The 142,880-nt window shown below is 41.8% G+C and overlaps 7 protein-coding genes across 16 annotated transcripts; 2 read left to right on the forward strand and 5 right to left on the reverse strand.

Moving 5' to 3' along the window:
• The first annotated feature begins 8,692 nt into the window (after nt 1–8,692).
• glipr2l (GLI pathogenesis-related 2, like) lies at nt 8,693–13,708 on the forward strand. 3 transcript variants are annotated; one of them, XM_076109500.1, is made up of 5 exons: nt 8,693–9,121; nt 9,796–9,904; nt 11,214–11,317; nt 11,771–11,848; nt 12,451–12,936. In XM_076109500.1, exons 1-5 carry the CDS (start codon nt 9,109–9,111, stop codon nt 12,543–12,545), a joined length of 399 nt encoding a protein of 132 aa, XP_075965615.1. In that variant the 5' UTR covers nt 8,693–9,108; the 3' UTR covers nt 12,546–12,936. The 3 variants fall into 3 exon arrangements, with proteins under 3 accessions (XP_075965615.1, XP_075965614.1, XP_075965616.1); XM_076109499.1 differs by lacking the exon at nt 12,451–12,936 and adding an exon at nt 12,947–13,708 and having other exon boundaries at nt 8,695–9,121; XM_076109501.1 differs by lacking the exon at nt 12,451–12,936 and adding an exon at nt 12,947–13,708 and having other exon boundaries at nt 8,696–8,923.
• A 15,709-nt stretch (nt 13,709–29,417) lies between these two features.
• Nucleotides 29,418–34,702, reverse strand: tbrg4 (transforming growth factor beta regulator 4). 3 transcript variants are annotated; one of them, XM_076109477.1, is made up of 11 exons: nt 34,644–34,702; nt 33,604–34,140; nt 33,168–33,488; nt 32,555–32,729; nt 32,157–32,314; nt 31,913–32,023; nt 31,677–31,821; nt 31,142–31,384; nt 30,873–30,984; nt 30,609–30,723; nt 29,418–29,976 (listed from the first exon to the last, which is right to left on the reverse strand). In XM_076109477.1, the coding sequence occupies exons 2-11, from the start codon at nt 34,039–34,041 to the stop codon at nt 29,875–29,877; spliced, it is 1,920 nt and encodes a 639-aa protein (XP_075965592.1). In that variant the 5' UTR covers nt 34,042–34,140; nt 34,644–34,702; the 3' UTR covers nt 29,418–29,874. The 3 variants fall into 3 exon arrangements, with proteins under 3 accessions (XP_075965592.1, XP_075965593.1, XP_075965594.1); XM_076109478.1 differs by lacking the exon at nt 34,644–34,702 and adding an exon at nt 34,493–34,619; XM_076109479.1 differs by lacking the exon at nt 34,644–34,702 and adding an exon at nt 34,250–34,383.
• A 2,679-nt stretch (nt 34,703–37,381) lies between these two features.
• On the forward strand, nt 37,382–45,905 carry LOC142969184 (potassium-transporting ATPase alpha chain 1-like). The gene is made up of 24 exons (XM_076108893.1): nt 37,382–37,393; nt 37,615–37,719; nt 37,899–37,958; nt 38,225–38,428; nt 38,634–38,747; nt 38,950–39,084; nt 39,468–39,585; nt 39,708–39,976; nt 40,203–40,281; nt 40,423–40,542; nt 40,704–40,813; nt 41,002–41,136; nt 41,322–41,514; nt 41,742–41,917; nt 42,085–42,221; nt 42,460–42,610; nt 42,853–43,021; nt 43,427–43,581; nt 43,795–43,918; nt 44,262–44,407; nt 44,502–44,635; nt 45,031–45,132; nt 45,352–45,443; nt 45,560–45,905. The coding sequence occupies exons 1-24, from the start codon at nt 37,382–37,384 to the stop codon at nt 45,586–45,588; spliced, it is 3,069 nt and encodes a 1,022-aa protein (XP_075965008.1). The 3' UTR covers nt 45,589–45,905.
• A 286-nt stretch (nt 45,906–46,191) lies between these two features.
• LOC142969183 (DENN domain-containing protein 3-like) lies at nt 46,192–62,278 on the reverse strand. 5 transcript variants are annotated; one of them, XM_076108889.1, is made up of 29 exons: nt 62,259–62,278; nt 60,128–60,291; nt 59,191–59,380; nt 58,985–59,056; nt 58,743–58,858; nt 58,493–58,617; nt 58,285–58,396; nt 57,939–58,058; nt 57,735–57,833; nt 57,339–57,458; nt 56,687–56,802; nt 56,328–56,483; nt 56,138–56,234; nt 55,939–56,042; nt 55,439–55,620; nt 55,151–55,310; nt 54,787–54,982; nt 54,473–54,641; nt 52,628–52,887; nt 52,354–52,524; nt 51,812–51,941; nt 51,491–51,598; nt 50,666–50,805; nt 50,171–50,331; nt 49,923–50,059; nt 49,611–49,729; nt 49,131–49,268; nt 48,227–48,945; nt 46,192–47,940 (listed from the first exon to the last, which is right to left on the reverse strand). In XM_076108889.1, exons 2-28 carry the CDS (start codon nt 60,209–60,211, stop codon nt 48,739–48,741), a joined length of 3,789 nt encoding a protein of 1,262 aa, XP_075965004.1. In that variant the 5' UTR covers nt 60,212–60,291; nt 62,259–62,278; the 3' UTR covers nt 46,192–47,940; nt 48,227–48,738. The 5 variants fall into 5 exon arrangements, with proteins under 5 accessions (XP_075965004.1, XP_075965006.1, XP_075965007.1 ...); XM_076108891.1 differs by lacking the exon at nt 62,259–62,278 and adding an exon at nt 62,108–62,251 and having other exon boundaries at nt 58,985–59,053; XM_076108892.1 differs by lacking the exon at nt 62,259–62,278 and adding an exon at nt 62,108–62,251 and having other exon boundaries at nt 55,939–56,006.
• Nucleotides 62,279–65,963: 3,685 nt separating this feature from the next.
• On the reverse strand, nt 65,964–75,794 carry LOC142969642 (solute carrier family 45 member 4-like). Its single transcript, XM_076109636.1, has 14 exons — nt 75,661–75,794; nt 73,691–74,535; nt 72,230–72,418; nt 71,966–72,145; nt 71,201–71,850; nt 70,864–71,001; nt 70,501–70,749; nt 70,221–70,340; nt 69,634–69,733; nt 69,399–69,479; nt 69,128–69,258; nt 68,702–68,770; nt 68,232–68,417; nt 65,964–67,443 (listed from the first exon to the last, which is right to left on the reverse strand). Exons 2-14 carry the CDS (start codon nt 73,908–73,910, stop codon nt 67,429–67,431), a joined length of 2,328 nt encoding a protein of 775 aa, XP_075965751.1. The 5' UTR covers nt 73,911–74,535; nt 75,661–75,794; the 3' UTR covers nt 65,964–67,428.
• A 3,705-nt stretch (nt 75,795–79,499) lies between these two features.
• gpr20 (G protein-coupled receptor 20) lies at nt 79,500–82,170 on the reverse strand. The gene is made up of 7 exons (XM_076109679.1): nt 82,141–82,170; nt 81,445–81,693; nt 81,057–81,323; nt 80,687–80,931; nt 80,362–80,446; nt 79,851–79,976; nt 79,500–79,685 (listed from the first exon to the last, which is right to left on the reverse strand). Exons 1-7 carry the CDS (start codon nt 82,168–82,170, stop codon nt 79,500–79,502), a joined length of 1,188 nt encoding a protein of 395 aa, XP_075965794.1.
• Nucleotides 82,171–89,930: 7,760 nt separating this feature from the next.
• Nucleotides 89,931–103,357, reverse strand: dgat1b (diacylglycerol O-acyltransferase 1b). Of its 2 annotated transcripts, XM_076109313.1 has the most exons (17): nt 102,977–103,357; nt 102,035–102,122; nt 101,021–101,061; nt 100,248–100,333; nt 97,554–97,606; nt 96,919–97,024; nt 94,406–94,534; nt 93,967–94,035; nt 93,746–93,849; nt 93,492–93,530; nt 93,225–93,266; nt 93,070–93,114; nt 92,685–92,797; nt 92,227–92,292; nt 91,685–91,772; nt 91,441–91,503; nt 89,931–90,885 (listed from the first exon to the last, which is right to left on the reverse strand). In XM_076109313.1, exons 1-17 carry the CDS (start codon nt 103,216–103,218, stop codon nt 90,736–90,738), a joined length of 1,524 nt encoding a protein of 507 aa, XP_075965428.1. In that variant the 5' UTR covers nt 103,219–103,357; the 3' UTR covers nt 89,931–90,735. The 2 variants fall into 2 exon arrangements, with proteins under 2 accessions (XP_075965428.1, XP_075965429.1); XM_076109314.1 differs by lacking the exon at nt 102,977–103,357 and having other exon boundaries at nt 101,021–101,725; nt 102,035–102,051.
• Nucleotides 103,358–142,880: the final 39,523 nt, after the last annotated feature.

The following is a 142,880-nucleotide window of genomic DNA, read 5'->3' on the forward strand; positions in this document are numbered from 1 at the left end:
TTTCAAAGAGTGGATTCCACTAAAATTTTAAAAACCCATGAGGGAGTATTTGGATTATAGTTTTTCCTTCATCATAATCAGACTCAAATCCTCCTTTTAAACTCTAATACTTTAATTCTAATTACTCCACACAGGCTTCAGTGAGCTGAAGACTGGGAGGGTTTTTATCCCTTGGGAGAAAAAAAAGGGGGAGAGACTGTAGGAGACAATGGCGGACTGAAAGAGCCAGAAGGACGGGAAAATAATGTAAGAAACAGAGAGTTGAAAAGAGGAAGGTACTGTGAAACTAAACAAGGATAACAGTACTGCCTTGCTCAACACTACACTACTCTTAAAAACTATCAGGTCGAGTTGCGTTGGAGAGTTCAACCACTAAACAAAAGGTTGTTCAGCCCAGTGTTGTCCTTCTGTGTCTGTCTGCCCTGTCTGTATTTCCCTGTGTTGTGAGTGTGTGTGTGTGTGTGTGGTGTGTGGGCGGGGTTGTCCTTACTCACCTCCCTGACCTACTTTCACTCACCAGTGGTTCATCAGCTCGTCACTCTTGCCCATCCAGCACACCTGCCTTCCATCAGTCTCATCAACCACAGTATATACATCTCTGCCAAATTGTTGACAGTCCTCAGTGGTAATACTCTGGCAAAAATGTCGATATTTTTCATACCTCACTCCCTCAATGCCACCACACCAACAACTTTTTGGGATTTCCCTCTTCCCAGTCCCAATACTGCTCCGCTTTAATTTACAATAAAACTATTTAAACCTTTCCCCTTGTGTCCCTTTGTCTGAGTCTGCGTCTTTGGGTTCTTGTCAAGATCGTAACAGTTGACTGTGTAAATCTTCCAAAACAACATTACTGAGTACTGCTAGAGACACATAACTACCATATTAATTTACATGTTGACAAGGCTCCCACAATCTATATTTAGTATTAAAGTATGACAATGACTCAATCATTTGCAAAGCCCTGCCGAAAGCCTAAAGCCAAATTTAGCTACAACTTCTGCAGGTTTATGTCCCAAGAGGGAAAAGCCAGTGTGGTAACATTCTCCAACAACCTGTCCCACTGGTGCTAGAAATAGGAAAACCCAAGCTAAATACCTAACACATTTACAGCAATGTCTCTTTTAGCAGCAACAGTGTTTAAACGATTACCCCAGGTATACCAACCTGTGCGGAACACAGACAGATGCTCAGCGGGATCTAATAACACTTTACTGACCACTGGCCCAGTGGGATTCCAGTTCAAACCAGACCTGAACATAAAAGAAAACCAGGAAGGGTGTTTCATTTTCCCCCGAGGGCTCTCTCTCTCTCTCTCTCTCTCTTTCTTTCGTGCATTCCCTGGTGTTATCTCTATTTTTCTCCACATTCGCTGCTTTTTATCCCGCTCCTAGAGCTGAGGACATAGACAACACGCAGAGGGAGAAACACACACAAACACACAGAAGTTAGAAAGCACATACAGAGAGAAAGGGAGGAAGCACACCCAAAAAAAAATATCATTCTTCCTCTCCTTCTCTCTCTCTCTCTCTCTCTCTCTCTCTCTCTCTCTCTCTCTCTCTCTCTCTCTCTCTCTCTCTCCCCCCCCCCCCCCCCCCCCCCCACACACACACACACATAGGTGTATATATATACAGACACAGTGGGCCCTATTTCAGGATGCTGTCAGCAGGGGGACAGAGGCTAGAGGAAACACAGGATGAATTCTCCCCTGCCTCATTCCATCACACTGCCATGACACCCCTATTTACCTCCCCCATCTATCTCCACACCGACTGTCTACCACCTTGTCTTGCCTGCGTGTGTGTGTGTGTGTGTGTGTGTGTGTGCCTGTTACTGTGTGTATGCATGCGTGAAGGCACGTGGGTCCTGTGTGGGTGCGTCTGCACATGTGCGAACCTAAGTGTATCAGCACATTCACAGTGATGGAGTGAGGCGAGGTGGACACTGTATATTGTGCTCTACGGTGTTAGGACACACTGTGCAGCCCATCAGCGTTTGACAGAATCCCTGTGTTTTGTTTAGACGGTTGTAACACATGGCACTCTGTCCCCCATAGGAGAGACTCAGGAAGTTTCTTCATTAAAGTTTACAGCGGTGCCGGACCCGAGGTTTCCCAAGCAATCTCCCCGACTGATTCCCCCTTAATTCGGTTTCAGGTTTTTTTCCCCCCGTCATCTCTTCAGGCTCGCGAGCATTCCTCTCCCCCTGTCGTCATCCGATGGCTTTCCTTCACGCCCCATATGTTCTCCTGCGAATATGAGAGAGCCACTTTCATTGGGGGGAACGAAAGCGTTCTATCCAATTCCCCAACCTCATTTTGGCTCTGAGAGAAATGGTACTTTCTTTGTCTCTCAGACACGTACACACACACACACACACACACACACACACACACACACACACACACACACACACACACACACACATACAAATGGTCCCTACAGTGTTGTCCTTCTACTCCCCAAGGCAATGGTCATGCATTTTCACTTCATATTAATTCTTTTTGTTTGCTCTCCCTAGCCTTTTATGATCCATGACCACAAAAAGAGATAGAACACACAGTGAGAGCAAATAAAATGAACATTAGCAGAACAGGCATGCAGTAGTGAGCTGTTCGGTGGCTTGATCCCTCTATGAAATACAAGCAAGCACTTCTAAAGGCAAACAATAAAATAATAATTGCTTTTAATTTCTGCTTTGTTGTGCTTCCTCTGTGTTATTGTACATTTACTCTTGAGTCGTGTCTGTGTCCTTCACTCAGAACATATAATGTTGCCATTCACAGCCTGTCGACTTCATACGTATCCATCTTCAGTATACTAAGGCTGGATGAGTCTGAGATACTTTATTGGATTCATATATTGAATACATCTCTAAACAAGATGGCCTAAAGGTAAAAATAAAACAAGCTGGAATAGCAAGGTGTCATGCGCTCCAATCATCAGGTAGAGCCCTCTGTAATAGACTTTACATTTGTTGATAAGTGGCATGAAAGTGTCAAAGATCACATCCTCCCAGACATGATTGCAATAATTGTGTATATGGCACCAGCAAGCTGTTAATGCAACAACTTTCTATACCTACTTAATTCTCTTCAGCGCCATGAGGCTGTCACTTTACAGCCTCCAGCAGAGTGAAGCATAGATACGGTTTCACACATACTGATTGAGATCATCATTTTGTTCCAGTTAACATAATAGAGATATTTCCTTAAATGTGCATTGGTGCGGGTTTGAAGCTCTGCTCAGAGATAACTATTTTCATCATTAAATATTCATTAACACTTGATATTCCAATACCTCAAGGACTTATGTATGAAATTTCCAAAAGTGCTTATTTGCTGTAATGTGGTTTAAGCTGTTATTCCTGCTGGGTTTGCAGCAGTTCATTTGATTAAATCCGGTGCACTAATCATAATATTCACACTCTACTCATCATGACAACTTAAACACTACAGGGTGACAAATTGTTGTTCACGTGACAAGGCTTACGTGAGGGTATGTTCACGTGCATAGTGCGTTCTTAAATATGCAACAGACTGGCGGTGACCACTGGCAAAAAAATACCTTTCATATCTCCAGCTCTGTATTAGTCACTAGTCGATGGCTGTATTTTATCCCTGTGTGTGCATGAAAATGTGAATGTGCAAAAGAGTGGTTGACAGTCTGCTGATGGGCTATCACCTTTTTTCCAGAAAACCTACCCTCCTGTATCGTCTCGCCAGAGCAATCGAGTCCTCTCCAGCATAGGAAACAATGCACACCTAGAAAAAAGGCACCCCCACCCCCCCACTCACATACACACACACACACACACATATTCATAAGCATAATCATGCTCACAATTATTTTTTGTTATATTCACCCAAAGCAGCAGCTTAGAATTCCCAAGGCAAGGTCGGAAAATATTACTTAACAATACAAACAAGCAAAATAAGCCAAAGAGGCACCATCCACAAATACTAAATTAGCTTGCTGCCCATTCCAGACATAGAAGCTGTCCCAGATGCTGAGAAAAGCTCCTTCGGGGGAACATATAAAAATGCTTGAGGGTAGTTAGTTATTTTCAGAAGCAATAATTAGCATCCGTAGTGTCAAGATTCCTCTCTGGCCTGGCTCTCCCTGGCAAATATTTTGTATGACAACTATTAAACAGTATTAAATCAACTTGAAGAGCTTATTAGTTACACTAATTTGACAGCTATTTCAATTTGAATACACATAAAACAGAGTGAGAAAGGAAGAAGAGTCAAAGAAACAGGCAGATCAAAATGTCAGTCAGGATCAAAGGGCCTACAGTATGAACACAGCGAGAGCAAAGAGGACAATGAACATTTCATACAAACAGGTGGAAGAGAACATGGAATTTCTGAAATGCTTTAATTTCCTTAGCATTTTCCTGTAGGTTTGTAAAGAAACACTCCTTCTGAAGCTAAGTAAACAGGCATTCATTGTTTATTTCCTACTGGAAATGTAATTATACTCATCTATGTTGATTTGATTAACCGAATTGCCGTCTTTTCCATGGCTCTCTTTGTGACATTACGCCTACACTTCAGTTCTTTTATAGGGAATTATAGGAAACTTTGGAACATTAAAAAAGAATTGTTACTGAGAGGGAGAGAACTTTGACACTGTCAGATGGTTGTACATATATCCTAAAATGGATGCATGGAAACCTACAATATGTTAGGACACTATAACAGCTATCCCAAAACATAACATGTCAATCAATATCAAGGTCAAACTATATTTGTAGTGCTGGGATTCCACATCATCATCTATCTCTCACTTTTCTTCTGCTTTGTTTTTCTTATTTTACACACTTTATGTGAACATGCATCAACGTATGGCTGCATGAGTGTGTGCACTGGTTTATGTGTGTCTGTATAGAATGAGGATGTGAGGATAATTTAATTACGGACCAGATAGAGCGGGTTACTGAGGTTAATATCCTGCATGCACTCTGGTCCTCTCCGGACACAGTAATTGCTTTAAGCACATTAGGAAGTTTATTGACTGCGATGGCCTTTTAAGACATTACATTTCTGCTGCTTAGTGTCAGACAGGAGTCGTCCGGTTCTGCTTACTGTCTCTGTCTCCCTCTATCTCTGTCTTTCTTCCTGTTGCCCTCTGCTCGCCCTGTCACTCTCTCCTCTCTGCATGTGTCTCCATGCCTGTATCTGCTTAATTGAAGGCTCCTTAAATATGATGAGATTTGTATAGAGCCTCATCTGTAGAGGGGCCTTGATGAGGTTTGATTGGCAGGTGATTAACTCCTCTTAACCCGCAGAATCATTTGTCCTCGGTGGAACAGTTACACTAATGACACCATAAAAGGCTTCTTGATGTGTCAAATTCTGGAGCAGAGTTCTGGAGAGAGAGCTTCCAACAACTCCTTCGAAAAAGTGCAACCCCCTCACTTCTCCTTCTCTCAGTTGAGATCAATCCACTCAACACCTCCTCAGCAGATCTCTCCATTTTCACTCAACAAGACCTCTTAATGAGGATGGAGGTGAATGGAAGGAGTTATTAAAAAGTCCTAACCTTCCTCCTGGGACCGCTAAAGAGGAATTATATGCAACAAAGTGCACTTACAACCCCAGTTAGAGTTATTTCACATTTCTATTGCCATAAATCCACATCCACTTCAGTCATGACAGGAGTGGAAAATTATTTCTGGCCCAGAAAGAATTTGGTGTTCCTTTCTTTTTTATAAGGGATGTGCTGGGAGATTTTCATTAGGGGCTTCAGGTAAAGGAAAAAATGAAAATTACAGATTGGAGGAAAAGAAGGGAGGAGTTGGGAGACAAGGAAAGTGATGGGGAGCAGAGGAGAAGCGAAGGAAGGATGTCGCAGCTGACAGGGTGGGGAGCCAAGCAATAAGTACAGCAGATATAGCCAATGTGCAGAGATAAATGATGTAATATCTGCATGGATCGATGTCTGTACTGTCCCTCTAAAAGGGGTTCTCTCTATAAATCACATCACCATCCCTCCTACTGCATGTGCACATGCGCACACTCAAATACACACATTCACGCAGCACTCCACAGCTATCTCAATTAGTATGAATTAAGATGTATGGTTGTAAAGTCTAAGTGGCTCGACACCACTATGTAAATGTCTTCTTCCAGCTGTCCGGTCCCATCACTATGCAGATGGTAGGAGGAACCAAGGAGGAAATCAATTTGTTAAGATAGCACTATCCAGCTAATGAGAAATCAAGTGGCTTGACTTTGCACATGAATCCCATCATGTCCGCTCATATTATCAAACTAAGATGTCATTAGCTGCACTTAGTGTGACTAATAGTCCAACCACATCCTTGTTCAGTATCTTTGCTAACAGTCCCACCTTGTGGCATTTTCAATAATTACATTTAAAAGGATCACAGATGAGGGGGTGGGCAAAGTGAAACATCTCACAATGCAAAAAATAAAATAAAAATGAAAAGAATATAAATTGAATGTAACTATTTTATTGTTTCTTTTATTGAAACTAAATGGATTAAAACTCACTGGTTGGCCCTTAAGGAAATATTTGTCTCACACACATTTGCCCCTTGGATAATAATGATGGTGGGGGAATTTAAAAACACAATGTTGGATTTCCAAAATGTGAAGTCTTTTTAATCCAGAGTGACGCACACACACACACACACACATACAAACACACTTGTGATTTTTTGTGACATTACATTGACTTACATTCATTTTCTGGAGACTAACCCTAACCATAACCGCTAACCCTGACCCTAACCGTAACCAAGTTTTCACCCTAAAATATAATGATTTTTGTAATGGGGATGTCCCCATTATTTAATAAAAAGGGCGAGTCCCCACAATCTCACTGTGTAATTAGATGTCCCCACAAGACGGGTAAAACAACTTCACAAACACACACACACACACACACTCCCATTGTACCCAATGTTATACTTTTAAATGATGATACATTAATAGTCTTTTTGAATCACAGAAAAAACTTCTTGTTGTAGGTTGGACATCTGCCAAAAAATAGCAGATGAAGGGAAGGGAGAGTTCCTTTTAAACTAATAATTAGTGCAGTAAGATACATAGACAGAACACGCTACTAATATATTTACAATACGAATACTGTATGTTCAGGAAATGTGTATGTGGGCCGATGACTAGAAAGACATCTCAGAATCTCTGGGTACATTTTCTTTGTCCACCGATAACAAGAAATAATTACATAATTTGATTAAAAAACTTTAAAAAAACAGTCTTCCATCAATGTTGGCAAATTTCTTCATATATCATTTTTTTTAGACTTTTCCTTATCTTTATACTGTGGTGCTGTAGTGCAATGACTAAAGAAATCACATGTAAAAAAATGATGATTGTTAGACCTCTTTTAAAGCTGACGCATATATTGCAAACTATTGGAATTATAACTTCTTGCATAAACAGCATGAATTTATGCAACAGTTTCCAAGACAGTAACATTACAAAATGTGGCAAGGGAGTATAAGACCAAGAGTTAACCACCGTGCTAGCGCTTCTGTGAGGCTAAACATATGAACTTTGAACCATGCTAATGTTAGCATGGCAAAATGCCCACAATAACATTATAAGGATGAATGTTAGTTTAGTATGTTAGCAAAGTAAAGCTGAGGATGTAACTCTGGTATATTATTATAAATGAAAGTATTGAGATTTTGAACAAATGATGGCGCTAGACTATGCTACCATAGCTACAAAATCACAACGTAACTGTGTGTTCATTGACCTTCATTTATTCAAGCCTAACAAAGTGTTGATAGACTCACATTCACAACTGGGAGATTAACAATCAAGCTCAGCATTCCACTATTACACATTAAGCAGTTTCATCACAACACTTGGTGCTGACACAATGACGTCTCATTGATTTTAGAGGGTGTAAGAGGGGCATTTTTCTAAAGTGTTCATTCTCGACAAGCTGTAGCCTATACAAAAAGTGGAGAGACAATTTCAAAAGCTGAGTTATGAGATGTACAGTAAAACATGAGGTAATTCATTTTAGGTTTGGTTGCACCATTCCAGCCTTTGTTAGAGCAGGTGTCTTCTTTTTTTTATTTATGATAGATATGCCAGTTCAGAAATACCATTAAGGCACAGAAGGAAGCATACCTCATACAGACAAAACAAATGGTGGAAACCTGTTCTGCAGCATGCTGAATGGAGATTCTGCCTCTCCCTGTGTCAACTAGAGTAGGCAAATTGTTCAATCATTGCTTTTTCATTCCGGTTGAGGTTAAGGGATCACTTGTTTTACCATTGGCTGTGTTAGGGGGAACTTATTGATCCAGAAGTTACTGGAGAAACTAAAGGATGGCGGTGGAAAGTCTTCTAATATGTTTTTGTTAAAGACTGAAGCACCTTGATATCAGCATTAGTAAAAGTGAACAAATAGTGAGCTTTCAGTTCAGAAATGACGGTGAGTATCACAATGTGGCCCACGTCAAAGTTTGCTATTGTCCTAAGGTTACACTGTACAATGCTGCATCATGACAGTGTGGAGTGTGAGAAAAGCCACTGTGGTTACGGCTGCTAGGAGTAACATTCTCTTGTCCATGGCTACCAAGTTACAGAAGACAAGAATCTCAGAGCCATATATGGGCATGTGTCTCACAGAGATGATGTCACCAACGTCTGCAGGGGCTCCCCTTTCATTCGTGGGAATGTAAAGACATGAAGTGGGTGTGTGCTCCTCTGAGCCATAATGATAGGGCATGCAGAAAGTAGTGTGTGTGTGTGGCTTTGAGAGAGGTTTAGTGAAGCAAAATTTGAGGAAGAAGCATGTTACATAATGATTTCTACACCCAGATTAATAGCTGAAGAGGAACTTCGACACAACTGCTGTACGTTCAAAGTGGAATGAGACAGGAATTGAAGGAAGGCCCCGAAATAAAGGTATTAGCAGCTGTTTCAAAACATCAGCGTTAGATAGACAGCAATACAGGAAGAGAGAGAAAGGGAGCAAGCAACAGAGAAAGAGGCAGAGAGGAAGAGAGCAAGAGCAGAAAACAAGATAGGGGAGAGGCTGTTCAGTGCTAAGCCTGTTAGCTATCTTACTGAAGGCTTCCTGCGTCAGTACCATGGGAAAATCAGGTAAGTGAAAACTGCACCCTAAGGATATCAACTCTGATTCTATCAATTTGGCCTGAGTTAGAACTTTGGCCCCATGAAACTGTGTGTGGGCATGTGTGGGCTTGCTTGTTTACTGCATGTGTTTGTGAGCTTTGCTATCTTTGAAAAGTAGGACAGAACAAATACTAAACAGTAAAAGAAATTACTAACTTGTTTCATCTTTAACGGTGCTTGCAATAAGATTTCAAAATGGCTTTTACTGATACTTAGTTAACATTTTTCTTGCAGCATGCTGAGTAGATGCTGGCTGTTAGGCAGCATTAGTATTTGTATTGTCTGTGTATATGTGTGTGTGCGTGTGTGTGTGTGTGTGTGTGTGTGCGTGTGTGTGTGTGTGGCTATTTCAATGTGCCTATTGTGTGGGCACTCGAGAGATTGTGGGACTCATGAAAAGGCCAGTGAGTGATAGGCACCGGGCAGCGGGGGGTGATGTGGATGACGTTTTCTACTCCATCATCTGTCATGTCTTGTACTCTGAGGTCATTCAGACTTCAGGTGATGAACTCACACTTCAGCTCGAGTTTGTATTCTGCAGCCATGCATGAATCGTCATGTTGCATCATCCCTTCTCCTTTGTCAGATTGCTCTCTCTTGCTGCCTAACCCCTTATTGCCTCTCTCCTCCCTGTGTGTCAGCCTCGAAGCAGTTTGCTGAGGAGGTGCTGCGATGCCATAATGAGTTCAGGAGGAAGCACCAGGCTCCTCCAATGAAGCTGAGCAGCAAGTTAAGCAGCGAGGCTACCCGGTGGGTTGATGCACACACAGATCAAATTAGAAACCTTATTAGCATCTCTACTCATACCAGTCATTGTTAACCTGCTCTGGATAACAGTGACAGTTCCAGCCTTTCAAATGAAATAACTACAAAATATAAATATGATATTAAGGACTCTGGTTTGTTACGGGTTATGTTGACAATTAATTGTGTTGAGTAAATGCAAACTTCATCAGTGCTGTCAGGAAAGATAGAGACAACTATCTGTCTTGGATAATAGACTTCCAGTCCATTTCCTCAAGTTGATGGTGCAATAGCTACATTAATCTGCTAAACAACCTTTCATTTTATGATATCTGATTTGGCAACGTACATTAAAAGCACTATATAATGTTTGGAAAAGAAGAATGTATTCCTCAATTGATTTTAATATGTTGTATCATAAAAGAAGAGAAAGTGATAAAACAGTCCACACCTGTATGTGCTGTTTATAACCATGATGGTAAAAATTTTGCGTTTGGAGATAATCTATCATTTAAAGCGCAGCAAGTTCACTGGGACTTGATTTGTGTGCGTCAATTGACATTTGTAAAGGCACTTACCAAAATGACGCAATCATTACCGTGTCCCCCCCTACTCAGGAGCAGCATTCGCTCATTTACAGCTGCATGTCTTGGGGATAATTTGCAGATTAAAAAACTAAATAAGTAAAAAAAAGCTCACTGAACATGTGTTTGAAGAGCTGGCGTTTGTCTTTCCATCTTGTGATGAGGAGCATGTGTGGTTTATCCACACCATGTTGTGAGAGTCTCATGGGAGTCACGTAATTGTCATTACAGTCTTTTAAATAGAGACATGAATAAGTTACCACCAGGCCCAGGTGTTGAACCTTGTCCCTGCAGTAACGGCAGCGATTATAAATTGGAGTAAATGATGTCACCGCATTAACACTGTGTTGATAAAACAGATTGAACTTTATGGACATATTGTGTAAGCCCCAGATGATCTTTGCAGTAATAACATCAACCCATTTACCAAAAGAGATTGTTTAGACTAGGAATTGGTTTCTGTGCCTGTTAAGCATTTTTACACTAGATAAAACACCTGAGGTATGGATGTTTCACTGTTTACTTTTCAGGTGTGGAAGACGACACAATGCAGCAAGCTTTCAAAAACGGAGACTTCTAGAAAGCCTAAATCTCAAGAAATGGCCTGCTTTAAAGTGTATGCCACACATTGTGGCTATCTTTCCAGTATAGAGGTGGATTGTGTTGCAGGATTCAAAACTGGAAAAAAAATAAATAATAATATTCACAACTTTCTTTGTCCTGGTCTACAGTTATGCTGAAAGTCTGGCCAGTACACGGATCCTGAAACACAGTGTGGAGTCCAGTAGAGGGAGCTGTGGAGAGAACCTTGCATGGGCCTCCTATGACCAATCAGGTACACACCAATCAGATTATATATATATATACGCAATATTCTATTCATAAAACTGAATGATTTGGTATATGTCCTCCTGAGATACACATCCCTCCATTCAGGCCCAAAGGTTTAGTCTATGGGGCTTCAAGCAGACTGTCCTACCCTGAAAGTGAACAGCTGGGATCTATTTCCCCTCCACTTCGCAGAGTGTTTGAGAGCTCAGACACCATGACTCACTGCAGAAATATGTCAGCGCAGGACGGTGTGATTCATAAAACATCTCCTACAGTGCAGCAATAAAGTGCAGCACTGGGTGACAGAAAGTTCAGCATCGTAAACAACATGTGCTCAAAGAAGATTTGTAGTTCAAGGGTCTTCTTATATTGCTCCCATTCTGATCAATATGTACAACATAAAACCGATTTGATTGTCCTTGAAGATGAGGTTACACTTTGTTCTGTGCATGTGCAGGTAAGGATGTTGCAGACCGCTGGTATGACGAAGTGAAACAGTACAACTTCAACCGCCCTGGATTCTCCTCTGCCACTGGTGAGATTTCTCTCACTTCTTTTCATATTTCAGTCAGTGGCAAACCCCCTCAATAACAACAAATTGGCCAGAATTACATTATATGCTAGGATAATCATAAATAATCATTACAACTTTTCCAATATTTATATACAGTATATACAACAATCAAAATCATAAAAAAAAAAAAAAAAATGAAACCTGAAAAAAATGAGTTGATTCGTTGATTGGCAGAAAATTAATAAGCCATTGTTAATTTTTAAGAAAAACAAAAATGTGAATATCAATGTGTTTTGGACTGAAACAAGCAATTTAAATAACACTTAATATCCCAGATATTAATCAAGAGACTAATAAAGGAAAAATAATCATTCGTAGAAGTCCTGAAATAATGAGAATTTTGCTCATCACATACAAAAGGAAAATGTAATATTATTAAAATCTTCAAACATCCGTTTTGTGTATCACCATATGTAAAACTAAAATCTTGTGCCCTGAAACATTAAATCAAACACTTCCCTTCTCATATGTTTCTCCTCCTGTTTTTTTCTTCACTGCATTCATCTCAATGTATCATTTCTTGTTTTGTTTCTCTTTGTCATTTTCTGTGAACTCCTTGTCAGTTTCTCTGTCTCTGTGTCATGTTTACCCAGGCTTGGGCACAGATTTTGTTATCCCCCCGCTGATGTCACACCTCAGCCAGTGTGTGACTGTGTGACTCACAGTGACCAGCCATGGAGAAACCACAGTCCAATGTATCACTTTTCCGCCCACACAACATTTCCAGTCTGGCCTAATTCCTCCAGATGGTTTCCCAATAGCCTCAGACTCAAGTGTGCATGAGTCTGTTTAACTTAATCACACATAAAGGAGATCGCTTAGGAGCTGATCATAATTCACACTGATCATATAAAGTATAAGAGATAGAAAGGAATGAAGTATGCAGGGAGGTTTGGGACTGATGAGTGAGACAGGAAATCAAGATTCCTTCATCTGTAAATATTTGGAGGAACTGCACTCAGCTTTGAATGTGTCATAACAAGTCTGTTTTTTCACCCTGCTCTTTCTGCCTTTAATTTCTTTCTATTTTTTCTTTCTCATTTCACTCACCACCTATAGGCCATTTCACAGCGATGGTGTGGAAGAGCAGTAATAAGCTGGGTGTCGGTAAGGCCACTGCATCAGACGGGTCTTCCTTCGTGGTGGCTCGGTACTTCCCCGCTGGGAATATCACTAACCAGGGACACTTTGAGAACAACGTCCTCCCAGCTAAGACCACCACCTAATGATGTGTAGATCCCCAACACTTGACTGGACAGTCTGAAGTTATCTGCCTGCACTGCTATGAAGAATACTCAGGAGAGCACCACTCCCTGCCTAGTAGAGATCCATTCTACCATCTTGTATTGATTTTGAATGATGAAATGCACTCTGGTTTGAGGTCCATGTCCTGTTTTTTATGGACCCGTTTACGCCATAGTGTTTAGAATAAAAGAAGCACTACTGTTTGACTTTGCTAACAAAACATTTCCAGTGACCATTTGGATTGTTCATTTGGTTATTTACATTGCCTGTGACAGTATTTTATTCATTAATGCCAATACTTTCATATTTTCACGCACTGAAATACATCATAGCCTCACATCTGTATTTGAGGGGAAATGGTAGCTAAGTCAGTCAAAGGGACAGGCTTTACGCGTTTACATTTCATTGCATATAATTTAAAGCTGATAAATCAACATTCTTGGTATGTGTTTGTGTTATTGCCACAACTTGTCAAAGCAGAACCCTGCAGTCTCGAGTGTGTGTTTTGTATTCTAATAAGTTTTGTACAATAAAGTTGATAGATTGTCAGAAATGCATTTGGCATCTGTCTGGGCACGCTTGTGTCATCTGAATTGTGTGACATTATAAGAGAGTGAGAAAGAGAACAAAATTAGTTTAATTTCATAATGACATATTTCTTTTTTTTTAAATGTCACATCTGAGTCTGGTATTTTGAAGTGTGAGTCTATGGAGTATGAATAATATAGGAACATTTTAGTTGCAATGTTAGTTGCAAACAGTTTTTTTTCGAGGTTGGTATTAAAGGTCTGAATAATTGTGAGACTTGCATAAATCTCCTGGGTCCAAAAAACAATTTAGCAGGGCAAAGTATTTCTTCGATATCTGCAGACTGCTATTGCAAAACATTAAAACAATCATTGTATAATCTTACAGAGCAGCATACTTGCAATGTTTTGGTTAAAAAGCCATTACCAGAAATAGTGCTTTCCCCCATTTCACCCGGACCTTGGCATCTGCTACATGAACAGCCTGTGATGATATAACAGCCTTTCACATTAAAAATCAATTCAGACCAAATAGATAATCACCTGAAGACTTTGAAATGTGGATGAAAAATAAGCATTTTGTGTGTTTTTTATTTGCTCATGCAAATATAGGCTTGTTAACTCTAAAAATCAGCATAACAAAACTTAACTTTTTATCTAACTATATTGTTGTTGCTTAATTTGGGTGATAGCAGGTTCCAATCTGAGGTGAATTGGAAGTATCCTCATTTTAGAACAACCAACACTGAACCATCTGCGATCTCTCAGTAAAATCAACCTTACAATGCAGTCACGGTCCACGTTGGAACAGACTTTATTTAGCAGATATTGGGGATGCAACATACAGTAGCAGCGATACAGAAGAGTCAGTGGCGTATAGGCTTTATAGGCTGGAGGAGGGGGTCAGGAGTCAAATCATCCTCACCACTCACATGGTCAGCTCCTAAATGGAAGAAGGAGAGCGAGACAGAAGAGACAGAAAGAGAAAAGAGATACAAAGAAGAATGGTACAATCAAACAGTGAAAATAGTCATTGTGAATAAATCAAATTCAGTTGAATACAAAACTATTACAACTGATTTTCCTTCATTAAATCAGAATACAAAACAGTCTTCCCATAATTGAAATGAAGATTGAAGTCACTCTTGATGTCACACTACATAAATAAATACAATTGACTGGGATGACTAGTATGACAGGCTCTGTTTTTACTCAGGCAACTTTTGCTAGTGATCTAAAGGCTGCTCCATCTTGCTTTGCACCCCATCAACAACAAAAAAATCAACTGCGTCACTAAAACAGCTAAGTTCTCTCAGTGTGAGCTGTTGCTGCCACCTGGTGGGCATCACATTGCACTGATGACCCACAGAACTGTAAAGGTTGCTCAGTTACTGGGGATAATCTCTACTTGTCATCTGTGTCCTCTTTGTCCCCCCCCCTCTATCTACTCTATACAGTCCCCGCCCACTGGCTATGACTCATCACTTTGTTCACCATCAGCCCTCCCTCTACCCTCTTCCTCTCTCACTACCTCCTTCCCCCTCCTTCTTCCTCACCATGATAGCATTCACAATGTCATTCTTGTTGTGTTTCAGTGCCCGGACGGCCTTGGCTCGTGACACATTGGCCTGAGCCATCACCAGCTCGATATCCCTCTGCTCAAGACCTCCCTCATCCACCTGATGTATAACAAAGAAAAAAAGAGAGATATAAAGTTAACAACAGAATAAAAGATTTTACAGAACGCTACAACATACTGACATTACTTTGATATTGGTATACCATTGATTTGGTATTCAGAAACAATAGTTTAGACAATAAGTACCTCTTCCTCCTCCTCTTCACTCTCTTCCTTGATGGTGAGGCTGGGTGGGACAGGTGGGGCCAAGGGAGAAGAGGTCACAGGCACCTTGAATTTCTCTGCAGCCGCTTTGTGAGCCTGCTGAGATAGGTCCTCAATCTGACAGGAAAGGAGAGGTTGAGAGGCAATACAATACATGTGCTGAAGCTTGAATAACTAAGAAAGAAAGAAAGACTTACCTTTGCCTCTCCAAATACAATGTAAATGTCTGATGCGGGGCTTTTGAACACATCTGGTCTGCTGATGACAAACAAGATACTCTTGGACTTCCTAATGGTGATTCTGGTCACACCATGGACCGGCTTCAGACCAAGTTTAGACATGGCCTACACAACACATACAGCAGCAGAGATAGTCAGGAATAAAGACAAAATAACAAAAAATAAATACTGGTGTCATTTACACTCCACTTGATTTATTCATTTATTTTTATTCAGCCAATAGTCTGACCTTGCGGGCCTTCTTCTCGCTGCGACTCTGTTTTGGTCTGTTTAGCCCTTCATCTGGAAAGGAGATAGACTGAAAGAAAGAACAAATATCAGATACTTTACTATAATAATCTTTTCCATTTGTCAATTCTGCTAATATCACCAAATGTGACTCATCTTATATCCAGTTAGGATTTCACGGCTATTTTGTTGATGTCAGACAGTTTTGTTTTCTCTTGCACACACAGGAAGCAATGCATTTTATGTTTATAGCAACATCAGTAACTGCAATTTGCTTAAAACATAAAAAAATATAAATGTATCAACTAACTACAATTGCCTATACACCAGCTGCTCTCCCCAGCTGTAATTCTAATTTGTCACATCAAGATCTTCACATAACATGCGTTTTAGTTTTTAGGCTTCCCCGATTTAGATTGGAATCTGAAAAAAGGTTATATTTCTCAACATAATCTCAATGTAGTCCCAATATCACATGTCATGAAGTATTATGTGTTCTAAGTGTTAAAATTGTGTTATAACAAGATATAGGAACCTCAGAAGAGGAAAAGATGGTTTCTAATAAAGCAGCAGGAGCCGACTCACCTGGGGCTCTGATGGTCTCAGTGGCTCTGGCTCCTCTAGCTCAGGCACTGACGCCTCGCTCTCAGACTCATTACAGGAAGCCAATATGGAGCCTACACAAGCGTATATTCAACACACATTCCAGTACATGTAAGTGAAGGGTATCTTATCCTTATTGCCATAGAAACTAATCACCATAAAAGAAGTCATGAGAGCATAAGTGTATCTCATTAGTGCAAAGCTGATGAGGAGCATTCATTAAAAAAAATCCCCAAACTCATCTAATCAACGTCAGGGAATTAAATTACCCCACGAAAAATACATGTAATCATATGGTATCTCCATACTATGTGATTGTTTTTTTTATTATTTGCAACGTGTTATTGGCAACAACAGGGCAGAGAATTTACGTCTCTTGTGATATCGTCTGTCGTAACACTTTAATCTATTCTGTCATATATTGTCAATTTATATTCAAACACATGTAAATGTAAAAACAACAACAGCAGTTGTGGGTTTATTGTAGTAATATTGCTATATAATAATGGTGATATTGTAGGATTAGAGATAGTGTCAAAAGACACAAGGGTGGAGAGAAGGTGATTCCTGATGTTGAATCTTATTTCCAATATGAGGTCAGAAACAACTCACAATTGTTTTTGAAGGAAAGGTCGATCTCTTCTGCAATCTTGGACATTTGGTGAGCAGAGAAAGGTTGTATTTCCCGCTGATTGGATGGACCAGACTCGCTCTGCATGGCTCCATTTCTGTTTCCTGCCACTGCTCTGGCCTGGGATCTGTGGCCACGTCGAGGCAGTCCACCATCATCATCACTGTCTGTCTCCTCCTCAGCCAAACTGGGACCTTTCAGAGTACACATTAATCGATCATATTTGTATTAGGAAGTACACATTTGACTTTAAAAACTTGCTATTCTTTTGTTTATTGCTTAAAACCCACAGACCAGGGGAATATAGTGGCCATTTTCCTTTTTCATTACAATCCCAACTTGTAAAGCACTTTTTCACTGTTGCCAGAACAGACTGTAACAACAAAGGATAAGCTACTCCTCAACATGTATTGTACTGTGCTTTAAATCTAAGCCATATTTCGACACTCACCTCTGCACCTGTCTTGTATGCTCCATGTGCAACCTTGCTTGATTTGTTTGTAAGGCTGGATGTTCAGATTAGGCTGAGACTGGGGACGGGAAATAGAGTCTGGAAAACATGCTGAATGTTGAGTCCCAGGCGCAGGTGAAGACGACTCCTGGGTAGGCTGGGACAGGCTTAAAAGTGTGGCAGTGGAGAATGAGGGCGAAGAGACACTTGTGGTAGATGTAGTTGATGCAGAAAAGACAACACTCATCTCTTGGAGGTTGTTGTTAGGAAGAAATTGGGAATCAGGGGCTTTTTGTGTTGTGGGGGAGGTAGAGCAAAGTGTAGGTGGGGTGTGGCATATGGACAGAGAGGGCTGTTGCTGGGCTGAGAGGACAGGTTGGGATTCCTGCACAGGTGTGGGAAGATCATCATCTGGCTCTGTTGAGGCACATGGTAGAGGAGAGGAGGAGGAAATAGGAGGTGGTGAGGAAGACAGTGGAGTCAGAGAGTATGATATGGTATCATGGGAGGGTGGGCTGTGGCCAGTATCTATGTTGTTATCATTAATATCCACTGTGAGTCCACTCTGACTATCAGATAGTGGTCTGTTATCAAGCAGTTCCTGTTTCTGATGTAATTCTTGGTTCATTGCCAACACAACATTGAGGTTGTCTGGGGTATGTGTGGGAGATTTGCAGTATCCATGGCTAGGACTTTTGTCTTCAGGACTGGGACCGTTATCCCCCTGTATCTGTGACTGAAATGCAGCCTTATCTGTCCCAGATGTCCTCTGTTCACAGTCCGACGACGACGATTTGTGGTTTGCCTTTCTACCTGTCTTCGTTTTAGAATTGTCTGTGATCCCTTTTGTCCATCCATCTGCTGTGAGATTTAATGGAACAGAAGGTTTCTTTGGATCATCAACAGTTTCAGGGCTACAGTCAGTATGACTGCCTGTTTGGGATGCCCTGTGTTTGTTCTGTTTCCCTCTCCTCACTTTCTTAGCAGCAATTGGTTTATCTGTGCAAAGTTCCCCTTTAGGGATGTGACACACATAGTGCTCTTGGCTATTCTGTGCATCTGAGGTTTTCCTTTCATTTTTGTTCTTCTTATCTTTCTCCACACCTGTCTTTTTTGCTTTCTCTTCCACTTTTTCTTCCTCATCATCTTGCCCTGAGTTACTTCCAACACACTGCTGTCCTCTGAAGGCATCTTTAGTCTTTGGTTCATCAACAAGTCTGTCAGTCACATGATTGACATCATCTTTTCTTTGGCCTTCAGTCTGACGCTCCGCCATCTCAGGTTTTGACTGAGAACCAGTATTTTCCAACTTGTCTTGAGAAGTTCTACTTGGTCTGGATTCATTTGATTTACATTTAGGAGTAAAGGAACCAAAGGATCCGTGTAGCAAAGAAAATGCTGTATTACTCTCTGGAGTGATTGTCTGACATTCTAGACTAGTATGATATCTGGATCTGGCTTTATCTGGTGAACTGAGATGCTGGTTTGTTACAGCTTTGTCCAGGTGAGTTTCAACTAATGGCACAGAGATGCCACAGGCACCTTTCTTTGAGGATGGTGCCTGTGTTGTGTCTGATGCCTGGTATATGGAGCTGTCTTTGTGTTTCCCTTCGTCAGGAATTGTGTCAGAAACCTGAGGTGGCATCTCTTCAAGTGGAATATTAGACACAGAGTCTGTAACACTAAAACTCACACTCTGGGGTCTCACTTCCTCTGATAGAGCATTCAGACTTCCACATATGGCTACTTCTAAGGAGTCAAAAGCAGAGTCATTGTTATTGTTAGAGTTCTGCCAAGTGTTTTGTATTTGTGTGTGAGTGTTATCTCCATCATTGTTTGGATTTAGATTACTGACATCATCCTCTGGGAATCTGGAGCTTCCATCCTCCCCTCCGCCTGCTTCTGAGATCTCCTCAATGGACTTCCAGCTAGCCAAGTTGGATTCAGAAGCTCCCTCACCTACCAATTCTTCATCCGCCATCCGGTCCCTCTTTCCACACAGACTGTTGTTGTCTTCCTCATCCAGAACAGAACGCAGAACATTGTCATAATTTTCACACACTTCACTGCTCATGTTGGGAACCACGGCCATTTGTGTGCTTTGGCCCTGTGTGTCACACATGAGCAGACCCTCTGTCTCTAACTCATACCTCTTCCCCAGAGATAGGGAGAGAGACTCCCCTGCTCCCCAGACAGCAAACTCAGCCCTTGATCCTAATCCTAGACTGAACCCCAGCCCCATCCTGTCATGGCACCATGCCCCAGCTCCAGGATGCATCTCCCTGCTCCCACCCATGCTGTCTGTTTCTGAGTTTTCCCTTTTGGGTGAGATGGCAAGGGGTGAATGTGGGGATCCAACAGCTCCCAGCACCCCCTCATCTGTACTCAGAGTATTTTCTCTCAAGTTCTCCTGGGCAGAGTCTCCAGGGGTCAGGGCCAGATTGTCAGCAAGCTCTGAGATGACCTCTGAAGAAGCAGAAACAGGGATATTACTGGGGTTGGGACTAGGGTCTTTTGGGCAGGAGAGAAGAAGAACACCTTTATTCAAGTCATTGGTGGCAGAATCAATGCTTCGACAATCCACACTCATAGACTCAGCTGAGGCATTCCCATTCCTCTGGTCAAGCTCAATTTCAGACTCCTTGTGAATACTGGCCCTACATATTGCCTCAGCCCCTCCAATCACATCCGATTTATTGGAGAAAGACTTTGATAATACAACTCTACTTGCCCCAACAGCCCTGTGGCTTTCTGCCTGATAATGACGAGGCTTGATGAGCAATTTGAAAGAGTCTCTTTCTGGTTCTTCTGTGGGTTCCTCTGCTGAATAATCATTGCTCTCTTGCAAATCATCATCTTTCATCTGGGGATTTTCCTCAGCCAATTCTTTTTGAAGAACTGAACTATTAAGGTCTGTCATCTCCGAAAGAGGAGAGGTCTGCAATTTAGAAATAGGATCAGGTGGACCACGAAAGACAACAGGAGTGGTGGACGGGTTAAAATGAGTGCGGTTTTTAGGCTGTTCAAAAGGGTCGGAGGAACCAGAGATAGCCATCATCCCACTCCCATCCAGGTTGCTGGATGACTCTGGTTGACAAGAGATGGCTTCTGAAGGACCGGATAGTTTCTGGGGATCCACAGGCTTGTCTGTGCTCACTTGTATGTGCAAAGGTGTCGTTTGACCTATTCTGGTAGAATTCAGTTCAGGGTCGGACTGCCGTTTAAGGGGTGTAGGCTCATCCAGAGGTTTGGGTTCTATATCCACACGTTTGTCTGTGCTCAGTTGTGTGTGCAAAGGTTCAGTTTGACCTATTCTGGTAGAATTCAGTTCAGGGTCGGACTGCCGTTTAAGGGGTGTAGGCTCATCCAGAGGTTTGGGTTCTATATCCACACGTTTGTCTGTGCTCAGTTGTGTGTGCAAAGGTTCAGTTTGACCTATTCTGGTACAATTCAGTTCAGGGTCGGACTGCCGTTTAAGGGGTGTAGGCTCATCCAGAGGTTTGGGTTCTATATCCACACGTTTGTCTGTGCTCAGTTGTGTGTGCAAAGGTTCAGTTTGACCTGTTCCAGTGGTAGACCCCTGTTCCGGTTCTGTTTGGACTTCAGATAGATCAAGTGCATCTATTGGTGTGGGTTCTAGTGATTGTGCATGCCTCTCAGTGCTGTATAGACGTTCGTCCTCCTCCCCATTATAGGAGGCAGAATCTAATGAGTCATCTGTATCGTCTTGGAAACAGAAGGATTCGTCCAGCCCCTCATTGATGGATGTCTCTGAAAGTGAATGAAGGAAGGATGCTGAGCTGTCCTCTTCTGTAGGATCCTCCACTGCTTTGGGATCACACTTATCATCATCCTCTCCCTGCTCTTTTTCTTCCTTCTCTTCCGCCTCTTCTACCACTTTCACCTCTACCTTAGCTTCCTCATCTGCCTCATCATGGTCATCATCTTCATTATTTTCAACATTGTCATCACCGCCAGCAGCGCTATTAGCATTGTCATCACCCTCATCGTCATATTCATAATCATCATCATCCTCTTCATCATCGTCATCTTCAACATCTGCCTCCTCCTCTCCTGCTGCGTAAGCATTATTAACATCCTTTCCTTCATTTCTGTCATTACTTTCTCCTATATCATTCTCGTCCTCTGTGGGGAAGAGAGTGATTTCCATTGAATCTGCCTTAAAGATAAGGCTGGTGTGGAGGGGAAAGGAGATGAGGGAGGCAGGGATCATCCTTTCCTCCTCTGGTATATCATCAGAACAGGCTGCCTGGGAAAACATGAAAGAACTGGGGCCAAACATACCAAAGGCTCCAGGACAGAAGGCATCCAGGGGGCTTACAGGTGAGTCAGGGCTGAGGCTAGATGAGGCCATGGTCATGCTCTCTGTGTCAGGAGTCAAGGCAGTGGAGCGTTCTGGGAGGTCATCCATCTGTCCATAATGTCCCTCCGATATACATGCTTCCAGTTGCAATTTCAGGCCTGTCTGCATGGGTCTAGAGTACTCTGCTCTCCCTGCACTGGCCTCTTCCAGTGGGCAGAGTGAGCTCTCAGACTCTCCCCCATCCTCCTGGGAGTCACTGCTACGGCTGCTACTGCTCCTTAGAGGGGATGTATCGTCAGTCACCCAGCAAGGACGACAACTTTCTCTCGAAATCTTTATCTCTTCCTCTTTTAGAGCCTCTTCCTCCTCAAGGATCACTGTCCCTGTTATACCCATCCGTGAATTCATGACAAAATCCTCAGGACGGTACAGGCAGAAGTCTACTGCCCTTTCCTCCTCCCGTTCTAGACCTGCTCGTCCCTTTTCCTCCCCAACTTCATCTCCAATCTCTGATAAGGAGCCCACAAAGCAAGCAGGGGCCTCCTGTGCTTCTTCTGTGAGGAGCAGGTTGGGAGAAGTGGAGGGGGAGGTGGAAGATGTGTAAGAGGAGGTCCAGCTGCCTCCCTCTGCTGTGATGTAAGAGCCAGAGGGAGAGGTGAGAGGAGAACAGAGGTCCTCGCTGTCTGAGGGAGAGCCAGGGGAGAGTGGGCTGGCTGGAGAACCCGGATATGAATGATGCTTAAGGTGCAAAGAACGGGAACCCATCTTGATTGGGGTGGAAGGAGCGGTATAGTATAGGTCAGGGTCAAGAGATGTGGGCACACCCACTCGTAGTGGGTCAACAGCATAGGCTGGCTCAGAGAAGGACAAAGCAACTGGACAGGCCAGCTCAGAAAAAGAAAGGGAAGGCACTTCATCTTGAGAAAGGGTTTGACTCTCTTCCTTTTTGTCTTTCAAACTGTCATCTGTTGTGATTGGCTCTGGGGAGGAGGAGGAGGAAGGGAATAGGGGGTTCTGAAAAAGGGAAGGGAGTGTGGTTGGGGGCTGCATAAGGTCTTTTTGCTGATCCTGCTGTTTTTGAGGGATTTGGAATTGGTTTTCCTCTTCCATCTCTGCCTCTTTCGCTTGTGACTGAAGACCTGAAAAGCTTGGAATAGCTGGCAAAGGGATAGCCTGACCACTTGGCTCAACCAGGGGTTTCCTTTTCTGGATCTCTGTTGTTTTGAGCAGTGTCTCTTGACCCATCACCACCCTTGCATCAATGGTCTGCGGCTCTTGATAGTCACTCTCCACCTCAGAACCAGTCAAGACCTGGGAATAACACAATATACATACATAATAAAGTTCATATCAGTATACCAATAACATGTATCTGGAAGCATATCTGATGTAAAATTGTAAACATGTTGATACACACAAAACACAAACCTTAATTCTCTCCATCTTAACAGGGACATGGCGGCCACATGGTCCATGACCACCTAACCTTCCAGACAGTCTAGCTGTGTTGTTGCGATAGTCAGAGCCTTCAGGTTGTGGTCTAGGAGTACCAGAGGAGCTAGGTGTCGCATGAAATAGCCGTGGACCAAATAAAGAGGTGTATGCTGGGAGTAGCTTCTGAGGAGTACTGGGAGAAGGGCTAGAACCACTGTCACTAGGGGAGGAGCCACTGTCACTAGGGGAGGAGCCACTGTCACTAGGGCTGGAGTCAATAGAAGGGTGTCTAGTCATGTCTGAAAAACAGGAACAAAAAAAACTTTTAAATTAAAAGGAAGAAGCAGTTGAATCAACATTTTGAATCAAGGAAACTGTCTACTTGGCAGATGAATGGTAAATTTGAACTGTAGTAGGGAATTAACAAAGAAGTGAGATCAATCGAGCTGACTGAATTATCTTAGCACAAATAAAAAAGCACACCAGAAATGATGAGAAAGGCTAAGCCTCCTTTATTGTAGAATAATATACTTATTATCTTTTCAGCTGAACTTTGCTTTTCTTCTCCCACACACAGCTCCAGAAATGTCATCAAAATGTCAGTCAGTAGATTAACCAAATGTCTCTCACCTCTGTGTGTTACCCTGACACTTGAAATGGCTTTGGAGACCAAAACAATCACCAAGAGTCTTTCCGCAGGCTGGTTTGGTTGTTTAATTTTTTAATGTTTGAAACTGATTAACCCTGCCTGTTTTGTTTCTCCATAAAGCTGGACTGAAAACATGAAAGTGGAAAACAATGCTTCTCTACACACACTTCAGTATCTTACTTTACATCTCCAAGTTTCTCTGTCGCTCTTTCTCTTTCTGTATCAACATGCACAATTGCACAATTAGCCAGAAGCAAAAGGAACTGTCATTGAATTATGGTGTTCCCTGTATTCTTGTCCTTCTAGAGACCATGCTATCATCTTCATAACTGTCATCAGTAGTGGAGAGATCACTGAGACGAACTGACAGGATGAATCACAGAAATGGGGGGGGTGAGTGGAGGGACTCTTGTGTATGAGCAATAAAGAGAAAACAAATGCAGGGAGAAGATGGAATTAAAGACTGTATTCTTTACTTTTTCAGTTCCACTGCTTCCTTAATTCATTTGTTATGTTGTATTGATTACCATAACACAAAACTATACATTCGCGGTAATAGCCCTAAATGCCATGTCAGTCACTTTCTCTAAAGCACAAATTGAGGGAACAGAACCTTCATTTGCTCTCTTAACTGGGCCATTGCCACAGTGACCTCCATCCACATACTGATTGGCCATTATAACACACAAGTGGCTCAGCTCAGTGCCAGCCACAAACACACACGCCCTCACACACATACACAAACTTGCTCTGCCAGGAACCTAGATATCACTTTCTAATTCAATCTCTGTTCTGTATCCCGTCCTCTGTCTCACTCCCTCAAAATTCCTCTTTAAACTATTTTCGTAGCCTCTCCGCAGCCTTTAAACATGAATATATGTGTATGTATATATATATATATGCCTCTGCTTTGTTTCACTTTTAGTGATGACTCTTAGCTCCCTTCTCTCGCCTCCATGTTCTTTTTCTCTCTCTCTCTCTCTGCACAGTATATCTCCTCCCTCGCTGCTCTCCTGCCCTGCCTGTGGTTGGTGGCAGATGCAATCATCATCACTTAGCAGCTCTGCCTGATTGCTGCCCAATAATAAGCTCTAGCTGTGTTTATGTGCGAGCTGAGTCATGCAACAAAGACTAAAACGTTCCACTAATCAGAAAGATGCACAAAAGCCAACTGCTGCTCTACACTTACATGTATAGCTATATGTAATATGGTTAATGGGTATAGAACACGTGATTTTTTCCTCCTGCATGGACTAGTTTCAGTGATATTTGACTACTAGAAGAATTAAGCAAAACCACCATATTAAACACATTCAGAAACACTGTATCGTTCTCACGTATATGCTAGGCATTGGAATCACATGTAGAACTGCACACTGTTGGAGCTACTGTTTTGCTAGGATGCTGAATGAGCCAATGACATGTATTATTTCCGCTAGCATAACTGTCAGTCTCCGTCTCTTAGCTGCAGATTCACTGCTGTGAATGATCTGTAGATGTCTACCCCCTCCCTGGCCCAGCCTGCAAGTCTCCTCTGGGAGGATGCAGTGAAATTGAGCACCCGGCTTGCCGTAAGAGGAGCAGGCCGCAGCAAGCTGAGCAGACTAGAGCTGCGTCACAGAGGCTGCAGCGCTGGCCTGTCTGCAAGGGGTGCCTCTATTATATCTGCTGCTTGGATTTGGCCTTAAAGAAGAGACACCCCAATAGTCTCATATGCCCCTCTTTGTCTTTCTCCATGAGATCTCACCTATTTAGTCATAATCAATCCTCTAATCTCTCCTCTTTCATCAAGTATGCGCCAAAAGACCAAGTGCTAACTAGAGCATCCGACAATTCTCTCTCCTCCCTCTCTTCCCAGGATTCAGGCCAAGAAACCTTAAAATAATTCCAAACCTAAGAAAAGATTAGCGCAATTATGAAGTCAAAGGAGGAACATTTCCAAAATTGCAAACCATTGTAAACTATCTCTAGCAGAGAGGAGGCAGGGAGTTTCCATAATAGCCATTTAGGTTGTCCATCACAACTGCCAGACGTTTACAACAGTATATACTGTTCTCATGAAAGCTAAATTGTGTGTAATAACTGCAAGAGACACAGTAGTCACAAGACTTTGTCCCAAAGCCGACACTCTTACTCTGACCATCATTGCCTGACTGTAGTAGAGGGGACAAATTAAAAAAAAAATTGACCCTCCCAATCACTCTTCTGCACTGACAAAACATTATCTTCTCCTATCTCTCTCTCCCTATTCTCATTTTTCATGATTTCACAACGTCAGAAATACAGCAGCAACATGAGCAATAAAAGACAAGATTTGTGACAGAAGCTCACAGGAACACAAGACAAATGACATGCTGCTGTGTCATGTCCCTGCTAAGGCTAGGTGAAGGGAGGAGCCACTCTACGCTTACAGCTCGCAAATTTGCTTGTGAGATGTGGATGCAGATGGGGTGGCGCCGGGGCTAAAGATGGGGCAGCGGGATGAGGGATAGGGGCGAGGATGCCAGGGTTAGGGTGGGGGGAGATGGGGCTGGGAATCCGATAAGGATGGGGGCTGGAGAGATAGGAATCACACAAAGCTTTTGGAAGTCAGTCAGATTGTTAGTTAATAGGGATGGAGGCTTTAGGCTTTAGGGAGGCTGCTTATAGCTCAGAGGGGGAGACAACCTGCGGTTTAGTGAGGAGGCTAACATGCAACTGAATCACAGTTTACTCAAATTGCACATGTCAACAGACAGAAATGATGTCACATGGCAGTTTCAAGCAAATACTGTTTACCTAACAGTCTCTTTCACTTTAACTAGCCCAGTAGCCTCTATATATCTGCCATGCGTCTATCCTGCTCACTCTCCCCTCCCCCCTCCCACAATCTATTTAACAATATCTTCTTGTTGTGTACTATGCTCATCCTCTCTTCTCTAATTATGTCCTTGTCTCTTTCTTTAAACACATCTACCTGCTTAACTTCCTCTTTCGTCCTTCTCCACCCCCAACCCCAGATGTCCTACCTGGTCCAGGGAGCCCTGTCTCCTCAGCTCCCTGCTCTGGATGCTTGTTGTCGGTGGGAACAGATCTGTGAGAGCTCTCCCCCGGCATGCTTCTCGCTGGCTCTCTTTGGCTCTGACGCAACAATAAACCATACAGCCGGAACAGACAAGGTGAACAGGGAGAGGGAGTGAGAGAGTGAGAAAGGAGAAGAAGGGGAGGGGGGACCAGAATGCTCAGCGACCCAACACTCAGATCCTCCCTGCAGCACGTGTCTGTCTTTGTGTGAGTGTGTGTGTGTGTGTTTGTGTGAGAGACAGACAGAGAAGAGAAAGAGTGAGAGATGGGAGTAAATGCTGGTCTCTCTCTCTCTGTGGTGCAGCAGTGATGCTGCTGTTGTGGGCGTGTGTTTTAGAGCCTCATGATCCAGAATCCTGAATATACAGTATGTGTGTGTGTGTGTGTGTGTGTAAATTCTGAGAGGGAGCTGCAGTATCCTCTCTTGATGCACACATCCTGATTCCCTCCCTTCCTCCCTCCTATCCATCCTCTCTGTATCTCGCCCCCTCCTCTCTCAACCAAGCGGACTGGATCTTGGGGGATGATGTCAGCAGATTTGCACTGCTCTCTCAGTGCTGCCCTCAACCTTGAAGGAAAGGATCAGTACTGCAAAAACAAGACACAAATGGAGAAATCAAGCAAAGGAGGGAGATTCAAGGGAAAAACAACATCGGGAAAGAGAAACAGAAAACACAAACAAAAAGGCCAAAAACAAAACCTAAAAGTGTACTGCTAATTATGACATCTGCCTCCTGCTCAGGTTACATTCATTCCCCAAGGACTCAACAAGGAGTCATTTACCCTGAGGGCAAGCTATAGCATCTGTCTGCTCTCCATCTTAGCCACCTCTCCTGCACTCTTACTTGTTCTCCTCTGTTTTACCTCTACTCTTATAGACAAAAGGTAAGGGAAATATAGATGGAAAGAGAGAGGGGGGGGGCGGCAGCACTGAGCCAAATAATCAGCAATGGCAGTTTCCACGGCAACCTAAAACTTCCCATGACAGATTGCCAGCTCAGCAGAAGTGCTGCATACAGGATGATGTCTAATAGCCTCCATGTAACGCGGTTGACCTAAACCAATATAGCAGCTGGTAGAGTCACAGCTTAAAAAAAGGAAAACGGTGTTTGTACATTATCATCTCAAGTGTAGGTGTCACTTCTCAGGTATCAGTCGGAAGCAGTACGTAGAACAATGTTAACAAGATCTTTTTATATTAAAGTGCCGTCTGTGTGATGTGTTGAGTATAGAAATAAAGCTTCATTGCTTTAATAAGGAGATTGGCTGCACCTGCACACTGCTAACCCATCAGACAGGAGACACGACCAAAATGTTCAACACCGGAAGTGCTAGCTGGGCTCTTTGTCATCAGGCCCATTGATCCATGAATACCCAAATATTGGTAAGAATGAGGTAGGCACCATGGCCCCTGATCATGTGATGGTTTATCAGTTAAACCATTCATTTTTCCTGTTGGTTGTTTTCTGTACTCTGGCTTTGTAATATTCTTAGAAGCTGCCTTTCAATTGAATTCCTTTTTCTCTCCTCTGCACTGACTTGCATTCTTCCCTCTGCCATTTACCAGCCTCTGATGTCAGTGCTGCTGCTGCCCATGATGTTGTGTAAGCAGTTTCAGGGGTAAGCAAAGTGTTTATCTGTGAGTTTTAGCCTTTCTGTTGATTCATAATAATGCTGTTGCTCTTTAACAAACATGCACATTAATGCACAAACATAGATTCAGCGTGAAATTTAGATATCAGATAATGTTTTCAACTATTCTAGATTTAAATACACTTGACACATTACACTTGTTTAAAATACTGTTATCCATTTGGCTGTGCACTATATTATATATATATTTCTATTTTCTGCACTGTGTTGATTGTTTAATGTTGTGCACTATCCACTATGTCAAATCCCTAGTATGTGCAACATACTCTGGCAAATAAACGGTTCTGATTCTGATTCAATCAAAATTCAACACAGGACTCAAAGATATGAAACGCGTACCAATGCATCTACTATGCAAACTCGCTATACTTATATTACAATGTATTAATCTATGCAGTGGGTGAACAAAATAACAATCTAGCTGTCATTTATGTTAGCAAAGCTGTGAAAATGCTCATCAACCCTGCTCTATGCCGATTTGACAAATGTTTGCTAATAATACTGATCACACGCACCAGTACGCCAGAGAGGTGTGCCACTAGCTGCCACATGTGAAATTATGCATATCCTATCTGAATACCACACACAATACTGCAACAGGGCCCCGACTGTACATGCAAGAATTGTCAGACAAAACAAGTAAAAATGGCAATAAAACAATTTATTCCATAAAAGATGACACACATAAATTATTCCAATCTATTCACATGATGATATTAAGCCCAACCCGTTTTGGCCAAAGTTATACAAACGGCCTGAGTGCTTCCGTTTTGACAGGTCACTCGCAGAAGCAAAGACTCGGTCTTAGATCACATCATTTGTACAGAAGGACTCTCTTTTGTGTTTATTTCTGTCTCTTCTCTGGCTCCAAAAAGCCTTGCTCGCCATCACCATGGAAACAGGGAAAGCCCCACATGTTGCCAAGGGAACCAGAGTGAAAGTATGTTTGGTTTTTTTTTTTCCTGACAAAAGTATGAGAGAGCTTTTCTGCAATGCTGCAGAAACGTGGGTGTGTGTGTGTGTGTGTGTGTGTATTCCCCGTGGTCCCATTCGATTGGGAAAGCTCAGATTTGGCTGCGTCTGCAGGACCGATGGCTTCACTTGGCCATGTCCTCGGCCACGGCCTTCCCCATTTTATCCTTCAGGTACGCCAACTTCTGCCAATCTGTCTTCAGCTCCAGCCACTCATAATACGGCACCTGAAAGAGGACAAAAACGATAGATTTGAAAACCTTTTGAGCACTACTGAGCGAGTACCTTCTCATTGTCAGTGAGTGCTTAAGAGAACGCACTTTTAGAACTAGTTTGATAGTCACATATTTACAGACACATTTAGGACAACATGCTGGTTTTTAGTCTCGGGTACATGTGGTCGCTCGGTTAACAAATCCTGCAGCAACGCCTGAGAGGCAAGTGATGCTACTATTGGCAAAGGAGGGTGTCCTCGATGAGAGAGAGAGCGCCTGCATTGGCCTAGATGAGACAGAGCTGCAGCAGCCGCTCTATTTATACCACAGACTGCAGCGGAGCCCACCTGACTTCTTGCTCTACCAAAGTACTGGCTCCATTGTTTGCATGGCCTGAGACCGTCAGATACAGCAGTGCTGCTTCTTTGCAATATTTCCCACTATCACAGCGAACACACCAGGAAATTCCCTTTGCAATTAATGAGTGCGTCATAACTATGGATCTGAAGAACAAGTAGCTCAGCACACCTTATCCACAGGAATAGACTAAATAACTTGTTCACCGTTAAATAAAACCTTTTACTTTGAAGTAACTAGACGCTGGCCACAAAGATGGGTTATCCCATTGTCCTGCCTCTACCTACCTCCACTGTGATGAAACCAGCCAACCGGAGATGTCGCTTCATCATGGCAAACCGTCCCAGAAGGTCTTTACTCTTTGAGCCAAAGTTTGGAAATTCCAAAGCCAAGAAAGCAAGCCTGTAAACAGATGGAGATGAATGGAGCAAGGAGAGGGAAACAAAAAATAACTTTAGACAGCTAGAGCAAACGATGCTACATTTAAAAAGGGAGAAAATCAAAAATAAATCTTTAACAACCCAAGGCTAGAGGATTCCCCTCTGACTCACCGATGTGCCCCTACAGGTAAAGCCTGGTCTCCTCCTCCACTGGGAAGGTGAGAGGCACTCAGCATCAACATATCAACTGGTTTGTTGTCACAATCCACCACCAGCTCACCATCTGATTGGAGAAAGGCATGTCAGCTGTTAAATAGCTCTCAGAATGAATGACACTCCTTCACCTTTACACAGAATGTGGTAAATGTTACTTTCAGTGTAAAAGCCTTGTAAAGGACCTGACAGCATGACAAAGTGCATCCTATACGGGCTACTCTTACCAATAGTCCATCCATAAACTGTGTCAACCCCAGTGCGAAGGGCCTCTGTCCTCGCACCCACCAAACTCTGTAAACCCCCTCTCAGACTGCTCTGCAGGGGGGAGAGGGGGGAGCTCTTGACCGGTACAGACAGGGCCTTCAGGGAGGATGGAGCATCTGAGGAACCCGGGTGCTCCAAGTGGAGAGTAGCAGCAATGTGGAGGAGCTTCAGCTGATAATTCTCCACTCGAGCCGGACTGCCCTCTACAGAGAGAAATAGAATCCACATACATCAAATATTTTCAAAACCCCCTTCAAGAAAGTTGTAGTAATCAATGCTCTGCTTCGGATCTGTGAGACAGCGGGATTAATGTCCCCGTCTAAACAGAAATGTGTTGGTGCAGCACTGCCATCTACTGAGCCAGAGTGGGATTTTTAACTATGCGTAACTGTATTAATACAAAGTCTGTTTCTGCATATTTATGAATTCCCTATTTGTCGAGAACAGGAAAGGTACAGAAGAAGAAGAATGAACGCCCACAGCTATGCGTCTTACCCGACAGTTTGGTAACGTGATTCTGTTGCGTCAGCGGGAGGAGGTACTGGGGCTTGGCCTGCTGCAGCACACACAAAGCCCAAACCACATCTGTCTGCAAGTAGGGCTCCAGGCCAGAGAGAGAGCCCTCCAGCACAGAGTGAACCTTTACACAGAATGGCACATATCAATAAAAAGGGTGGGAAGTAGAAGCAACCATGTGCAGTCAACAGACGAGCCTTTAATATTATTAGTACCTTGTTAAAGAACTCTTCTCCTTTGCTGGGCTGGAAGTTCAGTCTGGCAAAAGTCATGAGCAGATTACAAAGCTGGAGGGTGCTGTACTGCTTACCGTTTGCAGTGAAGTGCTGGTGAAGAAATGTACGGAGAGTATGACACAGCGAGCGAGAAAAGATGCATTCAAATACTTCGTTAATTAGAGATTGAGCACTTTTCAAAATGAACTGAGTTGGAGTTAATGATGACTAACTAATGACTGACCTCAGCAAAGGCCTCAAAGAGAGGGACGTGGAGCCATTTGAGGAAGCCCAGGGATTTAGCACAGCGCGTGACATCGGCAGAGCTGAGCTCAGTCACTCTGGGTAACAACTCGGAGGCCATTCGCTGAAATACCTGAGAATGGTGGAAATTCAACTTCCCTATGGAGGAGCAAGGACAAAGTTGGGACTGTTAGCATTATACAATTTGTTACTGAGCAGAACACAAAAGAAAGACTTTAGCTATTCCTTAAAACATCTTTATATCAGGTAAAGAAAGCAAGACGAACGCAAACCCAAAAAAATGACAGAGGGGGCAATGAAGACGTGGATATACACTCTATTAATTTGGTTCATGCATTCCTTCTGTGTTAGTGAATATGTAAGGATCAGTGTTATTACCGTATGCAAAAGCCATGTCCAGTATGAGCGGAGTGGTGAACTCTGACGGGGACTTCTGGAGAAGGTGGTAGGACAAAGCTCTGAGCAGCGGCACAGATCTGCGGCTCTGAGCTGCCAGAGATGCGCAGACTTTGCGGATCTCCTCTGCTGAGAAGCCCTCTGCGAGCTCCAAAGCCTGCAATACAGACAGAGAGTATTGCACTGTGGTTTAGGATTATGGGCTAATTGACCTTCGTCCGCATGATCCAATAGGTATAGGGTAGACTCATGTTGTTCATAGGTGTACAACTCTTTTACGTGCTCATTTTCCAAGACAGTGATCACTGTTTTCGCCAAGTAAATGCCATTATATTTTTCCCTATATGCTTACATTTTATACCATTAAACGCATATGTGATATATGCTTTCAATGACCTTAAAACATTACCTTCCAGTTCCTTTTCCAGGGGAAAATACTTCCAAGCTTTTAGAGACAGCAATTAATATTCTGTTTCCTACCAACCTGGTCTAGTGATGTGTATACAGTGAAGTTAAGGCGCGGTTAACTTGTTTAGCTGAGCAAAAAAAAAAAAACGTTTTGTTGAATGGTGGCGGATGTTTTGAACTTTGATACCTTGTCTTCGAGTCGGTCTATCAAGGTGGGCGACATGCGTCGTCCATTGGATATCAACGCACTGACAGTTTTAGCATCGGCAATTTCAGTCCAACGCAGTTCCAGCTGTTTTAATGCAGCATTCACGATAGCCACATCCTGCTGTCCTTTCCTGCCTGCTCCCCAATCTGCCAGGTAGCCCAACTGCTTGTAGGTCAGCCGGCGGACACGCCACAGGACCTCAGTCTGGACAGAATTGAGTGCTGAATCAGTGGAGGGCACACCCATCATCCAGAAAGCTCGCAAGACAGACACTAGATTGCCATTCCACACTGCAGACACCTGGAAGAAAAGCACACGCAGAAATGAGTAATCAATCTGCACAGGCAAGCACAAGGGTTGTCGGTTACCGTACATAATAATAACGCCAGTCCAGCTCAGTGTGTGACTGCCTTACCTGCCGAGATACTGTATCCATCATATCCAGTAGCCTTGAATCGCTCATCCGTTCTGCTCTTTGTTCCTTAAACTTGCCCTTGGTCTTCAGCACCAACAGAGTCCACTTCATCAGGGAATTAGCAGCTTGATTACCATTCTGTCCATGCTCTGCCCAGGCCAACAGGATGTCCTCTGGCACTACTGCCTTTTCCAACAACTCATCCAGCTGGGTCCGCGTAGGCGTGCCCGGATAGTGGTCTTCCTTGTCAATTGTCCTTCCCTCGCACATGAACCTTTCTGTAACCCGTGGCCAGCCCTGAGCCCTCTTCATCTCTGCAGGCCCGGCCACAGGCGGAGGCAGGCGGGCAGCAGCAGCAGCAGCAGCAGCCGGCGTCTTGGAGGAGGAGGAGGCCCTGCAGAGTAGACGGGCATGTCTGCCCAAAAAGCGGCTGGCCATTGGGTCTGAGAGACAAGACAGTGGCCACCGAGAGGAAAGGAGAGAGCGAGAGAGGGTTTCTCACAATTCAGCAGCTGGCGTCACCATCTTACACCGAACCTAAGGGGCAACAAGTGTGGTTATAAGGACAGGTTACCCGGTTAAAAGGTTATCTCAACAATCAGCTGATCCTTCTGTTGCTCAATTACATTTAGCAACAATTACATACTGTTCATGTTCACCGAGCCTTCTTTCACTGGCCAGTTTCTATCAAGCGCTCGGGTAGTGTAATGTTACCAACGAGGGAAGTTGTGCAACCCAGAACGGTTCACAATGGCAATAATGTACCGAGGTTGATTAATTATGTCTGTTGCTGTTACTTCGATTGCAATGGCATCCCTCGCGTTAAAGTGTGACGTTAACGGAAGCTGCAGTCTGAGAGTGGACGTTTCTTCTGTCATGTAATCCTGACCTTGTCGCTAAAAGGAAGAGACTCTCTGAAACACCGCTGACCGGCAGCGCTTCGGTTCGTGCCCCCTCGTGAAGCTGAGCGACATGAGCAGAGGCGGAATAAAGACAGAAGCTCATAGCACCATCAGCTGTCATGTCAATGCACGACTTACCTGTAATTAACGATAACTTTGGTCAAAGCTGTTCACATGGAGCTATCTGTCAGTAGTAGTCGCAGGAAAATGACGTCGCGGGGCGGTGTCACGTGACTCTGCTGTAATTGGCTAGAAACGTTCGACTTCATTCATTGTTTATAATTTAAAGGTTTAGACTGCTGGTCGGACAAAACAAACATTGTGAAGGTGTCACTCTGGGCTCTGGGTCATTTTTACAAACCAGTTAATACCAGTTGATAGTTCAAAATGAGCTCAGCTAGAACAGTGGAATCCTGTTTTTAAATTAACACATCAGTAATAATAATAATCTAATGATAGAATACAGTCATTCACAAAGTCTAGGTCGGGACCCATGAGATTTTATTCGGGTCGACAAATAAAATAGTTTCTTCAAAAGTATTTTATTTAACATTAATATATGCAGTTCACCTTTGAGCCACATGAGGGAGCCTGAATGTTGGTGTTGTTGTGATAATTGCAGTCGACTTATAACATTGAATCTAAAATGAAAGGCTAGCGTACAGTCTGTCTATTTAATTAATGGGAGAATTTATTCTCACTTATAAAATATTAAAACGTATTCGTCTTTTAAATGGCTGGTCGATAGTGGTGTAACGGACCGCGGATTAATTACACAGTTTAACGTTAACCATCACAGTGTGAAATTAAGTGTCACTGACGACAAGTAGAAATATGCAATCTGAACATCACTATTCATGCTTATGTAATGTAACATTAGATCGTTTTAGGGAGGTAGTTTAATGTTAAATGGCAAAAAAATGCTGTTTAGTTTTTGGTCTATATAATTGAAGAATTTGCACCATGAACACTTTAATGTGTCAAGCTCCAGAAATGCTTGATCCTGGATTTCCCTTAATGCAACTCAAGAACTTCTTTCTTTATGCCTTCCTTAAGATTTATTTAGTGCTGCATTGACAAATGACACCTTCAAGTTTAAACTGGAACAGATTCAGCTTTTTTTGTAATCTGAGTGAGCCGACCCTTTCATTTCTCTCCAGAAAGCAGGGAGTGTGTATGTGTGTGTTACCTGTCTTTCACTTTTTTGTTACCCCATCATCCCATCTAATGCATCTGTTCTCTCCCTCCTCACTTGTACCCCAAGTCATGTTTAATTAGAGCTGATAAAATTAGGCAGATAACATTGCTTTGATTACACAGCCACTGTCACTCTACAGTAAAAAAAAAAACAATATTGACTCTCTTAAACACAACTTATCTTACCTGGCTCTTATTTACCCAGCATGCAACATGCTCTGGGCAAAACAGTTAAGGGACAGGGTGACCTCGGTTCTACTTACTTCTCTTCATTACAGGATAGTACAATATTATAGCATTCAAAAGAATGTATTTTTAAATAGGAGTTGTGTTGCCATTTTGTGGAGGGATTTATCTTAATGTCTAGTATTATAAACTTATTTAGTACACAATATCTATCTCTATTTGCATCTGTCTACAATAGTGTGCCTGTTTTAACCTCTACATGTGTAATGATTCGTTGACAGAGGTTCTTGATATTTAGAGAACACGGTAGAGAGGCCTGCTGACGCATATCTGATATAATGACCCTCAGCCAGGCACAGGTTAGTGCTGGGCTTTAATCTAAATAACAGCAAAACTCAGAATTTAGTTAAGGTGCACACACGTGGGAGTGTAATAATCCAATGTGGTGGACAGAAGTAGTGTCTGGTCATCAGAGTAAACATACAGCCAGTTACTGTACCACTTAGCCAGCAGGAGGTGGAGGAAAAAACAACCGCAGTGGACATACTGACACCATTGGCATGCTCACACCATTGACTTGCCTATATGGTTGATGCTACCTATTACTGCTGATGAGCTGGAATTGGCATCAGGTGTGATTGCAGATTAACTTGAGCTACCGGCTATTTTCTGCCCAATGTTCTCTCCCTTTGTATTTGGTTGTGTGGCGTTCCAGGGCATCACTGACTGTCTGTCCTGGTGGTGGCCCAGCTGTCAGTCTGTCGATTGTGCGCGCTGATTTGGTCTCTTGTCTTAGTACATGAAAGATGGCAAATTTCCCCCCTACTAGTAAAGCCAGTGATTCACAGTTAGGCAAATGCTTACTATATCAAGGCAATTTTTACTTCCAGAGTGACTTAATGGCGAATAGTCCCCTGGGAGGCTCGTGTATGAGGAATAGCAGTTGTTTAGTGCAGCATTCATTGTAAATTGATGCAGTTTAATGTTGGGCATACTGGTAGGAATGACATTGGTCTGTGTTAACCTTCACTGTTCCTTTCTTCTATACTCCAATCAGTTTATCAGGAAAAGAAACGTGCAGAGGGTAGATAAGAGATACCAGCATAGCTTGATATGAGTGTATTCGTGTATGTGTGTGTGTGTGTGTTGTGTGTGACCTGCGTAGGGGTGACATTGTTGCTACTTGAGGTACAATTTTACGCAGGTAGTCGTCTTGAAGTGCGTGTTTAAACATATATGTGTGTTTGTGTCCAAAGGTGTTTGTACGCATGTGCCTATAAAAAAGGGGAGTTGTCATTTATAAAAGGCTTTTCCAGAATATCATTTCTTTTTCGGACCATTGTGTGTGTGTGAGTGGGTGAGAGAGAGAAACAGGGTGTGTGTTTAGGACTGGACCCTAGCTGACTGCCAAAATTCCGGGGGCCAAGAAGAAGGATCGAGTGGTCTGGACCTCCATTGATTTAGGAGTGCAGTCCCCTAACACACCTGCAACCATGACTAAAAAGGTATGCCACCCTGAAGATTAGCTGATAACCAATTATTGGTCGGGCATTTAGGTAGACTGGATCTTACTTTACTCATCATTTTTAAAACTTATTTACGTATAGTTTTGTTGAAGTTATTCTTTCAATCACAAAGGTCATTTAGTTAATGTTGGTGAATCACTCGCTGAATAATACAATTGTGTATGCATGTAAACACTTTGCCAATCACTATCTGCCTGTAGGACACATACGACATGTTTGAGATGAACGGAGATATGGAGAAGAAGAAGAAGAAAAAGATGAATAAGAAGGAGAAACTGGAGGGCATGAAGAAAGAAATGGATATAGTAAGTAAAGACAGAAGCCTCGGGGCTTCACAGTAGTGAGAATATTTAGTGATGAACTCTCTGTCCATTTGCATCAAGTTACAACCAACCAGCTATGAAGAAATCACCTTGATTGACTCTTATCTACCCTCTAAACGTTTTGGTTGCTCTGAATGAATATTGCGATCTGTCTCCTACAGGACGACCATGAGATTACAATTGAAGAACTAGAATTGAGGTACAACACTAGTGTTACGAAGGTAAGACGTTCCTATGTAATTACTTTTTTTCTTTAATGTTTGTCTTTTGTTGGTGTTTTGTAATATTTTCATTTCATTCTTCCTCATTTTATGCACTCACTTCCTTTTCTCTTCAACCATATCCAACATCCTCCCAATTCCCCTCTGTGTAGGCCCGTTAGGTTCAAAGACAATGATGTTTCCAAGCTCCCATTTTTTGTGGTTTGTAGTTTCTTTAACCAACCAAACTCATCAGTCGAATCTGTTTTTCTGATTTCCATTCACAGGGTTTGACCTCCACCTTTGCCGCTCAAGTCTTGGAGAGAGACGGTCCTAATGAACTGAAGCCTCCCAAAGGAACTCCCGAGTATGTGAAGTTTGCCAGGCAGCTGGCCGGAGGGCTGCAGTGTCTGATGTGGGTCGCAGCTTGCATCTGCTTTATCGCCTTTGGAATTGAATTTGCGAGAGGGAACGTCACCAGCTTTGACAATGTATGTTATATTTCCATTTAAAGTTTTTCTCCTTTAGTGCCCTGTGGAAAAAAAAAACTAAAGAATGTATTTTTGTCTTATGTGGATTGCTTTGAGTCGGAGGGATTAGAGAGGGACGGAGACAATAAGGAAGAAGAATGGGGGGGAGAGCAACAGTCATTGCTAGCTACCTGTTTTTATGGTAATATTTCCTTTCTCACTCCAGCTGTACTTGGCCATCACTCTCATTGCTGTCGTTGTGGTAACTGGTTGCTTTGGTTACTACCAAGAATTTAAGAGTACCAACATCATTGCCAGCTTTAAGAATCTGGTTCCTCAGGTAAGTCGCACATAACCAATTAATAATGTGCAACTCCATGTCTGCACATTGTTTGAATTTAATATCAATTGCTTGTGTGTCATACCACTTTTCCTCTTTTTCTTTTCTTTCACACTTGTGCTTTCCTCTCTCACTCTGTGTCTTTCTCCATGTGTTTATCTCCTTTTATCTTTGCTAATTTACTCCTGACATCCCAAAATAGCAAGCCATTGTGATCCGTGATGGCCAGAAGAACCAGATCGACGCCTGCCAGTTGGTGGTGGGGGATTTGGTGGAGATCAAAGGAGGAGACGGAGTCCCTGCTGACATTCGCATCATCACTAGTCAGGCCTGCAAGGTAGATCACACGCATACGGTATACTATACTGAATAACATTCACATGGATTAATGATACATGTCTTGATGCTAGCTCAGACTTTATTGGGTTCACGTGAATCAGTGTTTACATTTTGCCGAAGTTGTTTTGCCAGTAATTAAAATATCAATTTCAACCCTTTAATTATAGCATCCTAAGTAGGCCGGCCAGTGTAATATAGTAAGTATTTACATGGGTATTTTACAAGAAATGAGGCCAGTTGGGGTAATGCTTTTGAATAGCCAGAAGACGGAGAAAGACTAAATCACTCTTGTGAATTGGGTCATATTTCTTGGGCCATTCCTACCCCATTTTATCATGTGGACATGTAATGATCTATTTGGGAATATACTTTGTGTGACAGGTGGACAACTCGTCTTTGACAGGCGAGTCTGAACCGCAATCCAGGAATCCAGAATGTACTCATGAGAATCCACTGGAGACAAAAAACGTTGCTTTCTTCTCTACAACTTGTCTGGAAGGTACTGTAAGCAGTACATACTCTATATGCATATACAAACCCTGGACTAGATATGATCTATTTAGTCATTTATTTAAGTATTTTTTTAGTTTGTAAACTTAAAGAATAACCTCTCCTTTCCAGGTGTAGCTACTGGCATGATCATTAGCACTGGTGACCGTACCATCATTGGTCGCATTGCCACCTTGGCGAGTGGCGTCGGCAACGAAAAGACACCCATTGCCATAGAAATCGAACATTTTGTTGACATCATTGCCGGTCTCGCAATCTTTTTTGGGTTTACCTTCTTTGTGGTTGCCATGTTCATCGGATATGCCTTCCTGGAAGCCATGATCTTCTTCATGGCTATCGTGGTGGCTTATGTGCCAGAGGGGCTACTTGCTACAGTTACTGTGAGTCACCTTATCAAATGCAAATTTCTCATACCATTGTTGTATGTTGTCTTGTTTCCATTATGGCTAGCATCTGGACCGTATAAATGCTCATTTCTGAATGATGGCACCCATGCAAAATCACAGCCTGTGTATTAGTGAACACATGCAAAATGGTTCATCATATTTGCTGTAGGTTCTGTATTAACCTGTCAATCTGTAACGGCCTTTCTGTCTTTGTTAACAGGTTTGTCTGTCTCTGACTGCTAAACGACTTGCCAGGAAGAACTGCGTTGTGAAGAACCTGGAAGCTGTGGAGACATTAGGTTTGTTTGCCAGACATATCCTGTTCCTGACAGCTTTGTTGACTTCAGGGACATTACGATGTACAGATTTGAGATGAAGTTATTACAGCATGCATGTATGTACAGTGTACATGTGTAACCCTTAAAACTGTGTGTGTTCAGGCTCCACTTCAGTGATCTGTTCTGATAAGACGGGTACCCTGACCCAGAACAGGATGACTGTAGCTCACCTTTGGTTCGACAACCACATCCACGCTGCTGATACCACCGAAGATCAGTCAGGTAGACGCATGACTAAAAGTTTGTTATTGTTCAAAGCATTTCCTTTTAAAATGAATCAATACTGTTACCGTGAGCAATGGTAAAATGTCGATATAATATAGGTGGATTAACGTTATTTTACATTTGAGTAATCTTTTAGTATGATGATGTGTGTTATGCAGGGCAGAGTTTTGACCAGTCATCAGAAACATGGCGTTCACTGGCGAGGGTGGCTACCCTGTGCAACAGAGCTACATTCAGACCTGATCAGGAAGGTGTACCTATTCCTAAGGTACACGTTTAGTTTAAGACATTTGTTGTCAACATCCATGTGAGCTGACAAAATGCAACATCTTGCTCTCTAGCTTAATATTATATATTTTGCCAACAGTGTTTTTTTTGGTTGAGAGAAGCTGGTTCCCCCCTCCAATTTATTCTGAGAAAAGATGTGTTCCTCTTGTCTCCTTGTGTCTCACACAGAGGCTCGTGGTAGGAGATGCATCAGAGACTGCTCTGCTGAAGTTCACCGAGCTCACTGTGGGGAACATCATGGATTACCGTAATCGCTTCAAGAAAGCGGTGGAAGTGCCCTTCAACTCCACCAACAAGTTCCAGGTGAGTGTGGGGCTTTGTATCATCCTTGATCAATTACATTATAAACCAGAAGATTAGTGTGCAAAAGATTTTCTTATATTTAATAATGTTATCCTAATGTACTATAATCCTGGGATTTACGGTGGATCTCGGCACCCTGATTCATTTTTATTTAGCTTCTACCAACCATTGATCTCTCTCTCCAGGTATCTATCCATGAACTGGAGGATCCTCTTGACCTACGCTACCTGTTGGTGATGAAGGGAGCACCAGAACGTATCTTGGAGCGCTGCTCCACCATTTTGATAAAAGGCCGGGAGCTGCCTCTTGATGAACAGTGGAGTGAAGCCTTTCAGACAGCTTATATGGACCTGGGAGGACTGGGAGAGAGAGTACTGGGTGAGGGAGTACTTCTTATGACCCATATTTGACCTAATCATGTGGCTTGCTGTATTGAAAATGGGTTTTCCCAAAAGCAAATGATTTTGTGTGGCTTGTAAAACTCCAAAGCCTTTGTCACTTAATACACAATCAGTATAATTTCTACAATTTAGTTTTGTAGCTATCTCTTTTGATATACAATAGGAACTGTATATTAGTTGTGCTGTTCCTTTTTCCCCTGCTAGGTTTCTGTCATCTCTATCTGAATGAGAAGGAATTTCCTCGTGGCTCTCAATTCGACCCTGATGAGATGAATTTCCCCACGTCAGCATTGTGCTTTGCTGGTCTCATCTCAATGATTGACCCCCCAAGAGCCACTGTACCTGATGCAGTGATGAAATGTCGTACTGCTGGCATCAGGGTGTGTTCACATTGCCCCACATACACGTTAACAGCTTGTTTGGGCTAGTTTAGTTTTTTTAATATGTGCAAGAGACTGCATTTTCACCCTGTGTGTGTGTGTGTGTGTGTGTGTGTGTGTGTGTGTGTGTGTGTGTGTGTGTATGCATATGTACAATCCCTCTTTAGGTTGTCATGGTGACGGGGGACCATCCAATTACAGCAAGGGCAATAGCAGCTAACGTTGGTATCATCTCAGAAGGCAGTGAAACAGTGGAAGACATTGCAGAGAGGAAGCGTATTCCTGTTGAACAAGTCAACAAGAGGTATCGGCACAACTGCTGTCGACACTTTGATCAATGCTCATCCCCGTGACATATCAAGGAACAATCCATTGCAGTATAATGTTTATTTCTTACTGTGTGACTACAACACACAACTACAGAATCTACAGAATCCTACATCATCATATTTTCACTGGACTGCAGCGTCTGAATGCGCGCATGTTCCTTTGTCTATTTCTTTTTATGTAACTCTGTCTGTCACTGTGTTGTCTGTGTGCAGGGACGCCCGTGCTTGTGTGATCAGTGGTGGTCAGCTGAAAGACATGAGCAGTGACGAGCTGGATGACGCGCTGCGAAACCATCCTGAGATGGTGTTTGCAAGAACATCTCCTCAGCAGAAACTGATTATTGTGGAGAGTTGTCAACGTCTGGTAAATACGCACAAAAGCACACACACACACATGCAATATGTATCCAAATCATGTTTCCTATGCATATAATATCAAGCATATCAAGGGTAGACATTATAAAGCTAATATGGTCCCCTGGGAGGCTCGTATATGAGGAAGCAGCAGGGGAAGAGGTTGGTTTGCATGTATTCATATCCAGCGTGCATGATCAGACTACATTTTCAGGCTTGTGTCAGATGTTGTCATGTTTCATCCCACCCCAGGGCTCTATTGTCGCAGTGACAGGTGATGGTGTCAATGACTCTCCGGCTCTTAAGAAGGCTGACATTGGTATCGCCATGGGGATCGCCGGATCGGACGCTGCCAAGAACGCTGCAGACATGATCCTGTTGGACGACAACTTTGCTTCTATTGTCACTGGAGTGGAGCAGGGTGAGACTGTGTGCTTTGACAAAACAATCTTAACTCAAGGTTCTCGGTCTGGGACATGGCTCAATGGTCATCCGATCATGTGCTGGTGTGGTCGTACATGGATGAGATCGTAACCTCTGTGTCTGTTCATGGATGTCTGTGTTATTTCAAATATTATCAATGAATCTGAAGTAAAACAGATAAATAGTTAAAGTACTTAATAGATTGCCATAAAGTACCTGCCCCTCAAACTCAAAAGAGCACTGTATTTTAAGATGTTTACATATTATTCTTATGGTTACTATATGCAATTTAAGAACAAATAAAAGTGAATAGTTTGTATATTTACATAGAGTATATTGAGCCAATTTATTGAGTTGAGGTGTGTTTGTGTGCGTGTGTGTGTGTGTGTGTGTGTGTTTGTAGGCCGTCTTATCTTTGACAACTTGAAGAAGTCTATTGCCTACACACTAACCAAGAACATTCCTGAGCTGACTCCATATCTGATCTACATCACCTGCAGTGTGCCTCTTCCTCTGGGCTGCATCACTATTCTGTTCATCGAACTGGCCACTGACATTGTGAGTAGTTGTCATTAGTACCAGATCAACAAGAGAGCGAATTACTTACCATTACACTGGCTATTGACTTTTTTTGTCCTCCCAAAGATGACAATTGCTCTTCACTATGACCCGTACATTTTGATTTTGAATCACCACACACTCACCTTATCCTTTTATAACGAGTGACTTGGTGACATTAATAGTAAAGCCACTCTTGTATCTTCTTTACAGTACCCCTCTGTCTCTCTGGCTTATGAGAAAGCAGAGAGTGACATCATGCACCTGAAGCCCAGGAACCCTCGTATTCATCGTCTGGTAAACGAAGCCCTGGCTGTGTACTCGTACTTCCAGATAGGTGAGACTGTGTGTGTCTGTGCCGGTGAACAAAACATGCATACTGTATCTATAACTGTATTAACAGCAGTTATGTTAAACTGAATATTTACTACCAGACACAAAATAGACAAACAATCTATTGCATATCCCACTTACAGACTTAGCTATACACGTCTTCTAATGTTACACTTTTGAACAATACAGCAGATAAGACAATACCTGTAACAAGTGTACTCAGAATCCCTCTGCAGGAGGCTGAGCCACTACCCTTCTGAATTGCGACACAAGGCCATTAAACTAGATATATTCACCGTTACGATAGTGTTGACACTTTTCTCATTTCTTATTCCTCTTGTTTTCAGGAGCCATCCAGTCTTTTGCAGGTTTTACAGATTATTTCGCAGCCATGGCCCAGGAGGGCTGGTTTCCGCTCTATTGTATCGGCCTGCGTTCTCAGTGGGAGGATGTTCATCTTCAAGACCTACAGGACAGCTATGGACAAGAATGGGTTAGTATAGACGTGAGATCCTACCTTTGGAAACATCTCCATTTTTGACAGCATAGTAACCAAATAAGTCCTCCCTTATGTCCTCTGCTTACAGACCTTCAGTCAGAGGTTGTACCAGCAGTATACATGCTACACTGTATTTTTTGTCAGCATAGAGATCTGTCAGATCTCAGATGTGCTGATCAGGAAAACTCGACGTCTCTCAGTGTTCCAGCAAGGCCTCTTCAGGTCAGTGAAGACTCATCCCTAATGTGCATTTGCGCGGCATAATTTATTTTAATAGCCAAAGTTAACGTATAAACATTTACAGGATTCATTCTGTGCCTGTGTCATGGCAACATTAACAACTCCAAAGCTTTTGCTGCATTCACGTAGTCATATCTTATGCATATTCATTTGATGTTTTCTGTAATATTATAGAAGTGGAGGCTTCAAATAAGTCCAGTTGGCTTTTTGCCTCCTCCTGCACTGTGATATTCATTTATCTCTGTTATGTTTGTTTCTTTTTATTTTATTGTTTGAATTGTGCAAATAATAAACTGTTACAATTGTTAAAACAATCTGCTTCATGATTGATCCTAACTGGGTGTTTTGATCATTTTATTCTGTTTATTTCTGTGCAGGAACAAGGTCCTGGTTTCTGCCATAGTCTTCCAGCTCCTTCTGGGTAATCTGCTTTGTTACTGCCCTGGAATGCCCAATATCTTCAATTTCATGCCTATCAGGTAAAGACGACTCACAGTGTTGACCATCTGAAATCTAAGCTCAGACTGGATTAGAAGGATGTTGTGAATTCTGAGAATACAAACTTTAATCAAAACATGAATATGGAGCAGGTAGAAAGTCATTTCCCCACCATAATCATTGTTTTTTTTTCCATACTTGAGATTAAAAAAAGAGCTGTAGCATTTGATCTAATGTTACATATTGTGCTTTCTCTCCAGAGTCCAGTGGTGGTTTATTCCTGTTCCATATGGTATTTTAATCTTTGTTTATGATGAGATCAGGAAATTAGGAGTCAGAAGATATCCAGGAAGTAAGCAAAGATTCTTTATCCTTCTTTCTAACCTTTAACACCCATTCATCAATCGCCATTAACGTCTCTACATCTATTCAGTATTCATTAATAATCCATGGCTTGTAATCTCTCAGGTTGGTGGGATCAGGAATTATACTACTGAGACCAGAGAGGCTCTTTCTGTCGTTCATCCATCCATCTGCATGAAAGCATCACTCATAAACAGAATGCTGCAAACCCAGAAGACCATCCCCAATTCACCAAACATCTACATTACTTTGTGATCTATGTATTTATAGCTTCAATTGTCTTTAAATATTACCATTACATTAATATGCAAGGGTCTGCCTAAATAAGTAAAAAGGTCATAATTACTGAAAGCCACCAACTGATAATTCACACAGATGTATTGTGTTGCAGCTCTTTGACTGTGGCTGCATTGTATTTGTACAAATAAAACATTTTCAGACTGATGATGATTTCAAATCGATAACAAAAGTGGTGCTCCTTTTTTTTTAAAATTCTGTATTGATTTGTGTGTTTTCTCTTTGAGGTTGTATCTTTACTCAAGTTAAAGTTGGCGTCAGAACACTTTGAAATTCATAATCGATAAATGGAAACATGTCACGATCATTCAGCAGTCGCCGGTTTCATCGCTTTCTAAAACACACGTTGAAAGAGGAGGCTGCATCTGTCTGGAGGGGACAAAACATAAGCAACCTAGAGCTGCATAGCCTCACACACACAAAACAACAGTACATGATGATACCGGAACATGGAATTTATTATCAATGCTTGACAAAGAAACATGAATAACAATCATTGTATCATTTAAATATCTTACTGTTGTTGACATCCAGACAAAATCAAGTTTTTGAAACAACATACTTAAAGCACAGACTTGACCCTCTTCACATCTTGTGTGTATGTTTGTTTCCAAGAAAAAAAAAAAAAGAGACCTCTTCATAGTCCAGGTCCCGTGTCAGAAACCAAATCTCCTTCACACACAGTAGGGGAGAGCGGGGTAATGTGAGACACTTTTTACATTTGCTCCCCTCTAGGCGAGCTAAAATGATATACCAGTAAAATTTACACATTTCCCATTAATTCAGGATGTTTCCTAGCAATGGAAACGATCAGAATGTCTTCAGGACAAAGGGCAGTGAAAATATGATTGTTTTTAAAAAAGTGGTCTTGTGTCTCACTTTACCCCAGTTTAGGGGTAAAGTGAGACAGACCAGAGAAATCAAGGGGGTAAAGTGAACCAGCTGGGGGTAAACTGATCCACTTACTTTTTCCACTTTAAAACTACCATAACAACACATGTTGTAACAGTTAGAATCCTGACAGCTAGATTGACAACCACACATTCCAAAACTAATATCGGACTAGTAACAGAATCATGGGGATTGGTCAATTAAGCACATTTTTTTTTAAACACTTGAAAGTAACTCCGAACAAAATCATATACAACATAATATAATTCAAAATGTTTTAATTAACATTCAAATGACAGATAGAACCAGTTAGATTAGAACACAGTCATGGGACCATAATCAGAACCAGCTAGAACAGCCTGGGACTCAGAACACAGGACTAGACCCACCTGGATTAGAACATCAGCCTCATACTCTATAACAAGACCTACTCTACATTCCAGCCCTGAAGGTTACAGGGAAAGGTGAAGAGTTGCTCTCTCCGTGTGGTTCCTCCAGGCCTATTAGGTTGAGGCAGCTTCTTCACCACATCACCTTTAGGAACATGTGCCACATCATTTTCTTTTATAGCAAACGTGGGTCTCTCCCACTCTTTCTTGTTTCCCTGGATTCTTCTGAGGTTCTCCATAAAACATTTGCAACTAAAGAATTAATTCTGTCACCTGTCCATCACTACAGCCAGATTTTCAAATAACTCCCCCACTGTAGTTTTATTGAAGGCTGTAGCCCTTCCCAGGGATGTTGCCTCCGGAGTTCGGACAGAGAGATGGCGACGTGCTAGGAAGCTGCCAAACCACTCTTCTCCTAAAGAGTAGAGAATTCATTATTATAAGATTTAGCTTTGTGGCAAGATCAGTTGGCCTAAGTTAACCTACAGAATCATGTGATCTCTTGCACACCCTAGCCTACCTGCACATTGTTTCTCTGTCCAATTGGCAGGGACAGGGATATAGTATTTCTCTGCGTATTCAAATGCCAGTTCACGGCACTTAACTGGAGCAAGGCCATGGAACTGGTCAGCTAGTTGTTTCAAGTGTTTGGCAAGCTCCTCCTCCATCTCATCTGTGAATATTCTCTTTGCCTCAGCTACTGCACCCCAGGCTACTGATTTTACTTCCCCTTTCTCTTTTTTCTTTATGAATCTTTTGAGGGTTGTCTTGTCAATACTTCTATCCCTTCCAGCTTTTCTTAAGGACTTCTTTCCTTGCATGACCTCAGCGGCTGCACTCTCCATCTCTGCGAGGGGTGTTTGGCCCCAGGTTGTCTTCCTGGTGTAGTTTCTTGGCATGATGGCTTTTCTACAATGTTTATGACATTAAAAATAAAACATATGTAATGTAATATTACACTAAAATATGTTTAAGACTAAACTTAACTTGTGCTTCATGGTGGCTCTTAGCAATTCAGGCTAATCTTCAGCTAGCATCAATCACATGGTTTTATATGTTGGAAGTTCATCAACATGTATGATATAAGTTTTTCTACCTGAATCAATTTGCTTTGACACAACAGTTGATTAAGTTCACAGCAAGAAAATTTACTTTTACATGCAAAAAACACATTTTTGTGAAAAAACATACTTACCACAGCACCAGCACCAACTTCTCCTTCATGGCAAGGGGGGAATGGGAGGGGCTTGAAAACATAATGGTCACATGACCACAAATGTGTTCCTTTGCCTAGATACAGGGGGTGTCTCACATTACCCGGTGTGTCTCACATTACCCGGTGTCTCACATTACCCCGCTCTCCCCTACAGCATATATTTTGTTTAAGGGCTCTCTCTTCCATAAAAGTCTCAAAATATCATGAGCTGCGTTTTCCATTTTGTGTCTTGAACCACCAGCAGAAAAACTAAATTACCATTAAAGAATGGTCACAAAAGATACTCCACCAAGTGAGAGAAAAGAGCTTTCCTCTGCACCTCTTTTCAATTTTCAACATTTTGTCCTCTCGTCTCTTCTGAACCTCCCACAGGATGATCTTGTTGTCACAGTCAAATACCCAAAGGGCAAACACTGTATCATGTCTTGTGCATGTACTCACAAGTACCGTTTTGCTACTTCTTCTCTCCTCTTTCTTCGCTTTCTAAATCTCTACTCTACTTTCCAGATGGCGATCTTGCCGTCTCGGCGTGCAGAGCCACTCAGGACGTATCGATCCTCGGCAGAGCAAAGTGTCTGGATGCTGTCTGAATGGGCCTGCAGCTCCTTCGCCACAGTGTGGCTCTCTGCGTCCATCACCAACACCTGACCGTCACACTGACCTCCGATACCGCTCTGGCCACGACAGCCCACCCAGATCTGAGGGTGGGAGAGGGCATCAAGGAAAGGTAGCAGGGTTTAAGTGATAATTGAAGAGGGGGGGGGGGGGGTAAAAGAAAGAAGGAAATGTGAAAAGAGGGAAATCCACAACACAGGAACAAAATGGTTACCAAAAAATTCACAACCGTTTAAAAAAATGACAGCTGTCATAGATCGCAGCTCACCTGGTCCTTGACTCGAATCATACAGGTGACTCCTGAAGTGCCTGGCAGGGAGATTCTCTTGGATGGATGTCTGTGGTTGTTAGTGTGCCAGAGACACAACTCCCCTGAGTCTGCACAGCCCGTCCACAACTGACCTCGCTGCAACAAACGGTACAAAAAGCCAAGAGGTTTTTATGCAGACAAACATGTTTGGCAGCCAAATAAATTATAATGAGCTTGTTTCTGCATTTTCAAGTATCGAAAAAAAAAAAAGGTTGTCTGCAAATACCTGAACCTCTCAGTTTCAGTGGTTGCAGTGACCTGTTCATTATAACTGAATAGTGCCAGCATTTCTTTTTTTATCTTCAATCAACTTTCTAATGCAGGTCTGCATAATTGTTTAATTTCCTAATTGACTGACATACTTGAATTGCTGACTGAGCAGCAAACTGAATGACTAAATCACTACATGGCTGCTAACTTGCTTGATTGTTGAATCACCTCTGGGATGAAGATGAAGCTGCTGAAGGTAGTGGGGATGCTCCGTACGTCATCAGGAAGTGCTATCCTTCTTTGTGGAGTCCCACTCTTTTTCAGTTCCACAATGCAGTCGCCACAACCTGCACATGCACAGACACTTTTCAACAAGCCGTTGTCGTGGTCTTTTCTGCTGGTAAGGTGCATTTTGAAAGTAATGTGTAGACGCTATCGTTCGAGTGCAGGCATGTTTAGAGAGGGATGCAGGTCTTATAGTCGCCATTTAGTTTACACTATAAGATGAGGTTGAAAGGGAAGGGCAATGTGTGCACTTACAGCACCACAGTGTTCCATCATAGATCTGTATGGAGGAGAGACGGTCACAGCTGAGGTGGAGCGGTCGCTTTACTTTGAGACTGGCCGTGTCCCACTGCAGAATCGTCCCATCACAACTGCAGGAGTATGTCTGCTGACTGGGAAAGGCAGTTTGGGTAAAGCTTTCACTTTTATACTTTTTTTAAACTTTGTATTAATGTTTAACTTGATAAAATTGACATCTTGACTAGAGATAATCCCGTCTCTACCTGTTGTGTGGATCTCTGGGGTCCACAGTGAGTCCAGTCACTTCATGTCTGTGCTCAGTCAGCTGTTTGTTGCAGGACATGCTGTGAGTGTCAATGATGTAGATTACTGAGTCCTGAGAGCCAATCCACACTTGCTCCTGGTCCAATCCCAGCATGCAGTTCTACATAGAAGAAGATGTGACATGGTTACTGCGTTCCAAATCGCATACGTTTTCATTTTACTTTAAGTACATACTGCAGCTGCCCATACAAAGTATGTACTGTTGCCTGCAGTATGCATTCAATTGGGTCCTTGACCTTTGACTCTCTTGCTCATATATCCAGATCACCGGATTTCTTTTTCACTTTCATACTTCAGCTCCAACCAACGTGAGGCAGACTTTGTATTCAGATGCAGTTGTATTCCCCAAGAACGTTAAACAGACTTTGATGAGTTGGTGGAGTTCCTCTTGAAGTAAATGTTACTCCTATCGAGTACAGCATGTCTGCTCTCACCAGCTGCGACGTTCCGACCTGGATGCAGTCCTGCCGCATGGACCAGCTAGCTGCGTCGAATACAACCACTTTGCCCCCACTGAGAGCCACCCACAGCTTTGGGTTCGTCTCACTCTTTGAGACATTGCTAGTCAGCTGACCTGGAGTGAGCCAGAAAGAGACAACGGGTGAGAGAGCAGTGGACCAGTGAATTGTGAGAGCTGACAGCATGCAGGGTGGTTTAGTGTGCCAGGACACCACAACCATGAAAATTACCACCCCCCCACCCTGTTTTTTTCTGTTTTTCACAGAGTGGCCGCAGTATTCATAAGTGTCTTCAGTGGCAATTGCAATAAATACATAGAAAGGATACCAAATAGTTTTGATTTAGGGATTTTGATATAAATAAATACCAAATCAATACACACTACGTCACATCATACGCCAGCTATGGCTATTATTTCTGTAAATTTTGTTTATCTGCTGCATTTAGTTGAACTCAGTTTTGTCTTCAAACCACGCCAGTAGCCTTCAGCGGCTCTTGTTCTCTGTCACAGTCTAGCATTTGTTTACACTCACAGCTATTGTCCCGCCTGCTAGTACACAGCACAGCAAGACTAATCAGGTTATGTGGATCGGGTTTGACTAAAGCATCTGCTGCCATATAAACATTTACAAAGAACATGAGAATCTCTCTGCTCATGCAGCGGTTCATTGTGTGAACGCTCAGTCATTCAATAACAACGAGGAGACAATGGGGAGACACATTGTGTGAAAGTAGAGCACAAAAAATATGGATATTAATACGGATATTAATCCCACTTTATAAATTGCTCCACATAGTACCTGGTGTGTATAGCAGCACATGTACGGTCTGAGGTTCAGCCAGGTCCAGTGATGGGTTGATCTTGTGTTTTAGAGTCTCTGAGGTAGTTTTAGGCACCATCATGGGCACTGGTCAGAGGAAAGAACAATGTGACAATATGACACAGAAGGTTGAATGGAAAAGGGTATAAAGAGAGGCACGGGGCGAGGGAGAGAGAGAGAAACAATGAATTAGAGCGAAAAGGAGCAGTTGAATAATCAATTAGTTGCTCTACAGAACATTTTGACTAAGGATTTGACAAAATGATGCTATTTAGAAGCAGCACAAGAGTGAGCCCAGACCTTCATGTATGATCTTATCAAAGGTAGCCAGCTTTGAGGCAGCAATGATGGACCTCTGTGTCTGTAGGCAGCCCATGACAGCATCCATTAACAGGACGTTGGTCAGAGCCTCAGTCATGTACTGAGGGTCCTAAAGAGACGGAAAATAAACCGTATGTTAAAGAAATGTTAGTATAGTACACTGTCATTAACACAAGGGGGGTAAGAAAAATGAACACGTTGAAAATTGACTTATTTAGTCAAAAATGACTGCTGTGGTGGTCATATTAGGTTTTATTTCAATTTGCATCGATTGTCAGCCCATATATAAGGCAGCAGCAGCCAAGCCCACTGGAAGCAATGAGGAGGTCAAATTTACACCAGTCTCCACATATATTCGCTGTTCATTCATTTACTGTAATTCAAGTCACAGGTCAGAGTTCACGTTTGACCTGGGAATCTTCACGGTGGGCCGATGATACAATATTGTCTCGATGGATTGTGGCGTGTTTGACAATGGGGAGTTTATTATTCCAGTGGTGAGTCATCAATCGTCGTTGTACCTTGTGCTCGTCGGCCATCTTGCGTCCGGCCCACATCTCTTTCACCACAAGGTTCCAGAGTTCGGTCTCTGTCTTCAGATTGGCCTCAAACACCTCAACCCTACCAGAGGTCTTGATATGAAGGGAAGGAATACGAACGAGTAGAAAGGAAGCTGAGGCAATCTTCACCTCCTGCACAAAGATGGGGAAGTCATTTATTGAAATAGGAGTGCCGCATTATGAATTAAGACTCCAAAGATAACGTGATTTTTAGAGAAAGTTAACAACACTTGACCTGTATGTCTCTGAACTTTGTGATTTCCAGGAAGCCCTGCCGTCCAACGGTAAGCAAGATGAGACGTTTCTGAGTCATGGCAATTTTACCGACGCCAAGGGAGGTCTTGACACACGACGACAACTTGTAGACACACTCGCTATTGTCAAGATGGTCTATGACCTCAGAGGGCAAGTTGAAGTCTTGTGCCTCGGCTTCCGTCTCCTTCCAGAAGGTGTAGAAGACTCTGAAGAGTTCAGGGTCAACCTGCTTTGGCTGGCCTGGAGAGAGAGAGAGAGAGAGAGAGAGAGAGAGAGAGAGAGAGAGAGAGAGAGGTATACAAGAAGACATACAAACATATTTAAAACAAAGAGACATTGAGGGGGGAGAAAACATGTGCAATTTCAAGCAGAACATGTACATTAACACACTCACTCAAACATATTCAGTTAGTTCCACATTCAACCTCAGATGTCTCAGAATAGTGTGTATTATTGTTCTTCATGTGGTACTAAATGGCCGTGTTGTGGTCAAAACAGACTCCTACACGTCATTTACAAGCCATTCAGTTTAATATTCAGTTTAACATTCCTGGTACACCTTTGTCTGTTCTTTTATTCCATCGAGCCGTGCATGATTGCCTTTCACGCCAGATAAAAGTCAAAACAAAGATGGGGAAAACCATATTGAGGAAAACAAACCCAAAGAGAGCGGCTTCAATGTCTTTGTGTGAAGGGGCTCATTGGTCAGTGGAGTGTCGCACCATGAGCTTACAACCTTTCAGTCTGAATCCTCGTCATTTGACTTCACCCTTTTCTTTCTCTCATGTTTTGTGTTGCTCTAAACAGAGACTTCACAGCAAGTCTATTTTCCTTTGACCTACTACTTAGACTTTCTCACTACAAATTTGTAATACTTCATTTCGCTCCGAAGAAAGATAAAGTGCCTTATCTTATACCTCGTGATGCGTACAGTTCTTTAGAGCTTTTTCACTGAAACAAGTGCTTGTGAGAGTGATGAGTGAAAACAGTGCAGCTGTGAATCGTAAAACCGAGACAACGGCACTTATAGTGCTGAGGTCGAGTGATAATTCTCGTTGTTTCGTGACTGTGGGCGTATCCTCTCACGTTACGCTCATTTGATCCATTGTTAATATAAAAAACATCGACTATTACTGTATTACAGCTTTAATGGACTCATCCGTTCCACAACCTGTCCAGAAAATACTGAAAACTATTCTAAAAATAACATTTCTTTGTCTGGTCAACAAGGAAAAATAAAATACATGGTATAGAAAAATACAGTGCATCTTTTCCCTTCACTTCAGTTGGACATAGTTTTGCATTTAAATGTGGAAGGATTCATTTTACAAGCTGTGTGTGCGTGTGTGTATGTGCGTGTGTGTATGTGCGTGTGTGTATGTGCGTGTGCCTGTGAGTGAGAACGTGCTGTACAGACTGTACTTCACGCTTACAGAGAATTAAACGAGTGCAACAGATCATCTAATGGCTGCCTGATTACACCACGTCGGCAACAAGTGATGTAATCGATTCTAAATGATTTCATGTAATGCTTACATAAAAAAAGAATTACTGTGATAGTCACTTCTGTGTCCACCATCAAAGGATACGGAAAAATGCACAAGACACACAATGTCTTCAAGATTTACCGATCATTCACCATGGATTTGAATCAGCACCAGTGATGGGAGAGAACTTTTAGTACTTTGCCTTGACTCACTGCTGGTTGCAAAATACAGCTTTGAAATTGCAAGCTTCTATTAAATTCATAAAAATATCGAATACCAAAAGAGATCTCTAAACCACACACACACACACACACATCATCCTGCCTGTCCCCACTTACCATCAGTGAGAGCATCAAATAAACGATGTATGGTTGCGACGTCCTTAACAATGCCGCACTCCTGAACGCAACGCACAAACTCTTCCTGATGCAGATGCTTGCGGGGAAGCTCAAACTTCTTGACGTGGTCGTCAGGCTGCACCGACAGCTTCTCATTCTCCGTCTTCACCTAACAGATGAGAATAAAAAGACAAGTTCACGTCCATCGTCGCTGCTTTATCACCGACTTACAAAATCACAACACATATTGTTGAGTTGGCCCTCCAACCACCACTTCTACAAGATGGGAAGAATGGCTGTGTAAACTGACTGACCTTGAGGATAAGTCTCTTGAGTTCGGGTCGCTCGTCAGCTTGCCGTCTCTCGTCTCGGTGCAGTGAGTCCACGAGCCATGTGACCAGCTGTGTGGGGAAGATGGCGGTGTCGGTCTTGTAGAGGTTCTGGAAATCACCCAGAGCGTCCAGCCGCCGCCAACACAATGTGTTAATGAAGCCACGCAAGTAGTAGAATCTGCAGAGACACAAATGATTGGAATCAATCCTCAAGTCAGATCAGCAACACGGAGGACCAACAGTGTGAAGTGGTAAAACACTCGATTGTACAAATAAAAATGAAGGAGACAGGAATGACGGAGAAAGGATGACAACAGGAGCCTCAAGAATAATAAAAGCAGAATACCTGGCCAGCAGCGTAGAGTTCTCCTTTTGGACTGAGAAGATGGCTTTGCCAAGCAGCTGGATCAGCTCACTGTAATAGTTTTGGACAGAGTGGAGTGACAGAGAGGCTGGGAAATCTGGGAGCTTAAACACTTGTGGCGGTTTAGGAGGAGTTCTCGCCGCTAGGACACAAAGAGGTAGGAAAATGTGAGAAAATGTGAGGAGGAGGCAAACAGAGAAACGTTTTATCTTCTGCAGCCATTTCTGTCTGTCTACATCTTGAACGTGCGTGCCTCTGTTGAAGCCTCACCGGGGTCAGACATCCTGGGCAGCATTGAGTTTCTTTGGAAGCTGATAGTTTCATCGTCTCCGAGGTTAGGGAGGCTCATCCCCAGTCTCTTAATCATCGTGCTCCCTGTAGCAGAGCTCTTTCTCCGGGCTTGAATCTCCTGCATGGTGGGTCTGCGTGGGACCTCAACCATAGCCTTCATCCTAGACGACACGACAGATGCGATGCATTTCAAGGGTGCTTTTCCAGCACAAAAAGGAGATGAAGAAAAAATAAAATAGCCATATTGTTAGAGAAGAGGTTTGCTGTGGTTATTTGGTGCCTCGCCTCAGCTGAAGACTCCAGAAACATCGGTTTGACTGGCCCAGTGAACTCAGTTCAATGTGGTCAGGTATGCATTTGGGATGACACTAGACGTGTGCCTGACTACTTCTGAATGTGGCCTCAGCAACTGGATCGCCACGTATTTCCGGTATAGTAATGTTGTTTGAGGCTATTTTTAGATGGGTTTGATAACTTACCTCTGCATCTCAGAACGAGTGCTGAGTTCCATTCGAGCAAAGTTGTCCATTTTCCTGTTGAGACGGTCCTTGAGGAAGAAATGGAAGATGTGTGTTTTCAACACCTGCAAAACAGCCAGGTCAATTTGAAGGTCAGCACCTCGCCGTTCAAGTTAAAGTAATAGAAAAAGGCTTCTTGTTTTACCAAGTGAGTGTTTACCTGTTTGTAAAACAGCTGTTCAGATGGCTCTCTGGTTTTCAGGAACTCTTCACTGTTAAACACTCGATGTTCGTAGTTGAGATGGCTGCTAACATCCCTGTTATATACACACACGTACACATTAACTCAATGTGTATTTTTAGGGGAAGCACCGCATTAGATCTCAGTGCAGAAAGAACACACACAGAACCTGAATATGTTGATGATCAGTTCCAGTGTGATCCTCTGGATGTCGAGGTTGAGGTTGTGTTGCCACGCTCTTCTTTGTGCCCGCTGCTCACTGATGTCAGTGCAGCTTCCATGGTGGCACTGATACAGGTCAAAATGAATCTGCAGTGTTTGACACCTGCAAAAACACACTCATACTGTATAAACCGATCGAACCATATTCATATCTACTGCGAGGTTTGAGAAAAGGATCAGTAAAGCTGCACATCAACAGTCCAAGACTAAATCCAAATTGGTTTGTTTGTATTTCTGTCGAGTCATTTTTCTAGTACTTGTGGAAATTTGCAGAAGTTGCATCATTCTTGCCGTTACTGTGAGCACCTCTGTGTGAAGCAGTCTGCAGCAGCCGGGGGAATCTCTGGTAGGTTGAGAGTCTCAGAACAAGAAGTGGAGACACTTCCGTTGTCAATGTTGATTAGGACCAGATCATCTGTTTCCTGGACGGAGGAAGATCAAGAATAAAATGCATCTCTTCCACATTTTGGTTGTGCATTAACTGATAATCTTATAATGTAAACAAATATATGACAATATTGAGTTACAATATTAAAGTTATGTCTGTGATCTAGGAAAATGTAGTCAACATTCGTGAACATGACCAACAAGAAATAAGAGTCAAATGTAATTCAAAGTATTCACTTAGAACCGTGACTAAAAAATTGCTAAAACGGTATCAAATCTGCTGTAGATAACCTTCTTCATTTTACATTTATTTAGAAAGAATAAGTTGCTTTGAGGCCTCTAAAAATCCAACCAAGTCTGAAGCAGAAGGCTTGACCGTCCTGTCACGCTCACCTACTCTTTTCGTCATAATTCTGAATAAGAGATGGATATTTTGTACCATACATTTGTACACAATTTACATCCACCCCACAGACAGCATTCCAATTACCCCCTTCACCCTCCTCCTGCTTTTTCTAAAAAAAAAAATGTATGGCAAAGACAGTCATGATTTGGAGGCTTGTGTACTCACAGTAGCAACCTCTTCAAAATGGCTGAGATGGCAGCCCATGAGGAAGGCAGTAGGGGCCATGAGAAAGTCCAGCATGCCTCTGGCCAGGACAGGAACATACGGCTGCTGCCACGACAGAGGCTGGACATGAAACATCAGAGAGGACCGGATGGAGAAAATGAATAGATCAAAAGATGAAATGACGGATGGCTTGGTGAAGGATCATGAAGGATTCAACACCTTTCAATGTTGCACTGCAACATGCATAATATGTCTTCATTGTCCGCTCAGGTAGACTCTACTCCTCTATATCTTCGCACAGCTAATAGATGTTTGATGCTGTATCAATGCTCTGATTGTTGAATACACAGCACTTTGTGGCCTTTGCAGATATGCAGACACCGGTTTTCAACGGACCTGCAGAAAAAGCAAGAAGCTCTCCGCCACCAGCGTGAGTCTGGCCCAATCAGCAGAAAACAGCACCACCCGCTGCTCCTGCAGGAGACAAGACAGCACCTACAGAGACGGGGAACAGAAAGACAGACAGACGGAGAAATGGACAGAGTTAATATAAGCGTCCTCCTGGTTCACTCACATCAACTCAACAGGTGTGCTTAGTACCTGTAGTAGCTGCTTTGGTCGGAAGCAGAAGAAAGGCAGATGGAGGTCTAAATCTACAGCTGGATGGTCTTTGTCTTCTCTGGATGGTAATACGATGGTCAGAGGACACAAGGTAAACATCTGCAAAGAAAACACAGCATAGTTTGTTTTCTTCAGAGGTCTGTCTGGCTGCATCACAGTCACGGGATGTACTGAAAATGAATGTATGTAGACACTCGCTACTACTGCACTGATAGTATTCTGTCATAACAGCAATATGAACCTGATAACTCCTGGCTCATGATATTATTAGGACCACAGTAACCACATAGCACACACACACACACACACACACACACACACACACCAAATGTAGTTGTCCAGGAGGGGGAATAGGCACCAGCGCCAGTTTGGCTGCAAACTCCTTCACTCTCTCCTCCATGTCAGATAAACGACACCTTCTTAACTGGATTAACAGACTGACAAAGAAGAACAAACAGAAACAGACAGGAAATGATTTGTTTCCTTTGGTGAAGCTAAACCGATTTAATTTTGTTTCTTACATTGTTTCTCACCATGACAGACAGTCTTTGAGTGCAGTGAAGTAAGGATACTTGGATATGACGCAGAAACCGTAGGCAGAGAAAAGTTTAGAAAACTTTATGGATCCAGCTCCATTCTTGCAGACAGACGTCCCTTCCTGTAAAAACACAGGAAACAGAGTGAATTGATTTCATTTCAGTTTTATATATTCGCATGAGGTTAGAGATCTGGCTGTAGCAGTAAAACATAGTTGTGTGAAGTATAACATGTAGTACTGAGTACCAGTATCGGTCGGTAACATTGCATTACTACTCCATGGGTCTTGTTGCCAAAGACATCAGTGAAAACCAGGAAGTGGAATTGTTCATCTTTCTCTTCATTGGTTACTTGAAGCCCACCTGGAAACAGAAAAACAACAACATTTTAGACAAGATATCCATTTTTCGCTGCTGTATGGCTGAATATCATGCAAGTTAAAAATCAAATATTTTAATTGTTGACCCAAATGTGTGTGTATCAAATACCTGGGAAGCAGAGCTGAGGTAAAGCCATGAGGTCAATGTCTTTAGGAACACTGACATCTTCACTTCCGTCTGCTGAAATATTATGAAACAAAATTACACAAATATCTAAGAGACCAGGGACAAATCACAGAAGTTCTGTCTTTGAAAACCCACTAAGGCCTGTTGTGTGGCTGTGTGTGGATAGAAGCACCAAACAAACACCAGACCTTGGATGGAAGTTGCTGCAGCTGGAGGAGGGTGTTCCCTTTTCTTCCAGAGAAAAGAGCGCTGCCTCTTCCCATGTGACCTCGCTGCTTCACTCTCAGCGGGTGGTCTGCTAACAAAGGGAGGCGCCAGGACGTACAGTACCTCCGGCTCCAACAGGGGGTGCTCTGTAGATCCATTACTGTTAATGGCCTGAGAGGGAGATGGGAAGGGAAGGATCCTCTATTCTTATCATAATTAGCTTTGATACGTGCTATATTAATCTACATTACACATATTCTACGTACATTCATGAGGCTCATTTAATAGAAGAGAGAAGGAAAACACATTTCATTTTTAACATGCTGATTAACTGATCCTGACACCTTAGCATCATTATTATTTGGGCATTATTGAGGCAATGTTTAGCCAATGGGCTCTGCGTTTTCTCTCCCTTGCTCACTACACAATTATCCAATGCCAAAGATGGTCTTCTTTGCTGCGTCTAAAAAAACAAAGAGACTTGGTAAATGGGAATCTGGAGACAATATTTGCTTTTTCTTTTGAACATATTTTGGGGGGCATATTTTTGTAATTATACGATACAGACAGGAAACCTGGAAGAGAGAGGTTTGCATCCAACCAGCAGTTTGAAATGCTACTGTTGTGCAGTTTAAAGTTAGCATGGATTCTGCTTTCTTGGCTAGGTTTCTTAAAAAAAATAAAAAAAAAAATACTTAATCTCAATGGGACTCGCATGGTTAATAAAAAAAAAAAGGTAATAAAACTCATACTCATTAAAGAATCATGAAATTCTAGCAAAAACTAAAATAAACCTCCCGATACAAAAACAATTAATGAGGCTGCAAACACAAATTATTCACTCTATGATAACAATACCGCTAACAATTTATCAGTCTACAGTCACGTGTGTGTCGGAGGGCGATTGGAGGCAAATACCTGGTAGACCTCAGTGAGTTTGTCGCTAGATGCTCCAAGCACCACACACGCTTCCAGCAGAACAGGAGGCAGATGGTCCGCCATCACTGACACCAGCCCAGGACCCAGCTGGACCAGCAGAACAGGGAACAAGGTGCCAACTCAGACCTGCTGGATCACAACCACTGACAGAAGCAGAGAAGAGCAGAGAGGCCAGTCACACAGAGGAGCAAAAGAAAGATACACATGAAGATACAGATAATGGTTCGTGTGTTAATAAGGCAGGCGGTTGTCACACTTCTCTCATCTTTATCTTTCTGCATGAGAAAAAAAACATCTATCAGCCAAATAAAGTCACATGAGTGCTTGTTCCAACTCATTATCACCGCTTTTCTTCAGGCATGTTTTTACACCACAGGATTATTCAGGGCAACAGCTCCTCTGCAATTATTACCGCTACAAGAACCACAGTTTAATTAGATTTGATTACATCAGAGATTATGGTGCAATCATCTGATTTTACACATGGCTTCTCTGGAATTCAGGAGCTACTGCAGAATTCTGCGATGCACTACTTTGTTGAACTTTGTTCAAAAACGTTTTTTTTATTAAAAAGAGCAATTAATATATTTCCACAATTTAAATAAAATTTACTAGAAAAACTCCGCAGCAAAGTGTGTTTACAGAAAGGTTTACCCATGATCAACCTTCCTTCTATGGTGCTTTTTATAACTGAGTCACCACATTGAGAAGCAAATTATTTTAAAATCACATTTTCCCCGTTTCCTGGTTTTGGGCCTTTCTTGGAAAATGAGATTCATGTGTGCAGAGCAGGATGGAAACATGCACACAAAAATGTAACTAGTATATATAGACTATATCAAGTCCTCCACTCCTGCATATTGTTGACAGAGGAGTCAGTGAGGTGCCAAAAAAATAGTAACACTTTAGAAAAATGCTGAGCTGCACAAAATAACTTATCTCTATAGGAAATACAGTATGCGTAAATATTTATGTTTTTATCCTTAACATTCCTTAAAAATGTTTGATCATTGCAATAACCATTGCAAGAATGTGGCACTGTTCCCTTGTTTGAAATGAAACGATCACGAATCAAAGAATGTCAAGCATTGCTGAGCTAATCACCAATTAAACGAGCATGATGCCACATGACCTGCTGCTGTCACTCGATTATTGGTCCAAGGATGTGACACGAACAATGTACAGAACAATCATATGATCCTTGACAAACAGGGCACATTCCACATCAAACCGTAAGGACACAATAATAGTGTTACATCTGCTGGTGTGACACAAACACACAACAGTCTAACATCTCTATCTTCAAGGCCTGAGGTGCTCAAGCTTGCTGTGAGATTAAAAGTCTGCGCCCTTAAAACACTGTGATCTGTGGACTAAGCCGGCGATGAGAAGCATGATCAACAAAGTTTTTACATCTGACCTTCGGAATCAATGGAATGGAAATAAAAAGTAGTGCAAAGCAACTGACACTGTGTCATGTCTCCAACTTGACATGCCACTCTTTTGATCAGCTGCGAACAGGTTATCCAGTTTTCATAAAGAATGGCTCATTGATTAAAGAGTGCCAACAGTAGTTTAAAAAGAGAGGTGCACAACAACACAAGACAATCATTTTATGATCCTGCTGAAAGCTCATTTAACCCTTTAGGCTCGAGTATGTCTTTACTGTCACGCTGTTATGATCCAAAGTCACACCGTTTGTAATGTAAATTTGTATAATTTTACACAATATCATTTTGTCGTCTCATTTTGCAGGATAAAAGTTTAGCAAAGATTTTAGAATTCAGCAAAGTCTTACAAAATACATTTTGAGCTACTACTGTTTTATTACTCGTGATACTGCGACACGTGATCCTGCGGTGAGAGGACGTTTCCAGTCTATCGCAACTTGTCAACGAGATTCTAAAGTCATTCAATAAACTGTCTGTCAAAATCAGACTTCTCTTTCAGGTCACTAACCTGCTCACGAGCTACAGAGCGGCTCCTCATTCATCCCCCTTGACCCCTTCACATTCATGACAGCGGTCCGGAGCTTTACACTCATTCCACGCGCACAACAAACTCCTGCACGAGTAAATAGCACGAGCTCAGTCCGGTTTCCCATGTTTACCGTCTGTCACTCTCTGCTTCCTGTTTCTCATTGTGGAAGTACAGACATGCGCATTGATGATTTGGAAAAAGCACAATGCAGTATGAAGCCGATCATTTCTAGAATAATAAAATAGCTAATAGCCTCCAGTATATTGTTGACTGCTTATATACTTATATATATATTTGATTATAATTTGTAATGAAAGTCAGAATCTGACGGCGTGTTAGCACGACGCCACCAGAGGGCGCTGTTGTGCAGAATAAGTTTTAGGCTTTGTTGGACATTATAATGTCTCTAGTTTAATATAAAACTCAAATTTGTTCATCTTAAATTTCATCATATTCTTAGTGCAAACATTGCTTTGTATTGTGTTTAAATTTGTCTTTGTGCCTGTTTCTGCTCGGTGGGGCGCTTCAGAGCTGGCTCACTTGCAGTGTTCTGGACTAACAAACCATTATGCGCATGCGCTTGTTTGACGCACAGGCTGCATTGTTCAACGTGAACTTTGAGGGCCCTTTGAGGAATCCCATTGGTTGCTTCTTAATGGTGCGAGAGCCTACACGGCTTGTTAGCTAATTAAAGAGGAGCTGATGTTGTAATTAGTCAACGTTACAATAGTCGTGTGGATTTTGTCATTTTTAGATACATATTTGAGACAGTGTGCGAGGGAGACTCCAGGCTTAGGAACCATTTGCTCAGCATGCTCCAACCCTATTTTAAGGGCACCTCGGCCATTATTCAAAACGAACTTTTGGATTGAATGTAAAGTTACATTGTTTACAAGAATGAGGTTGCTCAACAGCTGGTAAATGCACCCTTGTGGATGTGTCCTGTAAGTCATAAATGCTCATAGTACTGCTCTGTATGGTTGTTCATTAATCACAGGACGTTTATTCTTGCAAGAAGGAACAGAGTTGAAACACATACAGAACATGGATCAAGGCTGCTCAGAGGTTTGTCTCTGAGTCTCAGTCATAAACACAAGCAGTGTGGTGGTACAGGGTAATTTACGATAAGCTTGTCACACATGGATAACATACACACGTATTGCTTTTCACACAGCGTAATCTTCACAAAACCTGGAACAACACTTTAACAGTTTGTTCTAGGACAAAGGTCATTCTATGAAATCAGGAAGTCTTGGTAGCAAATCAGCTCTGCTCAAGTATTGACGCCTGCTACAGCTTTATTGTCTCTTATTTAGGACAAACATCTGCTAGCCCCCAAGAGGAAAGATATCTGAGACGCTTGGTGTCAGAGCAAGTTTCAGACACCAGACATACGAGGACACAGGCCTCGAAAGTTCACATGAGGATATAAGTCTTTGTAAGTCAACATACTTCTTTAGTCATTAGATTTTCCCAACAATGGTAATAAATACCACAATGACATCACTTGAGGCGCTGAACCTATAAAGCTGATAGTGCAAACATATCATGGGGCTGTGTTATGAGTGTAAGTATAGACCTCTTCGTTTACTTCCTGTCAGCTACCAAGGAATATATAGGTTCCTTGTCAACTACTGCATAAGCACACCTTGCAACAAGGAATATCTTTTATAGGTTCCTTGCATTGCAACAGGAAATACAGACGGGCCCATTAAGAATGTTTATGTTGTCAAGTTTGAAAAGGTCTTGTCTGTGAAGTTCTGACTTGTCAAGGAGCACCGTCCAAGAGCGCATAGGTGACCATCAGCGATGCCTATGGTCTGTCCACTGACATGCAGGAACCAAGTTCATATAAACTCTTGCAGGGTTTTTTTTCTGTACAATGTACAGGCGATGGACACGTTCAAGGAGAATGTAGGGCCTGCCACTCGGCAGGTGGAGGTTCATTAAAAGCGACCATTTGATTGTGGCAACTCTTAGTGAAATAATTTCCAGAGGCCGAACTGGAATGTGCTGATAAACTATGACCAGTAACGAATAAGGCAAAGCTGAACACAGAGTTGAGGTCCCTCCACCAGCAGAGTGAACTGGGCAAAGGCAACACCGCCGTCTCTCTCTATTCATCCATTCATTAAAACAACCTTGTCTGAAACCGTGACACTTGATCAAATCATCATCACAACACCAATGACCAGCGACGAATCAGAGAGACACTTATCCACTCTGAAACAAATGGAGACATTTAGGCCTTCATGGAATACAATGTGTGGTTGAAAGCCCTGACTATGCAATCTATTGAACATGAACTCATCCATGGACTGTTGGATTTTAACAGCAAGGTCACGGAGACGTTTTCACTGATGAAGAACTGCCGCACCTCCTTCCTCTTCAAGAAGCACACATCAGTGAGTAAAAATGTCTTTATTATTTAGAATATGTTGCGTGTATTGGCAGTGCGCCGTTCACTGCGTGATTGTTGCTTTGCCTTGTTAGTGTCCTCATGTTGGTGTCCTACTTCCTGTCTTGAGCGTTAGGCTATTTGATGTGGACAGTTCTTTAACACTGTCCTTTGGTGGTATTATGTTGGTATGGTAGATATGATCTGCATTAGTTGTTGTGATTGTAGATGGCATTGATCTGAGGCCCCCCCCCCCCCCCCCCCCCCCCCCATGAAATGTAGTTAACCTGGTAGAGCATGCGTAACATGAGTAGTGCCGCAGCAGTCAGGGTTCGATTCCAGCCCAGGGCTGAATGTCGTCAATCCCAGTGTCTCACCTCTCTGCTCTCAGTTTATTGGTGGGGCGAGTATGGTTCAAAGAAATAGATCAATGGTAACCTATATGTCTGGATTGCGTCATCAAATTTTGTTGTATGAATATTGTGTGGCCCCATCAGAATTTTGTACCAAAATCACCATCTTGAAACCCATTACAAACTGTATTGGCTAAAACATTGAGTCAAATTATTTAAATTGGAACAATGGGCTGCTGTGAGCCCTACATTAAAAATCATACAGATCTAATACCTCTGAACTACAGTTCTTGGAGCATTTATTACCTATTGACCGTCACTTTTACATTTTGTCACTTGATAAAAACTAATAATTAAGTTTTACTGATCTGATTTGATTGCCACCTTAAGGAGACACCTATGTGCGTAGATACCTAGATATATTTAAGAATCAAAATAACTTTATCATCGTGGATTTTCTCTTTACAGTAAACTGAATCCTGTTGTAGTAACTCATACTAGCCTGAAGATGGCGGTGGTTGCAAAGTGTGTACATTTTAATTTAGAGGGTTTGCTTCTTATTTTGTTTTTCACTAAAATACAATCAAACAGGAATCACAAAATATAAAATAATCACTCCAATCATTCTAGAAAAAGTTAACAAATTATTACTTTACATTTTTTCATGTTGGAATTGATATTATAACATCAATTCACTCTCAATCTGAGTTTGCAGCAAGGGATTCTTTTCATGGTATTAAGGAATAGTTTCATTAGATTAACAGTCTTGCTGAAACAAGTTTGCTCAGTTGTGATATGAGTTTGTGGCAAATTAAGTATCTTTATTGCATGTACTTGGTGCTATTAAGGACTAATTGTGAGCATTGTATATTAAGGGGAACTTTTTTCAGATTAGCAGCAGTTGTGAACTTCTGGGATATTGTATCTTTCCTGGATTGTAAGCACTTCTAAGCACATTTGGTTGACTATCTCGTGAACTAAATATGTGATTACTTATTATTGTAAAGAAAAGGGCTAATGAAGACAATACATGTAGAAGTGGCATGTGTGAGCGATTGTCATTAAAAACAGACACAAGTGAAGGTGCATTCATTTTCTTTTTTCAAATAATTGGTACAAAAATACCTTTTTTCTCATTGTACAAAAGTCTGTGCAGCAGGAAAAAGAACCAACAATCACTTAAAACACACCAAAAATAGAGAATCATCATAAAAGTCTAAACATTTTTATAAAATCAAAACAATTTCAATACTCCAAGATTCCAATATTTTGGTTCAGTACAGTAGTTTGTTACTAAAATGCACTAAACACACTAGCAGAATCTCTGCATTATTATTTACAGGGAAATTAGTGATTATATTACTTAATATTCACTTTCTTAACATTTTCCCTTCATATCTGATGCAAATACCCATAGAATTGGGACGTTCCCTTTGTAGTGATTGTAAATCAGGCTGAGTAAATCTGGTCCTTCGTCCTTAGTGACAATCACACCATAGAAGACACCACTGTGTCACGACAGAGCAGGAAACAAGGTCCCAACGAATACTGTTGGGATTGATCGTGAACAAAATAAAGAAGTCACTCGACATCGTCAGCAAAGTCCTGAAAATAAACCCCTTCTTGCTGTGAAGCACACAATCTGTGCAATGTTTTCACGAGACTTCCCCCATTGTTACCTCTGAGCTGGACAATCATTTAAAGAGGAACGTGAACTGAGAAGGTCCAGTGTTTCTCTTTAAGATGCATTTGGTATACGTCAGCCAAAAGGCATTTCAAGTTTGCACAGATCAGCTGTTGGCCTTGCATAGAAGTGGTTCTCTCTAGCGTTCAGTATGCAGCATTACAGGTTCCTGGAACAGTGTCACACCACATGACATTAAACCTCCCCAATTAAAGAAACAATACTCCTATTAGTCAGCTTACGGCTGCTCTGTGCATTTACACTCACTCCCATATATTCAAGAGTGATGCTACTGAAGATGTACCTTCAAAGAAGAGCGACTGTGCTGTTTAATTAAACTGTGCATTATTCTGCAGCTTATTACACTGTGCACTCTGCAGATATGTTAAAGTGTGTAGCGACTATGCTGAACATTATCTTGCTCAATGTGCTCCGCTTACTCTGGTTTGTTGTTCTATGTAAAGTGAAGCCTGGCAGTATGGGAGCTATTCATCTTCTCATTAGTCCTTTCTGTTCAGCGAGACAGCTTTACGACTGTCAAATGATCAGCGTGGGACACGAAACTAATGTGGGCTCGGGCAATTGAATTTTCCAATGACGGAGCCTTTCTATATTTTTTTGATTGGCTGCATATGACAAATGTGCCACGATGGACATGTTCCCTATTTCCACTGTACTTGGAATGTATATTTTACGAACACTTTTTTCTTTCATTAGAAAGCAAAATAAATTCCACCCTCCAATACAAAACGTGTTGAAGTCCAACACCGCTTGAGCGAACATCTCAACACCAGCATTTACAGTGAAAATTCACAGGATTTGCAAAATCCGTCTTCATTGGCACAGAAAGGAGAATATGGCCTCTTCAGAACGGGTGTTTCTGTACAGGCAAGAAAAGAAAAAAAAACGTGGTTAAAAGGGCCCCTCTAACTGCGCACTAGCTTGCTATGTAATTAAAAAAGTTTATGAAATGGTTATGTCTGCAGCAAATGTAGAGGCCCTTTAGTTTGGACACTTTCTGGCATTTATAGAATAACAATATCAAGTATGCAGAGACTGGAACAAATATTAACAATTGTATTCAGTCAACATGTAATGCAGAGCTGCACACTTTTACAGCACTACGATTAGCCATCAAGTAACCATGGAGCAGCTTCTGTGAAGTTAAATGTCACACATTGCGTCATTGCATCAGTGTGGCAATACTGTTCAGGAGTGAGACAAAGTGCTCTGTGTGCTTCCTATTTGTGTTTTCACAATAAAGGCTTACATTTGTGTCAGTAGTCTGAGCTAAGTTAGTTTGAACAGTCTCACCAAGTCACTATCATGTGGCTCTTTGTGTTTCAATGGCTGTCCTCGATCCATCGAGCCGTCTAAACGGTTATTTGTTTTAGAGTTGAGGTAGCAAATAAGAAGGAGAAGAAGAAGAGATTCATGTAGAACGTTGTGCCATCTTTCCTCCTTCAGAAAGGCACAGACATTTGGTATAACCCACACATGTTGTGGTGTGTGCTTAGTGAGAAGAAAGCTAAACAACTCTTTACATGCTCAGGCAACAGAGTGATTCTCTTCCTTCTTCAAATTATCCCCATATGTGAGGTTCAGCAGAGCCAACCTCTGGTCACTGGTCCTTCCTCCATTTGGGTCTGAATCTCCAGGTTTACCCACCAGGTCCAGGCCCAGGTCCTGCTCTGAGCTGCTGGGCTCCGCATCAGGATAAATGACGAGGAAACAGGCCGTAAGGAAGCCGAGGAAGGAGCCTCCAGAGGCCACGGCAGGAATGACACGCACACTGCCGACTGCGTCGACCACAGCTCCAAGGGCCGATGCAACCAGAATCTGGCTGATATAGACCTGGAAATGAAACGGGATTAGAGTGATTGAATATAATAGTACACACCGTGATGACACTCATGCTTTCCATAGACTCTTATCACCGCCCCTAGAGTAGAAAGCACCTGAATATTACACACATTTGGAAAAGTACATCATGTTACTTTAGCTCACACCCTAAACCTGCTGTGTCTCTGGATCGGTTCGACAAGAATAAGAATGTGCTCGTTTCAAAAGCAAACTCCTACTTGGTTGGAAGCCGCTGGTGGTCGGTTTAAGTTTAGAGCTGATGTATGAACGCTCACCTGGCAGGACAAGATAGCGCAGTCAATACCAAAGCCTCTTCTAGTGTTTGCTGGACTGTGGTGAATGTACTGAGGAGAGGAACAGTAGAGAAGAGACACATCAATCACATGTGGCACAGAGTCTCAGTGTGTAGGTTTTCATGATGGAGTGTTTAAGGCCTTTAGGTGAAGGTTAAAAACTATCATTATGCTGAGAAAGCTTACAGGCAAGGCTTCATCAGAAAACACCTCAAGTGATGAGATACAGAACAAATACAATATTAGTGTACACACACTCAGTGACAGTCAATGTTGACACATTTGAGGGTTTTGTTAATTGCAAAGCCTCTACCTGTAGTTCCAAGGCTTTATGACACTATATTATGTCATAAAACTATAAAACATGGATGCTTTTCTTGCATGTGTACTGACTGTTTGAGTACATACCTCTTTGATTTCATGGTACTGGCCGAGTAATGCATAGGGACAGTAGGAGATGCTCATGGAGATGATGCCCATGCTACTGATCATCACCATGGCCACATAAACATTAGGGAAGATTGCCATGACAGCGGTTCCTACGGTTAGAGAGACGAAAGCTGTTTTAAATGCATTTTAATTACATTTCACTTTATTCTGCATACCCATTAAGACCATGTGCAACTGCTCCCAAATCCGCTGTACTTCACCTTATTATTGTTCATTTGACCCAACTGACCTATTGAGAATCCCAGAGTTCCAACAATGTAGACAATCTTAATGCTCAGATCAAAATTATCCAGGTACTTCTGAAGGATTGCTGAGTGGAGTGATAGAAAGAGGGCGAAAGAAGACATTTGAATTATTGGAGGCAGCGTTTACTTGTATCACTGACCACTTGTTTTCTCTGTAAACTCACCAGTTAGGGGATTTCAATTCAAATGTAATGAAACGGAACAGTGTTTGTGTTTTACCAGAGCAGACAGCAGCAGTAGCAGCATAGACCACCAGTCCCCAGCAGCCCATCTGAACTCCTCTGTGATAGTTGAGTAGCTCCGTGGAATTGGCTGGTGCCTGGCCAAAAAAAGTGGAAGAATTTCAGCAATGTAATAGTACACTTGACTTAACAAACAGACTGGATGACTGACATTGTAGTGTTTATATTTGGCATACACGTCTGTGAAGCATGCTGGGAAATGAGGAACATTTTGCAAAGGATATCTAATTCGGATTATTTCGAATGTTGCATTTTCACATCATTCTCATTTTCACTGAAAAACATATGAAAATGATTACGGAGTGACTTTTGTGGGTTTTCTGTACCAAACAATGATGTTTTCTTAAATCTGTGGAATATGATATGTAGGCCACTACATCTCTGTAGCGTGACAATATTTAATTTGTAGCCGTATTGCGATTTTGGTGAAATGTTGCTTAATTGTGCTGAGTTTATACATCTGTGTTCCTTACTGCGTGGTCTCCGTGGTACATCAACTTAACTGTTTTTAAACAATAAGACACGCAAGTGCATGAGGATGAGCGAGTGCCTTTATGTGTTTACCTTGGGGTCTCCGTGGTAGATGACTTGCCCCATGAAATCAGTGTAAAACACAGCTTCAGCTATAATGGAGAACCATGTGAGGAGGTGACACACACACAATCTCCACAGCTGCCTTGGCATCTACCGAGGACAGAAAGGACACAAGGAATCAAGACTAGCAAGTGAGCATGAAAAGTAAATTAGTTTAGTTTATTATGTCTGCGACAACAGACCTTTAAATGTTGTAAATAGTAAAATAAGAGAAAAAAATACATCAATATCAAAGACATTTACAATTTACCTTCAACATGGACAACCAGAGCAGTCGAACAGTTGTACCCTCGTCTGGTCCGCCCTCACTGCTGGAGCCCTCAGATGACAGACTGCTAGCTGAAAGCTGCAGCTCTCGCCTGCTTGGACGCCGCTGGAGTTCACTGAGGTCATTCAGACTTTGGGAGGTGGTGATTGGCCGAGGGCTCCATGGTGCTATTTTTCGCAGTCGATAGCGCTGCGATCCCACTCTTCCGTAGTAGGAGAAAGTGAAGGAGGGCTAAAACAGGGGGGGGGGGGGGGGGGGGGCAAAAAGAGACCAACATCAACTTTTTCACATTTGCAAAATGACTATTACAAAAAGTAATTTAAAACATGGAACATCCAATCGCACCTGTCTGTAGAAGGTGTGTGGGTGTGGTCGTGGGGAAACTGAGGTGTTGGAGGGGCGGCTTGTGGAGGCGTGGCCTTTCATCGCGTTGCAGTGGTCAGAAGATGACAAGGCAGCATTGACACCATTGGAAGCCTTGACCTGCTGGGACATGAGAGAGGCACAGACGTACATATTAAAGGCACAAAGGGAAACTCAAACACATGGGACAAAATATCTGAAACACAGTAAAGCCTATTGAAGAATAAGGAAAAAAATCAAATATCGAAATACTTGTAACACTGCCTTGATAACATTTGTTTCTGTTTTGGCAAGGTAATTTAACACCAATAACACTTGCCATCATAACAGCTGATTTCACCCGATACGAGTCCTGTGGACCCTTACGCTCAGGCCAGTCTGGATTTGTAGGCTCTAAAACCACCATCTCATCAGAATGGGCCGGTGGTCCAGAAGGAGACGAGGACCCAATACTGTGGTTTGATGGCTTGAAAACATCGTCTAGCTCTGCCTGTGTCTCTGGTAGAAAGTGGTGCAACTGTGGCAGGAAAAGTTGTGACTCTGGGTCGAGGTCAGAATCCAACTCGATTGTAGCATCTGGCATGGCTAAGACTGAATCGCTTTTACACCGCACGCGCTCCACGGCGAGGAAGTCCATGTCTCCTTCCTCCGAATCCGATTCGTTGTCCTCTCTGCACGGGGCTCGAGCTGAAGCATCCTCCTCTGCAATCACGTCGAGTAAAGGTGGCGTGTGGCCAACGGGCCTGAAAGACAACTGGCTGGTAGACCCCCCGCTCGCCACATCTTTAAGCTGGTTGGAAGGTGCGAAATGTCGCTCGGGGATACTGAGCATGTGCAGTGTGACTGAGATGATGAAGATGATGCCCGCGAACAAGAAGAGGACCTGCTCCTGTGATTTAAACGCTTGGCCCAGAGCTGTGCCACTCCAGTCGAGGCTGCCCAGCATGTAGCCCACTGCTCCGCCGAGCCCTGGGGAGACAGGTATAAACAGACGCACAAGTCAGAGGTCTGTGAAATAATTTGTACAATGTCTATGTGGACTGTGTGTGTGTGTGTGTGTGTCCATACATCCGTGTAGTCTTACCAGCAGAGAAGGCGTGAATATTCAAGGCCATGTCTTGCTCGTCAGTGTCAGCAACATCGAGAAGGTAAGCTCTGATTGGTCCCTCAGAGGCATCAGCACTGAAGTCCAGCACCACCACACCTAGCATAGTAAGGACGATGCCAATTGGCTGGCTGCCGGGACTATCACCAACGGAAAGGCCTAACGGAACACCACACAATATATACAGATGGGGTTGAAACGGCAGCGGTACAGTGTTGATCTCCTTTGGAACCTTCTACTCACCTATCAATGATCCATTTAAGAACAGCGCCACTCCCAGCAGCACACCCACACACAGGGCCAGAATGAATGGTCTTCTCCGGCCCCATCGCAGAGTGCATCGGTCGCTGGCTGAGCCGATCACGGGTGTGAGCATGAGACCCAGGATAGGACTGAGGAACCAGGTTAAACTGTAATATTGCTCAGGAAGACCTAGAAAGGACACACAAACAAAATGATTCAAGACTTAGAAAACAGGCAAAGTCTCCTATTGTTGGACCAAAAGATCTATGGTATTTTACACTGATTTTTAAACGGATGCTATAGTGTATGATGTTGAGATCTGTAAAACGTTTCCATTGAGTTTAATTTACTTGTGTTATTATTTTAAATCCTGTCTTTAACTCTAACTACTGACTGAAGAACTGATACATAGCGAGCCCCAATGTACTTTATAATGAATTACTCATTCACGAGGCTCTGTTTTGTCCTGCCAACTTGGTACAAAACGCCTCAATAAGCCATCCTACTCAGGTTTCCTCCACAAAAAAAGGCGAAGGTTTCCCTACGTTCCATTGTTTATAGAAGCACAGCACATGAGAGCTCTGCATGCATAGCTGAAGAACCACTAGTGCTCTCAAGCAGCTTCCTTTTTAGGGTGGCAGGACCAGTGCAGACAATGTTAGCCTGTTACAACAACACCGACAGAAATCTGCATCACCTCCCGTTGACCGTCATGAGACAGAACTCAATCCTATACTGTAGCTATTACAGGATCAATGTGGTTTGATATTGTTTTTTACTGACGCATGACCCAAATATCTGTGACACTTGAGAAGCAATGCTGTCAGTCCTCAGTTATAATAAAAAACAGCTGTCTCTGCTCGATGACAAAATCCTGATTTTCCACCCCTTATAAAGAGCGGGCTGTGTGAGCTGACTGGTTCTCACAGGAACAACATGTTACCCATGCTGCCTTGCTCTGCTCCTGTCTGTCCTCTCCCTTAAGTCAACAAAACAGCAGATGACTTATTGCAGTTGGAAAAATGTCTCTCTCTCTCTCTCTCTTGTAAATGGGACTACAACAAGCTAAACTGAACACCTAAAAATGCTCTCAGAAACAATCTTTACAATTAAAACAATCTTTCTTACAATATTGTGACTAGGGAGGAAAACAGAGACCAACATGTGCTGTGTTAGACATTCTTGTCATACCTAGCCAGTGGAGAATGCCTTTGTTCCATTTCTGCTATGGTGGCAAACCTGTCATCTAACTACATAACCTCTGATTGGCTACTGCTGGGCAGACGGGTTACATGACACAGTGGTGAAGACAGGGAAATCAATAGGTCCAGTCTGGCTAAGGGCAGTCAAATTCCACGGTGTTGACACCGTGGGTCAGCCAATTTCCTCACACTAACCAGGTGAACACTGCCACAGATGTATCAATGTCTGTCTGTATGCGACTGTATTGCATCTCCTTACCTATCTGCAGCAGCACTGGCGTCACCAGGGCTGTTTCCATGGCGTAGCAGAACTCCCGTCCAAACATCACCGCCCCATGCATCACCCAGCGATGCAGAGGGATCCGCATACCCCTTCTATCTCCTCCTACTTCCGTCTCGCTCTCTCTCTCTTCGGCTTCCTCCTTGGGTTTCCTCCTCTCCGGAAGGCCACAAGCCTCCCTCTTTGCTTCTCCTCCCATTACAGTCTGCTAATGGGTTTATTTTGTTTGATGGTTGGTTTATAATCAGTGTATAAACACTTGTTGCTACTATTTTTCGATATGTACGCAGAACTGCACTATGTTATTATATGCTGATGCAACATGTAACGTCCAGGGTCTTGATCACTCACTGTGTAAGACAAGAGTAATCAGAGAGCATCTCTGCTGGTCGGCACATTGTGGATTCAAATAATCGCAAATAATTGAGGAGGAAGGAAACATCATTAATGAGATTACTATGTCCAAAAATGATGTAGTAAAAATATATTCCACTTATTGCATCATGTGGTATGTGGTATGTCACCAGTTGTGCAGCTTAGGAGCGATTGTGTGCCTCGCTGTTGCTTGTAGATTCTAACTTCAGGAAGAGCAGAGGGATCCAGTAACTTTGTGTGTGGTAAACTGTGAGAAGGGTTGGAATGGGTCCGTGAATGTGTTCGGTCAGTGTGTGTCGGCGGTTGAGTGCATGCAGTATTTGAATTGTGTAAGGTTAAGAGTGTTGCTCGGCTGAAGTCTGCGTGTGCATGTAAGTGCACTTCCTGGCACCTCGGGTGCAAGGGATGTGGAAACTTCTTGGCAGAGACCCACCGAGTGACACAGCAACCTGCAGAAAACAAGACACCAGTTAGATAGTAAGCTAAAGCTGTAAAACATTACAAGGGGTTGCATTGCCTTGGTGTTCACAGTCTCTGTCTTAACTTATTTTTCTGAATTTGGTATTCATAATCTACAGATACTGACAGATAAGACTGGCAAAGCACATTTTTAATATGACTTTGTTTTTTAGTAGGGTATCAAAGGACAAGGACTAGAAAGCCCCAGTGTGTTAAAATGTTTCACTTGGGTCACATGATGGGGGACAACAATCCTCCTGGCTTAAGAAAAATGCTGCCCTGCCCCAATGAAGTACACTGGCAATCAATTAAGCCTCAATACATAACTTAACATGCTATTACACAGAGCTAACGTTCTGCCTATGAGACGTTTAATGATTGAATGGACCTCATATAACAGAATAAAGAAGCAAAGGATGACGCAATTTTGCCACACCTTAACTATCTGAGATTACCATGCAGGTTAATTCATCAGAGGCATGAACAAAAGCAAGTTACGACACCAATTGTTAACAATTCAGTCTTTCAGTCTGTTGCAGGTTATCCAAACAGAGGTTGGGTCACGTATACGTTAACGTTTAAACAAAAATAAACATCGTTTTAAAACGCTTCCCACAGATGCGAAACACTCCTGTAGATGTTCTGTTGTGGTGGTGTAACTGTGCGCTAGAGTAACGTGTCGCTGCGCGTAGTGAGCAGTCTACACATGTCTTGTGTGATCTCCACAGGAATGCACGGTGTGTGTCTGGTAGTGTTGTTGGAATATTTTTTATACTTTTTTTATACACAATTTATACACAATTTTCTATACACATTTAGCTCGGGTGCAGCTCTGCTAACAGTATCGCTGACGTGACTTACCTGAGTCACCTACCGACCTTTTCTACAGTCTACGTAATTAATAACTAAAGGCATTATTATGTATCTTTTAGCGCGTGAGGATGGTGCACATGGCGCTAGTTGGAGACACCACTCCGGATACATTAACGTTAACTTTTGCATTAACTGTTTGACTTGTGGCTACCACAGCGAGCTAGGTTGGCTAATACATTAGTTAGGCACGTTAGCAAGTTAAGAGAGAGCAGTGCTGTCAAAGATATTAAGATGTAACATACCTCAGGTTCTACTCCGCTGAGGTGAAGTAAAAAAGCAGTTCCGCGTTATGTCAAATCTCGACAACGTCACATCAGAATTATTTGTTTTGGGTTAGCTATTGTAGCAATCTGGCTAACTGAAGGACCACTTGGTCCACGACACTCATCAATCTCATTGGTTTCCACAGTAACAAAGCGAGGAGGGGTCGTTAGACGACGCGTATTGCGTCATCGAGCTACTCACCTACGGTGGGCGGGGACTCACGATGACGGTGGTTTACTTTACGTTTATTATGTTTTCTGCTCTGGTATACTTCACAGGTCACAATGTAAATTGTCGAAACTACTTGTTTAACCTGCACCTCACCTAGTCACGTGTGCACATCATAAAAGAGATGTCTCAGTCTTATGACCAAATTGCAAATGATGTGGCACATTCGTGTCTGTTTCATACATTATCAATTGTTTGTGTCATGTTGATCAGATCTGACCCCCCCCCCCCCCCCCCCCCCCACACACACACACAAACATCTAGGCATTAGTTAATTGCATAAGTCATGTGTATACATATATTTTAAAAACTGACAATTTTTCTATACATTTCTATTAGACTTTTTTTTTGTGTCCTAGATGAATAAATTGCCCTCACATGAATCTTGACTTTCACTCATAAAGGGGGATGTGTAGAAAGACTGCATTGTAATTCCCCAAACAGCGCTGCATGTACAATTCTGCCCATGGGGTGTTTTTCTAATTTCATATTTTGGACCTTTGTGCTATGCAGTGCTGTAAAACAGTCCTGTCAACAAATTAGCCGACAGTACAAACAGTAAAGGCGTAAATGTGAATTATGTCCAATCTCTTGCAATCAATCTTCCGCATACAGTAATTTGTAACTTGTCACGTTTATATTGATAAGCCATACAGCAAAACATGCAGCCGTGTTGATTTTCATTCATTGACATCAGAAAATACTTACAGAGACAACATGGTTAAGCATTTTGACTCTCTTTTTTTGTAAACAATTACACAATGACTTGTCATTCTGATGGCACTGACATGTTTGAACCTGACATCATTTGTTCATCTTCTCCCGACCTACAACTAAAATCTGCAACGCCTGTGGCCAAGACTGTGAGGAGATGGACCAACGTGGCAAAGCTGGAGTTACAGTCCTGCTTTGTCTGCACCGATTGGAGTGTTTTTGAGGCTGCTGCCACAGACCTGGATGAGCTCACTGACACTGTGACATCATACATCAGTCTTTGTGAGGACATGTGTGTGCCGACTAAAAACCTTCTGCACATACAGCAACAATAAGCCCTGGTTTACTGAAAAACTCAGGCAGCTTCGTCGGGCTAAAGAGGAGGCCTACAGAAGTGGGGACAGAATCCTGTACAACCAGACCAGAAACACACTGACGAAGGAGATCACGGTAGCAAAGAAGAGCTACACTGAAAAGTTGGAAAACAGGTTTTCAGCCAACGACCCCTCGTCAGTTTGGAGAGGTCTGCGGATACTCACCAACTATAGGAGACCACCCCCCCACACTGAGGAGAATCACCTGAATGTGTTCTACTGCCGGTTTGATAAGCCCACTTTCACACCCCTGAAGTTCTCAGACGACACAGCGGTCATCGGCCTCATCAGGGACGGTGATGAGTCTGCGTACAGACGGGAGGTTGAACAGCTGGTGCTCTGGTGTGGTCAGAACAACCTGGAGCTGAACAAGCTCAAAACTGTGGAGATAACAGTGGACTTCAGGAGGAGCCCCCCAACACCATACTCAACAATACTGTGTCTGCGGTGGAGACCTTCAGGTTTCTGGGATCCACAATCTCCCAGGACCTGAAGTGGGCCTCCAACATCGACACTGTCAGAAAAAAGGCCCAGCAGAAGTTGTACTTCCTGCGCCAGCTCAGGAAGTACAACCTGCTTCAGGAGCTGCTGATTGTGTTCTACTCCACCATCATCCAGTCTGTCCTCTGCTCCTCTATCAGTGTGGTTTGGATCGGCCACTAAACAGGACAGAAACAGACTACAACGCACTGTCAGGTCTGCAGAGAGAATTATTGGCTCCAGCCTGCCCTCCATCATGGACTTGTACACCTCCAGAGTCAGGAAATGGGCTGGAAAGATCCCTGCAGACCCTCCACACCCTGGACACAAGCTGTTCCAACTCTGGTAGTACGCCAAAACCACCAGACACAGGAACAGCTTCTTTCCACTGGCCGTCACTCTGATGAACAATTAATCAGTCATACTGCACTATTACCTCCATTTGCACTATCACCTCAATTCCATTGTCATTGTTGTTGTATAGGTTTATAGGATGATACGAGAAATGTACCAAAGCGACCGAGAAAAACTGTAATATCAATTGTGCTCAAATAATAATTATATTAATAATAAGTCTTAATAGTTTGAAAAGTGGCATTATATTTCAATAATAATGATAATTGAGCATCTATCAACTTATTGGTTGCAGTTGTTTTTTTCTGAAACTCATTCCTCAAATATAAAATGAAGACTTATGAGAACGTGGTTTTATATTTTAATAAACAGGCAGAACTATTTGCAGAACCAGACAGAGCCGGCTTCACTACAACGTTGGTACATTGACGACTCGTTCACTAGAACTTGATCCGATGATTGTTGATGACAGAAAATTACAAAGTGTTTTCTTAACAGCATATAAAAAAAATACTTTGTTATCATGAAAGAATATTATTGCTGACCAAACATTCACATTGTAGCTGCTTTCACTCATCCAAGCGGTTTCTATTTGAGTGAAAACATTTCCTTTAGTTTCATACTGCAATAGTCCTTGAAAGGGAGTGCAGTGTTGCCCTCTGCTGCACAAAAGTGATGAACCTTCCCAAATACTCTTGCAGTGGATCTTCTGAGGTGCTCATCGTGTAATCCAAGCAAAACAAAACGTATCAATATCTTTCCCAATGGTAAACAGATACAGGTGTGCTCTGTTTTACATTGTGTTGCAATTGTGTAATGTTGAATTCCCTCCTGTTCACAACCAGGCATTGCAGTAAGAAGTTGATCCAAGTCTGTTTGACAGTGCATGTTCCCTTCTAATCAAAATAATGCAAAGGTCCCAGGCAGGAATCAGAGGGGGGGGGGGGGGGGGGGGGGGTCAACAATATCTCCTTTTGTGAATACCAGCACTTCTGTCCTGGCCAATTACTAGATATTCTGCATAACATAATTTACAGATATCAGTGGCTGTCTTTGCAGTGGCAATTGATTTATTTAGGCATTACAAACAGTATGAAATAAACCTTTTACATAGTGCTGCATCAGTTAAGACTATCCCTGCTGTGTTACCAAAATAGAAACTGTTTCAGTTTTTAAAAAAAAGATTTGACACAGAAAAGTGCAATCTGGACACTTTAGAGGTAAAATATATCACTACTATTACATCAAATATGATTATTTAAATGAGACTTTGCATTTTGTCACTATATGGTTCAAGTAATACTACACATAAGTCAGCTTTGTATCCTGTTGTATTGTTTGAATTTGGTGGCAAACTGGTCTAGCTTGGGGAAATCTTCCCACAGACTAAATATGTCCGTCTGTTGTCAGCGTCATAATTAATTCAAGTAATACAATTTTTTAGGTTGCTGAACCAGCTGAATTTGTTTGACTTTTTATTTTTATATTATTATAATAATCATTGGCTGTTGATCCTGAGCTCTTAGCACTGTGACATTGACCTATACACTGAAGCTGTTATCACTGGTCAGCATCTTACAGAGTCCGGATATATCAGCCACCTTTCTCCAGGCGACTGTGACGTCTTAGTAACTCTCAGTTTTCTTCACCCCATGTGAAAGAGGCTTTTACAGTGTTTGGTTCTTCTCCAGATTGTCTCTCTGCAGTGTAGTGGGGATCTTGGTCATCATGATCGTATTATTAGTGATGGCGTTCGCCGTCCCACCTGAGGCCTTGGAGCTGTGCTGCATGCTGATGATGTCGCCGCTAGTCTGCTCGGGCTCTGCACGGCGGAAAATATTTCTCATGGTGGCCTGAGGGAGAAACCAGCTGTAAATTATTCAGTGAATCGATGAGTAAATAAGCAATTAAATGAGCGATGGGTGGACAAATTCTGCCTGGAGGGAAGGTTGGATGAATAGATGCACAGGTGACAGAGAGGAAGGATGCTGGGATGAAGTAAAGTACTCCAGTCTTACCTGGAAATTATTCGTAACAAAACAGTAGACGACAGGATCCATACAGCTATTCAAACTGCTGAGAGTGACAGTCAAGTGGTAGGCTATCACATGGTGAGGCATGTCAGGGTGGAAGTACACCACCACCTGCAACACGGATAAGACAACACAGCCATGACATCACACACAAAGTTGTTACATTTGTCCAAAAATGTATAAAAGCAGCAACATATATTGCATAATCACCTACTCATCTTGATAACACAGTAGTTCCCAACCTTATTGGCTTGCTTCAAATAAAGCAATGTCTACTTGTATGTGATCGTTGAAGGCGTCATGTTATTTTATTTAGTTATTGATCTTATTTTGCACTTGTACCTCCATTTTGTGTATGGGTTCAGTGCTACTTGATATGTGCTCTCATTTTAATTTGTGTAATAATAATATATTATACTTTCTAATACTTCTACATCTTATAATTTACGATTATTCTTTTTATTTTAAAACAAAAGTCCAGCTGTCTCTCACTCACCTGTCTGATGTGGAAGGGTGTGAAGCAGACAGTGAATATGATCAGCACTGTGATCAGCAGCTGGACAGCCCTCCTTCTCCTGTCCCTGAAGAAATACAGTACTACTCAAAACCAGCACTGTGACATCCCATCAGCAGTGTGCCTCCGGTGCTTTCAGTCCGCTATGAATGCTGCAAATATGAGTCATTTTACCTCACTCCGTTTATTGTAGTATCCAAAGCTATGATACGTAAAACACTGTATTTTTATGTTTAGAGACCAGACAGGAATGATATTCTGCACTTTACTGTGTCTATGTATAGTGATAACAAAACACTGGTTGTACCTGCTCTGCTGCATCAGGCGGCGGTCGGCTAGTGCCCACATAATTCTCAACGTGAAGGCCATAATGATGATGAGGGGTAGAAAGAACTCGGTGATGGTGAGAAAGAGGAGCTTTGAGAGACAGCAGCCCGGGTGCTGGAAAGCAGTGGAAAGGAAGGAGTAGGTGACCACGATGGCAAACAGCCAGACAGACACACACACACATTTGGCCACACTTAAGTTCCTCCACCGACGGGAAGAATCAACCTGCAAGGACAAAAGGAAATATGTCGTTTTTAGGTTGTTTCTGGTTTTGATCCCCGGATGAGCAGGTATTCGGCGTGTTAGGCTTCAGAAAATGTTATTGAGACCGAACTAAAGGCCAAACCCACCTGCACGATGACGAGGTAACGGTCGACACATATGCAGGTCAGAAACAAGATGCTGCAGTACATGTTGACAAAGTAGCTGAAGATGTGCAGGTAGGAGCAGGTGAGACAGGCTCCCCCACTGTAGTACAGCAGGATGCGAGTCGGCAGAGAGAGGTTCACCATGAGGTCCGTCACCGCCAAGTTGATGGTGTAGATCACGGAGGTGGTCTTTTGCTTGGTGCGGAAACAGAAAACGTAAAGTGCGACTATGTTGAGCACCATGCCCACCTGCGGGAGAGGAGAATTAGGGTAGTTTGTACATGACAAGCATTACGAGTTTCGAAACTCATATAAGGATGTAGGTAATATTTACTTCTTTACTATAAGGGCTCCCCGAAAGACTGCCTACCAGGAATATCAGAGAGTTTATGACCATCAGTGCAATCCAAATGCCGTAAAATTCATTGTAGAGCCCCTCGTCTAAATGAGCCAGTCTCTGAAGATATGCTTCCATGCCACTGCTGTTACTGGGACTGGCTATTACAGGCAGCATGGGGAATGAAGTATTGATAAAAAGCCATGACTCAGTGTTGTTGAAGTCCATCATAATGGTGATGATGGTGATGATGATGATGACGATCCAGAGTTGGTGCAGACACTGTCAAACAAAACCACACAACGTTGCGTTATAGTCAACAATTACTTTCAATTTTAGTCAGGGTGCAATTTAATGGAAGGTTTCTACAATACCCATCTGATCTTTTCTATATTCAGGGGCTGCCGGCTATCCCAGCATGCATTAGGGTGACAGGGACACGCACGTACACATTAGTATTAGTTTAAAGCTTATGCAAACTCATGGACAGATATACAGAGCACGGCAAAGATTCTCTCTCTCCTGCCCTGACGTCCACTCACTCCTCCTCAGTGAGGTTGTTGCTGTTGGCATGACCAAACTGACAAAGCCACTTTAAACAAATATAAGACTTATTTAGATAATTATTTATAATGTAACTGTATTTATTTATGCAGCAATGTGGTGTGAGGGGTGTATTTATTTCAAGCTGTTTTAATTACAGTAAGAAATGTAGATATTAACTCTTACTGGCACACCCTTTTTGTAAAACACAGACATCTACCCCTTTCTGGCCAAGGTGTGACCTTTTCATGGCAGTCATAGCAGAAGAAGAAATTGCTTCATTTGAATAGCTCAGGTCAGATCAGATCTGAACAACAAATAGTAATTTTCTGCCTGTGTGAATCACTCGTGATCTGTACAGCCTGTTTATTTACCTCATAGAAAGATGGCGCATTCCTCTCATAATTGGGATAAACAGAGTGGATTTGGGTAAATTCTGTGTGTGGACAAGAAAACAGTTATTTCCCGGATATTTACAATTTCAAGTAATCTTATGTTTACATTAATTCAGTGGGTGCAGCACTGAGACATTTGCAACCCCAGAGAAACATTTACTGGTGAGAAGGCACGAGATGAGACATCCACTGATAGTAACATAACTGCAGAGTGAATAGAGCTGGAACTAAAGCTACAATATGTGCAATAACTGCAGAGAACAGTTAAAATGTGGACTACTTCAAAGGTGAACAAGAAAACTGAAACAGATATCACTGTGACAAAATGCAGCAGTTTATTTTTCCACATTTCACATGTTCACGGTATGGTGATAATTGCTTGCAGTGCACAAGCAAAATCCTGCTGTTATGAGACTTTATAAAATTAGACACCCGAGTTAACTACGTGACCCTTTCCATATGGTGTTTTCAACTGTGGGGAGGAACATATGCAAATATGAACTACCATCTACCAGGCGTGAATAATATAGACAGCAGAGGGCAGTCAGTGACTGTGCCACATGGAATGTATCTCAATAGGATATAATGTGAGGATGGATGGAAGGACAGATCGAGATCAGACGAGACATATTAACAACAGTAGAGTGTGAGTTGAGGACGATGAAGCAGATCGAGTCAAAGTCGTGAGAAATCCACAGGCATTTACAACATAACAAACTGTCAAATGAGGTGAACACCATATTTTCCGTGCTGCGTCCCAACGAGTTTCAAACCCCAAATTGGCTGGAGGCTGGAATGTTACCCTATTCTTCCATGACAAATGTAGTTTAATTGCTCATGTGAATCCCAGACTGGATAGGTTTGTGTTGTGTCTGCTCGTGGCTCACAACTAATCTCTCACAGCAAAATAATCGTCGGGCTGATGAAATATGTAGTCAGGCTAATGACAATAACATGCTCAGCTGAGGGTGAGGCATGAATAATGTGATTTATCTGCATTAATAAGATCAGTCAAGCCATAGAACATTAAGACCATTGAAGGAAATAAATGAGTGTTTTCACAGTAACATCCCCTGATATTGTTCATCTTACTGGGAGCTGTAGTTCATCATCGTTAACAGCGCTAACGAGCGTTATGAGCATTGCTCTGGGGAAATTGTGTGTTAAACCGCTTATCTGTTGAGAAACAAATGGCTAGGACAAGTAATACATTCCAGTGGTTTTCTATTATTTGTTGTCGGTGATGGTCTTTGGAAAGATGAATGTTGAGCCCCAACATATCCTGACCCAACTATCCAAAGCTGAAGAGGAGTGCTCTGTTGCACCTGTAGCCACACCCAACAATGATGTCATGGTGTCCTGAAGTCCACCTGCACATCTCAGGCAAATTCGCCACCTTTTCATGTGGATGTCCATTCAGTGTTGGTGGTAAATGTAGTCAATTAAAGCAATAAATGACTCAGTGCGTGCTAAATTGACTGAGAAAGCTCAGCTCACAGACCAGGATGCATTGCGCACGAGCTTCTGGCGCCCGGCCGTATATCTTCTTGCACGGCAGCAAGCAGCCTCTGCCTCACTCCGCTGCTTTCCTTCTACCGTAGGCTCTGGCTCGGATAAGTACGTCTGAATATCCGAGTCAGCCAAAGCACTGTAAAATGTATCCTTGTCTATAACATCCCATGCATATTTGGGTAAGTAGACGGTTTGCAACGCAAACAAAGAGCCCAATATGCTGCATGCGGCCCTCTGGCTACCCAGAGTTGGAGACTAGAAATCCAAGCAGATATAGCCCGTAGTTCTTCCTTTCATCCAACTACGTCACGACAAATGACAGCGCTGGATGCAGGAAGAGCAACAGATTTTGCTGCAAACTCGGTCAATATAGCGCACACTAGGGGATGTATTGATCAGTCGACTTACATTTACCATCAACAGTGATTGGACATCCACATGAAAGGGGAACTTTCCCTTTAACTTTTCCTCTAGTGTCATAACCAGGTCATATGTTGGTGTATGGCCAATTACTTGCAAAAGACATGCCATTCCCATTGTCTAAAGTTTATGTTTAGTGCTAATTAGCAGTATGAGTGCTAACATGCTAAACTAAAATGTGTTCGTATTTAGCTTAAAGCACCACTCCTATGTAGAGCTTTGAAGAACTGCTCGCATGGCTGTTAATCTAAGGCTTCATTCCTGCAGTAGAGCTAAAATAAAGACAAAAGAAAGATGTGAGCCCACAGTAGGTAACCATTCCTTTGTAACTACTCTAAATTGTGTGCATCGTATTGTAAAGTTGATCATTTGGCCTAAACACCAGTGAGCATAATCAGTTTTGGGTAAAACAATAAACCCCAAAAGCAGATACAACATACAATGTTAATAGCAACTGTTGGCTCCGTCGTCAGAGGCGCTAATTAAAAATAGATGGAATGCTGGATAAGTTTGTGTTGGCCTCTAATTTGAGTAGGCACCGATAATATGAGAGTAATCTAATGCATCCCTGCTGCCGTCCCATTGTTGCTCTGCCTCTTCTGACATCAAAGACTGCGGTGATGTAAAGTGATACTGAGAGGGGAGCATAGGGCCCAGAGGCAGATCACAAATAACACTGTCCAAATAAATTCCAGCAGCGTGGGAGTCCCGTTTATGTGAGTGTGTGTGTATGTGTGTGAAAGAGAGATATATAAAGAAAGGGAGACAGACAGGATGGGGTAGTAGAATACAGATCTCACGCTGTCCTGCATCAAATTATAGCTTCACAGAAAGCCCCTCAAGGCAAACGGAACATTTCTGTTGCCGCTGTAACTCCAATTTCAGTGATGGTTGTACGTGTACATGCAATAAAAGTTCGCAGGGGTCTTTCCGTGTACTTTGATTGTGTAACACGTCACAAACATTCTCTGGGATGGAGTGTGATCGTAGCTTATTCAGTCTATTCAATGTAACAATTACACACTTGTACTTTATTGTACACTGAATGTACTTGTGACAGGGACTAATCATGCCCCTGTTTTAATTTAACTTTTTTTATTAGTCTGGTTTCCTGGTTAAAACATAACTGGAAGACCTGATTTACTTTTTCTCTCTTTAGGAAACAAAATACTGTTTGTAGACACAGTTTATCCAGCGCTGAAGACCACTTACCTTTAGAGAAAAAGGAGAGACGAACCAGTCACACCATTAGACTAACTCCAGTAAAAGTCAAATCTGTGTCTGGTGAAGCTGATGTGTCCTCATGTCCGTCGGTGTCCAACCAGGTGGTGCTGGATCTCTTCCAAAGTTAGGGTGCTTCAACCCTCAGTGACCTTTGCGCCCTCGCATCATCTCCAAACATCCAGTTACATCCGTCACTTCTCTGTCCGGAGCAGGTTCAGCATTTCAGTGAGAAATTCACTTGTCTTGTCAGTGTGTCAGTTGTGTCTCCTTTCAGACTCTTGAGTCATGCCAGTTGGCAACACACTCCTTCAGATATGTGCATCATTTCTGTCACTTTGCCAGCCTGTCTGTCGTTACTCAGTGCATTCATTTCTCAAACATCCTGAGATCTTTCTTCAACTGTTGCACGTCTCACTCCTGTCAATGTGTCTTTCTTTTTCTTCTCTCCTTCTCTTTCTTTCCCTGTTAGTGTCAAGTTCAGTCTCTCTCTCTCTCTCTCTCTCTCTCTCTCTCTCTCTCTCTCTCTCTCTCTCTCTCTCTCTCTCTCCAATGACTCTGTCTTTCTACTTCCCTCCCTCTCAATTTAAATCTTCCCTCAGTTTGGTCTTCAGACAGGAAGTCTTAGTATGTGTTTACATTCTGCCGGGACACGCACATGTCTGCCCATGTACAGTGTGCACACACACACACACACCAATGCACAACGCATAGCTTCATGTGTGATACACTGGTCCATAAAGTATTTTTCCAAACGGTCAAATATTGTTGTGTATAAAGCTTAGACTAAAAGGACAACTGTAAAACACAAAGGATGGAGGTTCTGCATGTTCCCCACAGAAAATAAAAAAATGGAACTGGTTATGAAACCATTGTGAAATAATGTGCAGTACATTGCATTTGAAGTAACAACATATAAGCTGGTGAAAAGACAACAAGAAAACCTTGCTAACCTTATTTTAACATTAAACTGCGCAATGTTGTTATATTCAGGAAATTATAATGCACCCATTTTGAAAAAACACATCAGTACCAGTATATAACCCCAGAAACCTTGTATCCTTAAAACGATGACACTTGACTGTGAAAACTGAATGTTTTTGTAATACCAATAAATAGTATAAAGATCATTTTTGGCTTTAAGAACTTTAAGAATTGGATGAAAAAAGAAGAATAAATCATTTGTAAAAAACAATCAACTGCGTGTGTTGATGCAGCCATAAATCTCTTCCTTTTTGATGTAAAATAACATAAATTAGGTGTCCTCTATCGAGGAGAAGGGATTTGGCCAACCCCGATCTGCATCATGAATATGAATGAAGAGTGATATATGGGAGCGAACTCGAAGACGACGACAGAAAGCCCTCTGATTTGTGCTGTCATGATTCACAGTGATATATATATGAAAGAAAACTCAAAACACAAAATCCTGAACCTGAACAGACCTTTTCATTTCACTCAGTTGAGCTACAAAACAAATCAGGCTTAACTAGTGATTTGATGTTCTTTCTCATCCTGACACAGAGACAGTAAATACTGCTCAGGTAATTTGTTATCTTTAGAGGAGGCAGACCATTTGACAGAAGAAGAAACAAAAAAAGTCTCTATCTTTTCTACATTTTTCAGAAAAAGCACAAAAATGATTTGTTTCAGACGCATTAAACCAAACGTATGTCGGAGGGGAATTTTATTTCCTGCTGCCAGAAAATATTTGTATTATTGTCGAATTCAGTAATCAGTGCTTTCAGTAATTGTGCCACAAGTACCAGTTTTTGAGTCTTTGCAATTGCAAAAATGTGTATGAAAAGCAAAACATCAGTGTAAAAATCAGATTTTGCATCAAGTGTGTCTCATGTAAACATGCTATTTAGGTCATACTGTATAATTATTTTGTTTATCACCTGAATACTTGAATCTAAATACACAAACGCCCGTCCAAAAGTTGTATTCAGATGTAAGGCTCAGGCTGTCTCTTTTCAACGTGTCCCTGGACCTACGCTCCATCCATCTTGCAGAATGAGACAGGTTTGTGTCTCCTGGTTTCCTGTCTAGAGGATCATCATCACTCACAGCTTGTCAGCGTTTCTCGGAAAAATCCGGAATAACGGATGTCAGGAGAAGAGCCATGGATCAACCTGTTACTGGGGACGAGCACAAAGAGAAGATTGGGGACAGAGAGGAAAGAAGAGAGAGAGCGAGAGAGAGAACGGGGGAGGTGTGAAAGAAAATAATTTAGATAAAGCAAAGACTGGAAGACAGAGTGTATGTCTGACCATATGCATAGGTGTTGAAATGACAGATGGATCATTTTACGACATATGTTTGTGCGTGCAGTTATGCAGAGAGAGGTGCATAAATGTGTGACTCAGTCCAACCAGGGGAACTGGAAAGCCTCGTTTATGACAGGAACCGTCTGAATATTGAGGATAGACGAGAGATGACGAGGTTTCTGCACTTTGTACTCCGCTCCCCCTCCTTCCTCTCTCTCGCGGTTTATTTGTCAGGAGTGAGAAGGGGATGGATGGAGGATTACGGCTGTCCTGCAGCAAAAGCGTACTTTTTGGCATCGGTGGCGGTTATGGGGACGGATGTGAGGAATCGATTGCTAAAACAAATAATTGCACATATCCCTCTTGTCAAGATGCAGGCAGAAACATCGCTTGCCCACCACATCTCTTGTAAAGCGTTACCCGCCACTTCAGAGTATTTATGTTCAACAGAGTGAGACTTTAATGGCCCCTGAAGAAAATGACTTAGTATGATTTTTACAATGTGATGCTGAAAATGCTGTGTCTGGGGTTTTTGCAACTAAAATCACCTCATTAACGCATAGTAGGTCAGCGTTTTCTAAACCCTGACAATAAGTGGTAATGTTCTTGTTTTCAGTGAGTCCCTACTTTGGAATGAATTCATCTTAATTCTTGGAATAAAAAAAACAAGGAGAAAATAAGGTGGTACATTTTCTCATGTGCACCAATACTCTACATTGTGTGGTGTATCCTGCAAAGCCACGTTTCATGTCACATCTACTCTAATCCTCACTGACGATTGTTTAACCGAATGTCACTCACAGAGCACGTACACACGCCTATACAGAAACTTTGTGATGTGCCTCAGACTTGCTGTTTAATTCACTGTCAAGCTGACAAAATACAGGTTCACAGTTCTGTCCTGTTCACAGTTTCTGGATGACAAATATGCACACACACACACACACACACACACACAACCCCCCCCCCCCCATTGGCTGAGATGCCCAAAAGCAAAGTGGTAAAATGATGTTTAACACTGTCTTAAATTTGATATTAAACCCGGTATGGTTCCCTAATCCAGATGAATTTCACAGACTAATTGTCGTTTTAAGTCATTTAACTTGTGGTGCATTAAATGCCTGTGACTGAAACTAATACAAGAATTCAAAATGACTCAGTCTGGACACATCCCAGAGACGTGGTAAATGTCAAAACTGATTCCATACAGTACTAATATGATCTCAGAAGACATGTGAGAAAAATAAATAAGGATGTAAAAGGAGATTAGACGAGTCATGATTTAGGATTAGGGTGAAGAGGTATTTTTGAAGAATGAGAGTACAAAAGGAAGTTTAGTCTTATTTTTACGAGCCTAAAAAGTGTGTGAATGCAGCATCTCTTTCTGTGACATGGACCTGTAGGTTTACAAGGACAGGTTCACAAAAGGAGAGTCTGACTCAGAAATGTCCTTTTTTTAGCAACAAGACAGATTGAAACAATATTCATTTTCATATTCTTCAGTTCAGAGGCTTAAATATGCACATAGACTGTAGTAAATAAGAAATGCAAGTTAAGGATGAATGAAAGTGTTCATTCCTGAATGTACACATAACGGTTTATGCCGAGTACAGCTTAGAAAAGATATCTCATGGTGACGGTGAAGGTAACGAGCAGTTCCTTCAGTTTTTGGTAAAAGCTTTTCTCACAAATGTGCAAACTTACCTGTGCAGTATTTGGGTGAGGGCTTCCCTCCTCTACCTGTTGACTGTTCAGCAGCAGATCATTGATGTAAAATAAGTTGTCAACTTGTTGACCTGTAACTGACTGAATTGTTCACTCGGGAGCAACTACAAGGTTACAGTTTGCTGGACCACAGAACAAGTGTTGAACTGAACTTTTCATGTTACCCTTCTATAGCAGTCACATTTGAAAGCACTTCTTACTTGCATTTACAGATGCTCATTTTTACCGTGATAAATGTTTGCATACATTTGTCAGCTACTTGTCAACAAATGTATTAAAGCTAAGGGACTCTTACCTTTTCTCTTCTGGCTCTCTGTGAGTTTCACATCTACCTTTTGCTTTAAATCTCTATTTACCTTGATCTAATTAGAAATGTTATGTTCAATAAAAATCTGATAAACATCAGCAACAAATATCACACTGAAAAAAAGTCTTCAATTAAACTCGGAATGTTTATTTTTAGACACAGATTGAATTTAGACGCATGATTAGACATCATTACTTGGCAACAGTCCAATGAGATAGCACCGTGACAAAAAAAAAAAAAAAAAAAATCACCCAAAAAAGTGTTGCACAAACGGATGTGTGCGGTATTATTGTAATGGCACTAAGGTCAACAGAAAAGAAAAAAAACAGACATACAGCTAGCTGTATTTCATAACTGACAAAGCAAAACATCATAAAAAAAACACGTACATTAATAAAATCGTACTCTTCTTAGTATTCCATCTACATTCACACCGGACAGATTAAGCCCCTTTGGCTCATGAAAATGAAACACAGCGGATCATAAATCTCCATCACAATTTTTACAAAAGCACTTAAATCATGATGTCAATTGATAAAAAGCAGCCACAGTCCTTATCCTGGCCATGACCACAGCTGAAGAGCAGCACAGCATCACACAGTACCCAAGCTGTCCATCAGAGAAGTGAAAAGCTGCATGATTATGTCACATGATACAGAAGAGAGGCCTCACTCCCTACATCACAGTGATGCTTCAAGATTCAACATCTTTCTGTTACAGTTATTCTTATTTTTCCCAACGTAAAGAAAAAAATGTATAGGAAGAAAAACATTACATTACAAGGAGACACAATGGACAAGGTGTCTAATGTAAACACACTATGATCAGTTCACCCTGACGTGTGAAGTACAATTCCTGCAGCACTGGATGCAAGTGGTACTTCTCTGTGTGTGTGTGTGTGTGTGTGTGTGTGTGTGTGTGCGCGCGCACATCAGTCAGCCTCCTGTCTGTGTTGCAGGACGTAATAGTCGTGGACGTACATCAGGACGGCGAATGGCTGACCGATGATGATTGAGATCCACACCGCAGCGTTGCCGTAGGTACCGTGCAAGGAGCGACCGACAAACCAGGCCAATGGAAGCTGAAGAGTGGATGAAAGTAGAAATGGAAGAAACACAGCGGGTCATTAGGTTTTTAAAGACTAATTACAGTCTCACATTGACTGTGTATTTTATTCTGATTCATGTATTCTGTGTTTTATGACTCAGCACTCTAATGAATAACTAACTAACTCAACAAAGACCAAGAGGCCCTTATGTTGCCTTTTGTTCTGCTATCGTCCCTATGATATATCAAATACGCCCATGCTAATATGCTATCTTAATTATACATATTATATTAATTAAGTTAATGACACTGATGCCAAGGCCAAATGCTGAGAACACCTTTTAAAATTTCAAAAAGAGCATCAACCACTTGTCTTTACTTTGACTTTTAGTATTATTTGGCTAAAAAAATTAACTATGAACTAAATGCAACGCTACCTCTAACTATCTCTCATTTGTACCTAGATCACATGGCATATTATGCAGATTCATACTTAAAATATAGATTTTGTTATATATATGTATACAACAGTACAGGTTTGTGCTGACCACAGCTAGATTCACCATCAGTGATAGGTGTTGGGTCTTACCTGTGCCATCATGCCCATGAAGGCCCAAAGTCTGAACATCCTGAGAGGAACACTGACCAAGTACTGACAAAGGAAACAAAGATCATTACATCAAATAAATTGTGTTCTCTATAAAACACAAAACCGTTTTTGTTCAAAGACATCTACGTGAAACAGGATTTTTGAGGACATTTAAGGTCTGAAAGGCACAGTGTATTCAGTGTCAACACAAGCAGAGAAAGCGGTCTTGGTTCTCAGCTCTTACCTCATGGAAGAAAGCCGACAAGAAGAAGACAGCTGATTGGCTGACTATTTTACTAAATCCTCTCCTAAGCAGCGGCTTGTAAAAGTGTCTGCAAGACAGACAAAAACACAGATGTTGAAATGGATGAATGGACGGATGGACATGTATTGTAAATCAGAATGTCAAAAGCGTTTTCCTAATGTGTAATAATTCATGTGGAAGTATCTTAACTCTCTTATTTGCTGCAATTCTCCCAGACTGACAGGAATTCAAAGTGAATAGGCGTTAAACCCTTTAAATAGCATTTCATTTGCTTTGTCTTGTTTAATACAAACCTCACTGCATTTGCTGCTGCTGCCGTGTTCGTTTATGTGGAACCGGCTGCAGGCGCCGTATTTATTACTAGTACTTACTCTCTCACAGCCACATGAATCAATTTCCCAAACGCATCAGTGTGCCTTGTTAAGTCTTTCTCCCTGTATCAAACCCACTGCTGTCCCCCGTGTTCACTTCTATACATATCAACGCTCCCTCTCAGTGTGTGCAGAGTGCGAATAACTCACCGTAGACACCACTTGTGTACAGGGATGTTCCAGTTCTGCCAGAAATATGTCACCGACTCGGAGTTCCTGAAGGAGAGTCAGCAAATAGAGTGTTGAAGCTTTACAGGGTTTAAACAATTGACCTAAGGCCGTTGGATCAATATGGATGAAAATGAAAAGTCAAGAATCTTTCTTGTCGTGCAGGAAAAGAGGAAACAATAGTAATTATCCTACAGTGCATTGAGTGATGGAGTTGATTTATTAATATCAGCAAACGTACAACACATACAATGACTTCCCCCTCTGTCATTTTTGCAGGGTACTGAAATGATCTACCACACTGCTTACATATACTTCACATCCATTCCCATGCACACACATGCAAATACCAACTCTGAAAAGTAAAGACCCCATCAGTCCTCCAGCACAGTCCACCACACCTCATGAAATTCCGAAGCAACACACGCACTACAACTTACCACCAGTCCTTGTAGAACTGTCGGTCTCCAAAGCGCAGCAGCTCAGCGCTGAAGTTCATAGACGAGTGGAAGAACCCGTAGAAAAACATCAGCCACAGCAAGTGGTTAGGAACCTGGAGAAGGGTTGCAGAAATAGAAGGATCCAAATGAACAATAACAATATATATATATGACTGTGAGACATTTAGGAAAAGGACACTAACAGCAAGTAAAAGCCTGATGCAAAACTCGAGCCCGTTTCCTTCCCATACTCTCAACAAAGTCACGATACATTCTCGTGTAGAGTCAGAGTCAGTCACTAACGTATAACAAGCACTGAGACAAATAACATTAGTAAAAGGTTCTAGGTGTACAGATACAGATACAGATGTTGTGTTTTACTCACAGCTAATCGTAGAAGTCTCTCAGTCATCCTGGACAGATCCATGTCCTACAGAGGAGAAGAGAGACGCACAGATTAACAAGCGACGCGCAGCAGCTCTTTGCATTTGACAAAAACACGCCATGTTGGTTTTTTCACTGTCATTCTGTCCTCCTCACCTCTAGTGGTTTCATGGAACTTTGAATGATGGGAATCATCCACTGATAGAAGGAAAGCAAAACGCAAAGTTATGCCGTTGTCTGACATGCGCAGTAAACTCTACATTTCACAGATTGGCCTCATGTTTCGTCATTTTTTCCATAGTTTTGGCAATCAAGGCAATACGATCTCACCAACACCTTATAACATGACACTAAAAATACTTGCAAATGCAAATGGGCCGAAAAATAAAGCACCACACTTCAGTTTACATTAAAGGACCGTACCTGTTGAGTGAGACCAACTAACAGTTGGGTGAAGAACAGCTGGGGGCAAAGACACACATCAATAAAGTGAGTGACATGACAAGAGAATATGGGGATATGTTTTATAACATCTGTACAAACGATGGAGCGTTTGTAACTTTTAAAGAACTTCATTTGAGTTATGACTCATTGCTGAAAAGTGATTACAGCATGATGTTTAGAGCAGAGATGCTTTACACGTCTAATTGTCTGAATGCCATGAGATATTTCCTCACCATCTCAAACAGTCTCCTCATCAGGAAACTCATGCGAATATTGGCAGAGCGCGGGAAGTTGAGCTCATAGCACAGAGTTGGAGCACAGACAAAGTAGTACATGTCTACAGAGACGGAGATCAAAGGGACGGTTAGTCAAAAATATGAAAAAAAAGAGGCAGTGGCTCTAGAAACATTGTCAATAAAGTTTCATACAAACTCTAGAAAGATTTTTTGAGTACCTCTGATGGTGAGGTTGCCAGGGTAACACGCCTTTCGGTCGCCTCCGTTGAGGTGCTGCACTGACGGACCTGAATAGAAGGAACACACAGACATGTAAAGCATGTGGAAGTTAACATCGCATTACATACAAATACAGAGACAACGATACAATGACAACCAGGTGTGGATGTTGACGTGCAACAATTCCTCAAAGTAGCTACTGTTGCAGTTCCCGTCTGCTTCTATGACAAACTTCCCTTTTATCTGAGCGTTGCAGTACCAAGTATCTGCCGTTAGATGTCACTGTAACCTCATAAGCAAGGGGCTGAGAAATGTAAAACATACACAGAAACTGACCTTAAAATTAGCAAAGAATGAATTCTCATTTAGGTCTTGAATGTAGTGCGCTAGCCCTCCCTTGCCAAAAACAATGTATGTGCTTGTGTTTCTGTGACTTACAAGACTGCGACCTGGCCAATTTCTTGGCTTTGACCGAGCTCAGCTCTCTGCACCACATGTTGACGTCCTTGTAGGAGTAAAGCTTTAGGGAGAGGATGGTGTAAGTACCAACAACGAACGCACCGCCAACTGACAGAGAAAGAGAGAGGGAGAGATTTGGATATAAAGCTGTAATGTGAGAACTTGTAACATAATGATGTACTGGCTAGGAGTATGGGGAGGATGAGAAGCAGAGATGAGGGAAAGCCAATGGAGGGGAGAAAACAGTGATGGAGGAGGGAGGAGAGAGGAGGAGAAAGTTGGCAAAACAGTGTGAGAGGGAGGGAGAGACGGACAGAATGGAAAGCAAGAGAAAAAACAGGGAGAGAGAAGGGAGGATTAAAACTGTGGAAAAGTGAAGAGAGAAAGAAAGGTCGTCATCTGATCAGAAAATATGCCCAGTAAAATAAATCACCTCAGCTAAAAGTACGAGAGCGGTCTAACTACGCCAAGGACATCATTATTATATATTATACATTATAGTCACCATGTTTACCAGAGAGAGTGTGTGTGTGTGTGCAGTCATACAAACTGAAGTCGCTGAAGGCTTTTGTGAGTCAATATGAAACAATTATTTGAGGTTAGATTAATAATAATTTTGTAGTCTTTTAAGTTTGTGCTCGTACACACACACACATACACACACACACACACACACACACACACAACACACAGAACACACACACACCTAGGCTAACTGAGCAGTTTGCCTACAGGGCTTTATCAATAGTCACCATATGCTTGATAGCAAAGGATCATGCTGAACAGAGAGGAAGACACACACACACACACACACTCACACAAACAAAAACTTCCTGTTGTGCCAATACGGTGAGGTGCAGGTCGGCACACCTGGCATCAAACCACAGCGAATCTTATCCATCAACCATCTGTCTCTCTGGCTCTATGTGGCTTCTAGACAACTAGATTGGCTGCAAAGAGAGCTGCTGCATATGATAATCACAGAAACCCGGGGAGGTGGAGCTCACTGTAAGTAGATAAAAACAAATCGGAGGAACCAATCATCACCCACGCACAAAAAGGGCCGTGGATTTAAAAAGCTGAACAAGTGTTTGTCTTCCTTAAGAGTCCATATATACGTGTCCCGAGATTATTTTCCCTCATATTTCTCCTGTTGCTCTCTGTCAAATGTTTCATCAGGAACATCAGTGAGCTTCAGGTTTTATGGTAAAGACGGGAAACTTCCATTAACAGTAATACCTCTCGTAGTACATTCAGCCCAATGGTTAATGTACCGTGGATGCTGGTTCACCTTATGTACCACCCTCAAAAGAAATGTAATACAATTTAAAATCAAGCTTGAAATCAGATCCTTGCACTCTGCTTCATGTACAGTGATTGAATACCAGTTGCATAAGCAGTGTTCAGTAGGTGCAAACACACACACACACACACACAACACACACACACACTAACACACACGCGCCTGCCCTCTGTCATTGCCCTTCCTGTGTGAACAGCAGCGCAGAGAGAACAGACAGACAGATGGACTGAATCCTTTACTCCTTCACCTTCCAGTGAGAGAGGAGAGGAGAGGAGAGGAGAGGAGAGGAGAGGAGAGGAGAGGAGAGGAGAGGAGAATATACCACGACAGGAGAGGAACAAAGAATTAAAACAATACATATTCTTGGACCAAATTAACATTGAAGAAAGAAGCTGAGCTAAATATATTATGTTAATGGTGTGAAACACTCCTACTGTGGATCGTTTGTAGGTTAAGTGAGAACTGTGACCTCAGCAGTGACATATTTTACATTTTCAACTTCATTAAGTTCAAAGTATGTATCCCTGGTAGAATCCCCACATTTCACTTCTACACAATTCAAGCAAGTCGGCCTGAGGAAACAGTGAAGGTTGGATAACTACCCATCATCTGTATTTTTTTTGTGTTTTGTTTTTTAAACACAACCAAAGCAGGCAACTTTTAAACAACACTGGAGCTGTCATGTTTTGAATGAATCACTGAGAGGAGTGTAGTGTGCTGGTGTATCATGTATTACTAATGCATCATGGGTGAATCGTATGGTTTGTGGAGGGCGGCCTGATGAAGACAGAAGAAGGTGACCCTTGGATGACCCTGTACTGCAAACCACACCTACTTTGGCATCTCTCCTCTCCTCTCCTCTCCTCTCCTCTCAGCCAGCTGGAAATAATCCAGTCATGACCAACTGGTCCATTACCACTAACCGACCAATTATGGCTCTGTATAAGAGATGTCTTTTACTGCACCATCAAACTGGTCGTCTGTTTCTCTGAAGGGCAAGGATGCGAATGACCTCCTAATCTTTATTACGATTACATTATTTTCTGTTTTATACACGTGGCGACATTGTTAACCACCAATGGATGGATAATGCTTCGGCCGCATCATAGATGCTACTAGCCTGTACAGCCGATCGTAGCAAGGCTGCAGAGACGGTATTTTAATAATAGTTTTTAAAAAAACATTTTACCTGGGGTCACGGAGGGGACCAATAGGACCACTGCAGCAGGCAGCGTTAGCATGATTGCCATGTTAATGCAGTGGACCAGAAATCCCACAAGTTCAGTGAATGAACCCTGGGCAGAGGGAGACAAAGAGGAACAGCAGGAGGTTTTACATTAAACCTTAAAGACAAGTTGTCCTAGTTTAAACCACCATCTCCCAACTAACTATTTATTTAGTTTGCACATTTTCTATTTAAGTCATTTATTGTTGAGCTTATTGTCAAAACAATGTGAGGAATATAGCAGCTAAACATGAAACTTGTATTTCTTTGCTCTGCTTTTGAACAGATCTTTGGAATGAAAACAGAACCACATTTCGAGTTATGGTGGCCTATAAAAAGTTAGAAAAAGCTCACGATGTTCCATATTCATGCCAAACAGACAGAGCATAACTGAACATGCCCTAAATGCAGATGGTGAAACTAATTTCTCATTTTACCATTTAACATTTGCCGATGCAGTCGGGGAGGGTCAGCTAGTCAGTCAGTTTTAGAAGAAAATAATCCCTCCTGGGAGTCGTGAAAGTGCTGCGAATTCAACAGTCCAGTGAAAATCCACAGGGCTCCGATGTTTGAGTGCAAGCAGGGTCTTTCCCACTCACCTTCGACAGCTGCCTTTCTGTGTAGAGAGCCACCAGAACGAACGCATTGGACACTGTCAAAACACAATGACAGATTCATGTCAGCTCCTCTGAAACAGTCCTTGCAGACTCACTTCTGAAGGGTCTGTGCAGGATAGAAGTGTGAATACAAGGCTCAGAATTACAGTAAGATATGTTGGGTCCAGGTCTAATGTGTGCACTGGTTTGGCCTCAAGTTGAGTATTTGAGTGAATTAAGCTTTACAGCTGCCCTCTGCTGTCTCATGCATAAACCATGCCGTCACACACGCACACACGCACACACACATGCATGATTAAACAGGAACACCTGATGAAAGAAATGAGCCAGCACTAACGGAGCATATGTGTTGCTCAGCACACGCCAACTGCTAGTTAGTTAGAGTGACAAGGCGGTCGAGTGGGTGTGCGTGCACGCGCACACACATACGCACGTCATTCTATATTCTATTGTTGCCATTCTCAGATCTTTAGGAAAGGAAATAGAAGAGAACTTGCTTTGTATTAAACAGCTACAATATCCTGACTTTAGAGGGAAAATGCTAGTATTGGGAGCCACTGTTGGTATTTAATGCACTCTTTATTATGCATGAATTGCTGCCGCTGAGCCCGATCCTTCTGTGTGGAGCAAATTGGGCTGAATTGTATGTGGAATTTTTGGTTTAAACTGCAGGGTAACTCGCTGCAGAATGAACTTAAGGAAACCACTGGTATGTAGATTGCTCATTACCCCGACTAGACCCGGCTGAGCCACACTGATGGCACATAATTGCAGCAATTGTTCCCTTTTAAGACCCTAATCAGTGCATTAGCATGTCAGTCAATCTAATCTAGAGTGAGCAGATGTGTTAACTGTCAGACATTTTGATTACTGGGTCTTATCATTCTGTCATCAATGCAACTATTCATTAGCATTGCCACCCCAAATCAATGTGTGTCATGGTGCAGTCAGTCCCATGCTTGCTTTGGACTTCATGGTATACTTACTGTACTTATGCTATGAAGAGACAAGAGACGAGGGAACAAAAGCCGCGCATGCAAAACTATTTTTCATGTGTATTTTTCATAACCAGATTTGTCGATCAGGCAAGAACTATTTCATTCAATGCGTCATCATTTGCAGTTAGTAGGATAAAGTAGGCATCACTAGGTTTCTGCAGAAGGGCTCATTATAGTTACATGAGATTCTGTATTTAGGCAAATGTGACTTTTTTTATTACCAGTAAAAGCACCCCAACAAAGTAAACAAAACCCACATACAGCCAGGAGAACAACTATCGGTAACTTCCTCTCACACCTATTTTAAACATGCAAATGACTAAAACATGATTTGCTAACGTTTCATTCATTTCAGTGCAATTTGCTCCACTGAAATAAAACGTTAGGTTGAGTAAAACTCTCTTCAACATGGCAGTGTCTGACATTTTACCAAAATAAAATGTTGAACATTTATTTATTTTATTTTGTAGTTCTTTATCACACATCAAGACTCTAACTCTATTCTATATGAAGAGCTAATGCTCGTTATTAAAATCTCTTTTGGAAACAGGCATGTTGAGCAACTTTGAAAAGCAGCAACTATTGATTATTTTTATTTTGGTCACTCACAGGAACAGTTGCCTGAATGGAAGACTGGTTGGTTCTACCATTGTAGACTTTGTGTTGTGGTATTTGTGTGTGGGAGTGGGAGTGCGTTGCTGCAGTGACTCTAGAAGTACTGAATGTCCTCTGGGAATGAGCTGCTTTACTGTCCATGCTACTGTAAACAGACTCCCATTCTCACCTGTCTCTGTGTGGCCATTTACCTTAACTCCATCCATCCCTTCCTCCCTCCCTCTCCTCTTGTCCCGTGCCAATACAGCACTTTACATCAACCCCCTCTCCCTTTCTTCCCCAATCCTTTAATCTCCCCCTTTTGCTTCTATTTTCTCTCTCTCTCTCTCCCCACTTCTCTTCCTCTCTCTGCAGCACAGTACCAGTGTGCAGTATATGGGGCAGGTGATTGTCCCTCCAGAGACACTGTAAGCTGCACCACTGCAGACTTTCACTGTGATATACCATAAAAATAAATATTTAAAAAAGGTCTTTGAATATAGCACGTGCTTGTTTGTGCCTTAGAACAAGGCTTGAAATAAGGCAGATTAGACCACCCAAACTAAATACATATTCACCGCTTTAAATGCAGTTATTCGACCTAATTATCTAAATGTTATGATTTAATTTTAGAAAAAAATATTTTATACTCAAAAAGATGTTTTTGAAGTGTTATTGCCGGACTCATTTGAAGTGGTTCAATGGTATAATTTAGGGCCAGATTAAAGTTTAGCAGTAGATCTATATCTGTGCTCATGTACCGTACATGAAGCTGAATCTTACTCTCATATCTGCCATATGATGTGTCTTTGGTGGTTAGGAGTAATTCTAGCTTTGGTTTAACATCTCTCTATGATTTTTATCCCATTTTTAAAAACTGGTTTTATTTCAAGCTCAATTTAACAATTTCTAAGTGACATTTGATCTAATTTCCCTCCTTATTAAATTGATAAATTAGGTAATTGTTTCAAATATTGACGTTTTTATCTTAAATACAGGAACTATGCTGTTTAATTATGCGACTGCGGTTGTGTTGTTGCTTTCCTAGCAGGTGACTTACTGGACAGGTGAAATGTTTACCTACCAATTACCAGGCATGCTGCTGGCCAGCTGTAGGGATCATTCAGAAACAAGGAAATCACTTGAATCGGGTCCACCAAGACCCCGTACCTGACAAAAAGAGAAAAAGCCAGATTAAAAAAGACACATCTAAATTAAAATGCATGTTGAAATTGCCAGAATACAGAAATTGGTTTTATAGTAAATGAATACGGTCACTTCTTTTCAAAATTTCAATATTAAAGAATTACACACAGAGGTTTACTATTCAAGAGAAATGGAATATTGACTCCAGCACGGCTATATATTTATATAATATATATATAGACTTTTTTACAGCAGCCATTTTGAATTAGCAACTAGCAGAGAAATGTGACTAACAGCATTAACTATGGCTCTGTTACTGTATATTGGCCCAGTACACCAATCCAGCTAACCAGCATGCACAATATCAGGACCCTGACATCGGCTCAGGTGAAATGCAGTCCTTATTATTGCATTAATTACACCTGTGCTTTTTCTACGAGAGATGTAAAAGTGCTACAATAAAAAACATCTATTGTCAAAATAGATGAACTAAGAGACATTACAGGATTAGTAAAGTCACTCTGTGAAAGCAGGAAGATTGTGAAATGATTGAGAACCTGTTTGGTATCCTTCATCACTAACATCATTGATATCTGTTTAAGAATGAAATACTGGGTAACAAGTGTACAGGAGGCCTGTTTAAATGATAATGTATCAGTCTGTGAAAAAGACACTAATAAAATGATGTCCAAAGACTTCAGACGTACTCACCGTAACAAGTTTTCTAAGAAGAGGCGAGCATTGCTCAACACCTGTAACAAAAAGCAAGAATTAAGGATGTTCATCTGATTGACTCATGTGTTACTTTCAACACTTTTAATCCAATAAAAGCATCCTTCCATATCATCTCTTCCCTCTACAAGTTTCTCTCTCCTTCTGTTGCTTTCCTTCCTCTCCCTATATCTCATCATCCCTTTTCCTCTCCTCAACCCAGTTCTCCTCCTCATTCTTTTTTTTTTTTTTTAATCTCCCCTCCTCGCTTTTCCTCTTTCTAAATGGATTGTAATATCTCATTACCCGGCACAAAGGCTCTCTGCCTGGGGATGGGACAGAAGTTCAGTGGGAATGAAGAAAAACCTCCTGCGCTGAACACGATCAGTGTTCAAAGCCTGGATTAACAGAAGGTCTTCGCTAGCCTCGCCTTGTCTCCAGCACAGAGGAGGAAGAGCTGCGAAAGGTGTTGAGCTCGACATAAAACCTGTTAATCACGTTAAATTATTTAACTGCACATGCACTCAAAATAAGCTCACTTCAATAACTCAATAATTCTTTGTGTTTTGACACGTTTTCCTCTAACCCCTCACATGATTTGCCTGCGCTGTAACATGTTTGATTCAAACCATCTTAGAAATTGCTGAGACTCCATTTTTTGGCAGGAAACCGGATTCAACGCAGATACAGACACAGCGAGTCTGTCTGGAAACAAATAGCTATTAATAGAACAATGTGGACTAATTATTTATTTTATATAATTCTGACATATGTCATTGCATCAATCAATGCTAGTGGATCATCCGATTGGTTCTCTTCCTGTTTTACACTGGTTTCTGGGAAAGAGATGACGAGCACAAACTGGATATCAAGTGAAATACATAATGCTACTTATGTTAGCGCCCTTTAGATATTTCCCTGATATTTGGCTTTCATTTATTATCAAAATCTATATAAAAAGATGTATTTCCATAGGAAGTTTGGTTTATTTGTGTGTTCAAACATTGGTCTTACCAGCATGACCACACACCAGTTGAGGATTCCTCTGTAGTTATTGAAACCACTGGCTGAACTCAGCAGGGACTCTTGTGTCTTATGACAACTACAGAAATAAAATAGATGAATGGGTGAAACAATTAAGAATATCATGATCTTAAGAAACATTTATATTTATTTGACTCTCACATCAATTGCACATCAAATGATGAATATTAGGAAGAAAAAAATGGTTGAGAGTAGTTTTAGTGATGAGAAAGAAAGGAAGATACATTATAACAGCAAAAACAATAGAATACAACCAATAATAAAAATGTTGTGGCAGCAGCTCAGGAAACTAAAGGTGAATTTGGTCTAATATCTAAAAGTGTGGTTACATTTATGTCCCTTGACACACTAGTTTTATCATTTAATGTTGGTAATGTTGCACCACAATAAGGAATATCCGATGTGTTGTACACTAAATACCAACGCGGCCCGATCGGTACACAGGGAATGCTTTGGTATTAAACTGGCCTAAAGGGATTAAGCTTACCCACAATGCACCCTGTTTATAGTACCCTCATTAGACACGCCCCTAATCAATAAAACAGGCCCACACAGATATCGGGTCTAACGTTAGTGTTAAGTTGTGGTTACTCTGCCAAGTAGCACTAAAAACAAATGTAAAAGCATGAATGAAAAAGGGCGACACCCGTCACAAAATGAACAGATCTTGTTCAGGGTTCACCTCAAACGACCCTGAGCAGCCTGAGTGTGTGTGCTGCACGTTCAAACTAGCGAACGTTATAACTTCTGCCTTTTATTAGAACTTTTATTAAGTTATAACTTAATAATAATACAATAACGTTACTGGCTTAAAGTAACGTTAATTTAACGTCAGCCGTGTAAGTATTAAACTAAACTTTTCTCAAACGAAATGACAGTTTGATAACTGTTGTAAAGTTAGCGTTAACTCACCTCAGCCTCTCACTAATGTCACTCCTGCGTTTTTGTTTCTCACTGCTTGATTTGGACCGGGCTGTTTCCAGCGGTCGGTCTCGTTTTCCCTGCCCATTGTCCTTGCTACTGTCCGCGGTCACTGAGCTCTGACACACCGCTGCAGACTTGCCGTTCATCGGCAGCAGACTTGCGCTTTTCCCCACCGCGAAAGTCGCCCTTCTCCTGAGAGCTAAGCCCCCGGTGGCGTCCGAGTCCCCCATGATGACGGAGCAAAAACCAACAGCTGTTAAATCTACTCTAAAGTTTACTCCTACAGGTCACTGCTGACAGTAGCATGCCTGTTGCTACTTCAACTAGCGTACAGGAGAGGGAAGTGGACGTGGCTGCTAAAACAATCCGCCCAAAGCTCAGATATCCGTAGGCATGACGCCACATGAAGTGACAGCGGCCTGTTACTGTAACTTGTTTGACTGCTGCACATTGTAACCGACAGGTGAGTCACATCCTCAGGGTTTACTCAATCATGAGATATGAGGAAGCGTTTAACTGAAGTGTCAGTCCGCTTGCAAGCCTGGGCTCCTCTCAGAATAGAGTCAAATAAGATAGAACTGTTTTGATTTACTGCCAACCCATCGGGCTCTGTGCATCAGATGCATGATGAATGCCGGCAGGATAACATGGAATAGTTGACAAAACAATAACACCTCAAGGTCCATTTAGTAGCCAACCTGGACATGATTCAACAAAGAGTTAAAAACTGAACAAATATCCACAAATATTACTCTGGCATATCCCTTATATCCTCTGCAACTGTTGTAAGCAATTCAAATTGGGTGAAAGTGCCTCTCCACAGAGGATGTCCAGCTACAACTCTGTCCATGGTTTTATAAAGGATGGATGTTATAGTTATTGGTTGAAAGTCATTCAGCGTACTTGCTTTTGGCTTTTTTTGGCACAGGTTTCCATGATTTTGGCACTGTGGGTTGGACAAGTACTGGGATAACCTTGCAAAGATTCCTTTTAATTGGAGGGCAAAGTCTTTAATGGCGAATGCCTTTAGTGTGTCTGGGCCAGTGGCCTTTTTTCTTATCTTATTAAGTGGATATCACAAGGCAAGGCAAGTTTATTTGTATAGCACATTTCAACAACAAGGTAATTCAAAGTGCTTCACATAAAACCATTAAAGGCATCAAATCATAAGGCAAAAGAAAAGGAGATTTAAAAACAATTAAGAACATTCATTGAAACAATAAAAACAGTCATTAAAACATTAAAAAACAGTGTAAGAAATAAAATACAGTAGTGAAATGCAGGAAATTGATTAACATATTAATTTAATCTGGTTCATTTAAAGGCAGCAGCAAACAGAAAAGTCTTCAATCTTGATTTAAAGGAGCTGAGGGTCTCAGCAGACCTGCAGCGTTCTGGGACTTTGTTCCAGGTATCTGGAGCAGAAAAACTGAACGCTGCTTCTCCATGTTTAGTTCTGACTCTGGGAACAGAAAGCAGACAGAAAGCAGATGGTTCATAAGGTAGCAGCAGATCAGAAATGTATTTTGGCCCTAAACCATTCAGTGCTTTATAAACCAACAGCAGGATTTAAAAGTCAATTCTTTGTTGGACAGGAAGCCAGAGCAAAGACCTCAGAACTGGAGTGATGTGATCCACCCTCCTGGTCTTAGTGAGGACTCGAGCTGCAGCGTTCTGAATCAGCTGCAGCTTTCTGACAGACTTTTTACAGAGACCTGTAAACACACCGTTACAGTAGTCCAGTCTGCTGAAGATAAATGCATGGACAGGTTTTTCCAAATCCTGTTGAGACATAAATCCTCTAATCCTTGATATATTCTTCAGGTGATGGGAGGCTGATTTTGTAATTGTCTTGATATGGCTGTTCAGGTTGAGGTCTGAATCCATAACTACACCTAGATTTCTGGCTTTCACAAGTGTAAGTTGATGTCACAAGAGTGGGCTCTTTAAATGTACTCTTCTGATCAATTAACCTCTCAAAAGCACAACGAAGACAGCTCAGGCTGATGGTGTTGAAGAGAATCATTCAAGTCCAGTTCAGAAGTTGCTGTTGCCCGATTTGGTTAGTAAGTCTATACTGCCCAAATGTGTATTCCTCATCAGTAGATGGTGAGCTTATAACAGCTTGTAGGCGGATGAAATCTGAGCTGGGTCTGACAAGCTTATTATGACGTTGCGCAATGGCAACAATAATAAGTAAATCCCTTGTGATTTTGGAAAGAACGTGGAGTTTCATCTGGTTCCACCCTTCAAACCTGCCAAACCTTAGATGTTTTATTCCACAAGTGGGATGTTTCTAAGAAAAGCAAAAGTTCTACTTTTCTCCCATCCATAGCTTTGTGGTGCGTAATGAGCATTGCAGCCTCACTGGTCCACTAGTGGGGCCAATGTGGACTGTTAGTCTTGTTAAAGATGCAGATCCCTTTTGACTGTATGGCCAAGGATCCCATAATGAATTGGGATTTCAACTATCTTCCCGGAGACTGTAGCAAACAGGAGACTCGCATCACACCCTCTAAGTTACCCTTTGTGTATAGCAGCCAAAAGACAGTTTGAAAGCTTTCATTTAATGAGAATGCCCTTTCTGTCTATTCTAGTTTTGTGTGCTTATCCACACTGTGGTGTGGAACTGATCAGTGGCATTGATCCAGCTTTATCAGTCCTGACTGTCTATAAGGTTGTCTTTTAGAGTAATGAGCCTGCCTGCAGTTGTTGGGATAAGAGATCTTGGGGAGGGATCAATAGGAAACTTATGACTAATTGTTTTAACCCTTAAACTTCTTGCTGAACTACAGTGTTTTCCCCAAACCATTAAAATCTCAAGTTGCCTTTTTGGTTTTAGCTCTTTTTTTCTTTTGTTTATGGTGACTGTAAAATGATGAAAAGCTGGTCAGCTGTTTGATCATCAGGGACAAAAGCAGCAGATAGTTTCAGAATTCGGCGTGTGTCTTTTCTAACAACTTGTTATAATCTTCCTCAGGGAGGCTGAGCAGTATGCTGTTCCATCGAAGAGATGCCTCAGACATAACGGTGCAACAATCTCCTCAGCATTTTGTATCAGCCTAGCCTGCACTATGAGCCAGTAGAGGGAGTCCAAGACTGGAATCCTGTTTCAACCTTTTGGTGAGTCATTGTGCTGTGTCTTATTTGAGGGTCCCAGTTGAAGAACCTCTGTGTTTAGTGAAAACTTTATCGCTGTCAAAGGTCAAAACATATATTCTTATGAGAAAAAGATGTTCATGAATAAATTAGTATAATTAACATAATGGACAGTTTTCTAGTTTTAATGCGCAGTGAAGATGGTTCTCCTGGACATTGGCAAATTCAGCACCATGCATTATTCATGCTTTCTGTCGGGCCTCAAAAACTGAAGCTTTCTACGAGCTCTATCTGAGCTGCGAGAGAGGCAGGTAGGAACACAACCGACTTCTCTTTTTATGTGGATCCGTCTTTCTTCCTGCCTCCAGAAACACGATCTTTAAATTACCTTTTCTATACTTTTTTTGTACCTTCCATGTCTAGATTTGTCTGATTTATCCGTCAAAATAGGTGGTTACCTGAACATAACACCCATATGTGACATTTTAAACATCAACCACAGGAATTCATTTGTGGCTATACACTCACTGCCTATTGGGGGTCTTTATAGGCCAGTCACGTTCTTTCTCATCATGACAGTCAGAAAACACGTTTCTTCATATATGTTTAATCACATAGTTATTGTTTTCTTTTCTTAGCATTTGGAATTTGAAAGCACATTACGGTACAAAATATCATTGTTTGCTGTTGCATTAAGATTTCCCTTAATTGGAAGAAAGGGGCCTTGCCCAAACCATTAAAATAATTCCCCAAACAAACAATTACCTGAACAGAGGTGGCTGTTTTGGCCTTTCAGTCTGTGTATCTATCTACTCTGTTGCATTCATGTTGTCACATCTTTCCGTGGGTTCAAATGTTGACATCACAAACTGCTTAACCACACTGCCACTTGCTCAAGGCTAGGTGGGAGAGGAAGAGAGAAAGACTGTGTGATTGAAAACATAAGGTTTAAGGCAATAGATGTAGAGACAAAAGATAAATATAGAGACGAAGGAACAAGAGAGAACAGCAAGATGGGTGGGATACAAAGAGAGAGAGAGAGAGAGGGGGGGGGGGGGGAGATCTCACCTTCTATCTACTGAATATCTCAGTCTCTCTCTCCCTCCATCTGGAGAGGCAGAGGGAGCGAGAGATAGTGTTTGCCCTTGTAGGTTGTAATGAAGCTGTGGAAGGATAGATGACTCACTTTAACACAGGCAGAAGAGAAATACACACTCCCAACATCACTCAGCTGACCTGAGTATGTATGTGTGTGTGTGTGTGTGTGTGTGTGTGTGTGTGTGTGGGTGCATATGTGTGATAGCTTTTGTGTATGTTTGTGATGGTAGGAGTGTGACAAAAGAGACTAATGCTGATTATATAGGAGACTGGACGGAGTGATAAAGGTGTCACGAGATGGACGGACAGTGATAGAGAGGTATGTGCTCTGCTGTGCACGCGCAGTTTGCACGCCCATGTGTGTCTGTGCATGCACCAGTGCCCGCTCATGTGCATTGGCAAATTTTTGCATGTGTGAGCACATAAATCTGTGTGCAGATATAATGCATGCAAAGTGTGCACTTTTCTGTGTATGTGTTGAGCCTCGCATTAGCAAGTGAAGTACCTATCTGTACATGCACCTGTGAGTGTGTGTGTATATATGTGTGTGTGTGAGAAAGAGAGAGTGCATCATGGAGAGACAGATAGAGGCGTCATCACGCTGTTTGAGGGCTTGGCGCCACGTCAGCATTTTTGCAGTTCAGCCAAGGACTCCTGCACACACTGTCCATCCATCTCCACGTGTCTGAGGGAGGGAAAGGGTGAGAGGGAGAGAGAAAGAGAGAGAGATTTGGACTTCCTGCTTCCTGAGTGGAATCAGGAGGAGAGTGCAAAAAAAATGGTAGATGGAGGAATACATGATACCAAACTTCTTCTTGTCAAGGACCCTGGATTAGATCTGCTGCAGGTATCTCTGAAAACTCAACCAAGCTCCTAGCAGGGCTATCCCATTCAGATCATGGTGCATTCTAGTGTTCTGGCCCATTCAGCATGCTGTATTACTGGACTCTTAGTTCATCCTTCCCTGAGGAAAAATAACCATAAGGCCTTTACTTCTCTTCGCTTTCTATTAGTGGAATAACCTTCCCAGGATACTCTGAAGTTGAGAGTAGCTTCCTGTTTTCGGACACATCTGAAAGCTTATTCTGTTGAAGACCCTGCGGGTTTCCTTCCTTGCTGAATCCCACTGCACTCTTTCTACCATGTTTAAAACAACAGACCTTTTCTCCTTAGCTTGTTTCTGTGGCTATTTTTTTTATACATGATTATTGTCGGGACATGACAATATTGTCGCATCTAGGAGAGCACTGAGGCTCAGACTCTGGGGAGTTTTAGCTGCAGTATTGATTGTTTGATGGATCTCAGTCTTGATTAATAGTGTCTGCCTGAAGTGTTGAAGTGTAATTGTTTTGGGGTTTTTCCCAGATGTCATTTGAGATTTTTTTGCTGTTGAAAATGAGTTATTAAATGTGCAAAATCTGACATTTAGAGTATTAATATAGCAGCTACCAACAATTTGCTATGTAAAGATATAGTGATCACTCTCCTTCTGTGTGTTTTGTTACCCCAGCTTCTCTGTACTTTGTTCACATATCCAGGCCAACCACGCGTGCCTTTTAGTGCATGTTAGTATATGTGAGTGTGCTCCACTGGCTATAGCTCATGGCCGCCGCTCTGCACTGCACTCATACGGCTAATAACGATGCAAAAGTGTACTGCCCACCCTCAGGAAAACGCTGTTAGCTCTGTTAGCAGTATTGTCGTTGTTTGTACTATTTGTGTTGTTAGCACCGTTAGCTAATCGTCACCGTGTAAGTGATGGAAAGTACTGCATTTGCCTAGTTTTAAGAGGTATGGTATTATAAAAAATGTTTCCGTGTCATCATTTTCTTGGTGAAATATTTAAAAACTCCTATATTATGTGTTAAACATCGCTGTCATTCTAATGCCCTGTGATGTTAAATACCTGTGTCTCATTGACTGTAAACACATGCTTCATGCTGACAAAGCTGTTTGAGTATAAATCACAACCTGTCAGATGCCATGATTGCTCTGAAGCCCTTAATCTCTAACCCGTGATTCTGTATTTTATGAAAATAAATATGGTACAACTTTGAACTCAAAGAAAATCACATCATGTAGAAGGTTACAATCAGAGCAGTTTACCACTGTTGTGATATTCACATGCAAGCAGCAGGCAGAGTTTAATGCCACCTAAAATAGTTTGACTTGGTTCAGAATATTAAAGGGCACAAGTGGGAGTTGGAAGGACAGAGCTGAGAGGGACAAGACAGTTTGTTTTCATACACATGCATTTTATCTGCGTGTGTGTATGTATGTGTAGCAGACCATGTTTAACTGTTGGCCCGGGGAAATGTCATTCACCACTCGCTATATGAGCGTGATGTAAAATGGAAATGATTTTGTATGGGACAGAAAGGAGAAGCATTTTATCTGGTTCATTTGTAGCCTCAGTGTTTTCCCTACCGTGAAATAGGTGCGTTTGGACTCCCCGGCTAAAAGAATTTCATCAAATCTGGTTTCAGTGGTGAGATCCTCAAGCCTGCATGCTGGGTAAGATTGGGGTTCATGCAGAAGAAATTGAAAAAGGTTTGGCGATGATGTTTGTTGGTGTAAAAAGTCCAGCACAAAGGGAGAAATTGAGGATAGGGTCATGGCTTCTTAATAGACTTTTGCCACGTTACAACATAGTGACTAACAGATTCAGATCAACCGTAAATATATTCACAGACATTATAAAGCTCCACATATGAATTGTATAGGACCAATGTACAACACAGCCTGGTGCTGTATGGCAGCAATAGTCATTCTGCTATTGTGAATTAGTGATATTCTTCTCTCACACATATGAACAGACTGAAATTCAAAATATATGGATAAACTTCGAGGTTTCATGAAGATTTTGGAAGCTTGGGCAGCATAAAACAAATGGATCACATTCAAATGGACAAATAAACGGTGCCTAACTTGAATATAGAGTTAATATAAACGTAAACCCTTTAGAGTTAGTTCAAGACTTTGAAGCCATTTTGAGCATTTGGCCCAGAACCAACGCTGAGGGAAGAAACAACACTCCAATCATCTTGTCAACTTCATATAATTGTCACTGAAAAATCAGCACTCTGCAAAACAACACTGCAAAACTCTACACAAGATGCTAATTTGTTAGTTTGTGGCACCCGTATTAGTACTCAGATTATCAGATTTTGTGAAACTTGAAGTTTCCTCCTCCATTAAAAAAAGAATAGCTGAAAGTGTGAGGCTGTTTTTGTTCAGGCACATATAATGTGTCCCCCTTTATATCCAACACACTGCGGTTTGTTATTTAAAAATAGGGTTCTAGTAAAAAAATGTTTTTTTCCTTAACGGGTGCTCAAGGGTAAACTGTTGGAAATGGGAAAGGTGGGGAAAGATCGAGATTTGAAGGGTTATGAGAAGAGAGGCGATGTGTCCTTTCGTCACAGGGTTACGAAGCATTTCATCCCAGCTTGTCTCTAACTCTGCAGCTCCGCTGACATTATCAACCTCACACTTTGTGGAAGCAAAACTCTGTGAAAAAACTGGAGCCCTGCACTCCTCAAAACAAACGCCTCAAACGCACATTCCAAGCATTTTGTAGGCAAATGTCTTTGTATGCAAATCAGGGATCAATTCAGTTTTTTTGATGAAAGAAAACGTTCAAGTTCAGTCTGGCGGTCTGCTGTTGTTTACATTGTGTTCTAGATTTTAACGGCTTCATAATCAAAGACTTCTCTCTCCCTGCACTGAGTCTAACTCTTAGCTGTATAGGAGGAATAAATTGAAGTGCTGAGATTGCAGCATACAATTATATTTTATTTTCTGCTCATTATTTCTCACACACACACACACGCACACACACTGCTGTGTAGACATAGAATGTGAATGCAGAGGGACATGTACAGTATACAGTATGCGCCGTAGTCAGTCACAGTTTTTAAAGCATTTGTTCCTTATCCTTAAAGGGCTTCTAATTCACCTCAATTCAATGATTTGTTCACGCTCAGCTCTTTTGTAAGTCCACATCTTCCACTGCCGACTCAAATTAATTAAACTAGATCTTCAGTTGTTGTCTGCCTTCTTGCCGACTGCTGATAAATCACCATCCAGTGATGCAGTCGAGGAGGTGGATATATTGTTACTCGCCCATTATCCATACAGTGAGTTAGTGGTCTTGAGGTTGATATATGACTATAGGACAGCTTTACCCTCCAGTATTAGCCACCTATGTTGGCTCAGTTTAAGTACTTGTCCTGTAGGTCCGTAACAGGACAACTGTGGACATGTGGGGGTTGAGGGTGTTGCTCTGGATCTGTCACCATTTGTTCATCCATTTGTTCATCGTAGTAACATGCCATATCTTAAAAACAGACAAACATTTGGGAGGGCTACAGCTAACTAATATTTGAATACCTGATTCATTTGTTGATTATTTTTTTTTGATTCATTGTTTGGTTGAATTATCAGAAAATAATGTTTTAGCCATGCTAGCGGTGGGGAGCAGGAACCCAGCGTTGTCGCTGATCACCCGCCCATTGTCCGGATTGCTTTCTGTAACCAGTGTAGCGTTAGCATGAACAGCTAGTGGAACTAGCAAGCTAATGTTGTCCTGCTAACTAGCCAACAACAACTCAATGCCTCATCTGCACACTCTTCTCACAGCGTATGAAAGCACATTGCTATCACCAGATATTTTGTAATGTGCTCATAGTTTAATTTCAGTTCCACAGAAAGAAGAGAGAGGCTGGTGCTGTGCTGTGGTTTTAATGCTTCACAGTGGGTACTGTAAAAGTAAAAACCATAGACGCTGTGGGGAGACGCAAGGAAGGGCTTCTGATTAGAGGGTGTTAACATTCTTTAATTGCATGACGCAAATGGCTCCAAACGGTCGACTCTATCTCAAAATGGAAAAAGAGTATATGGCATTTTGAGCCATTTTCAACCATGAAATGCCAATTTTAAATATGGTAAGAACTGTCAACATTAACACCAGCATTGATATCATTTTGTTTACAACCTAAAAAAGATGTTTAAGTGTGCAGTTACTCTTTAACTCCATCACTGTTACCTGTTGTTATTATTATGAATTGTATATCGTAAAGTGCTGTTTAACGAAATATAATTTAGATTTCTTCACCTTTATGATAAATTGATTCATATCCAAGAAATTCACATCAAGAAATGAAACCCTGGCATCTTTATGAGGCTACTTGTCATAGATTGATAAGAGGTAAGACAGTTGGGAATATGAACTCTACAAGGAATAGCAAATACGTCTTATTATATATAATGTTAATTTTCAACACTATCAACATCATACAATGTATTTCCATACTTATCCATGTCGGCATCAACAAATACATCTAGTTGAAGCATGTGTTGATGCTGCTGTGTTTGTGTTAATGAAGGCAGAAGATGGTGTTTATTTGGAGCTGCTTAATTAGCTGCAACAGTAATGAAGCCACATGGGACACAGTGTTGGTATCTGGACGGCCAGGATAGGAAGATTATTTAGACTGGATTTGTCCAAGAAGCCGCTCCGTTTTACTCACTAAACAAGCTCAGATGCAACACACACAATACACAAACACACTTGCTTCTCTTGATCTGCTGCCAGAAGAGTAGTGTGCATGAAAACTTCTTTGTGTGTGTTTTATGCGCGTGTTTGTTTACCCCTTTGTATTTAAATGTGTATCTGATTGCGTGTGTGTATCTGTGATTATGGGTGTGTTTTTTGTGTGTGTGTGTATGTGTGTGCGTGCTAGCTTTTTGAAGTAGAACTACCAGGGGCATAGCAGGGATTGTTTGTAGTCTCTTTATGAAGGGTAAATTGATTGTAGAGATGTTAACGCTAACTGCTTAAAATCTACAGGACTTTAATTTCTTCCTAACGTTTGATTCACTTTTGTGTCCCATTAAATAGGAAGCAGCTGGGATTTGTGTAACTGATGATTCATAGAAATTTGCTGGCAACAATGAAAAACTTTGCTCCAGTAGCATCAAACATGGTATAAGACCTCAATCATTTAAATTGGTCCGGGAAGATGCAGGAAGTTAATTTATAAACAGCAGCATCACACTCCGTGTCCATGTGGGTGTTCATAATAATGAGGATTGTTAAATTGAAACTGGTCCTGTTATTTATTGCAGAAAGAGAAGAGTGTCTCCCCAAAATGTGGTATGAACAGTCAGAAAAAGCGTGTGTCTTTTTGCACGTTTGCAACTACCTGTATGTGTGCGTTTTTGTGTGTCTGTGCATGTGTGTGTTGTTCCAGGTAAAAATGCCAATTTCAGCAGTTCAACTGACGCAGGCTGAAAGTGAAGGAGCAGAAACTGCAATGAGACTGACAACACTCTCTCTCTCCCTCTTTCTCACACACCTACACCCACACAGACGTACCTCACTTACTATGAGCCGTCGTTCTCTCCCTTCTCACCGAGCCAATCTATCTCATTATCTCCACATTCTCTCCCCCTCTTTTCTCCCCTTTTACTCCATTCTTTTCTTGTTGCCCCTCCCTCCTTCTTCTGGCCCATTCCATTATTTCCTCTCCTTTCTCCCCTTTTTCTAACCCCTCCATTCTTTGTCTCCTCTTTTTCCTCCTCCCCCACCTCATCCTCATTACTGTATCTCTTTTTCTGATATGATAATGATGGAAACAAAAAACAAGCTCTCCCAAACAAATGCAAGAGTCTTTGACATACTATAGTTGTCGATGTCGCAGTCATAAGCCAGTTTTCAGACTTAAAGTTAGAGTATTATTTTTGCAAGCAAACAATATACCATATACTTTAGTGTCTGTGTTGTTTAGTTCCTCAATCCAAAATTGTAATCTAAAAGTAATTGAAGTGTTGATGACTTTTGGTCTTTTTCCTTCATGGAAATTCTAAACAGTGCAGTGAGCTGTCTGGCCTTTTGGTAAGTGATATATAAAGAAAAATAAACAGCATTTATGAAGTTATATTACAAGACTTCTGTAATCCTGAAAGTGACCTTAGTTATTAAGAATCCTGTTAAAGATCACCAGCAGGGTCCCTTGGCTTGTATTACACCATGGAGAGCTGGGCACCTCATCTAAGGGAATGATAGATGGATAAATAGAGAGATGCACCTCATTCTCCATTTCCCCGAGCTCACACAACAAACAGATTCTGTCCTCTGGAATGGAATTCAACCTACCGGTCTCTGGGGCTACTGGTAACGTTCCTGAGCGTAACTGTGCACATCGGGATCTTTGTCTTTTGTTTAAGTGATACTTCACATATAGTTCTGCACTATTGTTATTCTTTATGAGACAATAAGTCCGCAGCTTTTGTTTTCACCATATATCAACAGATCATTTTTCTCTATGCATGAGAAACGGTTTGGTGCTAATCTCCTGAATATCACAAAGAAACCTGTTCTGGAAAATTAATGACAAATCGTTCATATTAAACAGAGATTTCAAACCCTTAGTTCTGCCTCAGTTTCCCTTGTTCTGCTTTTAATTAGCATGAGGCTTGTTTGTTGTTGTTGTTGTTGTGTTTCGTCTCAGTGTAATTACTTTCATTAATATTATGCTTGCGCATGTGGCGAATCACAGATAATTTATTGTCTCAACAGCAAGTAACTCCATTGAGGCTAAGTTCATAGATGTTGAGTTGTTTTTCTAGTCCCTGTACGCTCTGCCTCGCTGTCTGTTTGTCTTAGAAAGATTACAACATTGTATTTCAGCTAGATTGAAAATAATAGCTTGAATAAAACGGGTTTTAAGTTCCCTTCAAAGTCTTCAGGTGAACAACAGAGACTCATGAGAGCAGAATCCAGATATACATCTCTGTCTGCATAGGAACTATGACTCTGTGCCAAGGGTTATGAGGACGATATCTTAAAATGATTTACAGCCCTCTACAGCGCTGCTGTAAAAACCCATGAATCATCAAGGCTTGATTTTATTACCGCCAAGCGGCGAGAGGAACGTTCACATCATCACCTGAGGGTGGAGGTATTGAGCTCTGTATCGTTTCTTCTGTGTGTGTGTGTGTGTGTGTCTCTCCAACCTGAGGAAACTGCGCTACAAGGTTAACATCTGTAGGAGTCAGGAAGAGAGAGAGATGCAAGGGCCGGAAAAACAGCATGGGTAAGGATAGAATGAGGGAGGATTTTAGAAGTAAGTGAGTATAAAAAATAGATTGAATTTCATGATGGTTGGGGAATATATTCAATATATAGAAATATAACATGGAGTAGAAAATACAATTATATGAAATATAGTGTCAAATGAGTGGTGGAAAAGACAGAGAATGTGAAGAGAGGGATGAAAGACAGGAACAGAGAGAGAGAGAGAGAGAGAGAGAGAGAGATGGAAAACGAAAGAGCTGCTGAAACCAGAGATCAATACTTTACTGTTGGGTGCTGAAATGGTGGTGGCAACTGTCTCCCTGAGTTTCCTCCTTAGCTAGAGACACACGAACACACACACACACACTCACACACACACACACACACACACACACACACTCACACACACACACACACACACACACACACACACACACACTCACACGCTTAAAGCCTGAGCAGGAGACTGTCTAAAGCTGTTGCGATGACAGAATTAAAGGACACCTGCTGAATAAATGTAACAGGTCTTGCCTGTCTCACCTTTAGTCAATCTGAATCAAACATCATTTATATAGGAAGAAGAGCTTTGCATACAAAGTCAAAGTAATCGGACTAAAAACAATCATAGCATAAAGTACACGTCACATGATGACTGAGCCATCTCCATGACAATAAATTACATCATTCTGCTGAGATGTGGCTGAAGGGCCACTGTGGCTCCAGAAACATTTCATTTTTTAGATCAATGATGAACTTTAAAGTTCGACAAGATGAAAGTAGAAATATATACACATACTTTATGGAAGAAGCATGTAGAAGAGATACATGAGATATATAACATTGTGTAGTTTACAGTGTCCATACTTGGGAACACTGACATTTGTGTTTATTCCTCCTCTTCCTCTCCTCTATCCTCACCTTTATATGAATCTCTCTAATTGGGAATACATTCATCATCCTCAACACTTGTCTCCTCCATAACACTCTCTACCATGAAGTCTGCTCGTGTTGACGCCCTGGGCAAAATATAGTTTGTGAAATACTTAAAAATGCACCTTTCTTTACACATTATCTCTTTATTGATGTATATAATGATTTAGTCCTGTTTCAAACCCTCAATACAGTATGTGTTGGCTTGGAAACACCGCGATATGCATTTTCCCACCAGCTGTTTGTCAGCTGATTTAGAAATCTGATAAAAACACATCAGCTGATTTTTGTGTTTACCAGCAAAATTGCTGGTTTTGTTTTCAGTCTTTTTTGGGTGTTTATATGTCTGTGGACAGATTTTCTCACCGCAATAGCATCACAACCGTGCAAGAAGCACGTGGTCTGAGCAAGGCGATTGAAGGAGCCATTGGCTCCCCCACTTTACGCTCTTGGCCCAGTTTGGCGTCATAAAACCTTACAGGTGTTTAGTTGAGATCCAAATGAGGGCTGAGTATAAAGATCGGTGTTATGTGAGCAAGAGCAGCGGATATAGTGGGATAGGAAGTTTGAAAGGGTCCACTGCCCCCCGTCCTCAACACCCCTGGCCCGATTTGGTGTCACGGCGGGTGTGATCCCATCGCAAGATGTTCTCTAGTTTAACACATATAACATTGAAATTATAATTTTTTTATATGGATATCTGTGTTTACTTCTATGACAGTTTTTGACCATGACGAAGAGAAACAGCAAGGCCAGGCCACTTACAAACCTTAATAACTGATGTTTTTGTTTTGCAGTCCTCGTAAGTGTTGATCAATATCAATTGAGATTAAATAATTGCCTTGCGGCTTCTGTAATCTAAAACCAAAAAAAGTAATTTCCTCCTTTTAAATTCATGTACAACAGTCTTCTTGATATAGATTCCTGAATTTCACAGAGAAGAACAAGCTGATGATGAACAGACCCACAGAGCAGATCATCTCATCCACATCTGCCGTCAGCGTGGAGACAGTCTAACCCTATTAGTCAGTCCGTCCTGTCAGTACACTGCATCACTATACTGTAGCTATGCTTGTATTATTGATCTTAAGCCAGTTTAGAGTTATCAGAGCACAATGTAGCCTCTAAGTCCTCAGTGTGCGTCTGAGTTTACACTATCTCTCCCTCATTTGTGCTTCGAAAAGGACTTGAAAGAGAAACACCAACTACACCTCAGACCATCAGAGTTCATGGGCTGGAAAGGTGTAGTTCGAAATCACTTCCTAGCCTCACTGGGCTACTGTGTGCATAAATGCCCACCTGTGGAGGGAGCACTTTGGCAAGAGTGTCACAGACAATATATCTCATAACAGTGCAGTCTGACACAATGTCTACAGTCATTTATCAAGGTCAGGGGTGTGCAATATCAGTGTGCCTCATTCTTTGCAGGTATATGTTCTAAAGCTGCTTCACAGTGTCGCCAGGCGGCTAAAACCAAAACCGAACAAAGACTGGAATAATCGTATTTCAGGGAAAACTGTGCTGTGGTTTACAATGTATCCATGACTTTACCAAGTTGGCTGCAATGGGTTCTGACCACATGTTGGCGTTTTTGTTACAGTATGCAGGCTACTACAAGAAGCACTGTACATCCTAGAGTGTAAACGAGAATACAGGTATAGGTGCATGTTTGTACCGTAAAATTAACCAAATTTGCGGTTTGAAACTGAAACCAAACAAAAATCTGTGAAACACTTTCACAGAGACTTTATACGAGGTTGTAAATGGTGACACTGGCTGTTTCAGGAAATCAGAGATGTGATTGGATCATTTTTGGCAGATCCAGGTTCGGTTTGTTGTAATACATTACTAGTGTAATAAACACGCAATGAATAGTCATGCTGGTTACAAATTATACGTACAACTATTATGGGAAGAATGAAACTATGGCATTTAAAAAGAAATATTCTAACGTTTAGGTTTATTTAGAGTTGAATTGTTGATTTTACATTGTTCACTTTAGCTCTCACTAAAGTAAATGTGTCAGATTTGGCCCTGCGCACCCACACAGATGTTTTTTGTTATCACGGCTGATCAGACCTGCTCAGTTTGAAGGTGGGAGGATATATGCCAGGAATTACGAGGTCACCCGACTATACCAATAAGAATAGAAATATGTAATTTGTCACACTTCAGTAGGTTAAAGAAAAAGCTAACGAGGAGAGTGAAGGAGATGTCAATCAAGCACCGTTTCTGTACGCCCACACAGTCCTGAGGAGAGGTCTAATTTGCCGGAGTAAGTGAAATCCTGTGTGGGTGGACCATGGGTCTGCAGGGTTTAACATTACTAAACTAGACTGTAATGATGGACTTATTAAACAAATCATGAGATATTGTATTGTTATAAAAAAATATGGATAGCTTCAGGTTTGGAATGATCCATCTAGAAAATGATGTTTCAGGTATTTTTTGCGCATTATATTGAGGATCCCACTGTAGTTACTGACAGATTCTCACCTGGGCTGATCGCAAACCATACCCACACACAAATGTTGCCATTTCCAAATCAATTACACAACTATTTTTAGCCTAATTTATAATCCTAACCTATTCGTTTGACAGGCCATACCAGCAACTCTGTGGGATACTCAATTGTGGCAGTAGTATGTAGTCACTGGAAACACAAGCTGCTCTCACTGTAAGTGCTGTGATAATAGCTTCTGATAAAGACACAGAGGAAAACACCAGATGTAAAGAAGGCGTTAACGATTGCCAGTAATTACAGGCAATTAAATGCATATACTCGTATACAAACGTTGTGGGAAATGAACCAAATGGAAGACTTGATCTGCAACATCATTGAGGCCTTTGGAGTTTACCATTTTAGTATCAGAGACACCCACACCAATCCTCGAAGTTGCGATAGAAGAAGCGGAGTTTTCTGTCAGCATAAATATTGGAAATGCATTGTCATCATCGTTTAAATCGTTGATTGATTGCCAGATGATTTTAAGACTGTTTCCTTCACACTTCACGCTGTGAGTCAATAAATGTAGCTTGTTGAGTGCATGCAGCTGTGTTCAGTGTTGCCTCCACTCTAGTTCCTCTTTTGCACAACTGGGCATCATTAAAATTATTAGATCCACCCGTTTCCTGCTACGACGTGTCACAATGTCTTCTCTGAAAAAGCCCTTCTTTGTCAACTTAACAGGGTATTTAAGTCTCTTGCTGTTTATAGTACGCGTTGCCTTTTTGTGGTCCTTCTTTAATAGCATCAATAAATAATCTTTTCACTTTTGAGCTAATGCTGTTTCTGGAGTAATGATCTGTTCTTAACTGTGAAGTTACACAAGAACATTAAATGGTGAAAATGTGAACAGTGATACCTTCTGAAAGTGGTCCATCACCTTGATGTTGAAGGGAGGCCTTGACATTTCTAGGTCACAACTAAAACTACACAAAAGTCATAAAATACAGCATCAAAGACGTAAGACATTAAGTAATGTTAAGACCTTCAGAGATAACTTAGACTGATGCATGGCCCTGTTTGTGGGCTCAGATCCAATGTGCCTTGCAGCCATATAAATTATTTCGCCTCTGAGGAGCTAGTGAAGCAGTCAGAGGGAATGCCGAAGAAGCTGTTGCAGGAATCATAACATGAAGTGTGGGAACATTGCAGCCATTTAGGAAACGTTTTATGTTTAGGACAGTGGTAAATAGAGGTGGGACACAAAGTCTTTAGCCCAAAAACAGTCAATTTTGTGTTATAAGTTATGTCATGTTATGTAGTCTCTCACTCTGATTCATGAAGAAATGAGAGGACAATAACTAAATGTAAGACAAGCATACACAAAAATGTACACACACACATATACATTCCATCTCTTCGTCTTTACGAGGCATAGACAGACAGAAAAAACACATTTTACATGGACAGAGTCACAAACAGTTAACTTTTTGAGGAAAGAACCACCGCTTCTCAGGGGGAAATGTTTAGACATTACTCTTCCTGTCCTGTGTGTGTGTGTGTGTGTGTGTGTGTGTGTGTGTGTGTGTGTGTGCGCGCGTTCCGATTTGTCTCTTGACAGTGAGTCGTCAGTCCCTGCTGTGCCTTCTGGCTTGATGAGAACATCAAGAGGTCTTTCTGACTCATGGTTGAGTGTGTGTTTATGTGCATGCGTGTATGTTTTGGTCTGCCTCTCTGCCTGTCAGTCTCTTCTAAGTGTATGAAGCTTCATACAAATTGCAAATGCTTTTATATAAATCAGTCCAACTTGTTATTTAGGAAGAGCCACTTTGTAGGTGATACTGTAACTGTGAGTAGTAGTGTAAATGTGTAGTTTTATAAACCATTCATTTTGTCTGTGTCATTCTTTCACATTCTTATAGATGATAAGTGCATGCAGGTAGTTTATGTTTTTTACAAGCCCAGTTGTATTATGTATGGATGAGACAATCACTCGGGTTGGTTTCCCCGTATGGTACTAGTACATTTAAAGCACTAAAGAGGGAGCCGGAAGTCTTCAAAATAACTCACAATAATGAGCCTGTAGCATATTAGCAAATGGTAACCGACATACAGATCTGGAATAAATTGGGCAACATGGGCAACTTATTAGAGTTGTCTTTTTACCACCTGTTGGATATAAGTCCCATGGTCACTATAGTGTTTACGCCAAGCTCCCAGTTTCACAGGCTGAATGTGAGTTTGATTCTAAGACGCTAGTTTCACAGACAACTCGTTGTTTTATCTGTGATGCAGTTCTCATGAAGATGGGAGAGAAAGACACTACTGATAGTAGCAGGAAGAGACATAAAAGTACAATCGTTTTCTTCGAAATAAAGGAGTAGCGTGTGCTTAACATATACAACGCATTTGTTCATTAACTCATTGATAATTATATATCGCTTTTTATTTTGCTTTCTTTGTATTTTGATCACGCTCTCAGTCACCAGCGAGGGGAACTTCACATCCTGATTAGCTCCCGGTTCTGACAGTGATCGTGGTGATTCATTACAGTCAATTCAGAGATTAGTTTGTTTTACGGAACGCCTCTAGTTACAAGCAACCAAGTGGGGCTGGACGCAATTCCCATCTTAAGGGAATGCAGCATAAAATTGCACTTGAGCTCTTTCTATTTCAGATGTAATGTTAAAACCTCTTTAGATCTAGACCTATTTTTAGCCCTCTGCTCGAAAATTGCATAGCCATACTCAAAAGAGTCTCAAGCTCTAACTACAAGGTCTATTATAATAATTTTGATGGTTTAATACTGGTAACACTTGTGAGATGTGTTAAATTGTGTAAATATTGTGTATATGTTACTGGTTAATAACTGATGTGACTTATGGCACAGCTCAAATTGAAAAAGTTCCAAGTTCGCCTGAAAAAAAGCACTTGCATTGAACATTTGTTTTTTAAATAATGCCTTGGTTGGCCTAAAACCATGCTAAAGTCATAGAACAACACGTGTTACATGTCCCCACAACATATTTTACTTTGATTGAGTGAAGCAGGCCAGCTTTATTTCATAAAAATAAAAGGTTTGATTTTCGGAACCAGCTGTTGCATTGCTGTATACTCATTTTATATACTATATAACTACATATTAACTATATATTCACTTGATTTATCACTAAGAGTGTTCAATACATCATAATAAAGCAGTTTGACACCATTTTCAATAATGTTGAGCAGTTATGATGTGTCATATCTGTCAATCATAAAAAGAAATGCCTCATAATGTGTGTCTATGTGACCCTGGAGAGGCCTGTGATCGGCCGATTTACACGTGTGAAACAGTTTTAGATGCGGGATAGTCCAACGGGAGCCATGCGGGGGTGTTTGATCGTATCTGGGTCTGTTTACTGACTAGAAATCGCAAAATGCTGGCCCAACCCCCCTCTCTACTTGGTTTGGTCCACCTTGCAGAATACCCTGGCATTTTCTCATTCCTCCTCGCAGCGCCTTGATTTCACTTGCAGAGGCGAGGGGAGAGATGCAGGAAGCCGCTGCTCGAAAATCCAATGGAATAAATCCGTTTTTCATCTTCAAAACCATCAAAATGTAAGTTTTTTTTACCCAATTTTTTTGCTGGTGACATGTGACTGATGTTGGCTTATAGATATATAACGTTTGAACGGTTTGAAAGAGAGTAATTCCGACGACGCTATTCGTCGCGGGGTCGAATCACGGCCCTGCTACACGTGGTCATCCGCCAAGATCGCTCCGCGCGTTCTCATGCCAGACCAAAACAAAGTATATAGTACGCAGTTTTTTGTCCAGAAAAACGTGGTTTTGTGGTAAAACTTGTAGTATTCTTCTAGATATGATCTTAGTTCATGTATAATTGTGTTTTGAAGTGTGTAAAATGCCTCCCATGGTTGTTTCGCCCAGAATCTCTTTGTTACACAGGTATTATTATTTTCTTTTTTACTTTTGTATTCCTTTCGCAAAAGTGAATTGTACACAGGGGTACCCCTGGGGTACCCCCTCTAGGTCCCCAATATTGGGGACCCTCGATCTTAAGAGGTTTAATAATTGTAAGTTCATAAATGTAGAGGAATATCATCTGTCATAGGTGATAAAAGTAAAAGAAAATTCAAATGGCTCTTCGAACATTCATTATTAAACATCTTTGTAACTGTTAGGTCATGACAACAGTTAAATAAGAAGTACTTAGCATGTTATTACTTGGCCAATGTGTACATTTGAAGTTCTTCTCTTAACTCTACTAACTATAATTGTGTAATGCAAAAGCCTGAAAGCTGGGTACTACAACTCCTCGGCAGTCTCTTTGGCTTGCTAATTAATAGACTTCCTCACTTGTCACTTCTTATCTCGTCAAATACATATCTATCTAGTGTACAAACGACTTGTGTCTGAGAGCATCTGTCATTGATTTCATATGAACCAGCATTGTTTGTGTCCTGCAAAGAAAGAGAAGCCAGCAGAGTTGCAAACTGGGCTGTTGATTCAGGGAGCCATATGATTCACTGTTAATGTTGAAAATATTGCTGAATGCAGTTTTAATGATGTTGGCTGCTATACGATAAGAGACTCCATTTTTCACTCGTGTCCTGAGCTGAACAAGCTGTTGAGCCACCGCATTAGTTAGAGCAAGTGCTTCTTCTTCCTCTTCTTCCCTCTGCATTGCTTTAATTGTACTCCATTTCTTTTTCCTCTCTAAACATAACAACCCTCGAGAAAGGCTTGCTACTCACCCTAAGATGCACAATTTTCCTCTGCAACCTTATCAATTAAAAACAGGGGAAAATAATGTACACCACCCGCAGTTATTTGCTGTTCTGTAATTCTACGCCATTTATCAACACAAGCCCCTTGCAGGTTAAATTTCCATAAACCTGTAACAGCACTGCTTTATCATTTAATTGGTCCCCAGTGAGAGAGACACCTTAACATGCAAATAATACAGAAACTCTGAATTAAAAGCAGAATACACAGGCGGAAAAGCTATCGAATTCACAAGTGGTTGTCTGATAACTGGGGTGCTCTTTGCTTAAAGAGTTTTAATTTTCTTCATGTTCACAAAAAGCCAGAAGTCCGGTACGTGAGGGTATAAGCACCTTTTCTTTTTGGTGTTGATGATTCTCAGGTTATTATTGATTTTACAGCAGCCATACTAAACTCCACAAGGCATCAAAGAACAGACTCAACTGTCTCTAAGAAAGCAAGCAACTAGCAGAAGCTAATAAATACAAAACACCTACTTCACAAAGTGTCTTAGACCACTGTGAGACTGAAAAGATGGAGAATGATATGTATTGTCATCGTCACCTTCTGTTTTGTCATTGCTACATGTTTTCATTGCAGTGTTTCTAAACGTCTAATAACTTTATTGGGCTCCATGTAACCCCTGACTCTCTATCCCTGAAAGTGACAGGTACTGGTAGGGTTCAGGCTGGATGACTTTGTTGTTCACTCTCCAGGGAGGAGTCCATTTATCATACTGAGAGGAGGAGGTGTGAGTGGGAGTAGTCTGGTGACATGGGCTGCTGCACCATAGAGAACATATACAGTAGGTAGGATGTGGAAAATATGTGTTTGTTACGGCATAATATTGCTAATAATTAAGATATGACAATGTTACAAAATGCTCCACAATCAGGATAGATTCAAGACAAAAGATGTAACAAAACAGTACAGGACATAAAAATCTCATTTTTGGAAATGGAAAAAAACTATATATCTGGATAACAATTTGAGTTGCTCAGAGTCGGTGCTCAGGTCAAATAGGACTGCTAATTTCCAGGAGGCCTGCTTAATATGTAAACTGGCCAACAAAAGCAATTGTCTGCGATCAATCCCACTAATCCTTTCTGCGATACAGCCAGTGGCATTCGGTCCCAGGGGAATTGTCTTGATTTCTTCCCTTTACACTTGGATAGATGTTTTTTTTAAGATTGTCTAGTAATGGACAGCAAGTAGGATTTTGGCATTTTGGCCAACTGCTGGCATCGAGTCACACTAGTAGAGAAACCTCTCCTTTATCCTTCCCTGTTGTGTCACTTTCAGACAGCATTAAAATAGTTACTTATGAAGAGACATGGTTAGTTTTTATGTGTTTATGACAACCGTATGCTGATTTGCATGTAGGTCTTTTAACATAATGCATTTCAAATGTGGGTTATTCTTGCCTTTATTCCATGATTACGTCATGTGGGACGGAAGGTAACTGTAACATGCAAGCATTCGCCTCATCTTACAACTCAAGAGGGTTGTATGATTGCAGTTTTTGGGCCACTGGGGGGGGCAGCACAACAAGCTGTAAGCACAACACTGGCATATTATCACCTCACAAAGATGGTGTGGCGAACTTCAGACCACCAACTCCTTAGTGTAAATATTTAGCTGTAAAGCTGCTAAATGCTCGACCATGTTCACCAGCTAGATGCCGAAATTGTCTCTCGGCTGTTTGGTATTGGGAAGGCAGCACACAGTAGGTTTATCATAGCCTTTGTTGCTGAAAAACAACGTTCTGTTGCGGCTGAACATGCACTTGATGAGAGCGGTGAGAGTTAATGGTTCTAAATACGGGATTCAGACCGTTAATGTAGCAGCAAACAACTATTTGCAATGTAAAGATAAAGTTGAGTTAGGGCCTCCTGAGCACGAATGAAGCAGCTCTCCCTCTCTGTGTGTTGTAATCGGAGCATCTCTGTGCTCCGTTTACAAAGCCGGGCTGGCCGTGCATGCTTTTAGTGCATGTGAGTCTCTCTGTTGTGCACCGCTGGCTAGCTAATGCACTGAGCTCATACGCCGTCCAGATCCTCCGGTTCCCCCCCAGGGAAACGCTGTTAGCTCTGTCAGCACTGTTGGCTTCTAGCCCCCGTCTCTATGTTGAGAGCTGAGTGGAGGCACTAGATATGCTCTGAATTGAGCACCTTAAGCCAAGACGGTAAAGTTGCGATCCGTAAAAAAACATAAAGGTCAGTAGAGTCGTGGGCAACTGCAAAGCCGGGGGATAATGATCTGTGGGTTGGTCAGGTTGGTCAGGTCCACAGTTTGTCTGAAAACTTTGATGAGTGCAGCTTTAGATATGCCTTTCATTATTGTTGAATGACTGACTTAGCCCCAGATGAGGCATATGTTTGCTTTTTAAGGCACTTCTTTATTATCTACTGCAGCTGCAACATATCAGAGCTTGTAATTAAATCTTGAATGTTGACGAGAAAGGTATTAACAGGTTGGTAATTATGGTAACTTCCATGGATGCAGCATTAGCCCCCAGGGTTGAAGTCAAAGTGTACAACAGAGTACAATAACTCAGCCTGCAGTTAGCTACTGCCATGTGAAAAGGGGCTAAAGTGCCTCAAGGCAGCCTCTGCTGTGAGGGCCACAGCGTGGAGAACCCTGGTTTAAGAGCATTCACAGTGGTAGAGTGTTTACAGTGTCTTTGATTACCTGTGTGGACAAGGACATGCTGACTTAGTTCTTCTGTGCTCTGACTGATTGGCCCCCGTGGACAGATGGACTCACTGATTGGCCCTCGACATACACAGGGCAGCACGCAGGTCCTCATAAAGAGAGAGGGATGTTCAATCTTCCAGCTCCCCAGACAACCACAACCTTCCTCAGCTGTGTTTCTTTCTGTTTTTGCCTCTTTTTCCTGCCGTTTGTCTCACTGTTTAAGCTTGCCCTAATCTCTTGTCCCGCCTCCCCGCTCCCTTCTCCCAATTGAGCTTTTATCCCTCTTTCTGACTCTCTAAGTTTCTCCCTTCCTCTCTCTAACACTGCCTCAGACCTCACACTCTCTAATATCTTACATTTTTTTAATTCCTCCTGACTTTCTGACTGTCGCCAGCACTGTACTTTTCCCTTTCTCTCTCCTCTCTTTTCCCTACAGCAGCTTTCAGAAAATTGTCTTCTTTGTGAAACGAGACAGAGGAGATTGGCTAGCAGTATTAGTGAGAGTGAGACTCTGTAAGGAGGTTGTTAAAATGACTCCTCCGTGGGGAAATACCCACAGCTGTATTAAGATCTCCTCGTCTCCTTGTCTTCTAAACGCCTCCCATTCTCCAGCTAATTGTTTTGAAGCCAGATCTGTAAATCCCAAGTGAGATCTGGCACTACTCATTGAATTAGCCTGGAGTTACAGAAATATCCCTCTTTTATCTACCTTTGAAAGAGAAATGCATCACTCCCCCCCCCCCCCCCCCCCCCTCCCTCAATCTGTTACAGTCCTTCTGTACTCCTCTCTCCGTTTTCTGCCTCATGAAAAGCATTCTGTTTAATTCATCTCTCTGAGCAACAGGAAAAAGGACAATGTGACAAAGATTTTAAGAATTCAGATCATGTCACAAGACTTAATTCTTCTCACACTTCGGTACCAAAATATGCTTACCAGTATCTATCTTACCAGTGAGGGTTTGTAAGAGACTTTGATTGAAGTTAAAGCCCAAGCCCACTGGAAGCTATTTACTGAATTGTGTAATTTGCTAATCTAATGGCTTGTTTGACACACTGCAGGTGGCAGATTTGAAGTGCGAGCAGCAGTGACACTGCTTTATTTCAGCACAATAGAGTGGTGCAGGAATGAGTCCTGAAGCCCGGTTATTAGTTTGCATCTTTGCACTTTTGGTTTCCTCGTCTCTTAGTCGAGGTTTCTTTTGAATGGGTTTCTGGTTAAATGCCTGAAATACGGTCTGTGGTTAACACAAACTTAAGACATTTTTACACTTTGTTCTATGATATAAAATATGTCAGTTAATTCCCTTATCGTTAATTAATAGGCATCTAGGTGAATGTCCCACTCTTACTTAAGTTGAATTATGCTGAGACCAAGTTAAAATGCAATGTTTACTAATTGCAAACTGTCATGGCAGTATGATTCTGAGAGAACTGAGAGGCAGGGAGTCCAATACCGAGGACGTTATCATAGGAGACAATGGTAAAAATATGTTAAATAACTCTCTGGCTAGCAACTAAGCTAGCTAGAGTTCTATATGTCAGTTAGCAGTTCAACTATTACTAGCCCTTGTTGTTGTGTTTTTGACTGACAGGGTCATAAAACTAAAGTAATACTCTATTGGTATCCATCATTTTCATTTAAAAAAAAAAAATAATAAGACATTTTAGGCCTAATTTAAGGTGGAGTCTGGGATTCTAATCTGAAACAGTTTTTGTCAAAGTCAGAAAATGATTTCCTCCCCGTCCGCTAGCTGTCCAGTCTGTGTGTGCGCTGAATAAAATCTGGTGTTCATTACACAGCCCTGGCTCTGTAAATGAAAAAGAAACAAAGTGGCTTGGGCCAAGCCAAGCTTCTATTGAGGTTTTTGAAAGCTGCTTCGAATATCTGTTAATAGAGATGCCTCCCTTGTGTGTGTGCAGCAACTGGGAGAGCGAAATAATTTTTGACCGCAGTGAAAATGTTGTTTATGAAAGGCTAAACGCCAACAAATATGGATTGAAGCCAAATATTTCTATTGAAACATGTTGTGGATTTAATCTATCTTGTTTCATAAATCATTTTTTATTTTGGACTGGGGACTGAGACGACTACAGAGACGAGCAAATCTTTGTGTGTGTGTGTGTGTGTGCCTCTGTGTGTTTGTGTTTTTAAATAATTGATACTGTATACAGAACATGTTTATAGATTATGCATTTATAAGGGAATGGAAAGAAAAGATGAACAGAGACACCAACCGTGTCATTTTTCATGTCAGGACACGAAGATGCATGATTTTTTTTATTGGCAGCGACAGCGGAGGCCACTAAAAACAGTGCGGCCATTGTGCCTAAACAGGCAAATATGAACAATGCAATTTTACAAAAATAGTTCATTAAAATATGAACAAACCATTTAGGAGAATTGAACTCAATTGACTGTAGCCTTGCTGAACTTAGCAGTGCCACTTTCTATTGTCACCAGGCCTCAATTCTCTTACAGCCAAATGTTTTTAAAGGGACATTTAACCCTTTTAACCATAATTATTGTTAACTGTATCTGCCTAACACTGTGGGGATCAACCTGCTTTATACAAGTACTGATACTACAATCGAAGGTTTAAATATTGTTTCACATGAACGGAAATGCATGTAATTTACTTCTGATATCCTGTCCCAAATGAGTATATTTAAATACAAACTTGAGCCCAAGGACAAGAGACTAATTGACTCCATATTTACGATTGAATAAATTGGAGACCTTGCTGAAGAAACTTCTTAACAGCCTCACAACACTTAGCCAGCAACCTTGAGTAGTGGTAGTGTACAGAGGAGTCAACCCAAGGTGAGGAGACTCCTCATGCAGTAGGTGGAGATAGTGCCAACAAAACAACAGAAATAAGGTCAATTGTTGATTTACATGAGTCGATTTCAGCTCTGAGCCAACAACCTTGACAAGTTGGTATATTTATACACATAAGTCAAAGTCAGTGTTTACAATGCGAGTCTAAGCCAAGGGGACTTTGGAGTAAAGTGTAGCCATCCGTTTGTATGTAAGTCAAATTAAGCCAAGTTAGTTTGACTGATATGGATATTACTGTGCTGGGTATTACCATAGAAGCAAGTTTTTCCATATTCATGCTGATTATTTTGGTCTCTTCACACAAAGCGGGATGAAATACTGCCTACTGAACAGTTAGAAACCAATCATCAGCTTTGATGTGAAGCCTTGGCAGACAGCAAGGGTGAGAGAAGCGAGAGGGAAGGGAAGAGAGAACCAGTGTTTGGAGAGCAGAGAGAAAAAAGTGGCACACAGATGAAGGGGGCGAGAGAGAAAGTGCCACAGAAAAGTGTGTGCGTACTTGAGGAGGACCTAGTCACAGAGTGAGACTGAGAGTTAAAAGAGCGTCCGTTCTGGTCAAGATGAGATGATTGATTGTGTGTGGACGTCATCCAGGAAGTATCTGGAGTGAATTGGAAGAGCTTCCTGTCCTTTGAGAGCATCTCTTTTAATCATGGCTGTTGGGGCTGTGGGAACCAGCCTCGCCACAGAGAGGACACTGTTAATTAGACGGCATGTTTCTGCACATCCCTGTAGAGTCAACACCCTGCACCGCAAAGATTACACTCTGTTTTTGTCCCACACACACACACACACACACACACACACACACACACACACACACACACACACACACACACCATTTCACAGCCACGCTTGCTTTCTCATAGCTTCTTTCATAAACATAAACATGCAAATATACAAATGTCTTACACACATTAACACCAATGTTTTCATGTACACATTCAAAGGAAGAGTTATTTTTGTCTAACTGGTGACCACAACCAATTTAACCACTGTTCCTCTTCGCCAGTAACATTTCTGGCTTATGTATATGTCAAACTGATTCTTTGGGCTTTTCCTCTTGCAACATTGCACAATTACCCCAATTATGTGACTGATGCACCAGCAGTTCAGGCGGCAAGTATTTGGCCTTACTTTTAACTTGCCTTATGTTGCTGTTGCTGAAAATCTGCTCTTAAAAATATCGGCCTTTCAAACGCTATTAAAGCTCACGCATACTACTAATTGGTATTCAACTTAATGAGTCATATGTGTGCAGATGCCTTTGTACCCGAGATTCACAGTGTGCTGCAGGTGCATCAAAATGACTGTGTTGAACTCTGAAAAGCATCATAAACAAACACAAACGGCTTACAAAAGTAAAAAGGAACCACATGGCCAGAGGTATGTGGACACTTACATGTTGCATCCATATCCCCTCTTCTGTGAGATTGCAGCATTTGACCGCAACTATCACATTTTCTTCCACTTGGCTCAAGAGTTTGGGGCGGGTTGTACACTAACCGCACAGTTGGCAGTTTGATTCCCAGGTCCTCCTGTCAAAGCGTCCTTTGGCAAGACACCAATCCCCAAATGGATTCCGATGGTTAGGTCAGCACCTTGTAGCTCGATGACAACGGTGTGTGAGTGTGTGGTATAGGTGTGGGTGAATGAGTGGCAACATTGTAATTTAAGTAATTTGGATAAAAAGATTATATATATTTATTAAGGAGTCTATTTACCAAGTACTTTTACACAGTTGAGTAGATGACAGATGTGAGTCCGTATGTTTGAACAGGGCGTAAGAGGTGTGATTTAAATGACTATTTTCTTAACAGTATTATAAGTTACAGGTGTCAAAAATGATCATACATTTTGATAAACATCTTGCTTCTCCTCCATCTGGCTTCTTCTCTTTTTCTGCATGTTGGTCTTTTCCTCACTCCGCATCTGTTTTTCTCTGTCACCTCCGTCTCCTTGTGAGGCACACGCAGATCCTCTGTCTGTCATGCATACACACCCGTCCGTCTCTCAGCTGCTCTGATGAAGCCATCACTTTCTGTCTGCATCCTGAGTCAGTTGTCTGCACACTGCTCAGGCAAGACTTGGAGAATTACATTCATTTCATCTCTACTGTGGTAAATCACACCCTCACTCTTTGTCTGTCTTTCTATATCTGCATCCCTCTTTCTGTCTCTGTCTCTCTGTGTGTGTTCCCCTCTATTTCTCTCCTTCTAAACAACTTTTACAGCAGAACGATTTATTTATAGGGCCAATTAAATCTGGAGGAGACTCTGTGGGCTTTGGTGGAAAATACATCTAAAAAAGCAGACTAGTTTTGCATTTTATAATCTTGAAGGCCTGCAAGAGCTGTAAACTGCTTGTCATGTCGGGTAGATAGATTGTATTTGATCTCAGAGAAGCAGGAAGGGAAGGAGGGGAAATGAAAAGTGAAAAGGTGGTGCTTTGGAGAGAGATGGAGAGGGCAACAAAGAGAAGGACAACAGGAGTGTAGGGGAGTGAATATTTTCTTAATTTTGTAAAAGTCTTTTCTGGAGTCCCTAGAGACTTGAAATCAGGTAAATGGCATTTGCTGCAGGAGAGGAAAGGAGAGGAGAGAGAGAGAGAGGGGGAGAGATTAACTACACAGCAAAGACAGGAATTAAGAATATACTACCTACACAATGCAGCTGCTTTTACACTCACAATCCCATTTTGATTGTATGTGACTTAGATCTTTGGGGTGGAGAACATGATGATAGTTTAGCTATTTAGCTAATCATTGTGCTCACAAGTTGAAAGAGAAGCGTTTCTGGTCTGGCACTGAATCTGGAGAGTTTGACAGCTGTTTGGCAGACGCATAGTATTGATGCAGAGACAATACTACAAGACAATGAACTTGTGTGATTCTACATTATATTGAGCATTATGTTACAACCACAGACGTCTCAAAATAATATACGAGCCAGACAATAGGATGAAGCACAGCCTTTTCAGTGAGAATTCACTGTCTGTGCCTCTATGAACCCGAAACAGCTGTTCATGCTGTGCATTTCCATACCGACGACATCAGCAAAAACTGCATTTTCTGCAGTGAGGGAGCTCAACCAACCACTTCAGTCACAAAAGACTGAAATGTGCTGCAATTAAAAAAAAAGTACTACAATTAATGTCAAATGTCTTCTTTGTTCCGCCTATAACAACACCTTGTATTGCTGCAACAAGGTGAGAACTTAAACCACTTGAGATCATTAAAAACACAATCTTTAGCTTTTAGCATCCCCTGTGTTAAGTATGACTAACACATCAACTGTGGCGAAGCCAGCTACCCAAATGTCCTGCCTGCATCTATATATCACAACGATAAAGCTCAGTGAATGCATTCATCAAATCAATACATGTACAATGGCAAAGTTAAACAGCCGTGTACTGTTACACTATGCTAATGTCCACAATATTTAAACAGTCCATGGAAAGAGAGAGAGAGAGCTACTTAGCGTGCTGCTTTTTAGCTTAGCTGACATCGATTCCGTCAGTTATGGATGGTGAACCAGACAGGGAACAGTCAAATGCAGTCTTTGCAGATTGAAGGAAACCAGTCGCTTCAGTCTTTTGTTGTCCTTGCAGAGTCCAGTTAGTCCGGAGAATTCCTGGTTTTGTTGCTTTGTAGCTGCATGCTAAACTTGTTTGGGTTAGCAGTCCGCACTTAGCTAGCTAGGCTCGTTTTAGGCAGGCTCTCGCGGCTCTTTCTTCAAACTGACAAAGGTGTCGTTACTAAACAGAGTATTAAGAGGGCAGTCTACTTACATGTTGAAAATCACAAACTTTTTTCTTTAAAACTACTTTCTATTAAGCATATAGTCCTTATTCATAATAGTCCCCAGGTTTTGCTAGCAAAGCCCCAAATTCTTCTCCAAAGCCATGTGACAAGGCCATCACCATTAAATGCTGTCAGTGCATCAAGGCTGTTTAGGGATGGACTCGAAGAGAAACTCATGGCAGAACTTGCCCTCAAAGCCAACAGCAGCCCCAGAGCCAGACCCTGACAACATGACTGATGCTAGCTGGCAGCTGGCTACACACTCCTACTGTTAGAGAGGCAGAAAGATAGAGAGAGACAGCGGGGAGAGATGAATGATTCAGGTCAGTGTCAGAACAGGATTGATCTGGATCAGAACCAAAACCACTGATGGCTTATTGAGACAGAGATGGATGGAGCGATGAAGAAGGAATGACTAATAGATTTTAGATACAGGATGTCAAGCTGCCATTTGGCTTCTGCTGGACAAAGGAGGTCATTGGAGGAGGGGGGGAGTGTATTGCATGATCAACACACACACACACACACACACACATCTTACACCGTTGGCTGCCGGTCAAATTTGAACCTGATGCTTTTTAATTGCCGCAATATACCGCAAAATGAATTAGGTATTATTACATGCCATGATTAGGACATTACATCTTGTACACAATAGAGAATGGCAAATGGTTGAAGAGATTGTTTCTGATGTGCACTCAAACTCCTGGTGCTGTAAGTACATGATAGGTGCCTCATCCCACCGCTCCACAGAGTATTCCATCTATTGTCCGACTATTGTCGTTTCTGCATTGTCCTCTATAGCGGCCGAATGCCCAGAGCCTCTGAGCACAACACTGGACACAATGGACGGACACAGAGAGGAGTCGGGTCTTGGCAGAAAAGAGTTGCACACACACTCGCATACACACAATAAACACGTACACACATACGGTATGCAAAACGCACATATGGCACACATGCTCACACACACTTAGACCTGCATGTATAATACACATACACACATTCATGGGCATAAACACACAGCTGCTCAAAGGCACAAAGCCGGCATAACAATGGCAGGCATAAAGGGCCAGCCTCGTATACAAGCCCCTATGGGGTTGGAGGGGGTACACACACACACACACACACACACACACACACACGTCTCAGTCTACATCCCGCAGGCAGAGAGTAGAGAAACAGAGAGGGACAGTCCACATTCAGAGGATCACAATATAAAAGACAGACACAAGAGAGGGGATGACAAAAATGATGTTGATGTGGGGAAAAAAGAACGAGAGAATGATATTCGCTCCTTTGAGAGAGACAACAGTGTCTGATAGGACAGTGCTTTTCCTGTATGTTTCTGCAGCTCAGTCAGTGTCAGAAACCGCCCCCCCAAAAAAAAACATTGGTGTCAAGAGAATTATATCATGAAAGAAGGGCAAGTTGTACTCTCATGGGCCACATCTGGCCATCCTGTCTGATAGGAAGTTTAGGATAAGGCAAGTTGAGAAAAGACATTTCTTGGTCCTCCCAGTTTCTGATGTTTGGGGCAGTGACAAAATAACTTGCCTCTTATTTGCAGCAAAATCAACAGTGGCAGCTATGAAACACCACGGTTGTGTTTACGGCGCTGCAGTGAGCTATTACAGAGCAGAAAGTCAAAATGCATTCTCAATTTCATGAAGAGAGGAGCCAGACTGTTGAGCGACATGGAAAAATGTAAAAAGGTTAAAGCATGAGTAATACTGGCAATCAGCCTAAGCTGGCAATCTCACTATGTAACACTGACTTCTGTCACCACAGCTGGCATGCACACACAGCTTTCACACTGGTTGGTTTGACTATTTGGCATCATTCAAGGTGGCACCAACCCCATTTTAAATTCCATCAGGTAGAAGATGTGCCGACATGTGTTATGATAATAGCATGTGCAGTGTTGTAATGTGAAGTGTCTCAACACAGGCATGATGACAAGATAAATCACTTAGTAGGCTTGTCGTTTTTTCGCAGTGCTTTAGGAACACCATCAGTGTCACTACACATGACCAAACTGAGAAATTGTTATTGAATAATTAAAGTGGAACATGTACGATTGAACTGAACAGCGTGACTGATGTGCTTTTTGCATCTGCAACCAAAAGCGGGAGACTGGGTGTTTGTGGGCAGGAGTGTGTTTGTTTGTGTGTGACAGAGGGTACACACCTGAGCACGCACATGTGTACTCAGGTGTGTACTCATCAAGCAGAGTGCTAAAATACATGCTCACGTCAGGGAAAGTGCTGAGAGAGAAGCAGAAAAGGATGTGTTGTAAAATGCTATAAATGTGAAACGTGTTGAATTTTCGTTAATTGCAGCCTGCCACTGTCATGTGGCTCAGATCATGTTTACGACAGGTAGGGTGTTGAGCATTAAAGTAATCCTTCTGAATTCAATAATACCTGTTGCCTCCACCTCTTGACTCAGTCATAGCTCGATGTTTTTTAAAACAGATGCGCTATCAGAAATGTACTGAAAAATGTTGGCACCTATACACACATTTGTTGGAACAAGCCGTCTTTAACCCCAGTGGCTCAGTCAAGGCTTCCTGCAGCTGCTTCACAACAAAAGCTTTCTAATGGCTCGCTGGAGGAAGGTTAATTGTGAAGCAGGAACTGCCAAATTTGCATTTACAGTAAATATAAAGTTTGTTACTGCTCTGAAAACAGATAAATGCAACTTTAAAAATGTGACTCCTTCAATGTTGCTTCTGCGACCACACATACGGGTAGAAAATGTTGGCACTGCTTGATTGAGGGCATGGACCTCTGGCAGGACCATAATATGGTGAGTCTGTTTCCTTAAACAGAATGCAGTGGAAACCCAAAGATGTCTAGCAATTTCATAAAGCAACAGAAGTCACAGGAAATTGAAGCACTACTTACTCTACTCTGTTACAAGTGATATGTGTTGATATTAAAGTTAACTGTGTGGCATTACATCCAGACCTTCATCAGACCACCACTCTGCTCTGTACGCTTGTGAACATTTCATGTTTCCATTTCATCTACTGTATATCTGTTTGGAGATTTGGAGACTCTTTCCCCACAGATAAAACAAATTGCAAGACAACACGCTTGAGGGCAGGGCTTCAAAAGACAGTGTCAGGATAGAAATGTGTGTGTGTGTGTGTGTGTGTGTGTGTGTGTGTGTGTGAGAGAGAGAATATGTGTGCATGCTTTTGTGTGTAAACACCATATGATCAGCCATCACAGACAGAAAGACACAAATACTCTCTCCATCAATTACAGGAGGCATTACTGTCAAACTGTTAGCTACCATGATAATATCCAGGAAATATAGTGAGTGTCTGAATTAGTGTGTGTGTGTGTTGTACACATTCTCTTTAATAATAGTATCTTTTAATGCATGTCCAGATCCCTCCCACCATCAATACATGCATCACTTGTTTTCCTATCCGCGGGATCGTTAGTGACTTTGGCAACAGTTTAAAATATATTTTTCCACCCAGCAGATGTTCTGATGATTTTTCTCTTTATACATGAAACACAGACTTCTCCGCATTCTTCCAAAGCGGTCAGAGTGAAGGTCTGCAGGATCATCTTCTGTCTGCCTCGTTCTCCACCTGTCTACATCTCCACTTACCAGTCGTTCTGCCTCTGCATCCGTCCCTCTGTCTGTCTTTCTCCACCTCTTTTCTCTCTGCCTGTCTGCCTGTTAGCGACAGCAGCTGTGCAGGGAGACATCTAGCAGGAAATTCTCTGTCTTGACTAGCTGTCTTCTTGCCTGACAGCAGAGAAGCTGAGAGCTGAAGATTCAGGAAACGGCTTTTATCTTGTCTGTCTCCTGCCTTTTGCTCCCAACTCCCACCTCTGCTTCTGAGAGAAGACGCTAAGAGAGAGACAGAGAGGGAAACGGGGGAGGGGGTGGGGTGGATAAAAGCAGGACAGAGTGGGGAAATGATATTACACAGAGAGAAATGAAAGACAGAGAAAGCGAGACAGAAAGCTGATGCTGGAGTCTCTCTAAGAAAGCGCTATTTCTTCCTCCGTCTGTCTTTCTCTCACTCTCCGTTTCCATGGCTGTTTTGATGTACTCAGACAAACCCACAGTGCTCCGATGGTGGAACAGGCGTGCAGACACAACACAACAGATGAAGAGTGTCAGCTGGTGGTTAGAGGCTCACACATGCTGCTTATCTCTCTGTCTCTCTCTCTCTGTCTCTCTCTCTCTCTCTGTCTCTCTCTCTCTCTCTCTCTCTCTCCTCCCCAATTGCATTCTCACTTTCACTGTCTTTCCGCTCGATCTTTTGCATTGCTTCCTCTCCCTCCCTCCCGGCTTAGCTGTTGGAGTGAACTTGAGATCAATCATCTCTCAAACATTTGATCGCCAACAGAAGATCGCCAGGCGGGATGTATAGACCGTGCAGCTGAACCGTTAGCACACAGCCACTCCTTTTCTTATTCAGGCTGTAAGGAATCCCCGTCTCAAGTGGTTTTGTAACACTTGAGTTATTATTTAATCATACCGTAGTGTAATGCAGAAACACATTAAATGGAGCTTCTGTTGTGTTGCGAGTGATTGCATGAGTGTGTTCATCAAACAGTCTCATTTCATGGGAGGAAATTGCATTGCAACACGTTTTCAGTGGGAGTGATGCTTCGGAGGCCTAACAAGTTGTTAAAAATAATACATATTTCTAAAAGAATATAATGTACTTAAAGTACTTCTCTACTTTATTTTTGAGATTTTATATACAGTACCATCTCCTCAAGGGGAAGGTCGTGGCTATATATGTTAATAAATAACTGCTTAATCATAAACCAACAATAAGAATTTTGACCGATTTATGCAATCAGTTGAACAGAAATATTAGAAATACAAAACAGCTGAACAAAACTCAAAGGAGCGGCATAAAGGTAAGCCCACCTTAAGTGAGCCTGAGCTTGGGCTGTTGCTAACATCGGCTAACCCCCTTCACTTTAATCAGCAGGTGGCTGGCAGGACACAGGAACCTGGCTCGGGTCAAAGTAGATGCATACACACTGTGCACTGCTACGTTCACAGCTGTAACGTTACTGCTGACTTTATACTCTCGACACTCCCTGACAGAGTATAGGCAGACACACAGCTAACAACCTCGCAGCTATCCTAATTGATGCATGGAAGACTTGCTGAGGAAGTGGCTGCACGTGTCCACGACAGTGCATGCAACATCGTGTCTGTTAACTCTACCGGACGGGGGAACTGGGGCTCAGTTGCCTGTTGTGCACATACACTGCAGCTGGCAATAAATGATGGATGTAAACTGCTTGTGCATTGGTTGGGTGGCTTGTTAGGCTCTTCAACCACAGCACCCTGCATGAAAGGCACTCATCTGGCGGGAGAACGATTAATGATCGGTTAACGAGGGTCAGCTGTAGGAAAAAAAAAAAATCTGAAAAGAAATTCAAAATTAGCATCCCTAGTCTTGGCTGTTTTGTTTTTGCTTATTCCATTAATAACTTTCAGTTAAAAAAAAGAATGAACTATACAAGAGAAATTAAAGACAAAGTGTGAAGGTAGCTGACAAGTTAACATGCAAGTTAAGTTACAAGACAAAGTGACTAACAAATCTCACAGTGATTAATAGCAGCGAGCCTCGGATATAAGTAGAGCATCTTTACCAGAATGTATACTGTAATTACGTATATAAAATAGAAATATAATAAAGTACAACATATTAACATTGTATAGTATTTTATAATACAGTATAGTATAGTATGAGGTGCAATGTAATGAAGGTAATATTGGTAATATACTATATTATCATATTATTATCATTGCTGAAATAACATAATATAGTATAGTGCAGTAGTATAACAGAATATCAAATGTAATATGGTACAGTTTAATACAAAATAAAGGTAATAGTGATACTACAATAGTATAGTTTATTATGGAATCAATATTAATTAAGTAAAATATATTATATAAAGATATATCAACTGGAGCAAAGTATATAATATAAAAGTCCAAAAGAGAGTCCTTTTAAGAAATAATAATTCATTCTAACAGAGAGTTAATTAAGAAAGTAACACAACAGGTTCCTGGTTGTATGCGATTCTACATTCATGGATGTGGAAAATGACACATAGTTTTGCAGAGCACAGTGGATTCATAATGCCTGGATCAGATTTAGAGCCACTCTAATCTTCAGTCAGCACTTCTGTCAGACATTTAATGGTTTTACTGCACTGTGGTATAGACGAAAAAGGCTGCATTATTGTATTCGCTAGACAGACACACAAATATGCACATTGCAGGAACGCACACACACACACACACACACACACACACACACTAATGCATAGACTCTGTAATAATGACCTTGAAAAAGTAGCTCTCCTAATTGTAAGTGACTTTTAGAGCTCTCCTCTGCTTTTCCCTGCATTTGCCTCAGACACATTCCCTCTATACACTACAGTGCCTTTCACAGTGGCCCCCGAGTGTGTGTGTGTGTGTGTGTGTGTGTGTGTGTGTGTGTGTGTGTGTGCGCGTGTGCGTGTGTTAAACTCTTCATTTGTTCAAGCTGCATGGCCAAAGCAGAAGGCAGGTGGGGCCTCATTGTGGATGAGGAGTCTATAGTGCCTAAAGTCTACTACTGTGAGATGACAAAAACACAAGATAAGGTTAATAATGATAACATATCGGTAATAGCATAATGCGCTAATAATAGGCTAGCCTGCTCAAGTTCGGGTATTTATTACTGGTTATTAAATAAAAACTAGACCAAAAGAAAGTCTTAGTCGACGAACGCTCATACCATTTGACTACCTTTAAAACTAACTATTGTTTCCAGGTAATAACTTCAGCCTTTGGTGTTCAGTTTCAATTAATATGATAATAAAATTAAGAACAAAATAAACTTATTTAACCAACTGATTATTTGTTAAATATACTAAGGGTTTCTTTTGCACACTTATCATATTTTTATATTTCAAAAAGCATTTTTTGTTGTCCACATGTCGGAGCTCGTGCTTGATCTAGCTTGTAATGAAAAATGTTTTTTTATGGGGCTGTAAAGATATATGAGGGTGAGAGAATGACTCTTGCTAGTGATTTGATGAGAGTGGAAACGTCTGTGGATAGCGTAAACAAGTCCACACTTCAAGGAGGCTTTGACAAGAGTTGTGATGATCCTGACCTCCCTGAGAGCACATGGTCAGCGCAGAACCCTCCAAAGAAATGTGATGGTGATAACTGGAATATGGCACATATTCAGTGTTAGCATTAGTAAACTGTCGTGTTTTCAGGTAGGGACACGTGTGTGAGTGTGTGTGTGTCTATGTGTCCATCTGTGCATGTCAGCATGTGCTCTTTATACATCTGTTAATTTACTCTCTCTGTTCGTGTGTGTGATGTGATTGTGCTCTTGTCTTTGTAATGTGCGTGCATGTGTGTGAGAGTGTGTGTGTGTGTGGGTCACTGGTAATTTGAAGTGTGAACGCTTGGTTTCTCTCCAGCCTGATGATTTCCTCTGTCAGCAAACTGTGAGCTGGAAAATAGACCCGTATTATGATGAGATTAACTTTAACGGTCAAGGATTCCAGATCTTTCCAACAAAGTCGCTGAAGATTAGGGCGTTCAGCGACGCTTTTCTCTGCTCTGCACTTGTGCAGCTTTCTGCTGTGTTCAGTACAGTTGAGTCCTCTGCTGTTTTGTTTGTTCTGTTTAATTCCCCTCTCCTCTCCTCTGTGTAGGTTTCATTTTGTGCTGTGTTACAGTCACTGGCAGATAAGCTGTGAAGGACAAACAACCAGAAACATTGTATGTTTAATGCTTAATACTGACAGAAGAATGTATTCGCACCTACAAGTATATATACTGCACTGTACCTTTAGAATATATGCTTATACTCACAGGTTGTACTTGCGTGTTGTGTTGGTGATCATCTCTTGCAAAACTAATTTATGTGAAACTAAGAAACACAACTATTTCTATATGCTGCAATATGGAATTCATTACTTATTATCATTTTTTCATTCCTAACGAACTACCCTCACACCCACATCTTAATATGAGTACGTAATATGTTACTTTTGGGAAATATATTTCTAAACACTGAAATTGGTCATTAAGTGTGTATAAGCTCTACAATCTAAATTAGAGAAACATTACATTATGGTGTGTAATATGTTCACTTTTGAAAAACCTTCCCGAAACTTTAATGTAACCCTCAGGTTTATGAGAGTGAGAGGTTTGCTGCATATTGTAAAGACACAATTTTAATTATTGAATCTGCTCCTCCACATGCCTCTGGTCTGCTCACACTATTAAACACCTGAAATGTCAATTTATTTAACATGTGCTCTAACAACTATGATATCAAAGTAAGCCTTGAATTACCGGAATATGGACACATCTTGTGCGTTTCATCTTATTATGAGCGAAAAAAGGAAAAGAGCTGTATTTGTCTTTTCTTTTGCCGATACGGTGGATAAGGAAGATTAAAGACGTCTTGTCCTGACAACTCGAGAGAACCGTCTGACGAGACTTAACAAAACCCATCACAGAAAAGGAGAACTTCAAACAGAATCAAAACCTGCAGACGATGAAGGAGAGATGCAAACACACCACCTCAGGCTCTGTCTCTCTGCCTGTCTGTCTGCCTCCATACCTGACTCTCTGTCAATCTGTCTAGCTTACACTCTACCTGTGCTACAAAGTGACATCTATCCTGCATCACCGCTGCTGCAGCAACTGCAGCCAATTCCTCCTCTCGTGTTGCAAATTTGAGATCTGCTGTCATGTTGTCATTAAAAAGCTGTTCCTCATTCAGCTGCTCCAAATCCCCCAGAAAACACCACATTTTACATATCTCTATTGTGTACTACACAATAAAGTAAAAAATATCTTTAAATAGCACTTTGACATCAAGTCAGATGAAACAACTGTAAGGTTTGATTAGCATCAGTGTGTGCGTGTGTGTGTGTGTGTGTGCACATAGGTGTGTTTGTGTAACTGACACTTAGCTGGCGGACAAGCTGTCACAGCTCTCTGCTCTACCATTTCCTGTGGACTGATTATTATAGAGCTGTTATCTCTGTCTGCATCTCACACACACACACACACACACACACACCATTGTGAATGTGATAGTGACTACTGTGTAATACTCTACATCACACTCCAAGCTCTGTCATCACAACCACTTTAATTAGAATTGTGGAGAAGTGTGTGTGTGTGTGTGTGTGTGTGTGTGTGAGAGAATGTATTTGTTTGTGCTGTGATTTTTCCTCTTCTGTATCTTATCACAATGGCCATAATTTAGTTCATGAGACACATATAGCCCAATTCAATCTTGAATTGGCTAGACCAGTAAAACCATTGTATAATAACCTATAAATAAATCATTTTTAAACAGTCCCTTTCTTTTGTGAAGAAGTACAAGAGCATTCTGAAAATGCTCACAAAAACAGACGATGAGCAGCCTGAGATGTCTAGCTGATCTCACGGCTACACGACTAAAACCAGACTGCTGTTTCCTTAAACCTGCCAACAATAATTAGTCTTCTCCGTTCTCAGTTGGAACATCTGCAGCTGTTAGACTCACTCTCCCCTTGCCAGCGATATCATTTTTGTTACAGTGTAGCTTGGTTGTATCGCTGGAAATTGATAACAAATCTAGAGAAAGGTCAGCATAATAGACTACAAATAATTACGAGCACCAAATTCACTCTAGAAAACCTGCGAAGGCAAATCACTGTGAATACCCGCGAGCACAGATTCTATCCGTGCGCGCGCACGTGTAGAGGTCGCGTGCGTGCAACTGAAACATCACTTCGCACAGAATATCTCTGCTCGCGTGAGCAAAATTGAAGCTTGTGAGGAGAAAACCATGCTTTGAGCGCGAGGAGCGTCCCCCGCCGCACGACTTCTATCACTGCTCTTCTGCTCGCAAAGCTCTCGCCTGCTCACTTGCAAAACTTTCTTCTGCTCGTGAAACTTTCACCTGCTCGCTCGCTTTTCTTTTTGACACTAAGTGGGCGGACCCAGTCACAATTGCATCACTAGATTTAATTGGTTACAATCCTCGTCTTTGGATTGGCCAGATATCACTCCCGACATAGGTGGCGGTATAAAGGTGGTTTTCAATCCGCCACTAAA

This window comes from Anarhichas minor, unplaced genomic scaffold (genome assembly GCF_050575085.1).
Source record: "Anarhichas minor isolate MPS153535 unplaced genomic scaffold, ASM5057508v1 ptg000041l, whole genome shotgun sequence".
Classification (NCBI taxonomy): domain Eukaryota; kingdom Metazoa; phylum Chordata; class Actinopteri; order Perciformes; family Anarhichadidae; genus Anarhichas; species Anarhichas minor.

Bases quoted from the DNA above. Each gene is read 5' to 3' on its own strand.
- glipr2l (XM_076109499.1), top strand. The intron at 9,905-11,213 runs GTGGGTTGATGC...CCTGGTCTACAG, and splicing joins TTAAGCAGCGAGGCTACCCG to TTATGCTGAAAGTCTGGCCA. The intron at 11,318-11,770 runs GTACACACCAAT...GTGCATGTGCAG, and splicing joins GGCCTCCTATGACCAATCAG to GTAAGGATGTTGCAGACCGC.
- tbrg4 (XM_076109477.1), bottom strand. From the start codon at position 34,041: ATGGCCAGCCGCTTTTTGGGCAGACATGCCCGTCTACTCTGCAGGGCC. The intron at 33,489-33,603 runs GTAAGGCAGTCA...CTTTTCTTCCAG, and splicing joins TGGATACAGTATCTCGGCAG to GTGTCTGCAGTGTGGAATGG. The intron at 32,024-32,156 runs GTCAGTCATTAG...TTTCTTCACCAG, and splicing joins TCTTTGAGGCCTTTGCTGAG to CACTTCACTGCAAACGGTAA.
- LOC142969184 (XM_076108893.1), top strand. The intron at 37,959-38,224 runs GTAAGACGTTCC...TTCCATTCACAG, and splicing joins ACAACACTAGTGTTACGAAG to GGTTTGACCTCCACCTTTGC. The intron at 45,444-45,559 runs GTAAGCAAAGAT...GTAATCTCTCAG, and splicing joins AGTCAGAAGATATCCAGGAA to GTTGGTGGGATCAGGAATTA.
- LOC142969183 (XM_076108889.1), bottom strand. From the start codon at position 60,211: ATGGCGGACCATCTGCCTCCTGTTCTGCTGGAAGCGTGTGTGGTGCTT. The intron at 52,888-54,472 runs GTAAGTGGGGAC...CTCTCTCTCCAG, and splicing joins ATTTGATGCTCTCACTGATG to GCCAGCCAAAGCAGGTTGAC. The intron at 50,806-51,490 runs GTACTATGTGGA...GGCTCACTCCAG, and splicing joins TGTGCTGCTATACACACCAG to GTCAGCTGACTAGCAATGTC.
- LOC142969642 (XM_076109636.1), bottom strand. From the start codon at position 73,910: ATGGGAGGAGAAGCAAAGAGGGAGGCTTGTGGCCTTCCGGAGAGGAGG. The intron at 71,002-71,200 runs GCAAGTGTTATT...ATGTCCCAGCAG, and splicing joins TGAAATCAGCTGTTATGATG to GTCAAGGCTTCCAATGGTGT. The intron at 69,259-69,398 runs GTCAGTTGGGTC...CTCTAACCGTAG, and splicing joins AACTCTGGGATTCTCAATAG to GAACCGCTGTCATGGCAATC.
- gpr20 (XM_076109679.1), bottom strand. From the start codon at position 82,170: ATGTCTGTGTTTTACAAAAAGGGTGTGCCA. The intron at 81,694-82,140 runs GTAAGAGTTAAT...TTTGTTTGACAG, and splicing joins TTTACAAAAAGGGTGTGCCA to TGTCTGCACCAACTCTGGAT. The intron at 79,977-80,361 runs GTGAGTGAGAGA...TCCGTGTTGCAG, and splicing joins CACCCTTCCACATCAGACAG to GTGGTGGTGTACTTCCACCC.
- dgat1b (XM_076109313.1), bottom strand. From the start codon at position 103,218: ATGGGGGACTCGGACGCCACCGGGGGCTTAGCTCTCAGGAGAAGGGCG. The intron at 93,531-93,745 runs GTGAGGAAATAT...CTTTGCCCCCAG, and splicing joins TGAGGAGACTGTTTGAGATG to CTGTTCTTCACCCAACTGTT. The intron at 91,504-91,684 runs GTAAGAGCTGAG...TTCCTTTGTCAG, and splicing joins TGTCGGCTTTCTTCCATGAG to TACTTGGTCAGTGTTCCTCT.